The 127981-nt window shown below is 41.6% G+C and overlaps 2 protein-coding genes across 2 annotated transcripts; both read right to left on the minus strand.

The window, feature by feature from the left end:
• Positions 1 to 442: 442 nt before the first annotated feature.
• On the minus strand, positions 443 to 5695 carry LOC128968452 (toll-like receptor 2 type-1). The gene is made up of 2 exons (XM_054382946.1): positions 5682 to 5695; positions 443 to 2828 (listed from the first exon to the last, which is right to left on the minus strand). The coding sequence occupies exons 1-2, from the start codon at positions 5693 to 5695 to the stop codon at positions 443 to 445; spliced, it is 2400 nt and encodes a 799-aa protein (XP_054238921.1).
• Positions 5696 to 25882: 20187 nt separating this feature from the next.
• TMEM131L (transmembrane 131 like) lies at positions 25883 to 106322 on the minus strand. The gene is made up of 36 exons (XM_054383309.1): positions 106199 to 106322; positions 105773 to 105843; positions 98379 to 98422; positions 72572 to 72643; positions 71917 to 72040; positions 70727 to 70843; positions 68635 to 68750; position 68016; positions 62071 to 62148; positions 60076 to 60229; positions 57154 to 57212; positions 56735 to 56846; positions 55705 to 55807; positions 54902 to 55055; positions 54132 to 54302; positions 53792 to 53861; positions 52749 to 52866; positions 51863 to 52004; positions 50691 to 50800; positions 48081 to 48153; positions 45784 to 45926; positions 45035 to 45177; positions 44529 to 44715; positions 43313 to 43498; positions 41610 to 41759; positions 40427 to 41043; positions 38887 to 39041; positions 37500 to 37624; positions 35862 to 36019; positions 34765 to 34950; positions 33924 to 34002; positions 32796 to 32881; positions 31382 to 31502; positions 28596 to 28684; positions 27658 to 27800; positions 25883 to 26254 (listed from the first exon to the last, which is right to left on the minus strand). The coding sequence occupies exons 1-36, from the start codon at positions 106320 to 106322 to the stop codon at positions 25976 to 25978; spliced, it is 4860 nt and encodes a 1619-aa protein (XP_054239284.1). The 3' UTR covers positions 25883 to 25975.
• Positions 106323 to 127981: the final 21659 nt, after the last annotated feature.

Genomic DNA, 127981 nt, shown 5'->3' on the forward strand with positions numbered 1-127981 from the left:
AATTAATTTTAGTTACCTTTGCTTTGCATGATGACACTAAAAATAAACTAAAGGAGAAAAACAGACAATGGGGGAGTATTGAAGCACTTTTATTTTCATTTGTAAATTAAAATGACACTGTTAGGAGTTATCAGAGATGTGGTAACAGGATGAAGAAGTACAGAAATAACCTACATTCAGCTATATGAAAGTAGAAAAGGACATGAAGTCCAAAAGGGATTCCAAATGTCATAGTTATTTGCTATTATTTTGAAAGATCAGTATATCAAATCACTGTAAAGCCCAAACGGTGTCTTTCTCATTTCGTAAAATGATAATTAACACTCCACAAAACAAAGCAGGTCCTCCCTAGGCATAAAAATAAGAAAAAATTCTTAGCAGGAAAAGCCACTGACACATGTCCTTTGTGGAAACATGATGAAATGAGGGCTGAAAACCTGTTCTAAGACTTCAAGGCTTCTTTCAAGTTTTCCCAAAACATCTCCTGCTTCTCTTCTTCAAGAGGCCACTCGAGGTAGGTCTTTGTGTTCATGATCTTCCGCAGCTTGCAGAACCTCTTGGGAATCGCTTTGCTCTGGATGGGCTCCAGCAGGACGAGAATCGCTGCGTCGTTGTTCTCGTCAAAGAGGCGGAAGTGGGAGAAGTCCAGCTCGTATTTGCACCACTCGCTCTGCACAAAGTGCTCGGACAGCACAAAGAGCGTTTTGTGGCTCTTCTCTATGGAGTCGATGATGTTGTCCACGATCCACTTGCCGGGCACAAAGTCTCGCTTATGGAGGCAGAGCCGAAAGGGGGGGCAGGCCTGCTCCAGCTCCCGCACCATTATGTTTTCCACCCAGTCAGAGTCGTTCTCGCTGTAGGAGACAAAAGCATCGTAGCTGATGTCCTTGGGGGGGGCTCGCTTTGGCTTCCGCTTGGCTTGGAGCCAGGCCCAGGTCATTCTCAGGTACCAGACCGCGTGGTACTTGTAGCTGAGGGCCACCAGGACGAGGATGACCAGGAACACCAGGACACAGATCAGCGACACCACAAGGGATCTGTGGCACTCCATCAAGGAGAGGTGCACAGCTCCAACCTCTGCCCCTCTCACAGCCAGGGGAGAGTCACAGATGTACCTGTCCGGCCAGCCCACCAGCACCTGGGCTATCCTGGCCTCATGTTGGATGAAAGCAAGGAATTCACAGGAGCAGATGAAGTTGTTGTCGCTGGCATCTAGCAGCTCCATTTTCTTGAAGGATTCAAACTCCTCCCTGGAGAAGCTGTTGAGCTTGTTTCTTCTGACTGACATAGCCACTAAGTTGGGAACGGGTGCGGCACCAGGTAAGGTCTTCAGCTGGTTTTTAGCAAGGTACAGCTCTTTGAGAAATGGGAGCTGCAGTCCAAACTCCCTTAGGTTGTTAGCACTAACATCCAAAACTTCCAATGTTGGGGGAATGCAGGTGGTTAGTCTAGGAATTTGAGTGCTGGAGAGGTTTAAATATTTCAGGGTTTTGGGCCATTCACACACATCTGGAATCTCACCAAAATTATTTTGGCTAATGTCAAGATTAATCAATTTGGGTAAATGAGTTACAGAATTTGCAGTCTGCTTTAAAGATTTTAGAGAGTTTTGACTTAGATTTAAAGTTTGCAATGAAGGCCAAGCATCCTTACAGATTGTCTCACTTAAGCGATTATTTACAAGCAAGTTATCATGAAAGTCCAGATACAGAAGTGATGAAAAATATCTTGCAAGACTGCATGGTACCATAAAAACTTTAGAGCTTGCAATGGTGAGCCTTTTCAGATTGATTACTTGTGACTGTATGCCGTCCAGGTCAAAAAACAAATGAAAATTTGGAATAATTATATTTATTAGTGATACTGTTTGAACAAAACCTTCCCCACTCCTTGTAATTTCTTCCATATTCCATGATCCTTTCCCCTGAAGCACACAATCAATTGCCTCTAGCTCTTGCAATGATGTGATTTCCTTCAGTAACACCAGCATTCGGCTAATATATTGATCCGTGACTGAAGAATCTTTAAATGTAAGTTTCCTCATCCTAAAAGGGAGTGTAGAGTTCTGCACCAAGCTTGTTTCTGCAGTCTCTAATTTGATGTCTCTCACTTCTAACCACACAACAGAGTGCACAAGATCACTGACAATTGCTGAGAACAGGTTATTAATTCTTAGGTTTATGATCATGTGATTTATCTTCTTAATTGATTTCAAACTTCCTGGCTCATACTGATTGAGATTACCACTATCAATCCACAACTTGTCAAGAAGCTCAATGCCCTCAAAGTTCCCTTGCCTTATTGTGGAGAACCATTGGTTGCCCAGGTAGAGAGAGCTCAGATTCCTCAGACTAGAGAAGGGGGAGCTTTCCCCCAGGTCTCTGTAGGAATTCCCTTGAAGGTGGAGGTGCTGGAGTGAAAAAAGGTGCTCAAACCACACAGGGGACAAGTGAGCCAAACTGTTATTTGATAAGTCCAAGAGCTCCAGTTTCCCAAGGGAGAGAAATGAGTCCTCGTCTATAGAGCTGATTTTGTTGGACTGCAGCAGCAGGGCTCTCAGGTTCACAGCCTGCTGCAGATCCTGGGATCGGATGTGCTTTATCCTGTTGTGGGCCAGGTTTAACACTGTGATTTTGCCTGTTAGCCCCTGTGGCACAAAGTCCAAGCCCATGGAAGAGCAGTTGCAAAGCTGAGTGGCGTCACACGACGGACAAGCCTGCTTCAGCACTTGCTCCTCAGAGAGGTTTGCAGCTAGGACCATGTAGATGGCCCACACTTGCCACGTGCATGCAGTTCTTAATTTGTGTTTTGTTTGACTGAAGTCTTTGCTGTAGGAAACAGAAAGGAGAAAAGGAAGTGTTGACTTTTCATTTTGAAGAGCATCTGAAAACAATTGCAAACCTGTGCAACTGTATTAGGAAGTTCAGATTTTGTAAGAATTGTCCTGTGAGATAAGTCTTTCTCTTCTGCTACAGCTGGTCAGCACTGCAAACTGCATGCTACTTATCTCTAGAATACAGCCATGCCATATCTCAGCTGTCATAAAGGACCATTCTCAACAGCCTGCTTTTTCATACATGTTTGCTATGGCTCTTGCCTCTAACATCTCTCTCATTACACCTCCTCTCAGCAACAAAACTACAGCTGGATGTTTCAACCTTAAACAGGGGAAGATGTTTAGATTGTCAATGATCTGGATGAGGGGATCAAGGGCATCCTTTGTAAGTTTGCACATGACACCAAGTTGCACAGGAGTGTTGATCTGTGCAGTAGTAGAAAGGCTTTACACAGGCACATGAACAGGTTGGATCGCTGGTCCAAAGCCAATGGTATGAAGTTCAACAAGTCCAAGTCCCAGTCCTTGGGTCACAAGAACCTCATGAAATATTACAGGCTTGGAGAAGTGTGGCTGGAATGATGTCCAGAGGAAAAGTGTGGCATATTACAGGCACGGACCCCTGAGATATCGACAACAAGTTGACAACACCTGTAGATAGCTCAGAAACGATCGGTTTGCTGTGAGAACACACAAAGCTGATATACTCTTAGCAGTAGTTGAAAGCAAGCCTGTTTCTAAAGTACTTTTCCAATTTAGCCACACAAAACTTATCTAAATGGTCATTGATCAGGCATTTCAAACATTTGCACCACATAGGTCAACAAGAGATGTCCTTTATCTTGTCTGCTCTCTACCCTTCCACCTCCCAAGGTTTTGTTTTAATGAGTGTGTCTGTTTCTTTATCAGAAAGCTGTGTTTCAGGCTCAAAAGTGATTAATTCCTCTCCTTCAGTCCACACAGGAAAGAGCCTGAGGATATTCATTGACACCTGGCTGAATATGAGCCAGTAGTGTACCTAGGTGGCCAAGAAGGCCGACAGCATCTTGGCTTGCATCTGAAACAGCATGGACAGCAGAAGTAGAGAAGTGTTTGTCCTCATGTTCTCAGCACTGGTGAGGCTGCACCTCAAATATTCTGCTCTGGTTTGGGCCTCTCACTACAAGAAAGACATTGAGGTGCTGGTCCTTGTCCAGTGAAGAGCAACGAAGCTGGTAGAGGGTCTAGAGCACAAGACTTATGACAAGTGGCTGTGGGAACTGGGGTTGTTTAGCCTGAAGAAAAGGAGGCTGAGGGAAAATCTTCTCATTCTCTACAACTACCTGAAAGGAGGTTGTAATAAGGCAAGTGTCAGTCTCTTTTCTCAAGTAACTAGTGACAGACAAGAGAAAATGGCCTCATGTTTCACCAGGGGAGGTTTAGATTGGGCATTAGGAAAAATTTCTTCATAGAAAGCGTTACCACAGAATCAGAAAACATCCAGTTGGAAGAGACCTCAAAGACCATCCAGTCCAACCCTCAACCCAGTTTAGGGTCAATCCTAAGTCCTTAAGTGACAGGTCCACACGTTGCTTAAACACCTCCAAGGGATGGCAACTCCACCACTGCCCTGGGCAGACCGTTCCAATGTTTGATAATCCTCTCTGTGAAGAAATATTTCCTAGCATCCAGCTTCAACCTCCCTTGGCACAGCTTGAAACCATTTCCTCTAGTCCTGTTGCTTGCCACGAAGGAGAAGAGGCTGGCCCCCTCCTCACTCCAACCTCCCTCCAAGTAGATATAGAGTGATGAGGTCTCCACTGAGCCTCGTCTTCTCCAGACCAAACACCCCCAGCTCCTTCAGACACTCCTCACAGGCCAGGGCTCGAGGCCTTTCATGAGCCTCATTGCCCTTCTCTGGACACACTCCAGAGCCTCAACATCCTTCTTATAGTGAGGGACCCAGAACCGAACACAGTACTTGAGGTGTGGCATCACCAGTGCCAAGTACAGGGGGGTGATCACCTCCCTGTTCCTGCTGGGCACCGTGTTTCTAATACAAGCCAGGATACCATTGGCTCTCCTGGCTACCTGGGCACACTGCTGACTCATATTTAATCAACTGTCAACCAGTACCCCAAGTCCCTCTCCAAGTCAAGCACTGGAACTGGCTGCCTAGGGAGGTGGTGGAGGCACTAGTCCTGGAGGTACCTAAAAGACATGTAGATGTAGTTTAGTAGTGGACTCAGCATTGCTGGGTTGATGGTTGGACTTGATGATCTTAAGGGTCTTTCCCAGCCTAAAAGATGCTATGATTCTAAACGCTCACAGCCTTTGCAGCATTAGCCTGTCCATCTAGTATGGCTACCTCTGAGGCAGAAGCCTGAACAGATTGTGTCCAACTTGAGCACTTTGATTGGGATGTAGGTTTCTGACCCTGCAGACTTTCCTGGAAGGGATTTTGGAATCCCACACACAGTTTCAGCAGCCTCAGGGCTTCTGAAAAGCAAAGTTACACAGGCTCCTGGCACACCCTTTTACACACTATGAAAACAACTTACATTCTTTACTGGAAAGGCAGAACAAGCTGATATGCAACCAAATAAGCCTATCACCCTTTTCTGTAAATCAGCACTGGTAATAGATGGGAATTGGATATTGCTGTCACAGTGGGTGCAATTAGAACAATATTGATTTTTAATTTACAGAAAGGCTGTTTCCTGCCACAGGTGCCAAAGACCATATCACCATTGGCTATATTAGAAAATAACTCACTTACTAAAGCTCACAACCTGCTGGAAACAGCTCCATGACTGCAAACAAACAGTATCCCCAAACCCTGAATACGCAGAGAGCAAACACTTACCTTGTGTACTTCATGTTGTGTTTCAGTCTCCTCATGTGCCAGTTGTGCACTCTGGGATCCAAGTGGTCACCTCATACCTGCAAGTACAACAAAAATTTGAAACCCTTTGGCAGGTCCCATGAGATAATAGTTCTGAAAGTGAGAAAACATTTCAGCCTGTGCTCCTCAAGCAAAACTTTATGTAGACAGTTTCCCAACATCCTCAAACTAAGATGGTGATGGCTGGAAAGATGTAACCACTCAGCATATGTTGTTATTTCACAATCACTTCCTTCAGCATTAAGTGCAGAAATAGTTCCTAGGCAGAACTGTGTTCACCCCCCTGTATCTCGGCTTTCAATACTTCTTATTTGGTACACACTGTGAGGGGTGTTAATTGTACTCAGCACAACCAAGTTGTTTTGTTGTGTAGGTTCTGTAAAATGTTATCAATACAGAGAATGGTTTGGATTGGAAGGGACCTTTAAAGGTCACATAGTCCAAACCCCCTGCAGTGAGGAGGGACATCTTTAACTAAATCTGGTTGCTCAGAGGCCAGTCCAACTTGACCATGAATATTTCCAGTGGTGGAGCTTCTATCACCTCTCCAGGCAATCTGTTCCAGTGTTTCACCACCCTTACTATAAAACATTTCTTTGTTATATCTAGTCTAGATCTACCCTCTCCTAGTTTAAAACCATCACCTCTTGTCCTGTTGCAATAGGCCAAAAAAATTGCCCTGTCTTTCTTATAGGCACTCTTTAAGTACTGAAAGACCACAAGAAGGTCTCCCCAGAGCTTTCTCTAGGCTGATCACCCCAACACTCTCAGCCTTTCCTCACAGACATATCCTCTGACCATTTCATGAATTGCACCACTCAGCTTATTGCCATCTGAAAACTTGCTGAGGGTGCACTCAATCCCACTGCATCGTTGCTAAAGATATTAAACAGCACTGGTTCTAGTTCTGATCCCTGAGGGAAAGCACTTGTCACCAATCTCCATCCAGACATTGAGCTGTTGACCAATCCCCTCTGAATGTGGCCATCTAACCAATGTGTTATTCGTTGTAGACTGATATATTATATTATAGATATAAATGTTGGAGTCAAATTGTTTAGTCAAAAAGAGTATTAGAGAAACACTCAACATCATTTAATTTCCCAGGACACCATAGTCATATGCTATGAAAAAATAGAAAATGCAAGAGAATGCATAGACAGTTTAAAAGAAAGTATCTCTCTGTATACATCCAAGGCAATTTTGAGAGGGGAAGTTTGATGATATTTATTTCAGCTTGACTGAAGGGAAACACAGTTGGGCAAATGGTCAAGCATGCTGCACGTATAAAAGAGTAGGGAGTCTTCCTACCAGGTCTGAAAGAGAAACCCATTAAATTAAAAAACCTAACCTTCCTACTGAAGTTTCCACTTTTCCTCTGTACCTGCTTGCACCAAGAGGTACCTGATTGAGAACAGACAGACTGACTGATTCCTGCCACCTGCCACACATCAGAGGGCCCATGGCAGCATCTGTATGCTCAAGGGTGGCAGAGCCCAGGCAGAAGCCTGAGTGCATATCTTAACAGCCTCCATTTCCACTGTGTTGAAATTAGGATTGCACATGGGTCAACAACTTGACACTTTCCCAAAAAAAAAAGGAATTGAAAGACTGAGATTCACTTGTACTTTCGGTCTGCTTCAGAAGACAGCTAAACAGGACAACATTTTAAAATAGAGACAAAGCAGCTGCAGCTGACAGCAGAGAAGGGAAGTGGTCTTTTAGTACTGGGATGTTATCAGCTTCCCCAAAGCTACCTATTCCCTCTAGCACCTCACATATGGAAGGGTTTTTGTTCTTCAACAGGGAAGACCTGAAGTTTTCAAACTGTTTAAAAATGTTAATTCTAAGTTTGGTATGATTCATTATTATATGTTTTCATCATCAAAACTGCAGGTCCTGGTTAAAGTATAGTTACATTTGTGAAGAGCTTTGGAGAAGAAGATTACATGTGAGGCCATGTATGGCAAACAGGAATGCTTTTCTATCTGTTACAGCTTCAATACCTTCGGAGACTTGAGGTAGGCACCAGCTATTTTTTCAAAAGTACAGACTTTCTCTTGACAGCCAGACCCAGCCACTCACATCACACTTCTAAACTGAATTTGGTTTCTGGTTTCTTTCACAACGAAAAGACCAGAGTAACCCTGTCCACCTCCCCATGCCACAGTTCACAGACCTAGCAGTTCATTTCATCAAGCTACTTAAAAATCCAAGAAATCAGAGTGGGCCTCCTTCTTGCTTCTGTCAGTAGGTGGAAAAAAAGCCTACAAGCAGCATAATCTCTCTCTCTCTCTCATTCCATGTCAGTTTGTCAGGATTTATCAAGTTATCCAGAGTTAGGAAGATCCAAGGATGCCCAAGGTGGCCAGAAATGTCCTCCACAAGCTGCCCTACAGAGACAAGGACTCACTAATCAAAACCACGAACTGTGTGGCAACGCCAGTCCTCAGTCAATCTGCCATCAGAGTTACAAAGGTTATTTCAGTGTTATATACCCATTACCTCCTCTTTCTGTCTCTGTATTGTGTTACTCACAGAATATGACCTCAGGATCATGCTCCAGTTTTAGAACCTGGCAGTCCTCTCCCCTCTGTCAGCCAGAGGTACTGGCTCCTCCATCTGCAGCGTCTGGGCAAGCTGTGCTCTTCCATGCACTTTGCCTTCCCACTTTCACATGAGCAGATCCTGCAAGCCCGTCCCCTCCCTTCCTCTCTTTCCTCCTATATGTCAGCATCCACACTCAGAGCTGTCTTTTGCTTTTCTGATGAGAAAAAATAAACGAGCAGTGCAGAAGGGGCCAAGAATTAAAATCAGAAGTAACAGAAGAGGGAGGAAACCCACAAACCCATTTGCCATCCTGTAACATAAGCAGAAAATCTTTCCAAAACTTTGCAAGCAGTGCACAACTACTTCCTGATACTTAACCCTTGGGAGCCAGAAGACATGACAGTGTGTCAGCTCAGCCATAACAGTGCCAACTGGGTTAAGCCTGGGCACTCTTCTCCTAATATCCCCTGAGAAAGGCTGGCAAGGAAAAGCAGTTAAAGCTGTATTTGCAGTCTTTGAAGCAGGAGGTACAATACCTGTGTAATTGAAAGAAGAATGATTTTGCATCTTTTCATGCTCCAGGAGGCAGAGCCTTGGCATGTGCTGCTAGTCCATGTGCTTTAATTTGACTTGCAGGGCTTTAGGTACTCTTCTTCAAACTACAATGAAAAGGAAAGTTATAATGAAAAATAAATCATATTATCTTTGTCATGTTCCATATCAGTCCTGCCCTGCCAGCAGCTCAATCACCTGGTTAGATCTTCAGGCCAAAAGTTTAAATGCAAAGGAGTTTTTCTGTCCGGCTATCCCTGCCCTGCCATTGTGGCAGAGCATGATAATGCTGTGTAAATAGTTACTCATTCAACAGCCAGCCTTCAGAACTGCCTCTGCCAAGGAAGCAGGCTTGTGAGTTTTTTTAGTCTTAATCTTTCCAAAGGCATTCAGTCAGAATAACATGATGCTGGTTTGCTGCCTTAATAGAGGAGGGAATAGTAGGGAAGTTTGCAGGCTAAGACACCAAGGCTTCTTCTAATAATACGGAAAGTTTTGTCTTTCTAGAACAGTTGCATCAGCATGACTCATCAGGACAAAAGCCCTAATTTCTCCTAAAATAGTCCTGTTTGAGTATTTGACTACCAAGGAAATTGCATCAGGAGGAAGCAGCTTGTATGCAAGGCAAAGCTGGACAACACAGTTCTTTTCTTACTTTGAACTTTCTTGGGTGAGATGCAAACAACTTGTTTCTGACAGGAACACTAGGCTGTTCCATTATTATACAACTATAAACCAGTAAACAGCAGCTTTTTGCACCCTGTTCCAAAGACCTCTGTGGCAAATACACAATACCCCATGATCAGCATCACATACACTTGTTACTCTAAAATGAAAACACACTCAGAATGGGTCTCCCCAGCTGTTTGTGCTGGCTTCCCAGATCTGTGTGGGGCTGGATGCCAGTCAGGCACACTGACAGGTAGCTCAGCTGCACAGAAATGCTGGGCACACAGCAGGATCAAACATGCCTGTCACAGAACTTCCTGGCATGCGGTAGGGAGTAAGACAAAATACAAACTGATACCAACTAATAAACCTCTTTCAGCATGCATGGGGGAGGGCCTTTTCTGTAAATACATCTGGTTAAATAAGCATAACTTCCTCCAAGCACTGCCCAGGGCTTCCTATGTCCCTGCCAAAGAGGGCCAGCTCCCAGAAAAGATGCAGGGATGGGAACCACACATGGAAGCAGGTACCCTAGACGCACAGAGGCTGCTCAGAACAGCTTGACCTTAGCTTTTCTTGCAGGCTAGCTTGGCTATACCACCCCTTATATTTCCCATATTCATAACCCTGAATCTCCACAGGCACTCCACAGGAGCCTAAACACACTGTAGGACCCAGCTACCTGAAAAACTAAGATCATGGTACCAGGACCTTAAATACCAGCATCTCATCACCTGGACAAACTGGGTCTCAGCTTGCTGTTGCTGAGGATCCATCCTCTGAAACAGACATAACTGGGAAATTGTCTTTCCTTTTAATAAATTTTCTGTGATTTTCATACTACTAATTGGTTCAACATTATCAACATAAAAAGCTACTTATTTTTTTACACACCCCCTGGAAATACCCCTGTGTAGCTTTCTAAAGTACCAGCACACTTAGTATTTCAAAGGACTTTTTAAAATTTGCCTTATGTGTATTGCACTCCTGTTGTGTCCATCAGCTTGCTTTGCTGTATCCCCACCAATATGACAGAAGTCATCTGTTATGGGATGCCCAGAGTAGTGTTTGGAGACATAAAACATCTTCCCATTTTCTAAGAAAAGCAAGACAAGGATTTTGTAGATTTCCTGGCAGAGCTGCAACTACCTTTGTTTCTGGCCTCCCAGGAGGTACTAAACCTCCCTGTGCAGAGATGGTGCCATCCCTGCATCCTGTCCCTAGCCATCGGGGCCACTGCAGGTACCCAGAGTTGGAGTCCTCAAGTACCCTAAAAGGCACAGGCTACACTATGGAAAGACAGGAAGAGAGAGGAATGGGAACTCTTACACTCACTGTTGGATGGCATCTGCTTCATTTCAGCTCACCATGAGAGAGAATACCCTGTCACAGCCCATCACTGGCAGGCTGTTGTGAGGAAGTTAACTATTAACATCCTGGCACTGGAATTTCCTGCAAGGAGGAAAAATGGCTTTCCTCAGCTCCAAGGAAAAGGTCTTTTGAGAGATGCTGGGGAAAAGGACACACATGTAGGTGCACTTCAGTGCAGGAAAGGTCCAGTAAATCTTATCTTGTATCATTGAGAGGAATTCATGGACGTGTCTTGTGCCTAGTCAGTCTAGTGCTAATATACTGGAAAAGTGCTTTGGGGTTTGGGTATGGGGGGGTTGTGTGGTTTTTGGTTGGTTGGGTGGGGGGTTGGGTTTTGGTTATTTGTTTTGGGGGCTTTTAGTTTTGGTTTGGTGGGGTTTTCTTAGGGGGGGAGGGTGGTTTTGGGCAGGGGGATTGTTTTGTGTTTGGTTTGATTGTTTTGGGTTTTTTTTTTTTGTAATGGAAGGGGAAAATTCCTGGGAAGAGGACCAAGTCATTGTAGAACCAGACAGAGTTTGTTTCCTGTACACAGAACACTGTGCTGGGATGCAGAGATACATATTTGACTGCTTGTTACACAAAAAAAAAAAAAAAAAGTTTAACAGTTGGTCAAGAGCCTGAGCAGGAAATGAATCAGATCATTATCATATGCCATAAAAATATCAGGATTTTTGTATTCGTTCCAAAAAAGACAATGCCAGGATATATTTTGCACAGGTAGTTTAGGAAATATTTTGGATGTGACAGGGTATTTCACAAAGAGAAAACCAATCCACTCAAGTCTTATTTTCAGTTATTCAAGACCTCAGAAGATCTCTGTTCAATGCAGGTACAAGTACTTTACATGAATTATCACCTATCAAAGCTCCATACTGAAAACCAAACCAACCAACTAAAAAAGAAAAAAACAGAAAAAAGTCAAATTATTTATTTCTTAGATAACATGACAGATTAATTTATTGCAGGGATTATTTCTATTGCATCATTTTGCAATTGTATAATTTTAAACCAACCTTTTAGAAGCTTGACTACAACTGAGTTGTGAACACCCATGAAAAAGATTATTCTTACTAAGAGTTAAATTCCTGATCATAAAATGACGCCAGTATTTGAAAAGTGTATGTTGACTCTGATGGAGCCACCAAAACATCTTCAAATAATTAGATATTTCTAATATCTGACTTGAACATGATTGAAAACAGAGATCTTGAGCTGATTTTCAGGTACACATTCAGCAGTTTTAATAATGCCTCCTAAATCATGCTCAGATTGCATTTTTTGCTCTTCTGTAAGCTTTCTTGAGTGTAGCAGTACCACCTTAGTAATGGTAGATTCAGAAGGGACAGTTTAATTCTTGTGCCTTTAATTCTCGCACCACAAAAAAAAATGTCTTTATCACAGTATGTACAGAAAGAACTAGGGGACCAGCCACCCAAACAAGGTGAAACATCCACATTTGCAAAGTTACCCAGGCACAGTATCTAAGGCATGGCTGTGTCTTGGCAATGCAAGCATGCCCAGGATAGTCTGGCGATGCCTGCAGCAAGCCCTCAGGCAGCTGGCCATGCTCTCCCAGAGTCCTGCATTTAGTCAACAGCTTTGATGTGAAATGTTTGGCTTTCTTCAGGTTTTGTTTCAACTGAACATTTCTGCCATATCACAGTGCCTGTTTGAAGGGAATAGTCCTTTCTTAGCAATGTCCCATCACTCAAACAGTGATGGTCCAGAAACCCTCCCAATCCTGCAGACCTTTTTGCAGAACTTAGGAACTCCAGCAAAGACCAAAGCTCTGGTACAGTAGGTGACTGCATGCACAGAGTAACAAAGAATAAAAACAAAGAAAGAAAGAAAAAACAAATCCACTTTTCACTTGAAAGCAAGTAGGGGACTTGCACCGAGATTGCAACAGAGGCGTCATAGTCATGCTACAGAGACTTTTGTAGATCGTTCATCTGGAGCCTGATCTAGGCAAACCTGCTTTAGCATGGAGGTAGGAGTACTTGGAGTAGATGATCCTCAGAGGTCCATTCCAATCCCTACCATTCTGTGATCCAGTGAAATATCATAGGGGGAAGGGGAAAAAAGCAAACAAACAAAAAACCAAACAAAACCCCCACAAACAAACAAACAAACAAAAAAAGAAAAAAAAATCCCCCCGCCCAAACCAGTAAACCCAACAAATTTTAATCTCAACAGCTGGAATTACAGGATAAATTGGTTCAAAGACAACCATAAGGTGGCAAAATTTGTCCACCTGATGGCTGTTCCATTGTGGGAAAAAGCATCAAATTAGATACACTCTCTTACCTTGTTAATTCAGGTGATGCTCCTCCAGTGTTGAACTTGCAGTGAGGTTTACGCAAGCAGGCACAAGATCTTTGTTTCTTTGGATCTCAGCACCCAATATTTAACAACTCTTACCCAACAGATTTGCCACCTGGTTTGTTTTCAGCTTATAACTTACACAAGGGTCAGTATAAAGATTCATTTCTATTTATAAAAAATACATTATATTTGCACTTCTTTCATGTGCTATTTTTATGACATCACTTTAAATTAATTTCCTGTATGTTCCATGATTAATAGGTTCAAGAAATTTCCTTTAAAATCAGTCCTCCAGAGTGCTTTATTCCTCTGGGGCTGGTTCTTTGAACTCTGTTGCCAGCTCACATCTGGGACCAAAAGGCCAAGCAAAACATACTAAGATGCATAACCCACTGTTGAAAGGAGTCCCTCCTGGTTATCTCTCTGGTGTCTTCATATTTCTATTTGATAGGGTCCTCTCTAATGTTTGCAAAGCTTTCCAGCTGAATAGCACTTTTCAAAGTCACTAACAAAAATGCAGAGGGTAATGTGAGGAGGGATGTATAAAGTGAAAGCTGGCTTGGACTCTTCTACTCTTGAGCAGTCTAATTTTTTCCATAAAATAAGTTTTCCTCACAACTGACTATGATGAAACACACTCTGTGAATGAGTTTGACTTGTTCCTTATTTCTGCAGGTGGAGAAATCCTGTCTCCAGGCTGGGTAATCCCCCTTTTTTTTTTCATGGGGAACTTGGCAAGGAGATAGCAAGCTGGTTTGCAGGACAAAAAACACACTGTGAGCTCATAACTTCTCACCAAGTAACAGGACAATATTGATACCACTGACTCAGTCTGGATAAATCAGGTCTGCAACTGGATTAAGGGAGGAGGGAATGTTTCCATCCATTTTGCCTCTGTACTCTTCCTTCTGTCCCAACAGCCTCCTGGTTGTGAAGGAACTGCTTTGTGCTCCACTTTGCCTTTTACTCCTGCTAGAAAAACCCCCAAAGAATCACCCCCATCCTCCAGAAATGCCAACAATCATAAAATAATGCCTCTCCATTTGCTCTCCCTATCTCTGCTGGCACAACAACAACACACACTGCCAAAGTTAACAAGCAGGGACATTAATCCCTCCTCTTACAAGAGAGTCTTTCCAGACCTGCCTAAGCTTTCTGCTGGTGGCTGCATAGGGGGGCAGGTTTCTCACAGGGTGACTCCTTATAAGATTATCTGCAGAAAAGCAAGAGAGCACCTAATCTGAAATGACTAAAGCACTTGAGGGCAAACTCTTCCATGTGGCTGGCTTTTTCGTTTGCAGTTTCTCATTCAGGTAGTTTACTTTGGCTGGTTGTCCTTGGTATACATCATACAACACAGAAACCAAGAAACACCCAAAAATATATAAAGCAATGGTAATTACTAATAGATCTTTCTCTGTCTTCCCAAGGATCCGCCTTACTCAGGCCAGATCCTGCCATTCTAAGAGCAGCAAAACCTCATAGGTGTGAAGGACACCCCCAGCATGGAAGACAGCTGGAATGGGGGGGCCTTGCAGAGAGGTCAGTGGGACACTGCTGGCCTCAGTGCTGCCCACCTTGTGCAATCACTGCCACACCTGCCTGCACAAGTTTTTGGAAATCATGGGCTGAGCCAGGGCCTCACCCCAGGTGCCCTCAAGGCAGGGCGATGAGAGGCTCACCACTCTGCCTCGGATACTCCTCTGTCCTGTTCTATCCTTAAAGTCTTGCACTTTTCACTCCAGAGTTCAGCCAGGGGTTTTCCTGCCCCATGCGTTTCCCTGTGACTTTTGGCATGAAAGAGCACAACTGTGTAGATAGAGCTCTGCCTTTAACAGTGTATTTACACTCCAGTAATGCAGTAGGGGATAGACCCTTACTGCATTTTAAAGAGGAAATTGGATAGCGAAGGCAATGAGGTGCTGTAGTTCCTTCTGTCTGGAGTGGGGCTAGCATCCACCCATCCTTGCTCTACTACATCTCCTCTGGGTCTGAAAGCCAGAAGATGAAGACAGACCAGAGACAAGATCCCCCTGCTCCACATCCCTACCAGCAGAGAAATAGCTAAAAGCCAGGTCAGCACGAGTATGGACATTAAATCTGGCCTGCACGTTTGGCAGGCAGCAGGACAAGACTGCTCCTGCATACAGAAGTACTGATTTTGCTTGGCTCTGGAAGCCACTAGCTTGTGTTCAAGAGGCTGTAGCAGTGGGAAACAACCAAGACAAGCTGTCACAACTGCACCTTTTCCTATAAAAGAGGGTACACACAGAAATTCAGAGCAGATACTCCATGGCTGCCTCAGTCCCGTGGCAGAGGGGAATTCTTTGGAACCCAACAGCTCTGTAAATGCTCTTGTGATTGAGATACAGAAGAAAAGAAACTGCTACTCTCTCTTTTTCTGGACACTTTTTCTGAAGGAGCCAAGATCATTAGGAACTGGATCAAGCCTTGTAGAAAAGATATGAGTGAGAGCTCAGCCATGGGATACCAGCAGGGATGGTTGGCACCGTGGCTGAAACATCCTGAGCATCCTCCAAAGCAGAGGCACAGGCCCAAGAGGATCTTATAAACCCCAGGGCCTCCACATATGAGTGCCATCCGAATAGGGGACACTCAAGAACTAAATGCTAAACACTTCCAGCAGGATCTCACATTTTGCCCAAATTTCTCTCTTGGTTGTCACTAAGGTAAGAGCATGTTGTCTAATCCTTAAAGCACATTACGAATGTGGCTTGTTGATGATCTACCTACAAAAAGAAAGTGAGTCTTCTTTTTTTTTATCTCTTTATTGTAGGAGACACATTGAGATTTATTGGACAAGATGGAGTTTGATCTGTCACAGATTTTTTGCACTATGTTGAAAGGTAACATTGACCTCCAGCTTCTTACACAGGCCTTCTGGAAACCCAGCTACAGGTCATTTTTGATAGGATACACAGAAGAAGGGTACCATTACCAGATCCACAGATTTCTTAACTATGCTCTATGTTTCCATCTCCACTGCGCAAAACACACTTTTCAATCAAGCTAAGTAAAAGGTTAGACTCCTTAAGACCAAAGATACATGCACGTAACAAACAAACTAGGCAAGCAAAACAGAAACCTGTGTTCTGGGAATCCAAGTTTCAGTAAGATAAGAGTCATGGCACATACAGTGGCACTCCCCTCTGATGGCACAGGCTTTGGCTTACAGAGCAGAGGAACAACACACAGGAGAGAGACTTTAAACCAGTGTTCAGTTTTTGTGGAAAACAGAAGCATCTTTTCTGCAGATAAACTAATAAAAGTCAGCATCTCCTCTAAGAGCAAACTCTAAAAATGTCTGGGTGAAAAAAGCTTCTTCTGCCCTCAGAATAAATTGTACAAGTGGAGGCCAGTTTCTTGAATCTACAGCAGCTAGCACACCTGCTGCTGGGCTGCACAGCAGTTCCTGTGGGTTCTGTCACGTTAGACCTCATGTGCACAACCTCTCCAAGAGACCATGGGGAAGCACAGACCTAGCTTGTACCAATCCAAGTCAGGCATCCTGTCTGTCTTCTCATGTTTTCTGGAGCTTAAAACAGATACCCATGAGTCAGCAGATCGATCTAAACAGGGGTGGATGCTGACATACTCAGCCTCCTGAGGAGACCTGGGCAGCTCCAGAGGCTTCCTACTTCTCCTGTCATGAAACACTTCTGCATCAGACACTTTCTCAGAGCCCAGACTTGCAGACTTCCTTTAATATCTGCAATATGTTTGAAGCAACACTGGGTCCACAGTAGTAGTAATTAAGAAACCCTGAAACAACCAAACAAAACCAAACCAGAGCACTCATTAGGCTTTATTCACTGCAGGAATACATGGGGAAATTTGAAATCGGCAAGTCAGTCCCATTACTTTAAGGATACATTTGGTCTGTCATCTATTAAAATGCATGACTGCATGCACCTGGCAAGTGCTTCAAAGTTGTTCTTTTGATGTTTGCAAAGATAAAACTGTAACATTTTTGTAGGTATATGAGAACATTAGTTACTGGACTAGTTAAAAACCACTTAACTTTTGAAACCGGTGCCATCTGTTTCCTGTTTTTATTTATTGAATTCAATACTCAGTCTCTCTCAGGGACTTCTCTAGTCTTTCTTTACAAAGTACCAGTGATACTTTGGCCAAGACAGCTGCTTGCCAGATCTGTAGATGGGTCTGGTCAACTGACAAAAGACTACTCGGATGAAAGGAAGCAAAGAGAAGGACAGAAGAAAGGCCATCTAGGAGCCTTTCACTCATCCCTCAGGCCAGCTCTTCGGGAAGAGTAGTGTGTTGGTTAGGCTTCAGGTTTCTCTATGATGGCAAATAAGGTTCTTGCAACAAAAAACAAACCTGCTGCTTACTGTGATTCAGATATGCAAATAACTTTGGAGAATCCTCATAGACTTATATTTCACTAAGGAAACTGATGAATATGAGTTAATAAACACTTCAAAACATTTCTGTAAGCCAAACCATAGTTTGGTACTCGACAAACTATATACGACAAATTACCAAAAGCCTTTCAAGCGAATAGAAAGGTTCTTCGCTTACAAGAAAACAAACTCTTCACTAATCAGTGAATGTACAGGCCATCTGTGAAAGGCCTTCCTTGATGGCACATTGTGAGTTGAGGGCTTCCAACAGTTGCACACTGCTGTACTGTATCAACATAAAGTTCAGCTATTGCGAGGGAAACTCATAACTGTGCATGTGAAGCTTGCTCAGAAGGCAGAAACTCTTACGGCCAGGAAAAAATTCTGTCATCATGAGCTCAGCCCCCACAGGCATCCACCCCTGGAATCTCCAACAGGTCTTTGTGTCGCATGTTTCTGCTTGTGATTGAGAGCATCCCTCCGCTAAGCCACAGACAGCTCAGGCCAGGCCATGCAGAGCTACAACATTCAAGGCTGCAAGCAAAAGCATACGCAAACCCTGCATACCAGGAGAGAGGGAGATCAGCTGTGCTCACTATGATGTAGCAGTGGTCAAAGCAAAGCACCAGGAGAAAACTGCTCAGCGAGGTGCTCATGAGAGCAACCTTGTGGGAATATTGTGCAGCTGAGACTTGCTTAAGCAGAAGATATCTTGAGTCTGCTTTCTTGCAGCCCTGGCAAAAAGCATTCTATGCCAAGGGCATACAGATGTGAAAAACTGAAACTTGGTACTCAAAGTCATTTGGACATACTTGAGGTCCTTAGCCAATGGGAAGGGGTAGTTGGTGCCTAATTAAAAGCTAACAACTGAGGGAAGAACACAAGCAGAGGCTTTCATCAGCAGAAGTAGAGTTGACATCTCAGGCCAATAACTGCTATTTGTTTGCAGAGAGACTGATCAACCTGCAGACAGCTATGGAAAGATCAGATTGAAATGAAACCGCTGCTGAGCTCCAGAAACTATTTATACCACAAACTGTTGGTCATGCTGCTGAAAAGCACAAAAGTAACCAAGGGGGAGGGAGGGCTTCCCACACTGCCCCAGAAACAGGGCAGCAATGAGGTTATTTTCCATTCTCTCACGAGCACCGCACACCCTGTTCAGAAGATGCACATACTGTCATGAGCTGACCTGGGGGAAGGGTGAACCAGCTTGCATGCAAGTGGCTACACAAACACTGCTGAGATGCTACCTTGCTCATGTGAGCACTGCTGAGAAGAAAGCAGTAAGCTCCCACGAGCATGCTCTTGTCTCGCAGGTCTGAGGAAGAGCAGTGGGAAGGTTCCACTATCAGTCTCAGAATCTGGTTTGCACTCTTCAGCATTTCCTATACCCCACAGCAAAGCATCTTTCATCTAACCAGGCTGTGCTGAGTGAATGAAGAGAAGCATTTCTTTCCCTAAATCAGAACCAGCAATTGCAGGAGGTTCTTGTAGGGCGCTGATGGCCAAGTGCTTCACTGCAGCACCTCAACATTGCTTGAGGAGGTTATTTCTAGCTTCAAGACATGCCCACAGCACCCACTGACACCCAGTCTGGCAAAGACAACCTGCCTTCCACGTCACCATCTCTGGGGGCCAGAGCAGGTCCAGCATGCAGACTTTCTACACATCTGTGCTGATGAAGACATGCAAAAGCATGAGCTTCCCTTCACAAACTGTACATTCAGTCAAATTTAAAACCCAACAGCTTCCAAGCAAACTGAGCATTTTGTCAGTGTGGTTGGAAAAATGAGGTATGGCAGAGTCTGTCACCCCACAGCTATAACAGCTATATCCCAGAGCACAGTGGGAGTGGTCGGCATACAGACCATTACCTTCTCCAAATCACTGCACAGGAGTTGGGTCTACTGAAGAAGATGGGGGCTTTGGAGCTTTTTGGTAACTTGCTGAGCTGACACGCTCCTTCCACGAGATGTATATGCACACACTCAGCTGCAAGCCAAGCCTAGCTGCTGGTAGTTCAGCTGACAATGATTAAATAAACAGTTTATGCTACATGAGAAGCTCACCCACACCAGCTAGAACACCTCATCTGGCACCAGTTTGTATACTGGGGAGGCTCCTCATTCCAGGTCGCCATGGTCTCTGCTTGTGCAGACTGCTGACAGCCTCCAAACAAGAAAAACTCCAGAGAGGTGTATGGAGCTGCATGGAAAAGCCAAATTGCTATTCCCCCCAGAGAGGGCTACAAAAGTCCAGAACAAACCAGGGAGCAGCTCCAATGTACAAGCAGGGGGAGTGGTCAGGAATGGCTGCCCTTCAGAGCAATCTCAAAGTTAGAAAAGGTTTGAGTTTGTGCTGCTACTGTTATTGTGAAAATTGGAAAAATTAAATACAGCAAAGGTCATGGGGCAAAGTGAGCTGCATGGTCTGCAACCCAGAGCAACAAAGGAGACTTTTTTGTCAGGCAGGCACAGACAGAGCTCTTGCAGGGAAGCTCACTCCAGAGATGGAAGGAGGAGCAGTAATATTAAATTTGGAGCAGCAAACTGTGTCCATGCATTAGCTGCAGGGTAGAAGGCGTGCTCCCAGGACCTCAGCCACCACACCACCTTGCAGGGCTGGGACAATAAATCCTTGCCCTGCTCCACTCCTGTTGCTTGCTTGCCATGGGGCAGAGCACAGGTCATCCACTGCCTCCCCCACGTGCTCCAAGAACGGGAGTGTTCCTGAATCTCATCCAGCAGAGCCTCCTTCAATGCAGGACACGGCAACTGCCCCAACCAACACCAGGGACTTCTTCCTCCAGCTGGAACACCTACCTCTGCCAGTCCTCCACCTGTCAGGAAGGCAGGGTCACTGTTGCTTCAACACTGGGACAGAGCAGGACTGTGCCAGCACAGCCCACCGCAGAGTGCTGCAAGAAGAGGGTGCAGCAAGTCCTGCCCTGAGCTATTTCCCTCATATAAGTGGACAGGCTGAACAAGGAGAGGGAACAACCCAATGTTCAACTACAACATGCTGACAGTGACAGCCAGCTGCCATCATGCAGCTTTTCGACAAATTGCTGAAAGCAAAGCAAGTACGTGGAAAGTGCAAAACAAGACGGAAGTGACTGGGTGACTAAGAAAATAAAAAGTGGGTGTTCCCTGAGGCTGGAAAGAAAAGTCAGCAAATGCTGGGAAGCAACGCCCAGCCTGCCACCGTACAGACCGGCCAAGAGCTCACCGGGCGAGGGGGCAGCGCAAGTGCCCTGGGATCCTGCGCTGCTGCTGAGGCCAAGGCTTCTCAGGTGGCACCGGAGCTGCTGCCCGAGGCAGAGAGAAGTTGGGGGTGGAACTGAAGGCACGTCCAGCCCCAGCACAGGTGGCAAGCACCTCTCCTGCTTTAACTCTTCCGCCCTTTTCAGCTCTTTAATGAACTCGTTTGCCCGCGGCAATCAGAACTCTCGGCTTACAGGCTGATCTCTGGAAGTGCAACAGCAGGCTGCTTCCTCCCCATTGCTCCTTCAAGCGGCTGGAACGGTCCTACACACCCAGGTCCAGCTGCAGGAGCTGTAGGACAGGCCGTTGATTGCCATCGTGCTTTGTGACAATCATGAACGCGTGCAACAAGCACGGTCCCCGGCTGAGCCTGCCTTTGGGGATTTGTACGGTCCCCCACCTGCTTTGAACCCCACAGGCAATATTTGCAGCCTGGTCTGGCCAGTCCATTGCTCCCAGGTGGTTCAAATTCAGCTCTCAGTCTGGACTGGTGGCAGCCAGGCTGTTGAACAGTCTAAATCAGTCCATGCAGAAGCAAGCTCAACACAATACCAGCCCCAGCTGGCAACAAGGGTCCCGGTGAAGCACTGCCCACTCTTAACACGGAAGCTGCATTGGGTGCTCTTTTTCCCTTAGCTGCAGGAGAGGCTTGCTGCAGCCTGGCAAGGCTTAGGGCAGCTGAACATCCCCCTGCAGCAGATGCTGGCTTTGACAAATGTATCTATAAACCTTCACAAAATGTGCAAGGAACACTCTCTGGCTTCAGGATGGAAATACTGGACCAAGCAAGCAGGCTTGTCCAAGATGCCCTGTGCAAACCAAGGACAGTGATAATTTGGTATCCCTGGTTGCCTGCGCACATCTAAAAAGCCAGAAACTTGCTGCGAGTGGGGAACAAAGGTGGCTGTTGCTTCCCCCAGGTCTCTTCTTGCTAAAACACTGAATATCCTGAGTTTATGTAGTACAGAGTGGAATAGAAATCAACACTCAACATTTGGACCTGCCTGTGATTTTTATTTCCCTGATCACGAGCCCTACCAGTAAACCCTGCTGTTCCACTTTTAGAGGAATTTTGTGTGTGTGGTTTTGGTGGGGGTTTTGTTTGGTTTTGCTGTTTTGTTTGTTTGTTAAGCATTTACTGGGTTAATCGAGAAGTCTTTTTGCTGAAGTTTCTTAAAAAAAAAAAAAAAAAAATCAGTCTCAGGCTAATCAGTAACATTTCTGATCCTCCTATAAGGAATTCCTGGCACCAGGCAAAAAATTAGGAATTACTTTGCTCATGACAATGAGATGTCTTTAGAACAACCTCTCTAGTTTCACTTCATGATTATAACCATTTTGTTACACAGAAATTTGCAGTGGAATTATTTATCTTCCCCTTTACTACAGGAGGAAAGATTTTTAACTGAGCCCAAATCCATCTGCATTCAGTGGACCGCTAATTAAGCTACAGATGTCTCCTGATGGCAGCAATTATTTCTGGTAACCTTAATGAGCTTGCTACATTCCGTAGTTATTGTTATGAAAAGTTATATGAAATACTTTGCCTAATACTACACAGCTCCCTGGGGAATTACTTCTGATCTGTTCTGGTTTGATTAAAGAGAGTGATTGTTTTCTTTCTTAGCAATATTTCTCAAGTCGTTTGCAGCTCATTTCCCTTGCCACTTGCTGGCATGTCAACAATTCTGTACAACACAATTTTCACAGGTCTTTTCCAAACATGTTTTAGTTTTTCGGAGGTTATTTGGGGGGTTTTTTGTTTGGTTGTTTTTTTGGTGGTGGTGTTCGGTTGGTTGGTTTTGTTCTCATTGAACGCTGCAGTGTCTTTACTTGGTTTATTGCTGGTTTGTTGTTTCTCTTTCAGTGATTTATTCTGCCTAGACCATTACTTACAACAGGGACTCAGTGCCAATCACAACTCTGTGAGGTTGTTAGCTTATTGCCTATATAAGAAAAGTATCTACTTACACTGAGCACGGCTTTGTAAGTCCCCTCTTCTCTCCTGTGCCTTTGCAGGTCTGAACATTCAATGAATATGCTGTATTCCCTAGGTAGTGCTCTTGTTGTAAAGAACTTAATTGCATTTCAAACCAAATGATCACTTGTTTTGGTTTGTTTTTTTTCCTCTGTATTTATTGTGTTTGTACGCCCACTTTATTCCTCCTGAAGTCTCCTGCCATAGGCAAGAGGTGCACAGAAAGTATCTCAGTGGTTATGACTACTCATGGCTTAGTGCTGATTCAAAGAGCATCGAGGTTCATATGAACATGGGAACTTTCCTTCAAATCAGAAGCAATTACAATTAAACTCCAAAGTAAAATGGATTCTCACCCAACATAACACATCATGCAAAGCAGCCAAAGAGTCCAGGCGCTAGTTCCTGGTCGAGCCAGTAAAACACCACATTCAGCATTCAGTGATGATCCCATTTTTGTGACACTGAAACCAAAGGAAGGCTTAGGAACACCTTCCACGTTGAGCAGTTAGAGCAGGTAAATATAGCTGCTTTTAAATATCCCACCTAGTTGTGACCTCCTTAAAGCTACCCCACCTGCACGGGAAAAGTGTGTTTTACAGGTTGGCTTTCCACAGAGCTTTCTTTGCAGAACTCTTGATTTACTGAAACAGCAGCAGAAATTTGCTGTTTCTGGTGAAACATTTCAAGACCTGGGATGGCACTTCTGGCTGAAACCAGTAAGTCAGCAGAGCTGATCAGGTCAGCAATGCAGTGAGACTGGCAGGGCCAGAATTCAGGTCTGGAAGCTCAGACTGCCATGTAGCTTTGCCCACAGGCTGCCAGCTGTTCTGCAATGCCTTTTCTGCTCTGCCTTCAAATACAAATAAACATGAAAGCCTCAACATGTCACTGTCAAACAGTTCTTGTTTTCCAGTCAGCACATGTTCAAATGGCAATTAGTAGCAAAAAGTATGGAACTTGGTCAAGTTCACAGAATCCTTCAAATGGTGACTGGACCCTGGAGGTCTCTATTCTGACCTCCCACAAGAAGTAGGACTGCCACCATCACTAGAACACGTCACACGTGGCTTCATTCAGTTGCATCATGAACACCTCCAAGCACAGAGATCACTCCACTCCTTGGTCAACCTATTCTCCCACAGCACCACCCTCCAAGGCAAATCCCTCATGTTCAACTTGAGCCTCACATGCTGCAACCTGTGACTGCCATCTGTAGTAACACCTGCAGCCACCACATAGGCTTTGGTTCTACCATCTTTATAGCTCTCCTTCAAGCAGCTACCTAAGGCTCCACAGACATCCTCTCCTTCTCCAGACATAACAAGCCCCCTTGTGGAGGACATCTCTGAATTTAAGGGATGCCTTCCCCTCTTTTTTGATGCCTGAAAGTGAAGATGCCCAGACATGCTCTGCCATGCCAGAAGAAAATGCTCCACAGGGTTGGTCAGCAGAGACAGCTTGCACAATGGATTCAACTCTGACATAGCTGGCAGCCTTTCCCACTCCAAAAATTCAGTCTCATAATGCAATCTAACACAAAGCTATTCTGTTTTGGAGATTGGTGTGTACTCTACTCTCAAAAAAAATATTTTTTTCCAGTTCAAGCTCTGGCATTTTAAACAGCAGCACTTAAAAATGCACTGAAACTGTTATTGCAACATGAAGGCTAAAAATATAAACACAAAACGTCAGGAGACACTCACAAGAGAAGCTCCTGAAATAAATGCTCACTCACCCACACTGCACAAGCATAGCATTGTCCAAGTGATAGCTTGCATTTTAAAGCCAGATAAACAAACCACAATTCATTCAGCCTTTTTTCTATTGCCAGAAGTTTACAATCACAAATGACTATGTCAGCAGAAGAAGTGGCACCACTTGGAAAAATCTCTGACTGGCATCAATAGGTAGGTCCCATATTAATGTTTGGCACAGATGTGTGATGGGTACGCTGGACCACTAGCTGTAATTTGGTTCAGTAACTGAAGAGCAACAGGCCTCATGCCCTGTGGTGAACCTGAGAGCTGGAAAGCTCCTGGCTCACATACAAAGAAGTGAAAGTGCCTTGGAAAAATATTTCAGAAAGTGGTTTCAAAGCCCAAAATAAAGAACAAGAAACCAGAGCTGAAATAAAGACATGTCTATACTATATCTTGTCTATACTACTGACCAGCAGCCAACTACTTAACTTCATAAATATTGCCACTAGGATGTACCCAATTTGAGCTCTCCCTAAATTGCACAGCTGGACTGCACAGCAGGTGACTCTCTGCTTGAGCAGGCACACTCCTCAAGGCTTGAGATCCCTTACCTGAGACTAAGAGATGGTCCCTTGCCCAAGGTAGAGAGATCCCTTACTCATAACAGACCCTCGCTAAGTGACTGGTAGCATGCTGAATTAATACTAAGGAGACATTACTAACCCATGTACCTATTTGATATTAATTTTTATAAAGTTAATATAAATAATTCCATTAGACACAAATTTGTCCAAGTCTGACACTAAGACTGGACCCGGCTGCACCTAAGTGCCATCAGTTTACAAAGCAAGGGGATCCACTCTGAACATTGTGACTCAATGGCAGTGTCTTCATTACCCTCTGCATCTCCAGCCTGTGCATGAAATATCCTAATTTGATTCTAACTCAATTTTCCTTTGTATGCTGAACTCCATTGAACTTACTGAACACTGACAGATCATCTACCTCAATAAAACTTATTGCTGCTTCTCTCTTTTGAGGTAGACTCCACTCACCCATGACAAGATGTGCCTGCTTACAGGTGTAAGTGTGTACCTACAAAAATGGTACAACACTCCTAGTTTATATCACAGAATGTAAACTTCATAAGCAACACACAGTACAGGTTCATGGATGCTTTTAAGAACCTAATACTGTCCTTACACTCAAAAAAACCCCAAAAAAAACAGAGGGGGGGTTTTAAATTTTTTAAATTTACAGCCTTCGCCTGACAATAAGTGTCCTAATATACTTTGCTTTTTAAAAGCAGTGAATGCTCAGACTTCAGTAAAAAAAATTTATTTTCAATATAAAAGTGCCAAAATATCCACCAACATTGTCATCTATTCAACAACCAGCTTACTCTAGTAATCAAAATTGCAAGCATCTTTATTCACATTTTTAAATCAAATTCCTTTCACACATTTCCACAGTAACCCGAGTCCCTCGAAAGTGGGAAATTTGCATTTCGATTGGCTGCTGTAGTCCATATGTCCAAGTTCATGTAGGCACGGAAGGGGTTAAACCTCGGATAGTATTCCTGCTTACACATAACTGCCTGGTTCTCCACATGAGTCGAGTGTTGTGTTGTGGCACTGATGGGACAGCAGCTTTCATAAACATCACTCTGAGGTGCCCAGATGGAACCAAAAAGTCCAGACATTGGAGACAAGCTTCGGGTGCTTGAGAGGTAGGGCTGCAGGGCAAGACAAAATCAGCATGAGAAACTGCAAAACGGACCATTTGCCACAGAAAACGTGGAGATATAATACTAAACAGCAGTTATGCAGAGGACAAACACATCAGTAGAAAACTACACACAAGCTAACAAAGGAATATGGTGGCTGAAAATATAACAGCAACCTTAAGAGTCTATGTGCAAAGGCACTTCGATAAATGAAGCCATACAAGCTCCTTCCTGCATGGCATCGATGTTACTGTGGCAGGAACACAATATCCAGATCTAATCAGGCTCTTGAGGTGGAAATGGAAGACACATGCACCAGAGAGAAAATTAAAACAGAAGGACACCTAAGAAATTACAAAAAAGTCACTTTTTTTCACTACTTTCAGTACATGTCAGTACTGAAATTGGGAGCTAGGGAATTTAGTTAGAAAGCTTCGAAAGCTTATAAAGAACCTCCTGGAGGGCAAGATGTGTTAGTCTGTGAGCAAGTCTCTTGGAGAAGGTCATGGAAGTCTTGAGACTTTTAAAAAGTGAATAAAACACTGACATGTGTTGTGGGGTAAAGCTCGCCAGGGAAATTAACTGAATTATCTAATGTAGTTTGCAATCTCTGCCTTCTGTGTTTCCTGGCATTCCTGAATAAAATGTGAAATAAAGCCACACTTATTTTAGCAAACAGTCTTCTACCAGTTTTGCTAATTTTTAACACAGCAGAATTTTCACTTTTGTACTTGGAAATATTTCTTGCTTTATTTGGTTAGGTTTTTTCTAAATAAACCTACTGTCAATAAAGAAAAAGATAAATTCTAAAGTAAAAGATTTTGAACTATGAACAGAAGAGATAGTGGTTACAATTAAAAAGCACCCTGAACTGAAGTCACTACACTGCACTATGGGGAGACATAAACACAGCTAGTCTGGAGTGTAGCAGGTCAAGTTGGCACTGAGAAATCTGCACAAATCCAGCTTAACTCACTTGGATTTCCTAGGAAAAAAGGCCAGTCCAAGACACTGAGAGCAGCTGTCCATTAAGAGCTACAATTTCTCAATCTTTTGGGGTTTTGCTATTAGCACTTTTTGTGTTTCACCCTCATCTGAAAAGGTTGATTTTGATAAGAAAGTCTCAGTAGACTATGTAACTCCAAAATGGTTTTCCATATGTGAGATTATTTTCGTCAATTTTCAGGCAAAAGGATCTGTTTTAAAATTTCCCAGACAAGGTCCAGTAACAACCTTGATCAGCAGCTGGGAAAAAGCCAGGCCACCAATGTCAGCATCAAACATGTACATCAGGTTACTTAAAGGATTTGTGAAGAACTAATCCAGAGCAACAGGTAGGGGAAAGACAGGGATGCACTGGGAAGGCTTTGAAGAGGCACACAAAGGCAGTGGCCCCCAGTGACAATACTCACAGTGGAGTTGACATAACTGGCAGGCTCCCAGGTAGGTGGCATGTTGGGAGGTGCATTCCAGGTGGAGGGACAGTTCTGGTCAATGAAGGCTGTATTCTGTACTGCTGCAGTACCTGGGAAACCACTGGGGTAGTTCATGTTTTCTGCAGTTGATAAAACCAGGAAGACAAAATAAGGCTTTTGCAACATAAACACTACTAACATGAGCATTGAATCTTCTCAGGGTGAGCCAGGCTGGACCTAAGCCTTCAGTGACTTCAGGCAGCAAAGCATAAAAACTTCTGTTCACAAGACTCCCAGTATGTACCAGGGACTCACTAACAAATAGCTATCAGGAGGACAGCATAAAGAGCTGGCAATCTCTCTACTGGAAACCAGTCTTTATTAGCCACAGAACGTGCATGGCAGAGCCTGCCCAGGCTTCACTGCCAACATACCTCAGCTCTAAGCACCCGAGGGATCACTGTGCTGCCTGTGATACTGTAGCCTGACCTTTAATTATTGCTTAGGTAATGCTAAAGAATTCTAGGTTGCTGCCAATGTGCTTTCTGAGCCAAGAAACTCTAGCCTGGAAAGGTAATTGGTCACAAGAGGCATTCTGTTTCACACACTGGAAGGCAGAAGTCTGCCAGAAGGGAAACAAAGAAAATTGTGCAAAAAGATTTGTGTAATACTGCGGTCACGAGCATTTCTACTCCCTCTCAGAGTCCTGTGTACTGGCATTTCAAGTTTAATAACTCCATATGAAGATTAGTCTTCGCATCCACCACATGCAGACATTGTTTATTACTACAGAGTACCCAGTCAGCTGGAAACTGTAAAGTCCACTTAAGCAATGAATGTCCAGATGTTTACAGACAAGCTCAGCCTTTTGTTCTACAAAAGGTAAGAGAAAAAAACATGCTCAGTGAGAATTCATAAATTTTATTTCGTCCTACCTTCTGAGAAAGCACCATATTCATTCATCTCTACTGGACAATACATGTTGGAAAACTGGCTGTCACAAGCTGCATTCCAGTCAATGAAGCTGTCCCATGAAAAAGAAAAGGCTGCTGTCAGAAATAACTCACAGAACTTCTGAAAATAATTGTAAAAAAATATTTCATGTAAAGCTGTTGAATGAAAAAATGTAGCTGATGATGAGGCTTTTCACATTCTGCTTGCCAGTTCTGCCAGTATCTACTCTGTGCCACTACATAATCACACCTACAACTTCACTGAGATTTTTTTGTTCTCCTTTGGCAGGATGAACAACTTGTAACGACAGCTACCAGAGTCCTGAAACACATAACTGGGTAGTGTGTGATTTGAAATAGAAGGATAAATGATGGCAGTGCAGTGGATGTGGTTTATCTTGATCTCAGGAAAGCATCTGACACCATCTCACGCAGCATCCTGGCAGCTAAACCGAGGAAGTGTGGTGTGGATGATCGGGTAGTGAGGTGGATTGTGAACTGGTTGAAGGAAAGAAGTCAGAGTTGTGGTTAATGGGACAGAGTCTAGTTGGAGGCCTGTATCTAATAGGGTCCCCTTCATGGATCAGTACTGGGACTAGTACTATTCAATATATTCATCAACAACCTGGATGAGGGCACAGAACGCACTGTCAGCAAGTTTGCTGATGACAAAAAACTGGGTGAGTGGCTGACACATCTGAAGGCTGTGCTGCTGTTCAGCAGCACCTAGACAGGCTGGAGAGTTGGGTAGGGAGAAATTTGATGAAATACAAAAATGACAAGTGTAGAGTCTTGCACCTGGGAAAGAACAACCCCATGTATCAGTATAGACTGGGGGCTGATCTATTGGAGAGCAGCTCTGGGGAAAGGGACCTGGGAGTCCTGGTGGACAGAAAGATGCCCACGAGCCATCAATATGCCCTTGTGGCCAAGAAGGCCAATGACATCCTGGGATGTACTAGAAAGGGTATGGTTAGTCGGTTGAGAGAGGTTTCTCCACCTGCTCTACTCTGCCCTGGTGAAGTTACATCTCAAATATTGTGTCCAGTTCTGGGCCCCAGAGTTCAAGAAGGACCCCAGGGAACTGCTTCAAAGAGTCCAACAGAAAGCCACAAAAATGATGAAGGGAGTGGAACATCTTCCTTATGACGAAAGGCTGATGGAGCTGGGGCTCTTTAGCTTGGAGGAGACTGAGAGATGACCTCATGCATGTTTACAAATATATGAAGGGTGATTCCTGGGAGGACAGAGCTCTTCTCAGTGATGTACAAGGACAGGACAAGGGGTGCAAGCCGGAGCTCAGGCGGTTCCACTGAAACATCAGGAAAAACTTCTTCTACTGTCAGCATGACAGAGCACTGGAACAGACTGCCCAGAGAGGTTGTGAAGTCTCCCCTCTGGAGACTTTCAAAATCCATCTAGACACATTCCAGTGTGACCTGCTCTAGGTTATCCTGCTCTGGCTGGGGTGGGTGGACTGGATAATCTTTTAAGGTCCCTTCCAACCCTTAACATTCTGTGGTTCTGCATTCCTCAAGCATTTGAATGCTTAAGAACAGCAATTAAAATGTGGTTTGCTACTTTTCAACCGTATGTGTTGAAGTCTTGTTAAACCATTATGTTTGTTAAACTACACATTAATTTGTAGGGATTATACGTGTTTTGATTAAAATTATTTCAGAATTTCAAGAAGACTACTGAAAAGTAATTCTTAAGAGATATGTCCGAAGTCAAACGAGTCCTGCTATGCAGTGAGCCTGAAGAAGTACAAGTAATCTGGGCAAGGTAGGCATATAAGAGGATTTCATGTTGTGCTAGTTCAGTTTTACTATTCAGGCAAGAAGTTATGTAATCACTACCATATCTGAATAAATAATTAAACATAATTTTGCATATAAAGTCCCCATTGAGATAGCTGTATGAAAGCAAAGTAGCATAACACACTCTGCCACAAATCACCATGACAGACACCTTGAGAGTCTGACTGACCATTGGTCATTGCTGCCAATCATTAGGACTGCAGTCTGTTGACAACAGTTAGAACTGAGTTTAGCAGACTGGTTTGGGTCACAAGACCATCACTTGAGGGTTTCTGTGTTACCACTCATTTCAGATGACAGCATATGACCTGAAGAACTGGTGGTATTTCATTGCCATGTGATGGCAGAGTATTTCTTCTCACTAGTTTGTAGTCTGTCTTTTATTAGTAAAATTTGCATTGTGGAGAATCTGAAGAATAAGAATTACTCAAGTTCACACTACAGCAAGATCAACCCAAATCTACACAGAGTTTGAAAAAGTGAAATCCATTTGTACTTTTACACCACCTTCAAACTGGACTACTTGCCTTTATTAAACAATGTCTGTTTATGCCATTGAACATGAGCACACACTGTGTAGCACACCCCAGGATACACAGAACCTAAATATTTATCAAGAGAACAATAAACCTTAGAGTCAGGTGCTCCGCCTGGCCATGCAAAAGGGGAAGAAAACAAGAGCTTTCCCAAAGCACTTAATGAAATTTGAAAGGCACTCTGGAATATATAGATATGATCAGGAACACTAGTGATTTTGTCATAGCAAACTTAATCTTGATGTACTAATGAAAGAGGATAAACAACTACAACTAAGATTCAAGTGACAGTAATAATGTTTAAGTATCGCCTGCCTTACAAGTATTATAAAACGAGCTCAAGTACAGTTCTCTGCACCACAAAAACTTTAAAAAAGTGTTACCCATACTGTTTACATAAAACATAACTTGCCTGTTGTGGACAGAGGGGGTTTCTTGGATCATGCACGGTATATTATTCTCAACATTGTAGTTTAAACTGTTTGTCAGGCAAACTGGCTGGGCAGGCCACAAGTCTCCTGTTGGGTAAAGACCTAAAAAGGGAAAAGGAAATGAAATACAGAACAACAGGGGGAAGACTCCACAAACTCTGAATATCACAGTGACACTTTATTCTCATATCTACAAGACAGACTGCATGATAGACAGAAAAATCCAGAATTACTAACCAATCTATTTTATTGTGATGAATGTCAATCTTTAAACAAACCTCAAAATCTCTACTGGTAAAAAAAAAATATATATATAAGAAGTCTTCACCAAGAATCTGAAATCCAACAAAACAGGGCAAGGAATCCTTACAAAGAATCTTCAAGTCATCAGCCACCAGCATCAAGGCTGCACTGTTCCTCACAGCAAGACAGACAGCAGGAAGGTGGATTCCCACTAGCCTCCAGCTCACCCCCACCCCATCAGTCAGAAACCATTTCTGAAGGTCAAATGCAAAAATGCAGCAGGAACTGGACTGTGGTTTTAACAGACAAGAGCCTCTCATGACCAAGCAATAGATCAACTTGTTAGGGCTGTATTTAGCCCATAGGGCATATATTCATTGTGCTGCTATCTATGGACTGAGTGCCCTGGACTGCCTACAGACACTTGGGTTCCTATTAACTGTGAGAACAGGCAGCTGGAAAATTCCAAATTAGCAGAGACAATGGTTGCAAAGTTAGCTCTATTCCATTATTTTACACGAGAGACATTATGAATATTGCTACCACGGAAGACGTTTAATCAGCGTTTGGCTCCTACCAGACACAGGTTAAGCCTGGAGCAGAAGGGAGAGCCATGGCGGGGGGGCAGCTCAGCCATGGGTCCTAACCAGCTTTCAAACTACACCTCACTATGTAGCCTGTTCCTTTTATGAATCCCACTCAACAAATTAGTGTTACTTCCCTTTGAGATGTAAACAATGAAAATTGAGGATTTTTAATAGTCCAACACAACCTCATTCAGTATTGCTTTCAAAGAGAGAAAGTCCTGACTGGAAATTTAGAAAGAAAAATGGTCATAGCTGATTTGATGCCAAGCTTCATTTTAACACAACAACCTGTGCTCTTGATCTCCCAACCACATTACTTTTGGACATAAATCTGAGCAAAGTAAGAGGAGGAAAAAACAAAGGGTATCTAAAATGTGAGTTAAAAGTTAGATGCTGTCTTCACACAGAAGGTGGTAAGTTTTCATTTTGTTAACTTTAGAAGTGAATCAAGTTCTAGTAACACCGTGCCTATAAATCTGGTGTATAAAAGCATTATTAACCACATTATTGAAACTGCCTGATACAGTCTGTAAAAAAAGATTCAGCTATTAATAATGCAACTGACCTTTACTTTTGTCAGGATCTGCGGCTATGTCAGTGAAATTGGGACATAACGTTTCAGGATATTGGGGGACACTGTTCATGTCTCTGCTGAATGAAAAGAAAATTTCATTTCTTAAGTTTAGACACTTCTATGTTTCATAATCAAAAGTATGCAAAGGACACATACAGAGATGTAAAAACATTCTAGTGAATACCACAATTGCTACTCCTTTCCCACTCTTTTCTTGAATTTTTTTATTTTGAATTAACCACTTCAATTTCTTAAAGTTTTTCTTTTCCAATTAAAAGCCAACTACATGCAAAATTATTCAAATTAATACATCTTTAACTGCCCCATTTCTATTATTAAAGTATCAACCCATTGCAGATTCATTCAACAGCTCTTCTCTAAAACTGGAAAAGAAGCAACGGTCCATGAAGATGAGCAGGGTTTCTTATAATGTTTCAATGTTCCCAACAACTTTCAGGCAGGTTTGCTTTTTATGTGCATAAAGACACATAGGCACACATGAACATTTCATACTCATTGAATTCCATCAAATAAAATAGTCAAAATGAATGTAAAGGGAACATTTTCAAGCACCAGAATCCCACAGGAAAAGGATTAAATTACTTCTGCTAGTGAAAACAGAAAGTCAAGAATGAGAAGTGAAATGAGGACTGGTAGCAATAGAATTTCGAGATACTATCTCTACTATAGTAAAGAGGTAGAAAAGAAATGTGGGGAAGGGGGAATCAATTTTTAGTGCTGTATATACTAGGAGATTAAAAGAACAACATCAACTTGCAAGTCTCACTTCCACACTTTTTTTAAACCATTATTACTTTATTATAACTAGGTCATAATGGAAATGTAAGTTACCACACTGTAACAGATCTGTAAAAAACGAGAAGGGAACAACAATTTCTTTTTTTCTTCCAATTTTATCTTAAATTTGGAATTGTTTGTCGTATTTCCCCAGTACAATCCATTTTGCATATATCTTTTCTTGTACTGAAAAAGAGTCTTCTTCCAATGAGTAAGTACAATTAGATGAGCATAAACAAGACAACGGATAGGCATAATGTATCAAACTGAGGTTGGTGTTGTTCCTTTAATGCCTTACAGGCGTAGATTCAAAAAGTTTACCTGGTATTGCAGATGTTATGAGACAGATTTAAAGTGATAGGAGTTTCAGATGGAAAATCATTTTGTGAAATATTCTCTCCTAAAGAAAAGAATGACTGTGAAAATCAAAAGATCCTAAAAAAAAGTTTGCACAGAATATGCATACACACAAATAGATTCATCAGTGGTGTTTTTTCTCAGACTGGAATATCACTTCAAAGGGTGCCATCTAAGTCTACATGGTCTTAAATGTATTTTATGACTTAAAAGTGCTTACTACACTCTTCATGGAGAGGCTCCTCACTACTTTCAAATTAATTCTGAATTTGAAATGACTTTTTTTGTTAAGAGGTATTACAATTTGAACAAACAGAAAAGTCATGTACATGCAATTCATTATCTATTAGATTGAAGGTTCAGATACATCACACACTAGCTATCCCAAGTCCAGTATCCTCAGATCTGAGCTGCTCTCACACATTCCTCATTTGTGGATTTATTAAATAGCTATTACATTTTAATGAGAATAATGTGATGTTACATAAATTCAAAAGCAGAAATTGCTTTCACTAGTGACTTTCCATTCTTTCATCTTTCCATGAAAACTAATTGTGCAGCTTCCTCAGTGAGGAGCCTGACACTTTCTCTGTAGCCTGACAGCTCATCTCCATTCAAAAAAAACCTGTGAGTTGGTGGTTGTTGTTTTACCCAAGTACCAAGTCATTTAAATATGTCCTTGTGTTTCTGAGAGGTGCCCTACAGCAGCCAAGTTATGTGCCCCATGCCATGGTAGCCCTTTCTATTCAGAAAAAGGCTGAAACTCTGCCCACTACGGTGCAGAGGTGATAGTTGCAGAACTTACTGGATGGAAGAAAATGCCTGGCAGTAATCATGGGCTTTTTATCTCCATCTGAACTGCTGGTACTGCTCCAGCTTCCCCAGCTCCCACGACTGGCACGAACACTTCCTGATGAACTTCCACAATCTGAGCTTGAATCAGAACAAAACTTCTCCAAACACTTCTTTTTGGACCGCTGATAAAAGCTTTCTAATGATGTTGAAAAAACAGTAATAAAGAACAACAAAACACCCAACACAAAACATCTAAGTAAGTTTTTCAGCTGAAGATTCAGTGAAAAGTCAACTGAAACATGAATGTACATGGATTCTCTGAATCTACTGATGACTGGTCAGAAAATAGTATTTACTGATAGCCTCAAGAACACACCAGCCCCCACTATGAGGAGCTTATGACCTACATGATATCCCCAGTACAATGAATGCAAGTGAGTACAATGAATACAGTGCAGTCTGAGGCAGTAGTCTGAAATAGGAAGCCCATTCTGTTCTTCAAAATACACAGTCAATACTTCAAACAGGAAACATATCCTGGCTGTAGGAACAGGCATATTAAAATCAAGTTACAAATGGTGCAAGTAATGAACTGCCAAGTGCTACATTCTCCATTCTTACTATCTTGTCAGAAGGCAAAGGAAAATAAACACTAATACCTTCTTCAACCCTTCTCTTCCCAAAAGCCAGGGAAAGGGAGCTGATTAAAAACCTGATGAAAAAGCAAGAAGCAGGAACCCAAGCTAGTGGTGTTTCTAAAAAAATGACCTGTCTATTCTAATGGAGGCCTTTGCAGTACTCTGCTTCAGCTAGTAGCAGCTTTAGTTGGAACCTACAAGCAAACTGCCAGTCCTTCACTCAGGACTGATGTGTTATGGCCTCAGACTGATTTCATCTGCTGATTTGTATCACCAACCAACCCCATAGAGAAAGCACACAGAAATCCTCAGAAGTGAGCAGGTATTATTTCAGGCACTGCATCATGCCAGTCCTGTCATGGTTTGAGAGGGAGAGAAGCACAAGTCTCTCAAGGAAGGAATACAGTTCTGCTGTCACAAAAGGCAGGTTACACTTCTTCCCCCAATTAAAATAATGAAGATTGCATACCTGTTTCTCCCTGTATGGACAAGCTCCCAGCTTTTTGGTCTGCTTTACAGTTTTCCCCATTAACCTGAGGACACCAGGCTCTTATTCCAATATTCACTCTTAGATCCGGCCTTTCAAATTCACTGCACATATGCTTCAGCTCACTCTGCTCAGGGACCCTAGTACAACCATACCCAGAGAAACAAGTTTGCAGTTTACATTTCAGCTGCCTTTTCCCTTTTCAGGCACTGAACGCTTGAACTCACACAACTATTGAGGCAAGATGCAGGGTCAGAGAATATGTTTAGGGGTCTCATTCCCTAAACAGAAAACTGAAAAACCTGTCCCAAAATGCACCATCCCACCACAGAGCCTACTGCTGCTCAGGTGGAGAAGCAAAACAAAGTGTGTATGTTCAACTCCATTCTCTAACACACTTGCAGAAGGAAATCATATATTACAGTGATAAGCACAGTTTAGCACTGTATGAAGATGTACATACATAGAAAAATGTGCCTTATGTCTATTTCACTGGCATCATTATAAATAGAATGAAACCATCATCTGAAGTGACCTTAGGTTTTTGCTACTAAAACTGAACTATCTGGATCCAATATTTTAGTCACAGAGTATTAACAGGAAATTAACAAAATCCAGGTGTCAAGTTTCTATAGGAAGGAAATGGTTACATCTCAAGTCATAAAGTAGCAATGGCTGAAGCAGTTCAAGAAAGAGACACCAAAATTCAGTACTTTGCTTCCATTTCTCGCTACCTACAAAGATGTGCATACAAAGATTTGCGCACATGCCGACTTCCCACATAACAAAGTTGTAACAGCCCTTTCAGATTTACAATCTCCTTGTTTAAGTCCACTGACCTCAAGAGGACTACTCACAATAAAAATTTAGTCTGAGAAGGCTTTGTAGGATCATGACCTTAAGTCCAAGGGCTAAGGGGAGGGGAAGGAGGAGGATTTTCTCTTCACAAGCCTTTCTAACTGGTATTTTTAAATAACCGTCCAAACAATCTACATTTAAAATACATAAGTAGTTCACAGCTGACTTCAGAACTGCATTTAAGCCAGCCTCAGGGTGGGAAGCCCAAAAAAAAAAAAAAAAAAAAGGGTGTTTCAAGGTGTTTTCAATATTCTTTTGAGCCTAGTGATGCTATCAGCTTTTTAATCATTATAGAAAAAATGCAAACTACTGCCTACATATTTCTTTTTCTCTTCCAAAACTACTACAAGACAACATTCCCTCCGTTACTCAATGTAGTAGATGATTCTCCTGAAGAAGGAACCACTTCAACAATGTTGTTTTCCTTTTTCCATTGAAGAGGATACACCATGGATTTTATCCATAGAATGGAAAGGAAGCTCAATATCCGAACTTCAGAGATGGCAAATTTCAGACTACAACTGAGAGCAACCACTTCAGTGCGGAATGGGATGAGTCTGCGTACATGCAGATTTACAAATGGAAAATTTTACTTTTTTTTTGGTAATGGTGATACTTGGTACTGCATATTCTTAAAAATAAAGGTTCGGGCCAGGATTAAAGTGTTTTAGATAAAGCAATCCTGCCTTACGTACATCCAAAACCTGCAGAAACATTACAACACCTCTGGATTTCTTCACAATTTGGTGAGACAATACCTACCTTGTAGATATATTAACATTCTTCTTCTTGTTTTTTCTAGATGTTCTATTTCTATTCCAATTCATATTTGGTAAATTTCCTTCCTTCTTCTCCTGAGGCCTCTTCTTCCTATATGCATCTTCTTGCTAAAGATAAAAACACAAGTTGAGACAATACATACATTATAAAATTAAGTAAATGAACTCCACTGGATTCTTCTAGCTACATTTCTCTGGACAAAAAAAACCTGACCCAAATGCATAGTTACTAAATTATTTAGTGCTTTTCTACAGCACACCCTCTTTCCAACACCATCAATTTGACCAGGTTTCCAAGCCTCTGTCCTTCAAGACATCAACTGCTGATGAGAAAGCAATTTTTGAATTCCCAGTGTTAGCATTTTCCCCCTCACAGCATCTAACTCTGACTTCGAGGGAAATTAAAAAAATAGGGGGAGAAAAATGAAAGCAGTCATTAAAATTCCCAATGTGCTAAACCCAAAAAAAACATCTGCCAGATTTATGATCAGTTTGTGTGCAAGTTCAGCAACCATAAATCCTCCTTTTCCTCAGCAGCTGGAGGGAGGCATTCATTTGAATTACAACTGAGGAAATGATGGGGTAAGCTAACCAACAAATATTAGCAAACTGAGCACCATCAGCCACACATGAAAAGAAGTTTGTAACAACACTTCCTAAAAAAGACTGGCTGCCTTTTCTGATACATATTCCTCAAGCATGGTAAGCAATTCCTTCTTACACCTTTTTGCCATGGGATTCCCCCATCAGATACACAGGAAACAAACCTAATTCAAATTCTTGGTCTTACTAATGACCAGATGAAGTTCTTCAAGTGTTTTATGCTGTCTGCAACAAAGGTACAGCTCTGTGTTTACTGTGTTCAGAAACCAGGAATGAAGAATAATCCTTCTCAGCAGCTTCCAAACTGTTCTGCCCACTGTACTATCAAATGCAAATTTATGATGCAAAGCCCTCTATTTGGAGGTCAGGTCTGCAAATGAAAACTGATATGGCTCATCTAGGACACCCCCTCCCCATCCCCAAAGTATGTTCTCACATCATTACTGTGGCTGACAGCTGGCATTAGATTCCAGTATGCTTGTGCCAGCTGACAAATAATGAAGAGTATCTCTGATTGTGATACAGCCAATATCACAATACAAGGGCTGTTTTAATTTTTACCCAAACTGTCCAACATTCTATAAAGCAGCAATAATATGCAGTGGATGTGGGACTGCACAAGTGCACACTTCCTCATTTAGCAGATTTACACTGATCGTATCTATGGCTATACATAATAGCCTCTACGAAGATGTACGTATCTATATGCGTACAAACAACAAAAACATAACTTTAGATTTGAAAAGCAGAGAGATTACAATACAAACCTCAGAAGTAGTAATCTCCTCCTTTGTACAGCATGGAGTCTCTTCCTTGGGTCCCTTACTGATTTTTTTCTCTGTGGAAGGCTTGAGGTTGATCTGCTTTTTTAGAGACTCACAGTTTTCCGTTTCATTCCTGAGAGGCACTTGCTGGCTATTCCCTACAATTAAAAGGCAACATCAGTTTGCTTGGGAAGAGAATCAATTCCCAATATTAACCATATTAGTTTCTACCTTTCTTCAATAACAGACTTGTAGTGCTTTACTAAACACAGGGAGACTAATCTCTAGGCCATTAATGCTGAAAATACCAAAACCAAAAGCTAATGCTGTATACAAATTCTCACAGCAGCTGCAAAAAGTAGTTCTTCATTGACTCATGCTTGCAGGCACACCACTCCTAGCTCTGTTGCACTCTGGCATACAAACATGTGAATATCTCAGATCCTGAAGGTATTGCATGCATAAAAATGATTTCCACAGCCTGTACTCAGTTACTTTCCTGTGCCCCATAGACAGAGTTCAGATGTAATTACTGATCCTACCCCCCTGCCCTCCAATTTAATTTCCTAATTCAAAACAAAGAACAACCAACAATGCAGTTTAGGAGCACATGAATAACGTCCAAGTACTCTGTAAGTATGAGTGAAATTATCCTGCTTCCACATCAGACAGCTCACTGATCTCACAGATAACACTACAGGAAGCAACGGGCCCAGGGTAACAACTACACATACCAGTACAGTCTGAAGTCCCTCTGTGATGGTTCACTCAATAGAACTCTGACATAACTACGGGAAAAACAAAGTACTCAGCGTACAACTACTTTGCCAAGTACCTAAGTAGAGCCAACTCTCCAGAGCATATGCCCTCCAGCTATTCTTAAGATTTTGAGTTGTGAAGACAAGAGGCAAGATTTTCCAGAGAGGTTCCACAAACCCAAACAAAACCCATAAAACCCCACACAACAAGAACAACAACAACAAAAACCCGCCACCAAAAACCCCACAAAAACAAAGTAAAAAATAGATCTATACAGTTAAGAGAAATCTTGATCTGCTGATTCCTACAAAATATAGTTTCACAACACTCCTATGCCAGCTTCTGTTATTTTAAGTGGTTTTATCAAAGGAGTTCTGAATACCCAGTACTAAAAACTTTTGTTTGGTGATGAAAAATCAGGCACCAGATACTCACTGTGCTTGAAAAAATTCTAACTGGGATATTTCTAAATATTTGCCAGCAATAATTTGTTTCTTACAAGCAGATCTGTGGCATCAATTATTTCAACCATGAAAATACTACAGCACAAGCTTTAGCTCTGTAAACAAAAGCAAATTTATGATTTATGAAACAACTTTTAATGCAAGCTGTTTCCTTAGCAGTGTGAACAGATAAATAACAGTGAATGCACAAGAAATACCACACCTCCTTGTCTCACACAAAAACCAAAATCCTGATCACACTGAACTGAGCAGAAGATTTCACCCAGTCATTTCAGCTGACAGAAACTAGAGGAAACAAAATAATTAAAGAAAAAAATTACCACTAGGTTTTCTAGAAATTTCTTGCAGTTCCGGCTGTTGCTGAGGTGAATTTCTGGACAAGTGACTTTCGGGTAGCTTCTTGGATATCTTCACAGGACAGAACTCCTGTTCTTTGAGCTCAACTAGATTTTCTGAACTTTTAAGATTAGTTTCCTTAGGAAACATACATGTTTGAAGATCTTCCTTCAGACCACATTCTGAAGAAGTATTTTTAATGAGAACTGTATTTTTCAGTGCACTTTCATCTTTACCCAGAAAGTCTTCTGGAAGAGTTAAATTCTTGTTAACATTTATGCCATTTGCATATTTTAGAGTTACCCAGTTCTCACTGACAACATCAGTGCAAATGTCCTCTTTTGGTGCTGAGATTTGGTTCTCTGCAATTTGATTTTGTTTCTCATCAGTAGCTGCAATGGCACTGCTAGCTGCTGTGTTTGGTTTCTGCTTACTGTAGTAAACTGAACATTTGTGTTTCTTCTGAGAGTGGCTGTAGGTCGCAGGACTTCTCTTAGCTGCATTCTGACTTCGGCTAGAAGTGGTGCCTACAGACAGGAAGCCCTTCCCTTTACCTTTGTCTGAGGAACTGTATGAATCCATAAATGTCTTGCAACTTCCCCTGGAAAGAAAAATAAATTGAGATTTATCTATGAAGCTATCATGCACTGTTTTATGAGATATTTTGTAAGAAAAGAAAGGGAGGCATATTCACAAGCCATGAAACTGCATGATAGCAGCCAAGAATATTCTGATTCTAGTGGGAATTAAGCAAAATTCTTAAGTATGTGCTTCAAACGCACTTATATGCATCAGTGATTAAGAACCTAACCGACAACCTAGAAGGGTCAGATACGAGGACATTCATGTATTTTACCATCCTGTCCATGGTTGCTGCTCATGGTGTTTCCTTTACTTCCATGACAATTTTTACCTTACATACTGCTGACAACACACATGATTAGTAAACCCTCAAGTTTTTCCCTTTCACTTTTGTGGAGATGAATATACACCACAACACGGAAAGCTCTCTGAAAGAGGTTGCTTGGAATGCTCTCATCTCTAAAACAGCCCACAGTAAAATTGAAAAACAAATAGATAGAAATGCAAAGTAGAAAGCATCACTCCACAATAAACAGGGTAAAATAAAAGGCAATTTTTAAGAAAGAAAGAAAGAAATATTTTTACTTGTATGAATCAGAGCTGATTACATCAACGGAGTTGCTGTTCTGCTGCGGTGAAGAACTAGGATTTGACCTCTGTCTTGATTTCACAAACTCTGCTAGAATATACTGGGCTTGCTGGAAGGCTATCAGAATCACTCCAAGCAGGGACAAACTGCCAAAGAAACAGATATTGGTGTCTACAATTTCCAGTAGTATTCAGTGAAGAAGTTAAAAAGCTTTCAACAAAGTGTACTTTGTGTATTTTGTGGGTAAAGTTTAAGAAGACAGATGTGAAAACTCAAACTACAGTTTAAAATATGTACATTTTAATGATATATCCCTTTTTTACCCCCTTTTATAAGCCTTGCTTGTTATTATCTCTATAAAATAACTCTGCTATGAGCTTTACAAAGAACAAAATACGTACAAAGAAAAAAATCCATTCTAAAAAAAGCCAATACTTGAAGATCGGTTAATAGGACAAGGACAGTATATCATAGTATAATACTTATTGGTCTTCTGAGTAGCTTCTGTTCAGTCATGACAGTTATGTCATTATTTTGATATTTATTTAACACTCTATCTTTCTGTTCCTAGACATGCTGCCATAAAAAGGGCTACAAATGCCACCATACTTCTGAACTAAAACTGAAGGTGCCTAGCACCCTCAAATCTTTCTCTCTAGTTTATTAGGGTTACCATGTAATACCAGATACGAATTGACCAGAACAAAAGTCTTTGCAGTTCAACAAACCACCTTCTCAATCATGCAGTATAAATTTTGTCAGCAGGAAAACAGAATGTGAAATTCCAGACTTTTCAGGTCATTATTGTTGCTTCATCTGTGTTACGTTTTCAGTATCAAAACAATGGCAGCAAAACCACCGTGAGCATCAAGATCTGAGGCATGGACCGACCCCTACATGTATCACCATGACATTCACATTCACTGCTTGTTAGTACTGCAGGAATTCAGGGCTGGTGATAAAAGTACTGAGCATCATATGTGACAAACACAATATTCAGTTCACCCTATACTGTGTGAAAGGTTAGCAAAGAAAGAAAAAAGAGTATGTGTTGGAGCAGAACTCAACTGTTGTACAAAGGTATGGTCTTCTTAAAAGCAGTTTACCATGTGCAAGCAATGAGTCAGCTAACACGAGCCAAATCATCTTTCTGAGGTAGCCCATGGAGATGCAGATGCACAAGTGTGTCTAGCAAAAGCTAACAACAATTTTTTTTTAACAAAAAGGAATAAAGAAGCAGAGGGAAAAGCAGATCCTCACTTGATCAACTTAAATTTTATAAATAAAATTTGTATTATATTAATCTTTCAGAAATACCTAAAGGTGACCTACTAGTCCACTTGATTTTATTTATGATGTTCAGATACTAGTATCTTACATGTGCATCTCTATTGTGGAGGCAGCAGTTCTCTAGCAAGTGCATTGTCCACTGGGTGTTCCGTGAAGGTACCTCATGATTTTTCTTTAAAGCCTTAACATGGAAGTTGATCAGAAGCAGCCAAGAAATGCTTGACAGCTTCATCACCAGCTAGTGCACTATTGCATCAAACCTATGATGGGATGTCAGCTGACAAGACTCCTGGGAGGCAAATGCAGTAGAGATTTAGCCCGTCACCACCAAACATCTAACACAAGCCACTTGCTGATCTTTCACTGGTGGGTCTCTTTTGAACTACTGCAGGGACCCAAAAAGCATTACCTTACAAAGAGGACAGTGAGCCTCCAGAACGACTCTTCCCAGCTGGGTCCTGGCACCACATCTGCACATAGTGGTAACAGATGGTGAGGAAGAGTTACATTGAGTGTGAAGTGGAACTCCAAATCAGCAGCAGTCACCAGTGTAAGCTCCCGGATTACCCATGAAGATGTAAAGTCTGGAGTGAAACTGTCAGGAAAAGCAGACAGAGCTGATGTTATTTTTCCATTGTTGGGCTGAATGTAATTTTCTGGTCACATTTTTCCCAAGAAATACAAAGTAACTTTGATTTAATCATACCAAGAAAAAGGCAGTTAAGTGACCATTGCCTGCTTAGACTTTCATGGTATTAGTACCTAAGAATAAAGACTTCAAGGTCATCTTCAAGCAGCAAAATACGTGTTTTTACTGTGACTCATCACAACACTCTCATTACTATGACTCATTTTCCTTTCCTCAGGGGGGTGCACATGATCAACTCATGCTAACCAAAATACTCTTTACCAAAAGCACAGTTGTCAAGCATACAGGCAGTGTTACTTCAGAAAGGGCCAGGTACTAGATTAAGTCTAGAATAAGGCTGTAAAGATAGGGAAAACAGAAGAAAAATATCAGATTTGTCTCTTCTTCCACTTATTTCCCTGACCCATACCATTAATGTATTTGACTGCCATGGGTACCAGTAGGAGGTATGACTCGCCTTTCCAGTCACTAGAGGTAATACTTGGCTATGAAACCAGAGCTACTGGAATACAGTAACAATAACTCTGCTTTCAAGTCATGACTTCCACTCAGCAAGATATTAACAAGAATCAGTCCTAGACTGCGGGCAATGTTAGGAAAACAGGAATAATTTGTGGCCAGGCTTGATTATGGAACAAGCTAGAGAATACCAATCAACTGAAAAAAACAAGGCAGTAACAAAGCATTTCTTAGTCTTTTATTATGACAACTCTTTTTCTTTAATTTACTACTTCCTAATGCACTGATAAAGCACATATGCTGCTTTTTTAAAATAATGGAGTCTTATAAAGAAATATTATTTTATTATCAATTGGTTAGTATTACCCTTATTAAAAAGAGAAAAGGCTTATGAAATTTATAGTCACAGCCCACCAAAACTTTGTGTGCAGGTGTGCTACTGGAGTGTCTGTTATTGGAATTAATTATTTCAAAATTCCCCTTAAGTTAATTTGTTATCAAATTTGTCAGTGCTTACACAATGCTGATCTCCCGTGATGCGTTCTGAGCCAGGAAAAATTCCTGACAGTCTAACACTTCAAATCCATATCCTTGGCAACTGTAACCATTGATTTTCATGGATGAAATTGTTATAGGAAGAGGCCCAATATTCTCTACTTTGAAGTTCTTCGTAATGGACAGAATTTGCTTGCTGTCTTTCAGTTCTTAAAAGAAAAAAAGAAACAAACCCATACAATTATTTTACAGTGCTTAAAAATTATTTTCTTAAGTTTGTAAATAAATTGCTTTTTTTATTTTCAATAAAAATTCAGAAGTTAACAATATTTTAATACAGGCTGTTTTGCAGTACTGCATTTCTAGATTTGTAATTATCCCCAATGTTTAAAGAAAGCAGTCTATACTCTTCATGACCTAGCTCTTCAGCTTTTCATATTTCAAGTCTGCTTACTTAACATTACCATACCATTACCACAAAGTAACATGGCCAGCCACAAAATCAGAGACCTGTTTCTTCTTACTCACGTCGTCTGCAGTCCATTAGTGTAGCTTCTGGCACCTTGAATCGAAGAGATCCTCCAGCACCAGGGAGTCTTCCCCCTACTTTAAGCAATTCTTTGGCTCCAAAGCCTTCTACATTGACCATGTCCAGAACAGTTAAGTTGTTTCTGCCAAAACATAAAAATCAATCACTTGGCCACTAAAATGCAAATGAAATCTGAAAAATTGTGACTTTTCTATCTGGGGCCAATCCAAGACAACAGTGTTTCAGTAATAGAATCACTGGCCGCACCTGGATAGGTTTCCCCTAAATACAGACAGGTTTACTCCAGAACTATTCACCAGTGAATTTCCCACAGTGAAGGAATAAGTCTTGTGACCACTGCCACCAGGTAACAGCAATGCCTAGTGAAAATGATTGCTTCTTCCAGAAACAATCTCTTCCTCCAGAGATAACCAATGTGTGGCTGCACATGAGACTCACTGGATAATTAAATCCTATCATTATGCAGTTAAGTTGAAAATAGCAAAACCACTCAATGTGTTGCTCTCTAAACTGCAAATAGGCTCAGTACATTCATATGCATTTTACCAAGAAGAAAAGACTATTTTTTAATGCCTAAGACATAAGGCACAAACACCCTTTCAGCAATTTTTATTAAACTGGAGGTTTTCTGACTTTCAAATTCTGGCCATTTGTCTTTGCTCCAAGACTTGGAAATCAACTTTTACATTGAGTCACATCACTCTCACACAACTGAAACTTTGCTTACCTGATTAAGATAAGGGAAGACACTCTTTTGTAATCAACTGGTGTAAAAATTACACCAACTTTTCTGGTTTCCAGTGGCTGCAAATTTAGCCAAAGCAGCTCAGAACTGCATTTCTTGTTGATGAGATCCTCCTGACGTGAATTCTGTTAAACAAAAATGCACTTCTTATTCACAGCAAACATGGTTTAAAGACTGGGAGTAAAGCATGCACTACAACTTTACTTACTTAACACCATGTAAGTTATTTTTGGCAAGGTGCAGTAACTATCTTGCTATACAGAAGACTTTCGATCTGACAACATAAAAAACTACGTGGAATGTAGTACTTCTTAAAAACAGCTTTTATTTGTTCAGATGGAAAAGAGATTATACAATCTCTTTCATATTCAAGGAATCCTGAAACACAATGAGAACAGGCAGTATACTGATTGCACAGGGAAATGTGGCAACCATTATATCCCAGTGTAAGACTTGCAAGTTTATTTGAGAAAGGGACTGTTGGCTAATATGTTGGTCATTGGAGTCACTGGAAACAAGCTACAGTGAATGCCTTTCCATATTAATTGAAGACCAGAACTACCAGAAGTTCCCTGAGTCTGGAAATAATACACATTTGCGTTGTTTGGTGGCATGTTTTTTGTTGGGTTTTGTTTGTTTGGGGGAGTTTTGGGGATGGTGGTTGTGGGTTTTTTTTGTTTGTTTTTTTTTCTTTTTTTTTTTTTTTTGTTATTTTGTTTTGCCTTTTTTTTTTTTTTTTTTTTAATATTGCTCCGTATTTTCTCTCCTATCAAAAACCCAAAAATATCCCTACAATTTCCTATTCCAGAACTGGAGACCTCCTCTTAGAAGGAGTGATCAGACACCTACAGCCATCAAAAAAAAAAAATCTTAAACATCACAAAATGGACTCTTGATTGGGTTTTTTATTGTTGGGTGTTTTTTTTTTTCAATTAATGGCTGTTGTCAGGCTTCTCTAATCCTTTTCAAATGTTTCTATTCTTACTCTGCTTTACAAAAATATACAAAAAGTTTCAGAATCTGCATTTAGCAATATTTATTAAAAACCGACCATGTATGGCATTTGCAAACTCCCTACTGACAAAGATACACACACCCTCAAATGTGAGCCTAACAATTCCTTACACACATATATTAAATCACTACAAAAATTATGACAAATCCAAAAAATGTAAATATTAACATCAGCAATTTGGTTAACAAGCCAAGATCTGTCTTGTACATGCTGAATACCTCTCTGATCATACATGTAACCCCTAGCTCTTCAAGTCTCTAATGAAAACCAGATAACACACTGACATAACCATCTACCTCTGTTTTTCCATTTGGTGAGAGTGCACAGCATATGCGACTGTGGAAACTTAGTCCTAGCCATGTACTGGTGGAAATACCTTCTCTTTGTCAGCACATGCCTACAGGATGTGATTTATGAACTGCTGTCTCCTCTTTTTTACAACAATTCTTACAACTGGTGCCAGAAAGGAAAGGTCCACTTTGATTAGCATAGTAAACAGTCTTTCCTTTTACAAGGTACTAAACCTCCATTACCATCTTAAAGTGTATGTGCTCTATGTATCTACATAGGATGTTAAGGATGTGGTTGCAGCACGCCGAAACAGCAAGGAAAATACGTGTTTTCCAGGCTTTTGCACAAACTAGAAGTGCAAGAAGAGATTCTCCAGGTACCCTGGATTCTGGTCATCAGAATATGCCAATATCCCTTGATACAGCATCTTCTCTACTTCTCCCATGAGACAATAGCTCAGGGTATAACCACAGCTCAGCACTGGTGCAGCACAGTCAACTGTTATCACACACATGTTAAAAATGAGGCAACGGGAATCAGAGAGAGCCATGATGTTCCAACCTGAACCTAGGAGCTGCAGTGAGACTGAGGTGAAGCCATCTCCTCCCTTTAACTAGCAGCCTGTATTTCCCTCTACTAACAAGATCATAATCTAGCTTCTGACATTACCAACTCAAAAGCCTGACACTTGAGGGTTAGCTCAGGGATATATCTAAGTCCCAACACAGAATGCAAACAATAGCCTCCTAAATACTTATACACACGTGCAGGCATCGAACAGGCTCCCTCCCTATAGCTGTTTTCTGAACAGACTCAAACTTTGAAAAAAAACCAAAAAATGAACTGCAAAGAAACAATAAAACACTATTAAATTGCTTTAATTAGCACTTGTGAACAACTCAGACCAAGGTAGTTAAATAAAGCTTTTTCTAGGGTGTCAAACCACTTTTCCCATCAAAATGAGCCATCTTACCCTGTGTGAACATTCAATCAGCAGCCTGAATTCAGTGGTTGTGAAGTTAATAGCTTGAACATTTATGCCGAACCTGAATAAAACAAAGCAAAAAATTAAGCTCCTCAAATCTAGTCTGTCAGCAGTACAGTGACTTATTTTTACATGTTGGCATTTATTCTTAAGTAAAGAATACTTTTTAAATTGTATTTTGGCAGATGTGAAATCCAGTGGAAATGTGGTACTGCTCTTTAACAGAATACACTACAAATCAGTTTGATGTGGATTCCACACATTTGGAAAACATACAAATGGCCAGGCATCTTGGATCTTTCAGCACACAACAGTACAAGAGATTATCATTATCAAGAAACACAATTTCTAAGCCACACAAATACAAATGCCCCAAAGCTTTTTCTGCCTACATAACTGTTGAGAAATAATCATTATCAAATCTCATCACTTACTTAAATATTCCTCGTTCTGCTTAGTATTTGTTTGGGACAAATTACTTTTTTGTTTCATCTACTTGACAAATTGAATTCAATTAGATGACAAATTGAATTCAATTAGAGCAGTTGATTATTTGCCTGAGAGCAAATTATAAGCATTTGGCATTAAGATATTAAAAACAGAGATAAGAAAACCAATATTCATAGATTCGCAGAATGGTTTAGGTCGGAAGGGATCTTAAAAATCACCGAGTTCCAACTGCCCTGCCATAGGCAGGGACACATTCCACTAGACCAGGTCGCTCAAGGCTAAGACTTTTTAAAGATGATTACCACACTTAATGCATTTGTAAACACTGCGGTGTTAGCACAAAGCTAGCAAATGGTTGCAACAGAAAATCTGTATCAGAATATGCATAGGTATCGGCAAGAGCGCAGCCAGCAGGACCAGGGAAGTGATTGTCGCCCTCGTCTCAGCACAGGTGAGGTCACATCTTGAATACTAGGTTCAGTTTTGTGGCCCTCATTCCAAAAAGGATACTGAGGTACTGGAGTGGGTCCAGAGAAAGGCCATGAAGCTGGTGAAGAGTCTGGAGAACAGGTCTGCTGAAGAACAGCTGAAGGAACTGGGATTGTTTATTGTGGAAAAAAGGAGACTCAGGGAAGACGTTCTGGCTCTCTAGAAGTCCCTGGAAGGAGGCTGGAGCCAGGTGGGTGTTGGTCTTGTCTGCTTAGTGACAAGTGGTAGGACAAGAGGAAACAACTTCAGGTTGCACCAGGACAGGTTTAAGTTGGACACCAGGAACAAATTCTTCACTGCAAGGGCTGTGAAGCCCTGGAACAGGCTGCCAGGGCAGCAGTTGAGTCACCAACCCTTGGAGGTGTTTAAGAACTTTGTAGATGTGGTGCTGAGGGACATGGTTTAGCACTAGAGTTGGTAGTATCAGGAAAATGGTTGGACTTGGATGGTCTTAAAAGGTCTTTTCCAGCCTAAATGATTCTATGACAGCTGAGGATGAGCCTTTCCAGCAAACTGACAGCAAAGGTTTAGTTATTTTCTGAATTATTAAGTAAATCTGAAGCTTCTACCTACACTGAAGGACACCTGAGGATCTGTAAAATCTGTATTATAAAAGACCAATGGACCTCCAGTCACTGAACTGGAAATTCACTTATAATTTTCTGTGACATTAAACCCAACAGTGGACATGATTCTGAAAAACTAAGATCTGGGTAAACAAAAAGTGTGCAAACTCAGAGCAAATGTAATTTCAAACCACTAGAAAGAGTCTACATGGAAATTGTATTTAGTATGCAAACAGATGTAGTTATTAATGTGCATATATATATACACACACACATATATATACACACACATAGATATGTAAAGCAGTTAGGTTAAGGAAGCAATTACACAGGGATTTAGACCCCAAATAAACAAGTTACACCTAGGCATGTGAGTGGTCCCCACTGTCTCCAACCAAGCTAACAGTGCTACCAAAAATCACAGTTTTTCAAAGTTATGTGTGACAGCCAGGGCTTATTTTATACCGTACCCATTTTATACTATTCATCCAGCTCTCACCTAGATTTCTCAATAGATCTTCTCAGTTCTAAAACAGAAAGTTCAAAACAACGTAGAAACATTTCCTTAGTTGACCCTAAACATTTATGATGGGAATCCTGGCACTGGAACGTTTTTTCCCTGGCTCCTGCTGCTTCTTCTAAGGCAGGGTTTTTACCTATGAAAAAGCTAAAAAACCTTTTTCTGGTGGGAAAAAAAGTTCTTTCTTCCTTACTCATCAGTCTGCAGATTGTGTATACTTGGCAACCAGTGCTGCAAGGAGATGCACATCCCCAGTTCTGCAAGTTGCTCTTCTCACCTGGGCACCTTGCACAAGTTTGCACTAAGCCTCAGATCTTAAAAAACAACCAATTACAGTCTACAGCTGCCAGACAAACTTTCTGAAAATATGCTCAATTTGGTTTTATGACAAGTCATGCATCATATAGGGAGCTGCTCTGAACATGATTGTGTCTTCCGAAACAGGTCAGAACATAGTCTCCACCTCAGTTACACCTCAAAACATTAAAACAAACAATAAGCAATAATCCTAAAGTGTGGCAAATAGATCTTATACAAGTGAAAACAGTATCCCTAGACAGTTATACTCATTACCATTTGTTGAGCAGACTCAGTGAAGCTTGGGGATCAGGGTAGTAAGAAAGAGGCAGAAGCTGCAACGTAACTGGGAAGGATGATGGGTTTCTTAGTACGAAATATTTTACCTAAAGAGTTTGGAGGGGAAAAAAAATAGTTTAAAAACTACACACTTGAGAACTGGAAGGCAAAGCAATTCAGCACTGGTAATATGATCTGCATTTTCAAGGGACTTCAACCTGGCTTCTGTCTTAATGTAATATAACCATATGTGCAGAAAACTGCCCGGAACAACAGAACATGCCACCACAACGTCACCATTTGACAAAAAGAAAAAAAGAAAAAAACCCCACACCCCCAAAAAACAACCACAAAAAACACAACAAAAAAACCCAACAGCTAAGAGTGCATGAAGAACCACATATACAAAAATACAGATCTCCTCTACCCCTAAACAACCCTTTCATTTGGATTTTGATTTACACAGGCAGACATAAAGAAAGCTCTTCCAGAAAAGAAGGTGAAGTTAGTTAAGTGCCTCCCTTTCTTACTGAAGTGTGAGTGCAAGCAGGTTATATGCATTACTATAATGACAATTAAAAGTCATGAACAGAATATTAAGATAATTCACAGTATGTGCATATGAGAACTATCTCCATGCGACTGGTTCTGGCCCAGGCTAGGTTAGTAGTGGTCTAAATCTGACAAACAAGAAAGGAACAACTGTCAGTGTGGTTGGAAGACACATTGCTCTGATCTCTCAAGCGTTGGTATCCCTCACAAACGTTTCACATGCTTGTGTTACGTAAGACAGTGGCGTGAGGAAGGCCATCCCATAGCCAGATGCATCATTACTGACAGTATATCCTATATACTGTCCCTAGCTTCATTTATTTTACTACAATCACATACCTTATACAATGATGCAAGGCAAGTTTTAACAACCATAAGCAATTACTAGTTAAAACCTACACTGCTTTACTCCTCTCCTCGTATCAAAATACTACAACTAGATTGCTAGAGATCTCGTCAAACAATCAAAGGGATACAAATCTGATGTCTTAGATTATACTTCAAAAGACCTATCTACAAGTAGTATGAAAATGCCAAGCATCACCAACTATTAACTGCAAAATTTGTTAAACAAGCTAAACACATCAACTAAGAAAAACTGTAACAGGCATCCTCACCATACTGCTTTTAACTGCTGTGGCACTGAAGTTGAGAGTAAGGCCAGGCTCTGTAGTCAACCGTGGCAGGAAAAAGGCAAAGGACTCTTCTTTAGGCTTCTTCTGGTGAATAAAGCGAGCCAATCCTAAAATATTTCTCCTGCTTTATTGTCAAAACCAGAAAGCTGTGTTAATTTTTTAATTCTTTTTTTTCTTTCAAATAAACAACTCCCCCCCACCCCGTGATTTGCCATGACCTTGTAATTACATCAATCTTTCTTTGAAAATGTTCTTCACAAATTAATGCCCATAAAGCTGTAACCTAGTAGCAGTGAATCAAGTCCAACTTATGTACATGCATTCAACCTTCACTTTTCCACTTGCATCGCAACTGTTGTTTTTCACAGCTTTCTTATTCTGATGTCACTGACACACCACCTCTACAAGAATTGCTCAGTCACAGCAACTGCTTCCTCCCCAACATCCCCAGTATGCAGTATCCATCAGGCCAGGGACTAAAATCCTTAAAAACCTATTCAAAGTCCTTGATCCTGAAAAGACTGCTAAAAGGATCTGTTGATGAGGGACTCATGCAACTTCATAAATGATGAGGTAAAACATGCTTTCACTGCTTCTACACTATATAGCTGTGGTCGTGTTGTTATAGTCAGAACATTATTTATATTCTGAAGTTTGGGCATCTGAACTATTTACTTACAGCTGGCAATGCCTTGAAATGGAAGCTGGGTATCTGGGGTACTCTGGAACTCCAGGTGTTTTGAGACAACTTAAGTGCATGAAGGTCAAAAATGTTTTGTTCTAATTAAGAATACTTCAGAACACCAATACTCTTTGTTACAACAGCGTAGTGGCTTGAATTAAGAACCAAACCAGATTATGTACAGACCTGCAGGCTTCTCCACGTCTTATTTTTTGCCACCTCTCATAAAGTTCACTTGCAAGCTCAGAATCCACATCCCAGGCAGAACGGTTCAGAGAGAGACTCTTCTGCCAAAGTAGATTTGCTAAAACAGTAACAGATTTTTCATATTTTACAGAAATAACATTTGGTTCTCCATGGATCTTCTTCCTAACACAAGTAAACAATGCCTGCAAAGAGTGCTGACACACAAATAAAAAAGGCAACCTCTTTTCTCTTCAAATCAAATATACGCGAGCATGTGTGTGTGTATATATATTATTGTCTATATCTGATATGCTTAAAAAAACTAACACACCATCTACAAGTGCTCTTTTGTTCTCAGAGACAGTAGTTCTATATGCAGACCAGACTATGGGTATTGTACAGGCTTTTTATGCTCCAGCAAGCCCTTTTAACTGTTGCTGTTTCTAATGGCTACCATGGAGAAGTCATTACGTTATCAGTAGTTGTCACACAGAACTCTCCACTGATGCCAATGAAGTATCATGGTAATATACTATTCTCTGCACAGAGGTACCAAAAAGTACTATCAGGGAACAAAACAAGTACCATAGTTTGGCAGAAATGTTGTCTTCATTTTAGATTTTCTTTCCAACCTGCTAATAATTTTCTCAAATTCTGAAGATTAAATTGCAAGGCCTAAAGATTAATGCCTTTCAGCAAGTTACTAATTCAAGCATTTTCACATAGCCAAAAGGACTTAGAAAACAACATTTTTTGAAAGGAAACATGAATGGCTTATTTTGGAAATTAAGTAAAAAAATTAGGCAAATTTCAAGACAATAGAATTAGAGGTTTGAGACACTGCATAGTGTACTCAGTGGAGGTTAGTCAAAGCCGTATATCTATTCCCAGAAAATAGAATGTTTTTAAAAGACAGACCTGAGTACTTGCATCAACAATCTCAATATTCTCATTACAAGTCCTGCTACATTAAAATTATTTTTCTACAGTAAAACTACTGACAGATGCCTACAAAAACAAAAAACAAAACTGGACAAGCCCACCTGCATCAGACTTTCCCAAGTAACACTGAATATCACAGTGGGCAATCACTTCAAAATGAAGATCTCCCTGCTGGAAAACCAAAACAAAAATGGTAACTGACCATGTGACAAAACAACAAGATAAATTCCAGTTTTTCTGTGCATAACTTGGACGAATCAAAGAGCGTAAAGATTGCTTGAAGAACTGCAATTCCTTGTTGCTCAGCTCTGAGGTCTTAACTTCTCAAACTACAGAATGGTTTTGGTTTCACAGAATGGTCTCATACTGAGTTCTTCTCTCAGGACTAAGAGACAGTTTGGTTTGTAGAGCATAATAATTCAACACAACTGAATACAATACCTTGGACACAGTTGAATATATCTGCAGAGGTATTTCAAACATTACTCCTACATTTGTAGCCAAATAAATACTAGAAAGCACATTTGTTACAGTGTCTTTCACACTGAGCTTCAAAGAAAATACATTCCAGCAGCCTGGAGGTAGAGTCAAAGGTTCAGCAAAGTTCAGAATCTAGAAAGAATCAAACAGCAACTGAATTAGAATTGGTACAGTATTTTTGGTGCAAATGATACCTTTAAGAATGTAAACTTTCTTTTCCTTTGTGCTTTTGCTGTTCTTGCACACACATATGCACATAACTGATCCATCCTATCTAAATATACAAAGACCCAATTAGATGCTTCTATCATGTGCTTATTCATAAACCAGATTTGTCTGGTTTAAATCAAGCAATTGTGGAAGTAAATTACTGGCTTTGCCTTCTAAACTTCAAAGCTCATCTATGTACTAAAGACTTCCACTACAGGCTATGAAGAAATGCTGAATCCTATACAGCACAAATGCTGCAGTGGTCTGTAATTTGATGCATCTGTAGCTGCCAACTCAAATGGAAGAACAGTTGTTAATAGAACAATACAAAACCAAGTCAGACAGTAAATAATGTCTATTGCTTTTCAGGACCTAAGACTTACAGGCCTACGTATATCTTTCTTTTTTAATTTATTTCAACCAGCTCTGAGAACACCAAGTACTTCAAAAATTCATTTTTGTATGTCAAAGTGCCATATCCTTAAAGACAAAACATTACATGAAGAAGTAGTAAAGCTTACCTTTAAAATATTCTTTGTTTCTCTGGCTACAAAGACTTCATTCAGTTCAATGCTGAAATCAAAATTGTTTGTAAACCATATGGACCAAAATCCTGAAGTATTACGATGTGGTTCTATATGAAACAATGCTGCAGAAGGGTCTATGTCAAAATACCTGTATATAAATACAGAAAACCAATCAATACATCTGCAATTGTCCTTGAGCACACGGAGTGGTCTGTGCATAAGGTACCTGTAGTATTCTTGCATAACAAGACTCTTTAACAGGACTCTTTTGATGTTTTAAGGAGAAAGACCACCATTACTTCCTTTGGAATATTTACATAAAACATCAGAGGAAAAGTTTACAAGAACAATATCAATGAGGTAGGCAGGTAAATCACTCTACCCTCTTGCTGTGCTACAGTACAACACAGCCTACTGTTCTGTAACATGGTAGTTTGGATGAAATTGGAAAAGCATACTGAAGTAAAGACTTCACATTTTTTCTGTAACTATTCTGCTTCAGTGTCAGATTAATAAGCATGGTGGAAATTTTATCAGAGAGTGAAAGCAGCATTCATATGATACAAGTTGCTAAGGTATATCTTTGCTGAAATTCTTCCTGGACAAAATACACAGAACTATTGCTTGAAATGTCACAGGTCTGCTTTGGCAGGTGACAAAGCAACAGGAAGCTGCCTCTTCATTGTCTTTGGAATCATTCAGTGACAATGCAAACTATCTCTTAAAGTAGGGTGCAATACTCTTCCGATAGTATTGGTGAAAGTTAACAAATGAACAAAAATCTACTGTCAACCTACCCTTCCATCACAGGACAGGAAAGACAGGCTTTTAGTGTTGTAGTGCCTTCCAGCTGATTGTTCTTTTTGTCAGCGTAAGGACTTTCACTGTCACAGGATGCAGCTGGGCAAAGAACAGACATACAGAACAATACATCAGACAGAACAAAAGCAAATCCACTACGATTTTCACAAGAGGACTTGAGAGAATACTAAAATAGGAATCATTTGCTGGTTCAATTCTCACAGAGGTTTTCAGAGGTTCCAAACCTTACTTTAAGAAAAATTTAAAAATGCTTTAAAAACACACATGCACAATAAGGCTGCAAAGAGTAACCAGACCAGCTTTAACCACATGTCCCTGGCACAGCAATCCTACTTATCTGTGCACACTGCCTCCGTTTAATAAATTAAAAATTGTTCTGGGAAAAAAAAAGAATCACTGGTCGTATAGTCTCTCCTTTCTTATTTGCCCTTTTTTACTAGGAAAAATAAGTCCCAGTGTCATTATGCAAGGAGACTGTTTCATAAACATTTAAAGTCTATGTACTGCAGTCTAGTGGTCAGAATAAGAAACAGGCTGCAGTCAGGAATGCTTAAATGTAAATCTTCACTCTTTCACAAATGTGCCTGGTCTCAGGCAAACCTCTTAAATGATCCTGCCAAGAGATGTCATAGAAAGTGACCACCCAAGCACAATAGCCTTTTAGAAAATACATTTGAAACAGAAAAATAACCACAAATTACAAAAGGATGTTGAAAAGGCACATTCAATAATTATGCTTATTGTAAAATAAGCTAACATTTTAGCAAATGTTTTCTTCCTCTTTTTAAAATACGCATGGGTTAGAACCTTCCATCAGCTTAAGAGGAAGCACACATACACAAAAATGGTGGAAACAATTAGCAAAAAGAATTCATCCTTCTTCTCAAAAAAGTCTGGACAAGTTGAGTTGGAGAACTTTCAGGGGCTCTTATCTGCTGAAAAATTTACTGTTTTGTAATCAAATCCTGTTTGACCATATTATATCTAAGTCTATACATCCTGTACCTTGACAAGAAATAGAAGCAACTTTTGTAAAGTTAGTAGATGATGAAGATAGCAGTACTGGCTGAAACTCCAGAGGTGACCATGTGTCTTCTGGTGACAGCTGCTGTATTTCCTGCATGAAGATAAGACACAATGATCCTTGTAATAGTACTACCATTATTATTGTAGCTCCTGTATTACTGTGTCTTCTTGCCAAATTTGCAAATCATTATCTGCCACTTTCTCACATCTCCTAAACCAATCCATGGATTTTTTTTATTCACAGCTATGTCTTAAAAAATTCCCATCACTGCACTACAACTTCTTACCTAAAAGACCTATTAGATGATTTGGCACCTTTTAAAAATACAGAAGCATGATATTTGCCACTAACAAAATGAATCTCCTATTAGAGAGTAAGCCAGTGGGCCCACAATTACCTGTATGTGCACAAGACTGTCCCCAGAATGCATAACGTACACATCTACTGAAGAACCACCTGTCCAAAAGAATGAACACTGCAGTAAGTTCACCAAGAATGGAAGCACTCTTGCTTTGTCAGATATTTAAAAATCTTTGTGCAACAGCTACCCTTGTAAAAAAGGATGAACTATTCAATCTTGAGCTTCCACTCAGCAAGCTGCCTGGCCAGAAGCATGAAGGCAAGGACGAAAAGGGAATCTCCTTTCATTGTCTCCTAAATCCATGATGGAGCACAATTTCCCCCCCCCCCTTTCCCACAGGCTGTGAGACAGGAGGCACAGCTGAAGGAAAGAAGGATGGCTGATGATGCTGCAACTTTTTAAATATACTAGCAATAGCACAAGAGAATCCAGTAAAAACTACTCTATATAAGCACACAGCTATACAAGATCCTGGCTCGCCTAATTTGCACAGCAAGCGTTCTCAGGAGACAATGCAAAGCTGGACTTAGTGCTCAACACCTTTTGGGTTTAAAACATGAACAGTCCTATCACCTGGTAGAACAGTAACCTACTGACTACAGCAACAAAAGATGAGTATAACTTAGCTTTCACCTGCCATTAAGATGGTACAGCTATACTAGGTATCACCCCTCATTGCTGGCAGAGCTATGTTCCTGTACACAGGACCAAAAGAAGAGCAGCAGGACAGAACAAGAGATTACTATTATATTGGGGTGGTTATCACATCTCACACTCATAGAATTCTTTTGGTTGGAAAGGACTTCTAAGATCATCAAGCCCAACCATCAACCTAACACTACCATGGCCATTAAACCACATCTCAAAGTGCCACATCAACATATTTCTTGAACACCTCTACAGACAGTGACTCCACCACCTCCCTGGGAATTTCAATGTCAGGCTATTCTTTCCATAAGGAAACATTTCCTAACATCCAATCTAAACCTCCCCTGGCACAATTTCAGACCATTTTCTCCCATGCTATCACCTGATACTAGAGAGAAGAAACCAACCACCACCTCACTATAGAGCAATGAGGTGTCCCCTCAGCATCCTCTTCACCAGACTAAACAATCCCAGCTCCCTCAGCTGCTCCTGGTAAGACTTACTTTCTTTAGACCCTTCACCAGCTTTGTTACCTTCTCTGGACACATTCCAGCAACTCAACCTCATTTTTGTGCTGAGGGGCCCAAAACTGAATGCAGTATTCAAGGTGTGGCCTCACAAGTGCTGAGTACAGGGGAACTATCACCTCACTACTCCTGCTGGCCACACTATTCCTTATACAAGCCAGGATGCTGTTGGCCTTCTTGGCCACCTGAGCACACTGCTGGCTCATGTTCAGATGTCTGTCAACCAGCACCCCCAAGTCCTTTTCCACCAGGCAACTTTCCAGCCAGTTCACCCAAGCCTGATGCATTGCATATGGTTTGTGTGATCCAAGTGCAAGACCAGGCTCATCTTTCCATGATGTCCTCAGTCCTTGCCCTTGCTTATATTTGAGTTACATCTGTAGATGCACGCTGACATAAAAGCACATTCTTGCAATTCACCAGGCACAATTTCTGAGCGTGGTTTGCTCAGCTGCTTGAAGGCAAGACTACAGGTACCAGCTTCCAAAAGAGGGTTCAAGATGTTGATTGTGAGTAAGCAGATGCTCCACATACCCACAACTGTTAAAAATAGAGACTCCTCTTCAACCTGTGCAACCTTGCCTACCTGCTGCCTGACTCTAGATCCTAACACAGGTACTGTATACTAGCACAGCACTGTACTCCCTTTTGGTAGATCTTTTCCTCAAGACTGTCTCTCATTTAATTATACCAATGGAAGGCAAGCAAGCACTGATGCCACACCAGTACTGATGGAGCAAGATTTCCTACCAACAGCAAGTCCAAAGGGCTTATATGAGCAACCTCTAACACACTGAAGACTCTTAATTGCGTTACATTTAATGAAAAACAGTCTTAAAAGCACACTTCTAGTACTTTTACCATTACAAGTGTTAACAGTGAGCATGCTTGATGAGACAGATGTGAACAATTCTCCATCAGCATCAGAATAAACGTATGTCCACAACTTAACATAACAAATCACTGTCATCTCACCAGCAGGGAAACTAGAATTACCGTGGGTATTTCAGTTTCAGCTCTGTGTAAATACCACATCACAGAACAGGCATGAGGGGAAGAGCATATATTGTTTTGTGACTAGATCTGGGACAGAATTTGTCCAAAAAAAAATTTCCTTTTCAAACAGTGTTAAAAATTATTATTTTAATCTGGATTGTTAAGTAGGTCCTTCTTCAAATCAGAAAGTCAAAACAGCAGAAATGTCTAAAAAAGAAAAAAGCTATTCAAACTGACTGTAAAGCTCTACAAATAATTTTAAATCCCCTGGATTCAAAAGATTTGTTCACTCAATAAATGCTGCATAGAGAAACTGCAAGGAGTTGATTGTTTTGCCTGTGGAATTCCAGATTACAAGGATCAAATGATGTGCACATCTGCACTACCTCATTACCCTACTTTCCACAACAGTCACTACCTTCAGCACTGTACAAACCATTCTGCCTTCACAATTCTGTTACAGTTAATTTAATTAATGCAGTTGTAGAAATTGAAGGGCTATGACATATTTCCATACTATTTAAGCAGATGCATAAGCATGGGGAACTAAAGAATTAAACAGATGTAGTTTACAACTTTACCATCACCACCCTTATAATGACGACTGCATTTACAGTGACACTGTCCTAAACAAAGTGGCTGATAGGCTGTGTTCACTATACTGATTTGTTTTCCCTTACTAGTAAAATTGAGCAGTCACTGAATGTGATTCAATTTAGTACATGAAATTACAACTTATGCATAAAACCGAGTTCTATTACAGTTAACAGTCATATTCACAGCTTACCTGAGGTCTTCGGTTTTTCCATCGCTACATAAACTATAAAAAGATTCTCCAGTAAGTATTGTCTCTGCTCCACAAAATCTCGTTGGGCATTTTCCATTCTTACCGTTAAGGTCATTTCTAGCAGCATTGGGTCATCAGACATAAAACAGCAACTCTGGAGCAAGACAAGGGGACATGGTATGTGTGTGGTGGGCAAGGGAATGGAAAAAATTCATTACAATAAGGTACCTTGAGAAGTTAATCACAGGTATTACCTAACAGACAAGGGTTCCAGCACCTAAGTGCCGGCAAAACAGAAGTAATTCAGACCTCTGCTAAAATCTCAGCAGAAACCAAAGAGACTGCAAGTAGAGACAGCACAGCAAAAACAAAGATAAAAGGACACCGAATCTTGAGAGAATGTAAACTTATAAACTTAGTCTCACCTCAGGGACTGTGAAACAGTTTCCTCTGTTAAATCCTCTGCCCTCAATAAAATATGCCTTAAACAGACTGATGCATGTGTCTTAATGGTAGGAAGACAATTCATGTTCACTGATCTGTTTATAGTTAACTTTTACTAATCCTGTGCTTTTTGTCTCCATGTCTTACTGAAGTAATTAAAAAAACCACATATATGTACAATTCTGAATGGGAAACACTGTTGCCTGGCTAGAATGCTTCAGAAAAATACAAATAGGATCTTATTTCCTTCTCTAAGGAGTGACTGATGTTAGACAGTTGAGTTTTAGCAGCTACAAAAACACAGACATCATCTCACAAAAAATTAAAGTCAACAAAACTCAGTAATCAACAGCAACTAACAAACTCATCCTACATCACACCATGAAGATCACTAAACTCAGGCTTCGATGCCTACCTAAAGGACTAAATTTGTTCAGGAGGACAAGAAAACATAAAATACTCTTTTGAAGCAGCAGCAAAATCCCTTCAGCCAGTCTAAATTGCTGCAAGGAGGTACAGTATGAGTGGGGAAGCATCTCTGGGAAAGGATGCCAGCTCACCATTCACATAGCATAAAAGAATCCTCAGCACTTGAAATGATTGCCAGGAACAGAAGAGGAGGCTGCTGTGGAGACTCAAGCACAGGCATGGTGTGCCCCTGGGAAGCTTGCATCAAAAGAGCAGGCAACAGCACTATGTGCAATCTCAAATGTTCAGGTGCATCTCAGGCCTAGCCTTATCCATCAATGCAATCCATGAATCAAACATGGGAGTAAAACAGCACAGGATGACTGTGATGCGTAAGTACAGAAAAACTGCCAGGTAGTCTGGGCCTCATCACACTTGAAACAAAGGTGCCACAGACCATGGTGTGAGCCTGTACATCTCATGCAACAAAATACCTCACCAAGTACTACCATCATTGTGAACCAACACCCATCTACTGTTAAGGACATTTGAGGAGAGAGCCGAGGAGGATTTAGATGACACTGCCCAGGAGGAAGAGAACTACTGTCCTGAACTCTAACAGCTCTTCAAGGGGACTTTTCTGTTAATGGGTTTCCCCCTCCTCAGCTCTGCCCAACACCAAGGCCACCTTCAAAGCCACCTGAGCATGTGGCCCAAGCAGCCCAGACAGTAGCCTCTCAACTCAAGAATCTCTTGTCAGTGTGAACCAGAAACTTGTGAAACATTTCTGGAGAAAGGAAATTACAGGAATCTAATCACTTTTGTACTCCTTAAAAGAATTACAACTCCTACGCATTAAAATACTTAGTCTGTTGGGTTTGTTTTGATTTTTTTTTGGAGGAGTAGGTGTATTTTTCTCCATCTCCCCCTCTCCCCTGAAAGCTGTAGTGTAATATATGTTACACTTGATTTACACCACTGGGTACTGTTTTATAAGCACAGCTAAAAGCACAACTCCCTTTTAAACTGAAACATTGGAAACTGTATTATTACTAAAACTTCTAACACTCTGGAAAGTGCCCCTCTAAACTCAAGATAAAAATAAGAAGACTTAAATGGATATAAAATGATGACAAAAGATACCTTAGCTTGGCGATATGCATCATTGGGTAAACTGCATTCAAGGTGAACACGTAAGAGACTGGCATTCATAGTTTCTGCCTGTAAGAAAGAAAAGTGAAGAAAATATCAGGCACATTGCTTCAGAAGATGTTATGATATAAAACTGACTCATACACCACAACTTATAAAGATAATAGGACTGGTGCTGTGTATGCAGGAGACAGCAGCATAAGGAATTTTTTTTTTTAAGATAAGTAGAACAATCAATCTTCAATTTTCAGAAACTCCATCATTATCTACTTACTTATCAAACTATTATTATACATTAAATATGCAGCATCAACATAAGTAACCCTCATAAACTCTAATATAAACCATATTCAACAGAGCCTTTTTGGTACAATATAAAAGCTTATTTCCTTCCTTACTGTATATTTTCTTTGCTGATTGGATACTAAAATACAGTTGCCATGCCAAGAACATAATGCTTCTTGGACATGGCTTCTTACCAAAATGGACATACAAAAGATTTGTTTGCCTTTTTATTGATTGGAAAGGGAAACATTGAATGTGCCAGTCTGTAACACACTCATAACTCTAATGGGCCAACAATGCCAACAAAGCCAAGCACAGTTCATAAAAGCTGCCAAATTACTTGCACAAACTGCTCAGACAATATATCTTGGTTCTAAATTAAACAAAATCTGAATGACAGCCCTGTCAATGCCTTAATTGCAGCAAAAGCAGACAGCGATTTTGAGACTGATGCGGACAGACAAACACACACAGAGTTTCTCTTGTCATGTTGAACTAAATATCTGAGTGAGGTATGAGCAGGTTCAAGTTTCTGGAGGTGTCAATACAACTGAACGTTGAGGAATTTCAATAATTTGATGCTGAAAAAGAAAACTGTGAAGAATTTTCTTTAAGTAACCAACATCCTATTTTGTATCTCCCTAGGACAGGCAGAAGGGGGCAGGGTGCACCTAAGCAGAAAGTAGATTTACCACAGAAGTGTTTTTTCACAGAGTCCAGTTTTAAAACCACACTGCTAAAAGGAAAGCAACTTGCACTCCGCATTCCCAATTCAGATGCGTTTCATTCCAAAATGACTGGAGCTTTACACAAGAGGGCGATGTAACATCTGCAAAGGTGGTTCAGCAGCAACCCAAAGCCTGTCCCTGGGTCAGCTCTCTTGACAGGGCGGTGAACACCTGCCACCTCTTTTTTCCAAATGCTTTTGTTCTCATCAGATTTTAGGGAGCAGAAAAAAAGCCCCATTTGATTACAAAATACGCACCACTTACTAACTTCTCATGACCATCACTGCTAGTGGAGTTCTAACAAGGCAGTAAGATTATATTAAGTGCAACTTCAGCATTTGATTTTTTGGTCAGATAAACCTTGATGCTTAGACTTCCCTTCTCAGTGGTTCTTTAGAGAACACTACAACTTTCATGGTCCTAAATAAGGAGTTGTTAGCCTTTATTCAATGCCATTGTTCAAAGAAGTTTAAAACCCCACACTCCTATAAAAAATAATTAAAAAAAAATCTGAATCATACTTTTCCTACAAGGAAAAAGGTCTTCATTTCTGTAAGACAGACAACAGATGTATAACTGTCGTGTTTTACTCTTTTACAGCACTGGTAGGGTGGCTGTGTAACCATGAAGAAAAGGTAAAGCGTCTGAGAAGAAAACACTGTCAGAAGCAGAGATTCCAAGACAAACGCAGGACCACATCCACATCTCCCAGCAATGTAAGAACTCCATTTGCATTGCTAATATCACTCTCTATGAATCAGAGCACAGAACTGAGTTATGCAGCATATGTTTGCACCAGAGGTGAAGTGAAAAGGAGAGGCACAGCACAAGGAGAAAAGTTAGTGCGTTGCAGAGCAGTACAACCACTGCCAGTTCATTACATGGTGCCTCTACTTTGTATAGGTTCACATACACACACACACATACACACTCAGCATTCTCAAATCCTGTGCAAATTGAATAAAGAAGTCTGATAGAAGCCACACAAATTAAATTGTTACCAGTTTTGGCAAGTACTTACATTTGAATTTTAATTAAATGGAGACCACTTAAAAAAAAAATCCTGAAACATGAAAAATCTCATCAGGAAGGAGCTCCACTCTCCTCAAAAAGGTTGTCTTGCTGGTGACAGTGGTTTAGGGAAGAATTCATCCACCAAAAGAGCAATGGAGCATCAATAGGATGGCTGGCATAGGAAAGCTCAAAAGCCACCAATCAACAACAGAACCAAAGTCACTTTTCAGGGAAGAATTTATTATTCTGCCTGAGGTGCTTTGTCAATCAAATACAGCTCTACATAAGACTTTCACAGAGATACTCTTGCACCATAATCAAGACTGTAGAGTTCTAACCACTTCCTGAGTTTGGCTACAGTGTCATTAAAAAAACCCAAGTACTGAACAAGCCTCCCCCTCTATTCAGGCTTCAGCCTTTCTGTCTCCTAGACTTTCTGCCCTGGACAGTTTCTGGCCCTAAAGAGCTCTTTCTGCTCACTCTGTATGGTGTTAATGACCTGCCCCTGTAATAATGATTCAGCACAGTTTCATCAGTTCTTTTGCAGGCAGTTATCAGTATGGCACACCAATAAAACTGTCATACCACCTTCCTTCCTCTACACCCAAGCACCACACTTACACACATTCGTTTCTCTGATCCTCTGTCCATTGGCACAAAACACAGCTTTAGGAGTCTTGGAAGGCAAGAGACCACCATGGCTGAGTCAAACTGAAGGGCAAGTTGGGACTACACAGGGAACGGAAAAAGGGACAGGCATCCTGGAAAGAGTATAGGGATGTTGCCCAGTTGTGTAGGGACAAAGTTAGGAAGACCAAGGCACAGCTGGAACTGAACTTGGCAAGGAATGTAAAGAAAAACAAGAAAGGCTTCTACAGGTACATTAACCAGAAAAGGAGGGTTAAAGAAAATGTATCCCCCTGGTGAGCAACAGTGGGGAACTTGTATCAGTGGAGGAGGAGAAGACTGAGATTCTCAGTAACTTTTCTGCCTCAGTCTTCACTGGCAAACCCTCTCCTCATTGCCCTCATGTTGATGGTCCACAAGATGGAGACCAGGGTGAGATGGTCCCTCCCACTGTAAGTGAAGACAAGGTGCATGATAAGCTGAGGAACCTGAAGATATACAAGTCCATGGGACTTGATTAAATGCATCTCAGAGTCTTGAGAGAATTACCTTATGTAGTTGCAAAGCCACTCTCCATGATATTTGAAAAGTTCTGGCAGCCAGGTAAGGTCCCTGGGGACTGGAAGAAAGGAAACATCACTCCCATTTTTAAAAGGGTAGGGAACTACCGACCTGTCAGCCTCACCTCTGTGCCTGAGAATATCATGGAAAAGATCCTCCTAGACAACATGCTGAGGCACATGGAGGACATGGAGGTGGATTCAAGACAGCCAGCATGGCTTTACTAGAGGCAATGCTCAACGGCTTGAAGTCCAGATGGAAAGCAGTGACGAGTGGAGTCTCTCAGAGGTCTGTACTAGGACCTGTGCTGTTTGATATTTTTATCAAGCGTATAGAGAGTGAGACTGAATACACCATCAGCAAGTTTGCAGATGACACCGAGCTGAGTGGTGCTGTTGGTAAGCCAGAGGGACAGGATGGCATCCAGAGGGACCTGAGCAAGCTGGAGAGGTGTGCTCAGGTGAACTTCATGGATTTCAACAAGAGCACATGCAGGGTTCTGCATCTGGGCCAGAACAATCCTCATTATCAATACAGACTTGGGGATGAGGTGACAGAAAGCAGCCCTGTGGAAAAGGACTTGGAGGTACTGATGCATGAGAAGCTAGAAATGAGCAGACAGTGTGCACTTGCAGCCCAAAAGGCCAATCACATCCTGGGCTGCATCAACAGATGTGTTGCCAGCTGATCCAGAAAGGTGATTCTACAACTTTACTCTCTTCTGGTGAGACCTCTTCTGGAGTACTGCATCCAGCTCTGGAGCCCTCGATACAGGAAGGGCATGGAGCTGATGGAGCGGGTCCAGAGGAGGGCTGCAGAAATGATCAGGAGGTTGGCAACTCTGCTACAAAGACAGGCTGAGAGAGCTGGGGTCGTTCAGCCTGGAAAAAAGGAGGCTCCGGGGAGGCCTAATAGCAGCCTTCCAGTACCTGAAGGGGCCCTACAAGAAGGATGGAGAGAGACTGTTTACAAAGGCCTGTAATGATAAGACAAGGGGCAATGGCTTCAAACTAGAAAAAGGCAGATTTAGATTGGATGTTAGGAACAGGTTCTGTACTGTGAGGGTAATGGAGCACTGGAACAGGTTGCCTAGGGAGGTGGTTGGGGCCCCATCCCTGGAGATATTCAAAGTGAGGCTTGACAGGGCTCTGGGCAACCTATCTAGTTGAGGATGCCCCTGCCTACGGCACAGGGGGTTGGACCCTCAGAAGTCCCTTCCAACCCAGACCATTCTACGATTCTATGATCATATTTTCCACATAAATACTCTGTAGAGACAACAGTTCATCCCATACGCCTATAAATGTAATTCTGGCCATTCGCACTGAAAAGACATTTTTACAAATTGGAGAAACTGCAGAAAGGTGGTGTCAGTTTGGTTAAGAAACAGACATCTCATCACTGAAGAAGATACTACAGAGCATGGACCATTCAGCTTTGCAAAACAAAGGCTGAAACATTCAGGACCACCTAGCAGTGCTCCTAGGTATGTCAGAAGCAGAAGTTAACAGAAAATAAATGCATATCTTAACAAACCACCCACAAAGCAATTCAGATTGGAAGCCAATGATCAGAGGAATAAGAAGAGGTATGTGGGGCTATGGTAATAATATGAGAGCTTATGAGAAGCCATTTTACCAAGCATGAGATGAGACTAAACAATGCTTTCTGGCCTTAACAATCAAGGCTGTCAGTATTACCAAACATCTTAAACACAAACACCTTCACAACAAGAAACAATAGAAGCTTTCTAACCAGTTTCCAAGCAGTATCAGTAGACTTCAGAGGTAGGATATCTTCATCATTTTGAACTAGATATTGTGATCCAAGATTATAGCTCATCCATCCCAGGATGATAAGGGATATGTAAATGAGGCTTATGCTATCCTGAACTTACACTGGTATTTCACTTCAGTTAAAAATAAACAGGGGAAAGCAAACAAGCACTGTTAAGTGAGTATAACTGCTTTAAGTGCTTTTTCACTACAGATTTCCATTGTATGTTTAATAGTTAATATCCTTAAGTTTGCACACGTAGTCACTCACTCAGACCTCACAGACTTCCTTTTCCTTCCATGGCTTCTGAGCCTAAAATATAAACTGGACAAGACAGAATCATGCCAATTCTTATGGCATGTGGACCAGGATATCAGTAGGTTGCATTGAGGGAGGTACTTCAGGAGAAAACAGCTGTCTGCAGAGCAGTATTTTTCCAAAAGGAACTCAAACTTGAGCCATAAGCTCCTCTGCAGTATTTAGATCTTGTCTACCACCTTCACAGATGAGGAGCCTGGCTCACTGCTGCAGCATTTCTGTCCAAAGTGGTAACATTCGGTCAACACAAGAGTAAGTCCTCAGTTAAGAGTCCAGCACCGGAAAACTACACCCACAACTAGGAGAACTGAGTCAACACTCTCTCACAACTCATGTCCTGCAACAAGACTGGTGCCAGGTGGCACCATGCTGCACTGCCAACAATGACCTCACACTTGCACTCTAGAGAAAGCAAGCACAGGAAAATGTTCCTCAGTATACAGTTAAGGAAAATGTCACATGTTCCCCAAAATTTCTCCACTTAGGAGTTCTGCTGCTTAGAAACTGCTAACCAGCAGTTCACATCCAAACTTCAGACCAACACTTGACAACAACCCATCAAGCCAGATGTGAAGATGCAGAGAGACATGTCATGAACGGCATCCAAAAAACCATTCTCAGTTTTACCCTAGCACCTCAAATTACAAACCCAGAAAATTTTTGGTTCCTTCACAAGATTCTGTATACACCCATACATGTATGATTACTGGTACACAGAAAAAGAAGAAAATTGTGCATTATCCTCAGGTATAGGCAAGATTGCTCTAACATACAGGTAGCAGACTGAAAAAGACAATCTAAGCTGCAAATTTTTCTCAGATAGAAGACATCATGAAGGCAAACAATGTATCTTACATTTACACAAAAGATTAAATTCTTATGTACTAAGATTTTCTAAATACATTTCTGAACAAACTCAATCTTTATACAGTACAAAAGGAAATTTGAAAGATCCATTTTTCCAGTTAGTTATTCACTTGAAAAGGTTCTGTATGGCCCAGAAGACTATAAAAATACCTGCAATTGTAACCAAACGACAGAAATAATTAAAACTTCTTTCAACTGAAATAGTTACGCCTTTTAAATCCACGTTGCTGCATTTGCACTAGCCCTGTATCACACAACCTCTCTCCTGCAGTTACTGGTATTTGGAGTTTCTGCTAACGTTCCTTTTATCTCAACAACCTGAGGACAAAAATGTTTTGTCTTAGAAGATTTATGTTTCATCTCCATTTGAAATGCATACTGTACCAGCGTGTATGATGCCTGAATGTTTTGAATGTGTGGAAGCAGTAAGTAGGCATTTGTTAGCTGAATTCTAGATTCCTCTGAAGGAGATGTCAGAGTTCCCGTTCCAAAAACCTGGCGTTAAAAAAAAAGTAGTCATTAAATCAACATCTAGTATTTCAGTTATCACAGTAACATACAAAACTGCTTTGTTAATAATAACAATCTTTCCAAGAAACAGACTGGATTATCACATTAGGTTCTTTCTTAAAAGACAATTTCTATCTCTAAAGTTCCAACATAGAAAGCAACTACACATAAAAATGGCACTTAAGTATCTTCACTCAGGCAATACAACAAAACCAAACCAAAACATTCACCAGGACCATAAATTCTGTTATTATTCTTCAGGCAATTATAATACACATACTTGGCAATGCAGTAATTTCTGGAAAAATTTTATTACTAGTGTAATTGCATATTGAATTCAAAGGCTTTTCCTTTAAAATTACATAAAACAATTTTTTATCATTTTTAAAAGCCTGCAGTTTCCAGAACACGGCAAGATCTGCACACTGAACGTTTTTACTGCATTTATACTCCACTCCACTCCACCAAGATTAGTTTATGACAGTGAGATGCAAGTTAACAGGGGTAAAAAAAAAAAAAAAAAAAAAAAAACAAACCAAAAAAACCCCAACACTAAACCACTAAAATCATTAGAGGTTAAGAAAAACGTCTTGGGGTTTTTTACTTGTACACAAAAATTGTTTTTTCATTAAGGGGATAATGCAACATGTTCTGTGTTCACCAAAGATCTCTGACTATTGATGGGAAATATCAGGTCAAAGGGAATATGCTTTCTTTTTTTTTTTTTTTTTTTTAATGGAGGCATTTACAAAGTACATTTGACTATGATGGTTCCCTCTTCTCCATTTGGGTAAATCTTCTGTACATACTTTTGCATAAATGTATTAGAAACACCAAACATATTTCAAAGCTTTTGTGCTCTCAGGAGCACTGCAACTGTGCATCAACCACTGCTGTTACGCCCCCTTTCGAAACTCAGCTGAAAACATGGGCAGCTACTCCCTCTGTTTGAGGTAGTTGGTGAAACTGTCCATGAAAACCAGTCCATTACTGATTTTAGCTGCAGCCAAACAGGAGACAAACTGATTTTTCAGTGACACAAGTACTTCCCTGCAACTTTTTGATAAAAGGCCCTAGCTGAGCTGACTGGGCAATAAATCAAAGGGTCAAGAGTGCATGCAAGGAAAGTAAAGATGTCCAAAACAAAAGGCCAGTCTATAATACACTCTTCCCTCATCCTTGATGAAATTGTTCCTGCCAAATGTGGCATTACTTCTAATAAATGCAAGATAAATGTAACTTTTGTATTAAATTCCATGTATCTAAATTGAACTTACTTACACTTCACTTTAAGGAGCTTTGTTTTCCAGCACAGTATCAAAGAATGGAATAGCTGGATGGTTGATTAAAGCTGGCATAGTTTTAAACCCCTGAATTCATGGTCAGATTTTTCATTAACAAATTTTAAAAAGCTAAGAATTTGGAGTATATCATGTCTCATAAAAATAAAACACCCTCAAGGCCTGCTTGAATTCACTTGTTAATGAGACAACAGACAGCTTTAATGCCCAACCATTACTTTGACTTACATGTTTTAAGGGCCTAAATCTCTTACTCTGGTTAACATCCCAAATACATTTACATAAAATACTGCAAAGTAGCTGAAAACTACCTAAAATATTTCCTAAAAAGTTTTTCCATGACAAATGCATTCCAGTGCAGTCTAGACTGCAGTACTAAATGAGGCCAACTATTAGTGACAGGACCATGATCTTTTAAGAACATGTGTAAGAATGAACTTAGCTTTACTGCCATGATTAGCCCCACTAGCAATAGTAATTTTAATCATACACATGTATGAGAGATCAAGAGACTAGCAATATCTGGTAAAAACAGATGAGTTGTAAACATTACATGATTTGTATGAAGAATTCAACAAATTTCAGAAGTCTCTACGATCAAAATGCATGAAAATCACTTTTTCAACCACAAAAGCTTAAGTTAAAAATAAGAGTAGTTACCTGATACAAAAGTACTCCATGAGATGAGGTATTTATAAATAATGAGCTTTCAATACTGCCTTCTTCTGTTGGCAGGAAGAGTACTCTAAAAGAAATTTTTCCCATTGCTGGAATCACCTGCAAGAGACCACAAAGAAGATTGCTTGCTCAGTGCCACTGACCACATCAATCACCATTCAGTCTCATGGTCCAAGAAACATTTCCAGTGTGCATTCCTATCTGTATATTCCACTAAGCAGAACCTCAGCTCTGAGAAGCTTCATCTGTCCACAGCTCTTCACTCTTACTATGGAGAAGAGCTGAGACCATGCAACAACTTCCCATATTATGGCTGGAGTTCCTCAGCTAGTTCAGGTCTCATCAGTCAATACTCCTTTTTGTGCAAGTTAATTGTGCAGCACCAAAAGCCTCTGTGTGCACAAAAATGTTTCCCCACATTTAGACAGCTATTACAAAGTGAATCGATCCCCACTGAGAGACACAGTCAAATGAGTCAAAGATGAACCTGGGAAACAATTAGTGACTAAATATGTCTAACTCAAAGAATACTGGCATTTATGTCTGCATGTCCATTCAAACCCATCCATCCATAGTAAAAACACTAATCAGATGAAAACATAATAAAAACCTTTTGCACATCATCAGAGGATAAAATCTGGGCTTCAACAAACTGAGATCATAGTGATTCAGTCTTAGTATGTATTATATTGTTAGAGATCATTCAAAAAAAATCAAGAGTTAAAACAATTTTCTTAGATCATAAGGTAAATATGCTCATAATTGCAATGCAAAACGCAGAAAGCATTTTACTGCTGGGTTATTCATTTCTTGAGGAATATGAATGATCATTCAAAACACTGAAATTTCAAGGCTGTAAAATACCCACATGCCTGCAGATTACTGCATAATGCTGTTCAGAGCAGAGTAAGATTTAAACAGCCTCTGGAATACTAAAGAACTCCTCCTCTGTTACTGTAAAACACATTTCCTACTGTAGGTCTTGCATGCCTTCTTCCTTACCAGTCTAAGTGGAAGTAAGCAAAAAAAAAAATGCAAGTAAGACGAAAAAAGTTGGAGGTCCTATAAAAAAGCACTAAGAGAAAACATAGAACGAAAAGCTTAGGCCAAAAGAAGCATGAAGGCCTGGCACTTGGCCATTACATAGTTTCCAAAAGTACATCAACACTCACCCGGCTATGAGCAGGAGACACATGAAACTGTCTAGTAGCTGTAAACACAGAATTCACTACAACTTCTCTATCTCTGCTAGGGTTGTAGGCATGCAGCATTTTAGCTCTGGGTAGCCCCAGTAATCTAATGGGAAGGAAAAGAGAAACAAATTATTCACTTTGTAAGCACAGGCAATGCACAAAAAACAGCAAACACAAGTCACTAAAACATGTTGATATGCAACAACTTCCTAGTTGTAACTCTTTTTTGGAAACACGCCAAGCAAATTTTGCCCTTTTGTATACAAAGGCCTCTCACATCTCAGGATGTGATTGGTGCACTTAGCCAAAACTCATTTGAGTCAACAAGAGCTCAAAGAAAAAAAAAAAAAAATAAAAAAGGCAAACTTATGAGACTCAAAGCTTTGGTCAAAGAAGTTTAAATAACAGAAGTCTTGTTTTATCAGCTAAAGCAACGATTCTGTTGAAGCTTTTGCTTTAAGCTAACACATCCTACAACCCAGGATCTTACACATTCATCCTGTGCATCTCTGAAACATCCCTATCTTCTATTTCTCTTCTTTTTTCAGAGGATGGCATAATCAAATGTAACCCAGTATAGTTGTGATTCCCTGCTTTGTTATTAGTCAAAATAATCATCATGTAAGATACTCACTGCATTCCAAAATGCAGAACTGACGGGTGAAAATGTAAGGCATTCCCATTTGGAGGCATCTTTGCCGAGAAGCTGACAAAAAAGGGAAAAGCAGCCACAATTAATATTTAGCAGGTATGATGCTATATATTGCATGGCAGGAAGATATGCTGCAGGCTCTGACTTTATATTCTAAACACACTCTGTTTCCAAATCTTTTCCTACATTCCTCTTGCTGCCATAAGCCTGACCTTTTCAGAAGGTTTCCATACAACAGCACATGCTGGAATGTTTATGCCAGTAAAAGCACAGTTAGAAGTATCCCATTTTAGAGGCAGTGCTGGCTTGGACAACCTCACTTCCTTACACATACCCCCTCAGTCACACTGATATACTGTGCTTTATGGAGCTGCAAAGTGAACTGTAGATCAAAAGCAACTTAAAGTCCTTGGCAATGAAAATTACATCGCTATGGAGCAGATTCCCAGTCTCATCAATTCAACATTCACACAAGCACCAGTATAAGCACACCTGAGAGATGCATAGGTAATGGAATAAATAGCTTGTGAAGAAGCCAACATCAAAAGAAGAGCTTGCCTAGCTGTGGCTTTAATGCCAAAACCAACTCATTTATTATATGTAAAAGAGAGTGAAAAATAATGTGAAATACAAACATCATCATCTTTCCTTTGCCAACAACAAAATTCCCATCAGCTGCAGCACATTTTTAGCTTATTTCAACATGAGTCAATACTCCACAACAGAGTAGACAGAAATCCCAGGGTATCTTCACCACTTTCTCAAATATACCTTGTCCTCCATAAGTCCCAGCAACCACAGTGGTGAAAAACAAGCCCAGCAGTTGTTCATTACATCTGCAGACACACTGTGATGCTGTTAAAAACTTCCCCAGAAGCAGTCTGCATGTTGTATAGTCAGAACCAGCTTCATCTTTACTGTATGATGCCAACAAGCATCCTAGCAAGGATGAGATTTTGCAAGGAATGGACTGTGGTCTCATTAGTCATCCACCTGCTTTGCATAATGTGTCGTAGTACAGTTAACTGGTCCCCAACTTTCCAATCTAGTTCTACAATATTATACTTTTAATATATTACAATATTATACTTTTAATATATTAAAGTACCTACGTAATTCTGATGATGTATTCCAAACCAATAGGGACATCACAATTTACTACCAGTCAGGAAAAGCAACAAAAGAACAGATAACGCAGAACTACAAAGCATGAGTGAATGACAGTCTCTGACACTCTTTCCAAACACCTTGTCTCTGCCCCAGCCAACTCTTGCCAAGAAACACAGCAAACAGCACCTTCATACCCTTCCAAAAGTCAGCCTCAGAGATGCATCCATAAGGGAAGTCTAAGCAGTGTTGCTGAGCACACACAAATAAAAAATTACTATAGCAGTGAAAGCCCCAGAAGACATCTGAGAGAAGCACATTGCTTAAGGGTCCCCAGATCCTCTTTGTATATGCATACACATATATGACAAAATAAAAATTAAGCCAATGGTTTATGCACTACAGTATCACCCTGATCCTCATTCACCACTTAAGCTTCTAAAAATCTTAAAAGGTACCAATGAAATATCTTTTCCCACCAGAAAAACCTTTACCAAGAAGGGCAAGAAGCTGTGCTCCTCTGTGCCAATTCATGTCATTGGCAGCAGCTCTCCAAGACTTACTAATCTTCCTTCTGGGGAGCTCTAGCAGCATCAGCTCTTTTCCTCTCAACCCTCACTCTCTGCAACAACACCAAAAACACTGACTGGGTGGAAATCCAGCTGTGGATGTAGCAAGATGCATTTCACTTCATTTCGGTGAACCAGGTCATGCTGTAGCATTGGTTCTTAACAGTACAACAGTAACAGCCAACCCTCTACTAATCAGAAAGCAGGAAAATCTCTGCAACGGCAGGCAACAGCTAGCAGTATCCTAGGGCTGCCAACCCATTGCTTCTGAAGAAGGTAGCCTGGACCTGGGATAGCTGAAGCTAAGCCTCAGTGAATGAACTTTGCAGGCTCTAAGCTGACTCCTGAGTATGGAGGTGATTTTAGAGCATCCCTGCACGCTGCTCCCCAGCAGCCCCAGGAACAGGACAGTGGTTACAAGACACCCACAGCTTCTGCTCTGCACCCCATAAAAGCTGCCAAACCACTCCAAGCCCAAAACCTGGTCCCAAAAGCAGAACAGCCACATTCCTACTGGTGCTGTGCTCATAACCCTGACTGCTGGCCAGCTCCAGGCATGCATGGCTTATCAGTAGCACCAAAAAAATAACTTTGAGCTGAGTTTATTCAATGGCAGGACTACTGGAAAAAGAAATCCATCGCTGTTGGGTTGGGAGTTTTCTTCTCAAGGGGTAGATGAAAAGTCAGAATAGGAGGAACAGGCAGGGGATCATTCTGCCTGTTTCACCTGAACACCCAGGATACATTTTACAGCCCACCACTATGAAGAGAAAGGGACAGGCCCATCTACATTAGGAGTGAACATCTCCAATGTGTAACGTCCAGTCTCTTTAAGTCAGTTGGAAGCTAGCAGAACACTCTTCTATATACCCACTCTCCAAACACAATTCAACACACTCAGATCTCTGCAGGGGATCTGACATGGAAATAAATATCAAAGGACATTTATTAAGATATGTAAAAGGTGAAGGCACTTTTTAAAACAAAAGATTTACTTTTTTGGATGAGATTCATCTCAAATTATGCTGAAAATTTCTTCTTTGGCTGCAGACAGCATGTCCAAAAGAGTCATTTAATGAGAATGTAACAGGCCTGAGAAAGACACACAAATATCAGCCTAAGAATGGAAATCTTGGAACAACAAATATGGAGAAAGATCCCTCATCAAAACAGAAAAAGCCTTTTTTCCATGTACTCTTCAAATCAGCTAATGTCACATTAGGCATGCCAGCAAAGCCACACTCAATGACATCTCTCTTTTTTCAAGCAGATCACCTAAACAATGAGTTCTGAGTAATAAATTTTGATACAGCAGGTTAATTCTGACATTTCAGAGTACATTCTGAACAAGTGAACAGAACCAGAGAGAAACAGAAGCAGCAACTAGTTTGAACAGTAGTAACTGCATTTGTACCAAAAAATAGCTTAACTGGCTCCATTATCACTTTGCAGCCCAACAATTCAATGCCCTTCCTCCTCTGCATCCTCACACTATTTAAAAACACTGACACTCTAGATCATCCTTCTTCAGGAAAAAAAAAAAAAAAGGGAAAAAACAGCTGATACTCTGGGGAGGCAAGGGAGGGATCCACATGGTCACCCAAGACAGGAGGGAAAGATGGGGGACAGGCTCATGGGGGGTGAAGAAAGGCTGGGTCCAAGACACTTGCAGCTCCAGCCCGCTCCCACTCATCTTCTCAATTCATTGAAAACATGCAGCAGAAAGGGACAGGTTCTGAGCATGCAGACAACTCTCAGAACAGGGAAAAAGGGGCTGGAGGGGAAGGTAGTGTAAGGAAGACTGGGGACACTATGGAAGAGCAGGATGAAGGAAATGTCTGCAAGCAGAAAAATGTGTAACTCTAAGCCAGCAGTTTGTTTGGGGTAGGGATTTTGGTTGGTTTTGGTTGTTCAGTTGGTTTGGGTTCTTTTGTGGGTTTGGTTGGTTGATTGTTTTTTCAAGGGAGGGTGAGCTGTAAAAGCTGCATTGCCTCCACTGAGAATTCAAAGAGGTGCTTATCATAGGGAAATGGACATGAGAGAACACGGAGAAGTTCCAGCCTTTTTACAACACTTCTTTCTGCAGGAAAGGATACTTGGCTGTCCTATTGATGTGGCACTAACAAAAGGGGATGCTAATACTTGGAATTGTTTTGCCTTCACTTCTTTTACTGTTCTGTTACTCTTTAATATAATTAGTAAAAATAGGTAAACAATCAGGTCAGCATAATTTTATGTATTTATTCACAGCCCCAGAATCCAGTATTTATATGCAATGTATATTATACACAAACATTTGTTCCAAAGGAGCAAAGACCCTTTTATTTCTCCCACAGTGCAACAGAAAAAGATCTTTCTTCATAACAGATTTATTCATACTTCGCCACCAAAAAATACAAGAGAACTACTTCCCCTAAAAATCCAAACAAAAGACCAAATCTTCTGGAAAAAAAAAAATGCTGGGGTTTGTATTGGGTTTTTTTGGCATTGTTGCAATTTTAAAATTTATTTTAATAAAACTGCAAAACTCAGTTAATTCATCTAAAAATGTATTTAAAAAAAAATCTCAATCTACAGAATGAGCTGCATCTGAGCAGAAGCAAAGGGACACTGTCTGGAAAGAAGTTTATCCCACACATCCTTTTTCTTGTATAGCTCCTTCAAGTCTTCCTTGCGTCTTTATTTCATTGCTTTGATTACTTTATATTATCCTAGGGTGCATGCTATCTAATGATTCACACATCAATGTCTACAGATGAGACTAATGGCAATTGCTGCTTGGCGTCCTTTCTTCTTTTTTTGTGCCCTTTGTTCACAGTAGATGAAGAAAAAGCAAATCAGGGGAAGGCATTTTATTGTCTGGTCTTTTTCTTTATGGTTACAGGGTTTTCTTGGAAGCAGCAGGAAAAAAAGGACTGGATTCTTTAATGCACAAGAGGTCCTTCATGATTTAATCTCCTTAGGTGGTACTGTTTTATTTTTCAGTATATCGGTGAAAGTAAAATTTGACTTTTTGGCACTTAGTACATTCAGGGCAGGAATATTAACAAATGCACAAAATGAGGTTTTGAGATACAAACATGTGCACACATTGTAGAGGAAATCACAGTTTTTATGTGTAAACTGAACCTGAGAAATTAATTTTAAAACTCTCATTTACTGACTATTGTTAGATAATTCTTCTAGACCACACCTAAGAAGCAAAAGCAGATGAAGAGGATGAAATCCACATGTACAAGAACAAACACACTCAAGTACTTTTAATAGTTCCAATTATAGTTGATGCAAAGAAATAATTTTAACAACTGAAAACAGTGAGGTAAGAGGAAATTGACATAGAAATAGAAACAGCAGTTGAACCAAAGTCTTCTGCACAGCTGATACAAAGCTTTGTCACATTCCCCAGTCCTTCTCTCAACCTCCCATTTACCAAAGTGGTAAAAGTGCTAAACAGTAGTTAAAAAGATTAAACTGCAGCTCCTAAAAGATATACAATAGTTTTGAAAACAGCACCTCGAGAAATGTGGCTCCTGCATGGCTTCCCATGGCCTCAGCCCTGCCACACTCACCACTTCAGCTCCAGAGACTTACAGGATTTCTCATGCCCTACACTGACCAAAGACTGATGTGGTAACACTTATTTTTTTTAAAGAGGGAAAAGAAAAAAAAAAAAGTCTGGCATTTAAAAGAAGGGGGGAAAATGTGAATTTTAACCACTGGAAACCTAGAAGGCAAAAGACTGATATTTTTAGCACTGCATTGTTTAGAGAAGAGCGGGAGGACTGACTCACTATGGGAGTCTGAATGCTTGGGATTGGCAACCCATAGTTAGGAATTTGCTTACATGCTTTACCAGGGAGTTGTGCTGCTTATGGAAGAGGGCTGGTTGTCTTTGTTTCCTCTAAACTGTGCTATATACCATAAGGGACTGACTGTGGAAAGCAGGAAAGGCCAAAATGGTGTTACCCATCAGATAACATACATGCATGCACACCGGTTTTATATGCTGTAGCTATATGGATGAGACAATTTCTCTAAAAACAAATCCCATGATTTATGACCAAATTCATGATTTAAGGAGGCTAACAGGTGTAGCAATCTTTTTTGTTTGTTTGTTTCTAAAATTGGCAAAGTAGCACATAGCCAAGAGCTGCCACTACCAAAGTCTTAATAGGCTGATATTTGATTTCAAACGCAGTGCAAAAGAGAGATAGGTAGGTAAGCTGAGCTCACTGTGTAAAGCGTAAGCTGTGTAACATTGTTGCAAGGTGAATGTCATTTCTGATGGCTCTTTCTGGCTACAGAAGTTACATTTGGTTACAAAAAAAATAATTTGAAATACTCCTGTTTGTTTTCAGCAGTTACCTTGATCACAGAACATTATGGGTTGAAAGGGACCTTGAAAGATCAGCTAGTCCAGCTCCCCTGCCAGAGCAGAGTTTTGATTTCGTATTTCTAAACAGTTTTATCACCTCTTTCAAAGCTGTTGGATGTCTTTCAGGAGCCGCAGTTTAATCTTCATAACTACTGCTTGGCACTTTTCATTACTTTCATTCACCCCTCTTGCACTGCTCTCATCCAGCAAATTTAGCAGCTTCCTTTCCTCTGCTCCTTTCCTCTAGCCCTGGTGTTTCCCATGCCATTAGTTGTCTTTCTGAGTAACCTTCCCCTCTCTCGCTGCCTGTGCTCCCTCTTCCCATAAAATTCTGCAAAGATGTTTACACAAACCCTTTGCAGAACAGCCACCTAAGCCAGCAGTGCTTCAGTTTTATTACAAAACTACAACCAAATTGCAATGACCAAGCACACAGCACCTCACAGCATAGTGCTATTAAATTTGCATTTCTCAATGGGATGTAAACAGAAAGATGCAGATAAAAAAAAATGGCTATTCTCCCTATCCTCACACCCAAACAGTATCCTTGAACAACGTCCAATAAAGATAAATGCAGACCACAACAAAAGTAAAATAAGACTCAAGATGAAATCTATCAGAGAAGATGAGCACTGAGGCACAAAGCCCTGTAGCAAGCACCCTGGTGAAAAGGCTTTCTTCTCCAGATGAGTCTGTGGTTTGCACGTTAGCACCAGCAGTAACACAACAAAACAAGTTTAACAGCAGAATGGAATTATTCCCTCCTATAAAACGAGTCCTCAATTTCTGAATAACTGAAATCTGCACTAAATTAAGAAATTAATTCACAATGAGTTGAGTTAATTTGCAATTGTTTTCTGAAGCCTTTTCTTTGAAAATCCTTTAGCCACACAGATCTCAGGCAATAGCCAACGTTCTCTAGAGATAACTCAGGGAAATTAGTTTGTTGTGGTTTTTTTTTTCATATCTTAGACAGACAATCTGCCTGAACAAAGTCAAAAATTAAAAACAAACAACAACAACAAAAAAAAAAAAAATCAAGATTTATAAACTCCTAGAAACTATGAAGCACAGTCCTAGGAAAACAACATGTGAGTTAGACAGTTGGGCATGCAAATCAGGTACCCATGTGGCATAAGTTGAATCTGCAACTGCCTGTGGACCCAGAAAAGTCTTGTTTAAATTAGGCTGAGAAATATCCAAGTTATTTATTTTGGATCAGTGTATGAGGCCCACTGGTTCAACATACACATCAAATACTTTCTTCTGAAGTATCTCCACCTCTACCAGCAAATCCGAAATATCCTGGCAAGCAGAATATTCACCCCAGTTTTCCTTTCTGCTTCACATAATTTTAACAACTGCTTATTAATTGTGAAATATTTCATAAGACAACAATGAAGATTTAAGACAACAATAATTGCTCTGAAATACAACCTTTAGTTTGACTTTAAGCTTCTTTATTGTTTAATGTTTTTTAAGAAGTCATCAATCTTCTGTTTAAACTGTTAAAATCACAGAAATAATAAAGTTCATTCTTTTAAGTTATTCCCAAAACAAATTTTAAAAGTCACTTGCTTAATAGAAACACACTTTTGGCTCCTTCAGGAGCCTTGGCATTCTTAATGTTTTATCTTGAATTACCAGATCCTGGACTTCTGGGCTTATGAGAAAATACTGCATTACAAGTCCTTTTAAAGAATGGTTCTACTTCGTAAGTATTCAAAATAAAAACAAATCCCAAAGACACACAGAGCAATTCATGTTATTTTTTTCCTTTTTTAAACCTCAAAACTTTTTAGTCAAATTCATTTTTGAGTAATTTGCTTACCCTATAGCTGCCAAATCCTTTTTAAAAAGCCTAACAAACCAACAACAACAAAAAAAAGCACCCTACAACACACCAAACAACTGAACACCCAACCCCTTTAAAATACCTGCATAACAAACCTAGGTTTGTTCTTCAACTGATGTTAAGATCACAAATAATTTCTGAAATGTTAAGGTTGCCTATCTTACTTAATTAATAAGCATTAAGAAAGGTAGTCAAACCTGAAAGCACCCTGGGCTACTTGATACATGTAAATAAACGCCTGCTTTTTGAAGAAGGTTGCTCAACTCTCAGTTCAATCACTTCAAGAGGACTCCTTTGAAAGATCACACAATTTATCCAACCTCCTGCCCAGAGTCTCTAAACTGAAGATGAAACATTTTCACTTGAAGATACGCCGCTCACAGCCTTTTTCAGACACTTTGAAAACGTGAACCCTAGAGAAAGAGTGCAAGGAGAAGTACCTAGAAAAAGGCTTCCAATGTCAGCACATTGCCTCTCCAGCTAAAAGCAAAGCACTAACTACAAGCCTTGTGCTGAAATACCACGAAAATTAAGTGACTGAGTTCTACCCACTGTTTTCAAAGAGTTTTACTGAAAGCAGTAAAATTTCACAGCATGGCCCTCTGAAGAGGTAGGGTAAAAGAACCTTAGGAAAAGCAGATGACAGACCACAACCCCACCTGCCTGGTACCCTCAGAGCATACTTATTTTTACTTTCTAGGTAGTAGAGCATTTAATTCTGTTTTTACAGTATCAAAATCATAGCAGAAATTTTAGTGGAAAGAGCTCGTTTTAAGCATAGTCCTGTGCTAGCATAGTTACAAAAATAAAAAAGGAAGAGACAGGCATTCCAGAAGAAACAAATACCAATTCTAGCATACCCTCCTGAAACTAAATTAATTCTCTTAAGAATTACAATGAACTTTTTTTTCCTGTTCCTGTAGAGTGTCTACAGGACAATTACAACAGACCCAAGTAAAAAAAAGACCTTGCTTTTCTAATGTGTCAATTGCAATTACGTTTTTAGCTGTCAAAAGTTCTTTTCATCAAGGACACCGTTTTACTCAAAAAAATCTCCCCAAGATGAGTAACAAATGGACAATTTATGTGAATTCAGTAGCAACCCTTCTTCAAGTGTTTCACTTTCACATGTCAGGGCAATGCACTATTTCTCTGGCTCAGGGTATCTGCCTCCTGCCCTGAGAGAATGGGGAGGCACTGGCAGGAAGCACAGTGGGGCTGCTAAGCTCAGGGCAATAGGAAGTTACATTCTTGTCAAGTATCATTGCACCCAACCATTTCCTTTTTCTGCTTACAGCCACAGCCAAAAACTTCCAACTTGACAAAAAAAGTTAGAACAGTTCAGCAAAATGCATGAAAGTGCCCTGTGACTGCTGGTAAGTTTGACCTGCAAAATAATTACAAGTACTATGGGAGATGCCTTTTGCTGCTTCTGCATTAACCAAAGCCTGCTAAGGTTTGGTTTTGTTTTTTTGTTTTTTTATAATGTAAGAAGTACAGGCCTGTAGGACAGCTAAGACACAGGTTTGCTTGGTAGATCTTAACAGCCCACAGGAACCTTTACACAGAACCCATTAAGTACATAAAATTACCCCACCCTACAAAACAAAAAACAAATCAAAAAAAAAAAAAAAAAAAAAAAAAACAACCAGGAAAAGGAACATTACCTATAATCAAAGCTAAGAAAATACCCAAAAAAAGAGACCTAGGACCTAAAAAAGTAGTAATTGTCTGCCTTCAATTCACTCTCTTTGGTCTGGAGAGCACACCTGATACCACCTGCCCTGAAAAGATGCCAGGGAGAAGTTCGTTAGTTCCTGACTCAAAAGCTGCAAAACTCAAGTTTGACACAATAGTGGAAAACATCAGCCTGGACTTCACATTTCTTCTCCTTTGTGAATTTCAGCCCAAATATTTAAAATCAAAGTATAATCTTTGAGTATCAACTTCCAAGCACAGCAGTTTACATATGAGCTTCCAACACCATTCTTTAAGCCAGCATACGAAGACAGAGAGGGTTCAATATGCAAAACCGTACAGTCTATCTACAGAGTAGTTTACCAGACTGCTTCAAATACTAATAATGTGGAAAAGCAAACACTGCAATACACAGTTTAGATGCATCAGGTGGAAAGCTACTTTAAAACTGATAAGGCACTGGGGAAGTCCCTCTCGAAAACTTAACTACATGCACCTCTTTCAAAATCCTTTTACCAAGCATTCGCTTGAGTAACACACCAAGACTGGCTTTCAGTTTTATATAAGGAGAAAAAGTATTGTTGCTATTGATTCCCAGACTTACTAAAAACTTCATTCTCTAAGAGATGAAACTTCACCTAAAACTTGGAAGCATAGGCAAACTATCCAGAATTTAATCTAGATATACTAGCTTTCTAAGAATACCTAATTTATAATGTTACTGAACAGCATTTCCACAAGCCACAATGCATGACTGTGAAAATATGATGCAAAGAAATAAAAAGAGCAAGGCAACACACTACTTAAAGGTACTTAAGCATGTTGTTGCAGGGTGAAGTTGCAGTTATACACAGTCATCATGTGTAGAGCAGGGGAACAAGGTTTCTCTCCCATACCACAGGGTCCATTATCAAATCTTAAGAAGGAGAGATTAAAACAGAAATCACTAACATAACAGGAACAGCCAAACAGCAGCTTCAGGACAGAACCAACACTTCCATATCAAAGGAGCATCACTCTCTTGTTCATGTTTTTCACTCCTCCCAGTTGGGATATATTCTACCCTCTTTAGTCCCCCTCAAAATGTTTTGGTGTCACTTAATGAAGCACCTTTTTTATCCTGGAGCAGTAACCTCCTGTATTTAGGCCATTTTACAGATATGATATGTAATATTAGTTATTAGACAGGACATGTGTTTGCTCCAGACAAATATGGAACTTATTCCTTATGAAAAAGCTTTTAACATACAATGGCAATTTTTACAAAATTGCAGGCTACTTTTATTGTTAATTTACTTTTTATTAACTGATTGCACCGTGCATTTTCATCTTCATGTATGTGCTTCAATAGCACAGTCATGCATACCTGCTCTCAGACTAAAAAGCCTTTCTTTTCCAACTCCCCATGCAAAACTCCAGTTATACTTAAGTACATGCCCTCTTACAGGCAGAAAGGGGGAGTTCTCCACAGCATCAGACCATTTCCAGTTCCTCACCTAAAGCAAGTAAACCCCCACAGTGTCATGACACCATGCAGATGGCCTGCCAAATTCCCTCAGCTGCCCCTTTTGTAAAGAGCAGCTTGCTGCACTTGCCTGCCTTGTGTCACTCAGTGTTCTGGGCCATGGTATGCATAATAGAAGGACAGCTCCTTGATTTAGTGCTATGAATAAAAGGAACCACTCTCGCTGTGTGCTTATGATGTACTCCAAAATACCACCATATGTTTATGCTTCGTTAGATGACGTCGTTAAAATGTAGGTATGAAAAAGTTTATATCAGAAGATTCAAACTGGCAAAAATTTCAAAACTCTTGGAATTACCAGGATTAGTACTTACAATGCTCACTGCAGAAATTACTAGGTCCTTACAAAATATCTGGCATCTGTTGAAGTCAATGCATAGCATATCTGAGCCACTTTCTTCTGACAAACAAAATGCTGCAACCTTCTGCTACTAAACAAAATAGAAATGTATGAAACACACCCTGTTTCACAGGTTTATTAACAAAATGTCTACCACCACAAAACCCTCAGGTATATTATGGCTGACATGTTAAGCTCTAGAGTTCTGATTTCTAGCAAGGGGCACCTTGAGCCAAGGAGGTAACATTCATTTCCTTCAGCAGAATAGCTGGGGGTGTTGGGGAGGAAAATGAGAAAAATGAGCAGAAAGAGACAGCAGGAAGTCAGCTGTTGATTATTTTCTATCAGTTAAGGTATTTGCAATCAACTACTACATTAGAACTCCACCTCCTCCAGAATCCTGCATTTTCTCCTTTATTTCAAAGCTAAGAAGCTAATTCAAGTTTACCAACTTGAAATTTTCACCTGTGAAACTAAAGGTAAAGAATCAGCAATACTATTTTTAGTTTCTCAAGAGCCTCAAACCAGAGATGTGCTTCCGCTACAAAGGATGTGCTTCACTTCTGCATGCTCCACACATTAATTAATCCATTTGACAGAGAGTTTGTAAAGTTGCCCATGAGAGGAACAGCTCCTTCATACAGGCCAAAGATCTCTGTGCAGCACAAAGGGGTATTTAGCCAAGCTGGGATATATGTCTCTCACCACTCTCTCCTCTGCAAAGTAACAAGCAAATAAATGTCATGGCCCCACATGGGAACCACCAGACTTGCCCAAAGTCCCACTGAAGCCAGTGGGCTTTCTAATGGGCAGAGGGGCAGCTGGAATGGACCCAGAATGGAGCACTTCATCCCTTCTTACAGGTGCATTTGAATGAGCAGATAGATGTGCGAGCTAAGTGCACGAGAGGAAGCTCAGCCTGTGAACGGGCTTCGTGTCGCTCCACGGCAATGTTTCACACTAAAAATGGGCAACAAGGCTTTGTAAAGGACCTCTCCCTTCCAGAATGGAAGATGTGGCTTTTGGCAAAAACACAGAGGGAACAGGGAAGCGATAGGTGCTGCTCCAAACCATGGTGAGCAGCAGGTAATATTTGGATTTTTGCAGTTTCCACAGTCATTTTTTTTGACACCTCATCTTACCTTTCCACAGCCTGTAAAATTTTAGTGGATAGAGGGGAAAATAAAAAAAAAAGTGAGCATTCAAACACGGTGTCATTGCACTAGCATCCAGCATAACCTAACCTCCTTGTCAGACCTCCTTGCAATAAAGCCATACCAGACACAGGACAACTTGCAGCTCTCCAAGTCCTAAACAAAATTGCTCAGTTTGAGAAGAAAAGTGAAGGTCCCCATCTTAAAAAAAATGGAAGCATGCATTCTTTATGGCTGAGCACTGCCCTCCCCTCTCTGCACAGCGAGCATTTCAGTAATTTTTGCAAGAACATACAGACCACTGCTTCAATGGCCATAAGGCATTAATAATTGGGTTTATTTACAAGGAAAGGGGGGGAAAAAAAAAAAAATCGAAGCAAGACTGAAAGCAGGGCATTCAGGGCTGGGGTGGGGGGTGGTGGCAGTAGTGTTTGTTTTAAAGCAACTACCCGCATCTGTGGGACCAGCCACATTATCCCAGCAACACAGGCAATGCTCACAAAGACCAGAAATGTTCCCTCTTCAAAAGGGCAGTTTAAATGCTGCAGAAACTGGGTCAGTAACAGGCCACAGAAATACCTAAGCAGTCAGCAGGCACCTCGTGGGTTATAGGCAGCAGGCTTGCAGCAAAGGACTCAAATAAAAGACAGAACACACCAAGACAGAAATTAGACAATAGCTATTGAAGAAAGACAGTTAATAGCAACAAAGCATATAAAGCACGGGTCAAGGAGTTGGTCAAGTACAGGCCCTTCAACTCCCTACCCTCCTCCAGTTGCCAGGAATCAAGATTTAGACACAAACCAGCACATGGCACACAGCACTAGCACACAGGCACAAAAATTAAGCAGGCATCTTACATCCACAAAACAATAAGGAACTGCAAAACTTACTCTACAATACTACACAGCTGCTCACTTCCCAGGGGCAGTGCAGTGCTCCTCATTATTACAGCCTCATCTAAAAAAACCCCATGAATTACACAATTTATGCTTATATATGGTTAACATGTTCATAACATGTTCATCACCCCTCTGTGCAGGTCTTCACTGTTTGTATGTTTACTGATGTGTTTATTGCAGAGACCTTAATTTTAAAATGTCAACCAAAAACTTCAGTCTTTAGGACAATCTAATTCAGCACACACAACACTCTAAGTAGGCAAAGTGTTAAGAGGTGACCTACAATGTCACTAGTGAGGTCTGACTTGCTGGCTGCCTTGTACCCCGTGGGACAGCTGACATTAAACGAGCATGCAGCAGGACTGTTGCTTGCTTCTGCCAGAAGTGGGGTAGGGAGGCTTGATTCCATTTTGCACAGACCCTTAAAATGATTTTACCTAAGCAGAGGTGGCAGTCACACAAGGTGCAAGCAGGTATGAATCAGTCATTCCCTCCTTTCATTTCACTTCCCTCCTGCTGTTGTGCAACTTTCATCATTAGACCGCAATCTGCTGTTGTCCCTTCTCAGCTTTACATATCACCCCAGATAAGCAAGCTTTCATTTTTTCATTCCTATCAGTATCTTTGTTCACATTCGATTTTCATCATCAGGGGCATCCTTTTTTCCTTTTTGTTCTTCTTCACAATCTTCAGTCATTTTTTCCTTTTACCGTATTTCCCCCGCCGCCCGCCCCCATCCTCTGTAGCAATTACCCCCCATCCTTCCCTCACTGCCAAATTCTAGCCCAGAGAGTTTCAGCATCACATCCAAGTGGTTTTTGGCAGTGCCTTAGGTAAGATGTCTTACCAGCACCATTTGCAATTCAGTGGCTGCCCTGCCTCTCTCCTCAGGCCAGGCCGGCGACCATGCATGAATGGAGGAGTCCTGTTCCAGTAAGGTTTTGCCTTAGCCAACATGCTGCTCTGAGCCTCAGGAAGCAGGAGCAGGCTGAAGAGAAGCAGCCTGTGTGCTGAAGCAGATGGGAGCTGCCAGCCACAGCCACTCCCCAAGAAAGGTCTGTCGGCTGCAGGGGTGCCCTTCGACTCTGCAGCAGAAATTCTTGCAGTGCCCGAGGTGCAGACTGCCAGCCACAGCTGCTGCCCCAGAATAAGACTGAGGCTGGGCATCTCAAGTCTCTGAACTTGTACAAAAAACAGAGTGGGGAGGGCAGGCCAGGCTCACTGTGCAAGTCAGCAGTGCTGGGTCTGAAAACGTTACTGAACTTCACCTGCTGCCTTAGCCTCTGAGGCATAAGGAAACTGCAGGTCACAGAGGAAGCAGCAGAGACAGGAGAGCTTGAGGGGACGCAAGCACTCTGAGTTCTGAAATTAGGAAGCCTGCCATTCCTTCTCCCTCCAAAAAGACTAGGGGAAATAGGCTGCTCCGGAGGGCAATTCAAAGCCACTAAATTAAACTCCTTCACCATTCTCTCTCACTGCAGGAGCTGGAAGTGACCAGCCTTTCTACATCTAAAGCTCTGTCTTGAAATTACTCTTCCACCATTGCCGAGCAAGGGAGCCTCTCTACAGACAATATCACATACCAACAGGGGGGGTGGCTCAGCAAGGGAGCTTCTCCACAGGCAATATCACATACCAACAGGTGGAGATGGACCCTGCCTGTCTCCAAGGGCCAGCTCCAGGACACAAGGCAGGTCAGCTCTGCCTGGCTGCTGTCCTTACAACTCTTCTGCTAACACTACAATATGAAGATGGGTTTCAAATGGAGTGAAATGTATCCATGGGCTTCACCTGTCCATAAAATGGCCAGCCTGTAACAGATGAGTAATTAACAGCTTTTCACATTTTCCCCACCAAAAAAAGCCTCAAGAACATGGTGCACTTTGCCCTAGCACTCTGATACAGAGCAGTGAGGGGGTCTAAGAGCCTTAAAAAACACCACATGTGTGTTTTCAATTACTTATGGCAACTGTCCCTCTCATCCAAGCACATTACAGCAAGGGAGTTAAAAGGCAGCACAATATACAGGAACCGCAAGACCCTGGAAACCATACAAAGAATCCTCCTTGTAAATAATACAAAAACAATCATGCATCTGTTTTTTCTCTCTCCAGTGATAAACACATCACACAGACTACTGGCTCAGAGTCAAATAAGTCTCCAAAGTCCTTCTTTGTTCCAAGTGTATTCCCAACAGCAGCACAACACACTGCTCCAACAAACATGGATCAGTCTCCTAAACGCCAGACAGCATTCAAGCACATACACATGCATTCATATGGCCCAGTTTTGGTTTGATACAAGACAGCTGAACCCATTTCTGTTCTCACTGATAAGAAACAAATACCTACAGCTGAAGGACTGCAAAGAGCTCCCTGAGCCCACAGGCTACCCATAGAGGAACTCTCCTCAAGTGCTCACAGGTTAAAGAGCACCAGCAGGAAGCAGGATCCCAGGTGGCTTTTTTGCTTAATTTTGATTAACCAGAAATCACAGAAATAACTGAAGTGGCTCTCCAGGAAAGGTCAAGACCTCAGTAAGCCAACAAACCTACAAAAAACATTTAGCATTAGCATTTGAATCCATTGCTTGCCAAACACTGTCAGCTCTGAAAGAAGTGTGCAGGAGCTGATGGCAGCACTTGCAGTGACAGAAAGCTGTCTTCTAGAGCTTCCAGAAATCTGGGTGTCTATATAACAATCCCGTTTTGGAGCCTCTTAGGACCTGCAAAAGCTTCTCATGCATAAACTCATACCACAGGTGACTAGGAGAAGCCTTCCAGTAAATCAGGAGGGGAAACAGGGCTGTAAGAAGGTGGCAGCACTCAAGGGGCACAGAGAAGAACCAAGAATAGTAAAACAAGAGAGATTATTAGCCTTCCATTACATCAGGTATCAACACTCATACTTGATTACAAATAGCTGGGAAATTCCCACTCAGAATTTAAATACGTGTGCCACCAGAAAGGCAGATAGTAGCAGAAATTAAGCTGATTACAAACTGGTCATTTATCTCTCTATCTTCTTTGCAAAGCAGAGACCACTTAATTAGAATTCATTGTTTTGAGACAGAAGTGCAGAGAGATGACAATAGAATCATCAGGTTCCTGAAAGACTTACCAAACATTTTCAAGCGTATCAAATTATCATCCTACTGTATATAAATTGCCATCTGGGATTAAACCTTGACCATCTCCGAAGGCCAGACCAGTTTCAAATCTCAGGACTGCAAAGGAACTGAGGTATTATATAATGCAAGCTCAGCTATGTTACTGCACCATCAAAAGAACAGTTTCTAGGCTTAAAAAGTGAGTTATTTTCTCTATTTCTCATGTTTCTTTAGGGAGCACACTGTTGCAAATAAACATTTAAACAAAACTTTCTTGCTCAGAAAGCCCAGTTTCTAACTGAAACAAACCCATGAACCAGGGTCAACATGGTCCATGTTTTCAACAGCACTGAAGATGAGACATCATCCTAACCTTCTCATTTTTACTTCCAGGTCCTTACAGCTTCACATGTCTTCACAAGAGCCGACTTTTACTTCTAAATTTTAATAGGAAGTTATAAAAACCATTATTTTGCACTTCAGATTTTGTAATTTTGGCATCTGTGGAGTTCTGCTATCCAGGTGGGCAAGATGGGAAACCACTGACTGCAGCTCACAACATACTGACGCGAAAGGCTACCATAAAATGAGAGCTTCATGAAAAACCAATACCAGATAGATACTTCTCACTTTCTCTTAAAATTATAAGGAAAAGGGAGAGAGAAGGTGTGTCGGTGTGAGCCAGCCCAGCAACTGCCCCCACTGCCGAACGCAGAATGTGCCGAATGCCTACTTTGTTTTGGGTAATAGTTCTTAAACATTTCTATCTATCCAATGGAAGTGTTTAGAACAATCAGTATTTTGCTTTCTTACACCCAATAGTGACTTATTTACACTCTTTCACTTTCTCTGTTCTGAACTTTGCAAGGAAAAATTAAAAAGACAGTTTCAAACCATCACAGAAGGGAAAATGTTTTCCAAGAAAAACAAAAACACACTTATTTGTGATGATTGTTTCTGATTGAGAAATTCCTGTATTTAAAAAGTATATAAAATCCATTTGTTCTACAGAGCACAAGGTCTGATTTGTACACACAAAAAATAACCTGAGTTGCCCTTGTCTAATCAGCTTTCCATTGCACTTTCTAAAAGTTACTAAGACACACACAAAAAACCAAGGGTAGTTTATCTGTATACCACTTTAGGGGGCAAAGAGAGGTGGAGAGGAAGATAAGATGACTATTAGCATAGCCAGCTTTGCCTTCCTGTCTTCCTTATCTCAGGTGGCAGACTGGAAGTAACACAGAATGGTGGACCCCTGAGAAGACAAGTAGACAAATTATTCACACTGACCAAATTTCTCCTAGATGATTAAAGCTAAAGTCTTCTACAAATATAAAGCAAATGTATGCAATGGGCACTCCAAACACTTCAAAGTAGTTAATATACACTGCTGTCACTTGCAAGTATACTTGCTAATACTTTTCCTCTCCCTGAAGTGGGCAGGACTATTCTGTAAAGAGGGGAGTTGATCATTCTACAATAATCAGTACAAAGAAAAGTGCCTTCCCAAAGCAGCTGCTGAAGAAAGTGGATTAAAAAAAACGTTTAAGACAATGTAAATAAGATGTTTCTCTAAACTTAGGCCACAACTGAACTGAAAGGGGTACAAATGAGCTATTGGCTTTTTCTGTCCACGTTTTACTTAAGTTACTATGGCTTTGGCTAAGTTTAAAATGACTGGAAAGGCTCCTTCAGCCACTTGCCTCTAAGTCCTGCACTCAGAGCCACTGCCAGGGCAGGAGCACAGCTGTTCCAGAGCACATTTCTTAGTCAAATAAAAATACATGAGGCATTATAAGCTAGGTCTGTGCTATCTTTAAGTCTCTAGGAAGATGAGAGGCAAGTAACAGCATTGCTTATAAGACTTTATTGCATTGCATCAGATATAAAGTTACCTGAAATCTATTTGGCTTACCAAAAAAAAAAAAAAAAAATTAAGCCCTCTTAAGAGCAATGAAGATGCAGCTATCAAGGGAGCAAAACCAATTTATTAAAAATAGATGTCTAAAGCTAAATCTTTCATGACCCACTGCCCACAAATCATGGGATTAACATACATCTGAAATTTATTATTAGTGTACTGAAATGTTTAAGTAGAAGTATGAGAATTCCTATTCTGAGCTACATATATTGTAAAAGTAGCCAGTACTGAAACACAGAACAAGAAACAAGGCAATGTATGCCTAATGTCCTAACTCTAAAGACCATGTATTCTGAGAGGACTCTGCCCAAAACATAAGCTACAGGGGTTTACCAAAAATCTGAAAAAAAAAAATTCAAACCACACACAGCAGATGATGTGTGTGTACACTTGCCTTTGACTTTCCAAACAGGGGCACAGGCTGTACAACTGGCCACATCATGAGCTACCTGCAGTGCTATCCATCACACTGATCCACTTACTCCATCCTCCTCCTACCCAAAATCCATTCATTAGACAAGGCATTACTCCCAACGTAAAAGATATTCTTCTCAGCGTCACACTTTCACAGATAAACCTGCTCATCTATCTCACCGACAGTGCACAGAGCAACAGATTTGGCTGGATGCCCCCCCAGTTCCTCTTGCACTGCAGTTGATACAGGAGCAGAGAGCCTTGGCAAGAGTACCACTATGCAACCACCCACCCCAGTAGGTCTGAGGAAAGAGCAGGAAGACACCACAAGGTCTGGACCAGAACCACACTGAGACACCAGCAGGCCTCCCTGGGAGCAGAACAGGAGAGATGCTGTCCTGCAAGTGTCAGGTCTGGCAATCATCCAGAAGAGCAGGAGGAAGAGACAAAGGAAGCACATTCATGCCCATTTTCTTGCTGCCCCAGAAAGCAACAGCAAAACCAAAGAACGATCACAGCTAAATGCTAACCTGACAAAAATAAAACAAAGAAATGCTTTTAATCCAGAGAAATTTTCTGATATAGGACCGCACAAGGCAGGGGACAGCACTGAAGCAACAGAATGAACAAGACAGGCTCTTCCTCCTGCAGTACAGAAACTACAACCATTTCAGTCATGGCCTGGACAGAAACTAAAGAGAAAGTAGGTAAGCCATAAAAGGTATGCAAGAGATCTGCAGAAAAGATAGAAAGCAAAAAAAGAAAGTAAAGAAATTATTAATAGAAGAAAAGAAAGGACACTAAAATGTAAAGCAGTTTACTTGCCCATTTAAAACAAGTCAATACATGTGAGAAAGCTTAGCAAGTAATCACAAATAGAGCTTTTTCACATACATTAATCCCTGTGCAAACAGCAACCTTACAGCCCCAGCTGGGCGGAGATTCTCACTGCTTGCTATTTTTACCAGTATAGAAACTGGGGTAAAGACAGCCTATGTGGCTTTCCAAGGCAGTGGAAGCCATGTGAAAGCACAGGTGTGGTAATTCTCAATTACCACACCAAGACTGGCTTCATTTCTCAAAGTCAGATTATTATCCATAAATGAGAAAGTCCATTTTAGGTCAATGTACAAGCTGAAATACAGATCAAATATTCAGTGATCTGACCATGGGCTTCTTCCAGCCCAAGTGGGCTCACAACAACAAGGGTGAGGTTCCACAGGGCTCTGGGCAACCTGACCTAGTTGAGGATGTCCCTGCTTAGTACAGAGCGGGTTGGACTACATGACCTCTGGAGGTCCCTTCCAACCCAGACCAATTCTACTATTCTATGAAATAGATTCTATGAAATTTTTCAGTGCGAGCAGACAAGGCTTTGACAATTAATAGAATTACAATCAAAGAGTAATTAAATCTGGCCACACATTATCTTTAAAATACTTCAGTTAAGGTCAGTTAGGACCTACAGTGAGCACAGAAGCTTGCCACTTCTTTGCAGAATGAGCAGGATTGTCTTGTTGGCCATTCACTCCAGATCCTAAAAAGTCACAGGATCAGTCTGGTGTGAAACTCAACACAATTGGCACAGGTCTCTGCTCTCACTTCAGAAACTCAGAAGCAAATAAATGCATCATTGAGTCATTTGATAGCACACAGCACCAGCATGCAATGTCCCATGAGAAATAACCAAAACCAAACAGTTTTTTACACTCTTTATCAGCAGACAAGCAACACGATTTTGCAAAAGGACCAATATTTTGGAAGAAGTAATGCACAGAGGGCCCAGCTGTGCCTAACAGCATTTAATACAAAGTTCAGCAAGGCAAAGTTCATAAGTGAATCAATTACAACACATAAAACGGAGATAAAGGATTAAAGCAGCAAGAGTCCAGCCTGCCATCCTACCTGCACCTGGCAGAAGTATAAGTAGAGGAAGAGTAATAGCGATAATTCTTTCTAAAACAATCTGTTTCATCCACAAGACATTCTACAACTTTGCTCTCTTCTAGACATTTTTTTGAGTAAGCTTGTTTTATTCTAGCTTCATATTATCCTGTTTTCTACAGGTGTTTCATTAGGGATTCTCATGCAAGTGTAATAGGTAGGTGTGTGCATCTCATTTACACTCTGTTACTTCTACGGATTACATAAAGCACATTTAGTTTCTTTAGGCAGCCAGTAAAACTTAAAATTAGGAGTCCCTTGGTAATTTGATGAAACTGTGATTAGGATATAACAGCAGTAACTTAGCAATTAAAACCAAAAGTTAACCAATAATGAAGCAAGTGTTGGTACAACCCAGAAAAACCACCTATTCTGTGCATACTGTAGAAGTATGTTACAGAATCACAGAATGGTAGGGGTTGGAGGGAACCTCAAAAGATCACCCAGTCCAGCTACCCTGTCAGAGCAGGACACACAGGAATGCATCCAGGCAGGTTTTGAAATGCATTAATAGTGATTAAAAAGGCTTTAGCAAGAAATGAAGCTTTTTTTAATACGCACATGAATCTCTGCTTATTTTGGGGGGGGGGGGGAAGCACAACCACCTTTAAAAACTATTTAAAGCTAAAAACCATAAAACTGCATATCCTAGGAAACGTCTTGATGTAATTTTTCAACTACTTTTAGGGGGTGAGTTTAACAACAATTTAAATAATTAGCGGTACTCAATACAAGCTCAGGCTGAAAATAATGTTTTAGGATGGTTCTTTTCAATTTAAACTCTCACTGATACTATCAAAACTACCTTTCAGCTTTTCACTTTGAAATACTTCTTCAATGGATAGTAAGTCTGACTTTATTAAAGATATTTTAAAAGTACATATAAACATTGTAGGGTTTTTTTTTTAATATTTGGACACTTCTGGCACAAAAATCAATGTTTACTCTTTTCAGTAAAAATATGAAGGAAAAAAATTCCATTGATCCTAATCTATTTTTCAATCTTTCTTTTCCTGATTTAGCCACCACCCAAGCTACTTAACTGTTACACAGGCATACCATCAGTTCTATGCCATTGCTTTCCAAGAACTGGACTGTCAGAAATGATGGAATTAAACCACAGGTTTTTTTGAAGGATGAGTCACCCCTGAAGTGTCTTAATTGTCCATCCATAGCATCAAATTCATCTGTGCCTGTTGACTGGAGATGAGAGAAAACTGTGGCCAGTGAGAAACTGCTACATACGACCTTGCAAGATGAAGCAGGCTTTCTCCCCAGCCACTCTGGATTTTTCCTGAAGCAAATAACTGCATCTATTAATTATCTGCTGAAGTCCCAAGTAATTTTGCAGTCTCTGCACATTAACTGCTTTGCTATCTCTCAGGTGATTAGTAAGCTACTCCCTTGATACCTTTACCTTCCTCTTTCCCTACCATATTTGGATTGCTATTTCACCAACAGCAAAAATCACAGGATTAGAAGTAATCCCACTTCTCCCAGTTCAGAGAGGTTAAAGTGCTGGGTACCACCTGTCACTCTTGGGGCTGAATTATCACCCCAGCAAGAACCCACTGGGAGCTGATACCATCTACTGCCCCAAGGACCTCCATTCCATGGGGTCAAACGTGCTCCCAGTGATCAAAGGCAAAGTTCAACAGAAATGCTTGACTGAGCTAAATGCAACACACTGATAGCTTTCCTAGCAGTTGATACCTATCAACTCAAAGCAAAATACAATCTGTCACAGGTTAATGCTAGAAAACGCCCTTCTACTTGCTAATCACAGCATTGTATGGCTTTCCTTTCCTGCAGACTACTAATGCACATCACTTATTACGACTACAGGCTCCACATCTCAAATACAGCATTCAGTCTTTTAACGTATCACCTGGGAAACAGGATCCTCAAAGACCTTTCACTAGAAGTCCTCAAAATCAAGGATTAAGAGCATCACACATGTGAAAGTTTATTTTTCTTTGGTAGTCCAATGTCTGCTTCTTTGAAGGTTAAAAGCTAAAAACCTTGATAGCATCATTTGTGCACATTACCTAATAGTTTTGCCCCTTAACTTATGCCATCATCTGCATTTGATTCATTCTGCTGCTTTAGCAAAAGCATAATAAAAAAAACAAGCACCTGAAACCTCAAAGTTTGCTACTGCCAGCTGAGGCAAATGAACAGTCACCAGCTTGAAGGAAAAACAAAACAAAACCACCCCAAACAACAAAACTTTCAGTTAAGATCTGTCACTGACTTTCCTCTAACAAAACTTCCTGAATCAAAGTTGTTTGGGAAAGCATCTTTTTACTGCTGACTTTTAAATTTAAGAAGCAGGCTTTTAAAGAAACCTGAGGCTTTTTGTATAGGCTATTCCAAATATGCATGGCCTGAATAGTGTCAAAGTCTGGGGCCTGAAGCAGTACATCCAACCCAAGTATCTACCGTTCAGCATTTCTTATTTCAGAGTCTGATACAGAGAGACACAGAACAGCAGAAACCAACCTGTGGTAGCATCCAAGCAATCACAAAGGCAGGAATCCTAGACTTGAAATTAAATAGTTGCTAATTATTTTTTTCTCTTTCAGGGCAGCTGAAAACCCATAGACCTCCAAATTACCCATTTCTCCTTCACCTCTGAAAGAGCTTCTTACAAAAATTAGAATTGACACAACCAACAGAAAACCAAGAAGCCCAGCCCAAATGCAAGATCCTGTGACACACATGCAGACAAAGTCAGTTTATAGACCATTTATTTATTTTTTTTTTTCAAGCAGGCTAGCAAGCTCCCAAGAGAACCCATCAACTCAGAATTAAAAACTGATTAAAAATGTTCTGGGAAGAGACTTTCTGCTTTATGGCTCAAGATGCGGAACTCTCTCTACTTCTTCAGCTCTGGGGAAAATATTGAACTCTCTATCTCCATTAATTCCTGTTCACAGGGCTGCTTTAAGGTGCTTTGCTTCTAGGAGCTTCATATCAAATTTCAGTAGCTTTAGCTGATTTCCCCCAGGGCACACTGGCAGACAATGAGATGGAGATGCTGCAAGCTTTCAGGTTTTGCTGCTACAGGAAAAGGAAATCCCCATGATTTCACCATACAGTAACATAAGACAAGGGAATGAAAGATAATCTGGAAAGAAACTAATAAAATCTAGTCTTCCTAACATACTTGTGCTATGTCTTCTTCATAAAGTCCGCAATGTAGCATTCCTTCAGCATACAGAGAACACAGACCAACGTTTACATGTGGCAGCAAACCAAAACAGTTTAAAAGATGCACACAAACCAGTGTCTATTTAGGCAAGCTTCCTGAAGCATTTCAGTATGACAATGGAAGGATATTTCCATCCATGCAAGTGAACCTTACAAATGTTATTTTCAGAAAATGGTTCACCTTTGCAAAGGAGTAATTACTAGAAAAAAAAAAGTCTTTAAGCACCTAAATGACACCAAAAAAAAAAAAAAAAAATCAAGCCACTTTTGCCTGAGTCTTAAGTATTTATCTTTCAACAATATTTTTATTATTGCCATAGTAGCCAGTTATTCTGTCCACCTCCAGAAAAAATGGGCAGCTGAAGGTGTTTGGGTTTCGTTTTGTTTGTTTTTGTTTTTTTTCTTCAAAAACTAGAACTCTGCTAGCAAAAAATCTCAGAAATCATCTTAAACACAGCATTTGAGACTCCTGTCTTCTGACTACCACTCAATTAAAAGGGCATTCTTACACGGTGAAAATCTTTCATCAAAACCACAGTAGTCGCCATCTGAAAAATCATAAAGTTCTGTATTTGTGCAGGGAAAACATCAACATTCAGTATTTTGCCCCTCTCATCCTATTTCTACACTAACTTTGCCCTTTCCATGGATACGAGGCACAGGAACCCTAAGGCAGAGCTGTGTTCGGACAGCTCCCGACAGGACAGAAAGGGGCAAAAGCTGCACAAAGCAGCACTGCAGTGCAGGACAGACACATCATAATCATCCCTTTCCTGTCCTTATGCTTACCCCTTCTACCAGCTCCTAGCAAGGCTTCTGTTTCATTAAACCCAAGCAAAGGGCAAAGACGAGAGATAAATGAGAAAAGCATTTCTGGCTAACTGCAGTCATCAGAGCACATTGGTGCTACATGTGTTTATTTTAAGTCTTGTGATCTTTCTGGCTGGCATGGCATTGTGAGCTGTACCCACATTAACACATACCAAAGGAAGGAAGTGTTTCACTGGTAGATGTCCAAGCATTTTAATCTGGATGCTCAGAGGAAACAATGTGTATTTGAAAAATAATCTGTGATGCTATTTGCCCAACCCTTGAAAACAGAGGAGGCCTGATACTAACAGAAACAGCAGAGTTGAGGGTACAACTCTTCAAAGTTTTATGATTTGTCTGATTTTATAAAATAAGGCAGGACATTTATTGTTCCACAAGAAGACATTAATATACCTTTGGCTTTACATCTTTACTTCTCTCTCCAGCTTGGTGCACGCTAAGACTCTTAGACTACTTACATTTGCCACTTTTGGAACAGAAAATTGCCCTCTTGTTTAAAGAAATTAATTACAAAATATATAGTAAAGTAGAATTAAACAAACACTTTTTTGTGTAAAAGCAATGAAAAGCTAATGCAGCTTAGAGACAAACAATGGAGGAAGATGCAAGACGGTTTTTCAGTATACACTAAGTAATATTTTCTTGTTTTGCTAACAAAATAATATTAACAGTAGCTGAAAAAAAATCACAACTCACAAGTAATCCAAATCTAATATGCAGCAGAAAAAAAAATCATTTTTTAGTAGTCTGTCCAATTACACTTCAGTATTTCCTAAAGCAAAAACCAACACAAGCTCCAATAACCTTGTCTTCACTCAAGTTTTGCTTACCTTTGCTCTTGTGGATGCTCTTCCACATCCTCCTCTGAATCAGCCTGACAAACAGAAAAAACACTTTGTGAGAATCTCAGAACTGCAACAGGAGTATGTGCCAACTGGGCATATGTACTATTTTTAACTCCCCAAAGATGGACTTTCATGTGACTTGCTTGAAATACAAACTTAGGAATCTAAAATTCCTACTGTGATTCTTTGTGATCCATGTAAGGTAGATGCTGGCCATGAATCCCATTTCAGGTTTCAGCTCATTCTGCCAAGATAAATGGCAACTTAATGCAGCTACTCCACTATTTTTTTTTCCAAATGTTGACTAAACAGACTCATTTTCCATTTATACAAATGCATTTATACAGAATTCTGCACACCTACAATTTCAGTATGAAACCATCAATCATCCTCAAACTACAGGAAGACTGTTTCCCCCACCTTGAAATTATCTGCCCCCTTGACAGCAAATTTCACTAGCCAGTGCCTGAGAAAATAAGATGCAAAACGCCCTGAAATTCAGATCACATGGTAAAGGTAAAATACCACATTCCAATGAAAGGGCAAGATTCCAAACTCCAATCTTATCAGTGATCAGCAGCAATTACAGAAAGTGGAAAAAGAAGGCACATTAAACAACACCTTAGCTCAGTTGTTGGACCAAGATAATTTTTGAGACATACAGTTCAGCTGTGCCAGCTTACGATTCACAACCACTCTGAGCTGTCTACAGAAATGAACACAAGCATTGGTTCAATGAACTCCCTGTAGGAAATCCACTTAAAACAAGCAGGTCACTGCTCTGAATCAGCCAAGACCTCCAGAAAAGCTTTAGGTACAACTCAAAACGGAGCATGCTACAACCACCCAACAGGCACTGATGAAACCAGGATAACTTTAGAGAGATTAACATTTTTCAGGAAGAGGTCAGAATTTTCTGCCAGGAACAGCCAGTAAGTTTTCCCAGCTATTGCTTCTGCACATTATGATTCCACAAGACATCAGCCGCAGACCCTAGCAATGAAAAGGCAGAAAAAAAACCCCAATAATCACCATTTGAAATTAAAAGGGTGCTCCTTCTACCACCCCTCCTACACATTTCCAACGCAAGTGCATCATGGAACAGGCCCCAAGTCAACAGCTTTGACTCTAACTCCTATTTTCATACGTACTTGGGTGAGAGGGAGTTGTGTGTGGTGGAATCAAATCACCTGCACAAACACTGAACAGGCTTCAAATGCTTAAGCAGAACAGGTAGCCCTATTCATTTACTGAACAAACCAGAGAGCAGGATTTCTGAAGACCTGAGCTTCATAAAGGGAGAAAAAATTACAACCACACTAAGGCAGCAAATATGGTTAATTATTACAGCTAATATTATTACAGATCTTGCCAAAAGCTACAAGATGCATCTAAACTTCAATCTTCTGCCACAAGCAGCTGATCAAACAGAAGCAGCACAGCCTTTGTCATAGCATAACCAAATCAGTAACAAGACTGACAGGGAAGTACAAGTTAATTTGAGGACTTGACAATCTTCCTGTATGCCTGCCCTTAAAGGGAGGTTAGAGATATCATGATAATTGTCCAGGATCTGCAGCATATCACACAGCTCTTCAGCACAACCCAACCTACCTATCCAGAGATCCTAGCACCTGGCCTTCAAAAGAGCTAAAGCCTTGCTGTTAGACTCCACCAGCACAATACAAACCCATGATCCCTTTTCCAGCTTCTCCAGACTACTTTTGTACTTCCAGGACCTCAGTACAACAGATACCAAGCAGAATTAGAGGACTCCTTATCCACCTTCTCCAGAAAAGGCTTCTCTGCCACAAGAAGCTGACAAGCTATCCTCACTTTAAATGGCTTAACTCCTTTAAATGGCTTAACATATGCCAGGCATCAGAAACCTGGGATTGTGTCATTCCTAGCATTAGCTATCTTACCACTTCTCCTCTTCAGTTTTTCCCAAACAACAATGAAGAAACCTTCTCAATCTACAATGCAGCCTCAACACAAAATCTCAATTGTGAAAGGAAAAAAAAAAAATGTAATCACCCTTGACTGCAAGTATGCACACAGAGGCCTATGTCCAGGTTTCTCCTATCTTCTCTCCTCTGTATGCTGTATATTTACACTGAGGATTTAATAAATAAACAAACTAAAAAAAACTTCTCAAACCACCATATCACTACAGAAGCACTACAGTGAAACAGGTGGAAGGGAACAACTCCTGAAACCAAAACAGAGGTCCCAGCATGAAAAAAAATCCCTTTTGTGAAACCTCATCCTGAGAATGGCTGGGTGCTTATCTTGTGCTAGAAAGCCCCTGAAAGTGCCCCTCTCATGTCACACAAGTCATGGGAGCCTGGGCTGACAGCTTCTGCATAATCTGCACGGACAACGAGCCAGAAGTCCTATCAGCACCATCCAGAAGCTCAGCCGGGAGGCTAAAGGAACATTTTAATAGCCCAAAGAGGATGAAAATTCCCACCCTAAGTCTGTCTCAGGCTTTCACACAAATTGTGTGCTTTCAGAAAAACTCTGCTTTGAAGTAGGTGACTTGGTACATTCAATTTGTGCATATCTCCTGGGATGCACCTCTCTTAATGACATGATGCAGTGCCGCATCTCTCTGATACAGATATAAGATCAAGGTCTTCATAAGCTTTCAAAACTCGCAGAACAATTAACCTTATTAGCCCCTGTGCTGCACTGAAGAACAGGAACTGAAGACGAGTCACTACTACATGGGAAGAGGAAAAAAAAAATCTTTCAGAACCAAGCAGAACTTTTAAAACCCAGGCAGCAGCTCTGTATTTGCTGTCTGTAACAGGCTATAATACAGGAAGTGTTGTATTATCTCTCTCTTTTCTCCAAAATTCAAGCATCCTGAAACATTATCACGATAAAGTGAAATAGGTAGACATTTACCTCCCAACTATCTGCAAGTAAACTGAAATATAGACAAGGCATTTCTCTAATGAAACATCTCTCTCATCTCCTACAAGCGGCATTCCAGAACAGTATAAAACACATCACACCAGGCAGACATCGCAGTGACAAACACAAAAAAAGTTTGGTATATATTGCCTTGGATGACTTATTGTTGTTTTCAATTGTGATAACAAGATCTACAACTTAATCTTATAGGTTGGACTTGATGATCTTGAAGGTCTTTTCCAACCTGGTTAATTCCGTAATTCTGTGATCTTCATTATTTCAGTTTCAATTAGTTTCTCCCTCAGAACTGAAGGGGCTGAAAGTGCTGAATGCCCCACTTTGCAGAAGCCTAATCCACCTGCCCCTGCCTTCAGATGCTCAATAGTAATCACCAAAGCAGTTTCTGACAGTCAGAAACACTCAGCCATGACTCTGATACATATTTTAAATGGTGTCCACCATGAACAACAAACGGCATTGGTGCTCCTTTCATACACTTGTGGCTGTGGAGACAGCAGACCTGATACTCTTACTGTGCTTTTCCTTGGGCTCTCTCCAGTGAAACAACTTTTAACTATCTGCCCTTCAGCTTTACACTGAAGTGCTCCAACATGACTGTTTATATTTGGAGCTTTTATCAGCCTTTCATAGTGAAGGACTTGGGTGTCAACTCGTACACAAAGGAGCTTTTCTCCTGAGCATTTTCGTTAAGTATTAACAAGTCACAAACAAACAAGCAAAACCACAAAATTGTAAGGAGTCTGAATAAAAATCACAACTGCTCTAATCGAGCCTCTGACATCAGAGATTTTCCTTGTCAAAATCCCACTGGTTTTCCATGTATCTCCCAACCATCAGGGTAGGCAAGACTTTACATTTTTCCACACTGAAGACAAATGATGGGATAAAAAACAAAACCGGATGTCCTGCCACTCACCCCAGGGATGCTTCCTACAAAAATGAGGTCAAGGGAAAAAGGGAGAAGGAAAGCAAAGCAGGAGCTATGTGGCTGTCCCACACTCCATACCACTTTCAACAATAAAGAACTGGGCACAGGGGAATACATCACATCCGACTGCGAAACCCAACTTGTCTCAAAGCAAAAAGGCAGCCCAGGAAGAAGCTGGAGGAAGCTGCAGACCAGTGGAAGTCTGTCAGCGTGTTAGATACAGACAACTTCTCTTCAGCTCTGGCACACAAGCCCACGCACACCCTCACTGACTGCAGTGCTCTGGGCACCCTTCAGGCTTGGCTATGGAACAAGAGCAGTAGGTGGGCAATCCCCAGGTGGCTCTGCAGGCTTTAGAGGAAGCCAAAATCAAAAGATCGTGAGGGGGGGGGGGAAGAGAAAGCACAAATACATGTAAGAAGGAAGCTGGGAGAGGGCATACAAGAAGAACAAACAATGAAAGGGAAGCAAGAGGAAACAGAAGGTAGAACGACCAACTGGGGTGGAGGCGTGGGGGCCCTGGCCGGCTGCAATCCAGCATGCAAATTCATGCAGTTCACGTAGACAAAGCAATGCTGTGAGAGGCCTGGAAACCAACTACAAATATTAAAATGCTTTGTTTCCCCTCCCTCGCCTCTTAATATGATGTCTTTATTCAGTACGTTCTTTCTCCTGGAACAAAAGCGCGTACAGACAACCTGACAGCTGAATGGGCTACCGACCCGTCCAACTTTCATCCTCAAATTCTGGAGGCATCAAGGAATTATCAAAATTCCTCTGTCACAGGCAGCTGAGGATGCATGGAAAATAAGATAATAGTGCAAAGCCACAACAGAAAGGGAAAAGCATCCAGCAGGCAGCATTGGTAACCTGCCAGAAAGAGGCAAAAGGGATGGGCAGATAGGGCAAGCTAATCTGTATCCCTGCGCCACACAGACAGGAGGGAGGTGCTTTTCAGGAGAGGAGCATGCCTGGTTCCTTCCCTGATTTTTTGCTTCTGCATGTGAAGCCTTCTCTCTCCTGAGATGCACTCCCACCCACCCTCCTTCAAGAGGGAGCAGGAAGAACCAGATCAAGGACACGTCCCACTCTCAAACTCTTCCCAGAGACCTATCTTTAAACACATGAATGAAGCAACCCTTCCTTAAATATTTCCTATCAAGCAGCATGTATTATCCACTGAACAGCAAAGAAGAAGTTCTTACTATAACTTCACCATCACATCACCACTGTTGTGGCACACTTATATTGAGCAACAACCCTCTGTGAAGGTTTAAGTGATAAAGTCTGTCCTACAAGAAGACAACATGGACAACCTCCTCATAGCTGTAAGTCGGACCACTTCTTTTAGTGAAGCATGGAAACAGACAAGCAATAAACCTGTTGCAAGCTGAAGCATCCCTCTAACAACCAATGGGCAGTCAGGTGCTAACAGATGAAGTGGCTTTTCAAATCTCTGAAACTGATGTCAGCATCTCTGCTGATGCCCCTTACCAAAATGTAATGGCCACCATGGAAGGCAGCTATGCCAAATTGCCTCTGTATCGCCTTGAGGACCTTGTGGATCTCATGGCAAGATGGATCACCCTTGACTCCTCAGGTGCTCAGAGGAGAGCCATGACCAGCAAAGCAGTACTGCCGTTCCATGAGAGCATTGTTGGAAGGGTCCCTCGTCACATCCACACAAGCAAAGAGGAGGTTGTCTTTTCTCCTCCTCCTGAAAACTGGAAAAGGTGGCTTCAAATCTGGCTACAGGTCCCAAGACTAAGAGGTGCTGAGCGATGCCCAAACCCACATGGGAAGAGACATACGGACATCTGGGATGATCCTAGAACCAAACTTCATGATTAAAACCTGTTTGAGAAACCCAGGCCCTTCTGCTTCAACTTAAGTAGATACCAATGCATCAGATGCTGCTGTGGTCCCCAAGCTCAGAGGGGAAAGCCACACAAAACAGCCAATGCACCACTAGTGCTCAGAGACTGGTTCATCTGGCTTTTAATGTTCACCTTTTACTTCAGTGAGCCTGTTGCGACTTTGATGCCTCACTGTCACAACTGAAACCAGAAGACCTGTTTTCTTTCCTGCATACATACAGCAGAGAAGCAGCAGCCTCAGCTTCACCTTTCACTACTGCAAGGACTGAGCAGAGCCATACACTCATCCACGCCCCAAGTTCATGGCTCATTCATGCCCAGTTTTCCTTCAGCCACACGACAGATTATTTTTACAAGGATGCTCAACAACAAAGTGTTTTCCAAAAAGACCTAATCTCTTCAGGAAGTAAACATCATGTCACCATCACTCAACTGCACCGTCCCTATGAGAAACAACTATAAACAACTGCATTACACAGTTCTACATCTAATGTATATCAATGTCTTCAAGGTAAAAAATGCATAAGCAAAAGGCCAAGTTCCTTAAGCATCCCTGGGCACAGAGAGTCTGTACCTTTCCTTAGCTACTACTACATCTGCACTACACAAATTCTGAACAATGTAATATTCATTTTTTTTTAATTAATTATTTGTATATAAAATAGATAATAATTTTTGTAACACCATGATACAAAATGCTGGGCCTGAAAGCTGTATCAATTGTTAGCTAGCTAAGGAAGGAAAGAAAGAACACTTCTGCTATTTTTCCCTATGTTAATGGGGCTAAACACTAAACAGAGAATGATATAATGGCTTAAAAGAAATAAATTACCCTCGTTTCCCTCTCACATAAGATGTTGTCCCTAAGGACTCCTTCTTCCCATTTACGAGCCTGGTGCCTTGAAGTCTGGGAAGGCCCAGCTCAACATATGGCAGAGTCAGTCAGTGCAAGTTAAATGACTGCCTCAAATGCCATAAACTCCAGACCACCACTTCCAATGCCCTGCCTTGCTTACCAGCCTGGCCATGCATTTCACCATACTGACTCCGCTTGCCAACACAGAATTTAACAAACCTTGTTAGTGCTCAACAAAAGCAGCTAAGCACAACAAAAATATGCTAGGACGAGAGGAACAACATCATAAATGATGTGTCATTTGAGAGGGAACAATGGCTTCACCCGAGCAGGTCTGAGACATAAACATATTCACTATATACATACACAGTATTTACCGTGCACAAATGCATTCATTTTACAATACAGAAAGAATGGGGAAACAAATAAAACTCCCAAAACCCAAGAAGAAAAGGCAGGCCGAAAATACAGGCTGTTGATTGCAGCCCAGAAGAACCGAGGCACACAGAGAGAGGAGTCGCAGGGACCCCGGCCGTGGCTGCGGCGTGACCCCCTGTCGCTCCCACACCCGCCCCTCGGGCATAAACACCTTCCCCCCTCGGCCCCTCAGGGTCTCATAATTGTCCCCGACTCCTCTCCCCCCATCCCCCGGCCTCTCAGAACCTCATAATGGTCCGTGACTTCTCGCCCCCTGGCCCCTCAAGAGCTCATAATGGTCTCCCCGACTCCTCGCCCCCCTTCCCCCCCCCCGCCTCCAGCCCCAGCGCTCCCTCACCTGGACGGGCAGCAGTAGTTCCCCCTCCTCGGCTTGCCACAGCTCCACCACGCCGGGGATGGGCTCGATAGCTGCGAGGACAGAGAAAGAGAAACCGCAGATGAGCCGGCTGGGCTCACAAGGGCGGAAGACAGGAGCCCGGAGCCTGCAGGCGGCAGCGGCCCGGGGCTCCCCGCGCCGGGACAGGCCCGCAGAGACGCGCGGCCCGGTTAACACCGGAACGTGGAGGGCACCGCGAGGCGCCAGACCGGGAGCAAGGAAAAGGGATAGGACCCACGTCGCAACTCCCTTTTGTGTCCCCAGGGCTGCCACCGCGGCAGCCGCCCGAGGGAGCGGGGGCGACGGCCCCACTCGCACGCCGGGAGTGGGCAGCGGCGATACCCACGCTCCCTCCCCAGATCCGACTGGCCCCGTCGGCGCCCTCACCTTGTCCCTGAGCTTCCCCGGGGCGGAAGCAGGGCAGGAGGACATGGAAGACGCCGAGCAGGAGGTTCATGGCCGCGGCCGCGCGGCAGTAGCCGCCGTGCTGCGGGTAGCGCAGCCCCGCCATGCCGTGCCGCGCCGTGCTGCGGCTGGGCGGGGATAGGGGGCGGTGCCCACGGCGGTCGAGGATACGCCCAGGCCACGCCGCGCGGCTGCGCGCCACCGCACCACACCCACGGGCACGCCCCGGGGGCACGCCCCCCGCACCACCTTCCCGGTGCCGTCCCACGCTACCGCCTGGCCCACACCCCGTCTCCAAACCAAGAGGGAAATGCAGGGAATGGAGGAGGTGTTCGGGCAGAATGATGCAAAATCAGTTTGGTTACCACGCGTGTGCAGATGGCGCGTGGTTGGGGCCGGCCGCGGCTGGTGGCGGTCGTGGCTGGTGCCTTCCCTCCCTGCTGCCCGTGCGGGATGTCACTGTGCCGGGGCTCGCTGCTCCCTCGTTATTTTTAGGATAAACGCATTAAAACGGTGAAGGAAGCGAACCTACGATGCAGCGCGAAGGGGGAGGGGGAAGAGGGACAACGGCCTTAAATGAGCCGCGATTGTGACCCTGGTGCAGGGGTCTGCAGGGAGGCCGCTGCCGAAGTGAGCAGTGAGTGGACTTTCGGGGGCAGCGGGGCTTGTGTGCCTTCCTATTCCTCGGCAGTGCTGCGCTTTGGGGGGCCCGGTTTGGTGTCGAGACCACCCTGGGGCTTGGCGGGTCCATGCGATACGATATTGGCGAAGAGCAGAGCCCAGCAAGCGCATGTGCTGGCCACGCGGCGCCGGCGTGCGCCTCACACGCCCTCCCAGTAGTATCGTACAGCGGTTGTACCGTTTGCTCAAAAAATAAACCCTCAAATGCTTAAGTAGCTGGGAAAAAAATGCAGTTGTTCTGCAGACTGGGGCGGGGGGGGGGAGGTGGGGTAAAAAGGAAAACAAATGCTCTGCTCTGTTTGTTTGGTGGTTTGCACACCACCAAAATTTCATCTGGTTTTCTCCTTATGCATCACATGAAGTAACTCACATAAACAATGGAAATATGGTGCTTACCCACCAAAGGCTCATAAATAAAGCCGCACAAATGACAAAACCCACTTTCAGCCCTGAGCTGAGACAGTACACCAGGCCATTTGAGACCTTGATGATCCCCATTGGCCACTCAGCAGTTGTAAAAGCTTCTCTCACCCTGAGACCGTCCAGGTTTGACTAGAGGCAAGGGTGGGCGTGCTTACTGCAAAAGCAGTACTGACCCCTCCCTAAAGGAGAAAGCTCTGGCATTTGCCAGTATTCCACAACAGCCAATGTATGGCAGCGCAGTCTTGTCTGCTGCCAACATCCTCCTCTCGCTTTGTTCTCTTCCCCTCATTTTTCTGCTCTCTGCCTGTTAGATGGGTCTTTTGTTTTACACCCTGTCCTTCTGCGTCTTTAATCACATCACACATGCTTACACACACACCAGCAGAGGAATGACTGCCCCGGTGGTACGGACGATCTCCATGACAACCCTGTGCCTGTGCCACAGAGTACCCCAGAGTGCCCTAGGGCTTGCACGGAAACAGCACCTTTTAAAATGGGGGTAGTTGGATGGTTTTCTGCTTGCAAACGTGCAGCCGTGCCTGAATAGCTGCTTTAGAGAGAAGAAGGTTGTAATGGCATAAACAACCCCACCCAAGTGCCACATGCCACCCTGAGCATACCATGCATTCAGTAAGGAACTGTTCTTACCACTTTTGGAAACGTTGCCAGGGGGAATACCAGTTAAAGACAGAGAGTTAACATTGCTTTAAATTACTAGCTTTTACTTGATGAGTTTTTTAAAACCCATGTCAGTGTGAGCTGCTGATTTTTCCTGTCTGACACTAGAAGTTGACTGTGTTTTCGCTGTCTGCAGAAAGGGGTCTGTCTGGCAGTATGTAGCAGTTTAGAGGAAAGCTCTCCTAGACAGTCTTGAGTTCACTTAGGTTCACAGGATCACAGGATGTTAGGGGTTGGAAGGGATCTCCGAAGGCTATCCAGTCCAACCGCCCTGCCAGAGCAGGACCATAGAATCTAGCTCATATCACACAGGAATACATCCAGATGGGTCTTGAAAGTCTCCAGAGAAGGACACTCCACAACCTCCCTGGGCAGCCTGTTCCAGTGCTCTGTGACCCTCACAGAGAAAAAGTTCCCCCTCGTGTTGAGTGGAACCTCCTGTGCTGCAATTTATATCCATTACTCCTAGTCCTATCACAGGGTGCAACTGAGAAGAGCCTGGTTGGGCAAGAGAGGTGGCCTGAGCTGAAGTCTGGGAGATGTTTCTCCTTTGAAAAGCAAGGGGCATGTTTGCAGCTTTGGAAAACAGAGTGGGGCCATGAGGCTTTCTGTAGTCCTGGTAGAGCCACTTCAACTTGATGGCACAGCTGAACACCTTCCATTCTTAAAGATTGTTCAGATGCAACGGGCAGCACTGGGAGAAAATCAGGACCATGATGCAGATGTTGATATTGAAGAGGAGGTTGCATATGTGTTGCATAACAAACATCAGACGGGAGCCGGTGACCTAGTTATGTTCCCACTCTTGAGCCTCTCTGCATCACTTAACTAGCAAAATATGTCTAGGACTGTTCTTCATGAATGAAATGAGATTAAATGAAACGTACCTGCTACTAAATAAATGGGGATGCTCCTAATCCAGCCCCAGGAAGGTCAGGAGAGTTGCCACCTACAATTGAAGGCACAGGGGAAAACAATGGAGGGAGAATACTGGGTGGGTAGAGCAGAATGGAATTGGAGGGGGAACCTTTTCCTCGCAGGTGAGGCTCAAAATTACTTCTGCAGTCATAAGAGAATGGATATTTGGGTTTTTTCAGGCTGAAACATCTGACTTTATGGGCCTTGGTTGTGCAGGAGGGGACCCAAACCTGCTGTGTCTCGCAGTACCCATTGCCCCAATGGTTTCTGCTGCCCCATCTTCTCCTGGCCATGCTTAGTGGGTGCCAGCCCTGTGCTCTCCCAGTGAGGGTTATTCTTCCCCCACAGCCCATGGCACTGCCTGCCATGAGCCAGAATGTGACAAAGAATCATACAATGACATAATTGTTTAGGTTGGAAAAGACCTTTGACATCAAGTCCACCACTAAACCATGTCACTAAGTGCCAAATCTGCACATCTTTTAAATACCTTCAGGGACGGTGTCCCAACCACTTCCCTTTGCAGCCTGTTCCAAAGCTTGACAATCCTTACGGTGAGGAAATTTTTCCTAATGTCTAATCTAACATGCAATGCCACTCTCTACTCACATCACCTTTAGGCAGCCTGGGCACCCCTACCACCACATCCCTCACCATCTAGTTATGTGCACATTGACACCTCATGCCTGTAGCCTTACTGAAGACCTGTCGATGAGAAGGAGCTCAGTGCACAAGACACGGAAGGAGGGAAACAGAGGCTGTGGGTGTGTCCCTGCTCACCCTCTTTGGTGGTACTCTTCCATTCCTCAGAAAGTAGTGACTAATCCAGAGCCAATAGACTGACCCCTCTCAACTGGAAAAGCAAGCAACTGCTAAAACATCTGGATGAGGAACTTGTCAGTAGGGAACCTGGCCCATGCTGCTCCCGCAGCTACCTGCAAATGTGTCAGTGGTCCTCCAAAGCTTGCTGAGCTACTGACAATGCTGTTTCCCAAGCTAGGGAAGATTTTTGTTGAGGCTATACATATACTTAGTATTCATGTGAAACAAATCACTGCGCTGGCATACTTTAAGATCTTTGACTTGGTTTTCAGTAGTAGGACATGCTGCTGATGAAATATTTATTTTTACTTTATCCTTTTCCCTTGAACTACAGAGAAAAGGAGCTGAGTTTTACCTACAGCAATCTGGAGATACTGCTGTAAAGTTCTACAATTCATAAAGCGTATTGCAGTTAATCCAGCCTTAAATGCACATTAAAAATCCCCATTACTTTCAGCATGGGAAAGGCTACTTGGCTTTCAAAAAAGGCATGATGCTTTATGGGAACACTAGGGAAAATTAACTTCTGGGGAAACTGAGCCCAGCAGAAGCCTTTCTGGTCAAAGTATGCCATCGTTTCATTTGCAGCCACGTAATGCGCCACGTGCGATTCATGCTTGTCATAAGTATATTGATCTTCTGCTTAGGGGTTTGCATTAGGTACAGTTGGAGAGATGGTTTGCAGCAAAGGTGATATGTTTTTAAAAAGAAAGCCCCAGGTAAGTGGTCAGTCTGCTCAGGAGTGTTATCTTTACATTGCCATCCCCAGTCAGATACTCAACAGTGTTAAGCCCCATTGGTATGGGCTGAAATATTCCCATTATGGGGTCTGCAGCCATCTCTGGTAGAGTTCAGGGCCTCTTCTCATCCTCCCCAGCAGCTTCCCCACCTCACTTGGGCTCTGCATTATCAGTCCTGTGGTTGTACATCCCTACACCCACCCTGCACACCCAGGGCTGGTCCTATCAGTAAGTACAGCTATGGGCAGTCTCCTCTGATAAGGCTGCAAATCCCAAAGGGAGATTCGGGGAGGACAGCACCTTCACTTGGGTCATCCCCTCTCCTATTTAGCTCCTTTTTCATCAGAATGGCAGCATTTTCCCAAACACCTGCCACTGGGTGACTAGGCAAATCATCATGAGTTCAGTCCTATCCAGGGAAAGTTGAGTCCCACTGGCCTTTGCCATGGAGCTACACGCTCCCTAAAGATCAGCTCAGGGGTGAGCACACAGGGAGGGGAAGAAAAGATAGAGAAAGAGGACCTGGCAGGGCACAGCCATAAATTTCTGTGCTTGGTTCCCTGTGTGAAAACTGAAAATAAAGCAGCCCTCCATTTTCTCCCCCGTGTTGGCCCAGCTTGCTTGCTTAGCCAGACAGCTTTCTGGAGCAGAGGTACTTCTACCATCCCAGTGTTTGTGAAACTCCCAGTGGAGCAGGGCCGTGATCTCCATCAGGCTGCCTCTGCATCATTAGAATAATTAAACAATATGGGAACAAGAGATTCTCTCTTCCTCCTGGTGACAATTACCATCACGCACCTCCCCCATCTCTCACTTCCCCCAGCAACGATTTTTAGCAAAGCTCCTGAGCGCAGCTCTGGCTGCGCTGAGCCTAATTCTTTTTTTAAAGACTAATTCAGCCTGATGAGAGCATCCAGGACAAAGCTTGCCTTGGCAACATAATTAAAGAAGTACAAATTGTTTCTAAAACCTCATGCTGGCGGGACTCTTGCAATTAATGACCACTTGTCAATGTTGAGGCTTGTGGGGAAGGAATCACTCTCATCTTAGACACCCGATCTGGGTCAGCAGCCCATCGCCTGTTTGGGGACAGGAAAGCAAAGAGGCAGCACGGCACTGCCCCAGTAAGCTGCTAATGACACCGTACTCATCACTATGGATGACAAACATTCTGCTCTTGTTTCTAAGCAGAATTTTTGCCAGCTCACTTTGACTTTCTAGGCTGTAATTAAACAGAGCCAGAAAAATAGGGTGCTTACCTACCTGGCCTACTTTTTTCATTTCTTCCCCTTTCATGCTTTTTACATTGGAAAAATCTGCCACAGTAAAGCAAGCATCCCTATGATGACAAGGAAGACTTGATGACTGCGGAACAGTCTTAAGTTATTTTAGCAGTGGAGCCTATGAAAAGTCGAGGAAAAAAAAATCCCAGCTTTTTATGGGATTCTGCCTCTGGTATCTCAAGTAAGAGAACAGTTTTTTATGTATGTCTATATATCTGTCCCAAGCTTCACTGTGTACTAAATTAAAATAAGGAAGGATAGTACAACGTTTTTATTTTAGAAAGTGAAGTTACTGTTGTGGTATCAATCAAATGCTAGGTAATTAAAAAAAAATAATGCTGACACACTCTGTCCTTTCCTTGCCCTGCACTGGCTACATTTTTAGTACATAGAGTGCATCCACTTGAAAGCATGGTAGATCCTTGCACACAGCAGGATTTTGCAGTCTCCTGCGGGACCTACCATATTACAATAGCGTTCAAAGCTTTATAAGCTTCATTTAGTTTCAGCAAGCTTGTTGGAGCATTGTCTGTGCTTAAAGAGGCATTTAAAACTGAAGCGAAGCTTTGAAAGCTTCAGAGACAATGACGCTGGACTCCCTAAACCCATGAGTTCAGTGCATGGTTTGAAGGGATGGCATTATGTACAAAGCATGACATGCTGCTCTGAGAGCCCTGCAGTAGCTAGGCACCGAAGAGTGGGGGAGCAGAAAATCTGGGGTGCCTGTTTGCTTTCATGCCTGAATATCACATCTGTACTGGGGGGAAGAAAAGCATCCTTATTTTTTTCTGCCCTTGAGATTTGTACCCATGCACATCTACTCTGTCACTCTGGAATGATTTCTAAGACATTGCTAAGTGCATTTCTACACTGTTACGAATAAAAGAAAACAGTGCCTGGAGCACACACAATAAAAACAAGCGGCGACACAGCAGCTGTGCCGCAAGGAGATGTCTGGCTTCTGTGACTCCCCTGTCCTGCAGTGTAAGGTGCTTGCACATCCCTGGACTGAGCAAAAAGCAGCATTTAATGCAGAATTATGCTGTCTATGAATTGAGGGAAATAGCAGCAAAAGAGGCATCAGTAAAGCCGTGCTTTCCCTGAAAGACACTTGTTTTTCAAGGTATAACCCCACCCGTCACCATTTCTAGGCAAGGGCATGTCATTTGCATAACCACAGTGATAAACTGTGCCAATGACATCTCAAGACAAGAGGAAAACATCTCTTTGACTCCCAAAAATAAGCATCTACCCTACCCCACACCACCTCACTTGGGCTTTGAAGGTCATCCCCGACCTCAGGCTGTAGTGGCACAAAGTACCTGCTCCTGCCTTGTAGGACTTCCCTGGTGAAACCCCTGGTGCTTGGCTGTGGGCAGAAGCTTCTTGGCCACCTCAGCTGCCAGCAAGAATGATGAAGAGGGTGAGACCCATGCAAAAATAGGAATGATCCATGTAAAATCACACCTTATGGATCAAGTCAGCTACGTGAAGCCCATAAGCAGATCGAAAGGACTGTCTGCAGCAAACAGGTACTCTACATGCCAGTTTTGTGCAAAGTCATCAGGCATGAGTGGATTTAGAAATGAAACGGTAAGATAGGGTTTAAGAGCATGACAAATACTGTCAATAAAAGCTGGGCACACCTCGGTGCTGCGGCAGCACTTGGAGAGCCACATCGTGTCTCATGGGCTGCACCTTGTTTGTAAGACCACAGTATTTCATCCGGGTGCAGCTGCAGGCAAAGCTCGATGGAGTGGAAAAGGGAGAGGGTATGAGCTACAGCAGAGTTACCATGTAGTTTAATTTTCAACTTCAATAGCTGTAGAAGATTGTAACAGGGGTAAAATGTAGTTTCACTTAACCTCAGTCCAGCAGAGCTGTTTTTCACTGCAACTGAAAACAAGGAAAATAAACCAGTTGGAAGCAGATAACGGGCAGGGGAAATTTTAAGCCAAAGGCGTACAGCTTCATAAAGGTGTAAAGCACTCAATCAGTTTAGAACTGCAGCATGTCAGAAGAAAGCTTAGCTGTTAAGGATGCAGCTGTTCCATGTGTGTGCAGATGCATTTGAGGGGGGGAAGATGCAGTGATACTGAAAAAAAGCAGCACAAAGATAAGAAAGAGTTCAAAATACAACTAAAACCAGTCCTGTTAAAAGCTTACTTAAACACAGTAAAATATTGCTGTAGCTCCTTTCTGAAGTCCTGAAGTGCTACTACAACAAAAATAAACATGCTGATAAAATGTTAGAGAGAACAGCAACAGCAGACTCCCAGAGAAGTGAATTTGCCCAAGTCATGCTTCAGGCCTGGCTCCTAAGTTGGCTTCCCAGCCCAGGATCTAATGTTAATTGGTTACAGATGTTCTGTAAGAAAAAAGAAGTTGAATGTGTTTATTTCTTTTGTTGCACAGGCCAGAGGGCATTTAGGGGAACAATTGGAAACCTGTGAGTTGCAGTTACATGATCAAATAACCCCTTTTGGAAAAAGATGTCGCCTTGCAAAATCATCCCCTGCCCTCCAGCCACCCCATTTGGACAGCAAGTAAGGTTTCACTTCCATCTGAAACTGAGGGGGGAATTTAGGTAACTTAGAAAAAACAGTGTAATGTGTACAGTTTGTGAATTACCAGGGATTTTTCAAGCCACAGCCTTAAGGCCATCTCTTTTTCTACACCCTCAGAGAAGCCAGGATCTGGCTGCTGCCCTGCTCAGTGCCAGGGCACCACAGAGCACACATGGGTCAGGCTCTCCAGCTCACTGCTTGCTCTATGAGAGCGGTTATGAGGAGGCATCACCTCTGGGCACCCATTTTCTCACCTATTTTCAGACAGCTAGCACAGCTGCAGCCACCACTTTCTCATTGAGCACCCTTCCCCAGCACCTTGCTCTTTCAGTAAATTAAGCAAGGGTCTAACGCTTTAGGGAAAAAAGAGCCAGAGTAACAACTCGTCTGCCATGGAAAAAGGAAGGAGACAGGACCCAAGCTCAACCCACAACATCAACAGCAGTCCTTTCTGGATGTCTATATTGTGTAGAGCAGTAAAATCCTAGGCAAAAGTTCAGTATCTCATGACAGCCCTGCAGATACAGGGTACTGAAGTTCTCTCCAGGGCCCCAATTCCACCACCACAGAAATCAAATGTTCCATGTGAATATGGGATGCTCCTTCCAGAGGTGGCAAGCATGGGTGCCAAGCTACAAACAAGCATTTCTCAAAGGACACAAAATATACATGAACCCCACAGAAAGCTCAGATAAGGAAATGTGGGGAGGTAATACCTTGCCCTAGGTCAGAAGCCACATCACCCCCTCACTTGAACTGGCTGGATTTCTGTGGAGTCTCTGCAGAAATCTTTGATATGTGGTGGACACCACAGCACAGCAGAGAGCAGGGGAGCCTGGGCTGCCCTGAGAAAGCCAAAAGAGCAACACTTCTATTCCTATAGCTAGGGATCAGGCTATATACTTTTAACTTTATAATCTGCTATCAGATGCTACCTAGAAAAACATTGCAGAACAATCAGATTATTTGGACATTTTAAAGATTTTTATAATTATTATTTCCCAGAAATAATTTCCCTGAAACTGTAATTGCTGTCATTGCCTTCTGAACATAGCTTCCTTCCAAATAATTGCAGGTACTTTCAGTTCCTTAGGGGGCACATATTTACGTGCAGGGCTTTACCTCAGAGCACCTCTGCCATTTCCCCAGGGATGTGCTTGCATTCTTCTGCTGTACTGACATCCCAGGGCCATGGTCTCTCCAGGTCTTTCACTCACCAGCTATTCCCAGAGGCACAGCTTTCCCAGCTGGATGGGAAGCAGTATAGCTCCAGTATAGTCTGGATGAGGAGCTGTGTGGATCCCATCAGCCACAGGAGCTGGGTGCCTATTTCTCCATATACCATGCTGAAAGTGTACTCTGGCAGGTGCTTGAAGGCCACACGGCATTGCTTTTCCAAGCCTGTCCTATATGCTGGGTAATGCTTAAATGAAATCCACTGCAGTGTTGCTCTAAAGGGCTTGATAAAACATTAAACAAATAGACCTCTGAAAACCACACATCCATCCTAAGAAATACATTGGGGTTATTCCAATCAGTTACATGTTTACATCCAAGATCTGTTCAGTTTCTAGCAAGAAATAAGAAGATGGCTATCATGCAATATTTCCATAGATTCTGCCAAAACACCCATCTGGTGGGTACACAAGGATTGGGATTTTCTTTAGGATGTCAAAGACTATCATACAAATGGTTAAATAATAAGGGGTTGTGTTTCTATGTAGAACTGCTAGCTCTTTAACATTCAGTGCTCCAGCTTTGCTCTGGGCTTTTGAGGCATTATTCCTTATGCTGCTGACTGCACACTTGCACTTACATGTTTTCTTATTTTTTGGCTCACTGGAGCAAGCAGTCAGCTTTTCCCTCATTCCTGAGGGATATCAGGTTACAACAAATGTTGTTCTGCTGTTATATACTTACCCAGTGGCATATTAAAAAAATGCATATTTTCCATTTGATTTTTCTTCTTTCCAGGGTTGGGTTTAATGCCACTTTTCTTCTCCCACATGCTAGTTACTGTTAACAAGAAACTAACTTATTCCCAGATGTAAAAAGGCAGTCAATAACCCATGCTGTGTTTAAACCCAGTTGGGGATATAGTCCCTGCCAGTGACAAAAGTGCCAGTTCATTTCTAACTAAGGAAATTTCTAGTGCATCCCTACAGCTAAACTATTTTTGAGTGAATAAATCTTTTGAGGAGGTGGGCAAAAGCTGTGCGTAGTGAGGCTGCCTGGTGCCATAACAGCCTCCTGCAGCTGCGCACATTCCTGCCCCACTGATGCCTGTCCCCATCACAGGCCCAGAGGGGCTCCAGTTCTGGCCCGTGGGCACTGCGCCTGCCCCTCAGCCCTGCCATCAGACCTGATGAGAGCCAGCTGGCACATGCATCACCATGGATGAGCAACTGCCACTGCAGCTCTGGGGGATGGTCAGGGCCCCATTGCTCTCGGGTTTGTTCCAACTAAACCTGAGCAGTAAGTTTAATGGAAAACCAGCCAGGAATATGGTTATTAGAGCTGTATGCCAAGGCCTGCCTGGTGGTGAATATCCACCTGTCTTCTCCTTGCCCACCACTGCCATAGCTCAGTTTAGTGGTTTCATCTATGTCCTGCAAGAAAAATGTGAGGATAAAATCCACTGGGGTAGGTCTGACTCCCCTCTGGCATTACCCAATACTGTTGCAGCAGCCTGCAGCACCATTCAGCTGCCCCAAGCCCATTACCTGACCTGAGGAGAAACCTAGATACCATAAGGCCAACATCTGCCCATGTTTTCCCTTTCTGCTCCCTGTGATATAGAGGAGGGGTTCATCAACCCCACGCTCTCAGGTCAAGGCACAGGAAGCCCACGGGGTAACCCCAGGATCTTGTTCTCAGTCTCCAAACTCCTCAAGTCCAGGAGCAGGCTTACTGCCTTGCAGATGTGTGCCTTCATCATTACAATAAAAAACACCCAAACAAAACAACTCCTTACCAGCAGACTTTTTTTTTTCCTTGTTTACAGTTAGGTTAAACACTTTGAATCATTAAATAGAACTGATGCTAATATTCTTTTACAGATGTAGTAGAAACTGTTAGTATAAGAATCCAAGAGGCAATTTAATCACATCATGATTCCCCAAAACACCAAGAGAAGGGATGCAACTGTGCTTCCTGCAGCAAAAAAAGGGTGAAAGTTTCAACCTGAAAATACTTTTGTGATTTGGTAATTGCCATGCATGACAAGCATGAAGCTAGAAGACTAAATAGACAGAGAGGGACAATAAATAATACCATATAAAAGCTAGAAACCTGATTTAAGGAATTATATTGCCTGTTGGCATATTTAATTTTGTCTTAATTAAGCATATAAAGACATAAATCACTACTCAGTGCAAAACTCTGAAATGGCTGCTTCACTACTTGAACTTATCTGTGGCCATATGATAATGATGATCAAAACCAGTTAATTGCAGTAAGTAATCATCTTGCCAACAGAAAATATGTGAAACTGAAAAGTCAAAAAAGTCATAGGATAAACTATTCTAAAATTTTTTGTATATTTATATCCTAGTATGACACAGAATAGCAAGGATGATAAGTAAGGAGCAATGAAAATACCAGAATCATAGATTCTTCATGATTCATAGTCCTAGCAACCTGAGGCAAGAGTTTGCATGGACATACTTTTAACTCCTAACCTACAAAGAGATGCATCAAAGTTTTACGCCAACTCATGAATCTTCATCAAGAGACCCAGACCATCTTTATTTGCGTTACACAAATTTAAGCATTTCAATTCCATCCACTTGGGAAAGGTTAAATATAATTTTAAAATTTGTTTAGCATGACCAGCATGTGAAAATAAACCAGCAGATGCTTGATGCCACTTTCTCAAGGAAAAAGAGTGCAAGCTCACCTCTAACTCTCCTGGGAAACCCTCCAACTCCAAACACAAAAACAAGGGGGAAAAGCACAATGGACTAAACTTGAAACTTGGTTTATTTCAGTTTCTAAGTAGTCGAAGATAAAGCATCCACCCTTCAAAAGCTTTGAAAGCTGATGAGACTGATTCTCAAGCTGAAAAAGGACCCGAGACTTTTGTCAATTCCAAACCCAGTTATTCTGGAAAAAAAATATCTGCTTTACTGCCTGTTGAGACTCCAGATCCAATCCAAGGGATTCTGGGCTCTGAAAACAGTAGTGAGTAAAATTACTTCCATTTAGTTTGCATATTCGTGCTGTATTCAGAACCAGGCACAATGTCTCCTGCAATAAAGGACAATTTAAAATCCTGCTGTCTCTGACAAACAGAAAGCTTAAGTGAAAAAAACTCACAGAACCTCCCTTATTTACTTGGATTCATCTAACTACCCTAGGAAAGAAACTTGAGACTTAATAAAAAATTTAGGCTTCCACTAATTTCAGTAGAACTTGTCTCCTGAAAAACTCTGAAAAGAGACATTCAGAAGTGCCTTGCATGGCGTTTAGCAGAGCTGTACTTGGAAACCCTGGGGATGTCAGAGCAGATGCTAAAAACCACTTAATAACCTGCTGAGAGGCTGGGAGCAAAAAAGACTGTGTTCTGCTTAGAGCATACTAGGAAAGCTTCAGTAGAAACTGCACCATGGAGTAAGATCTTTTCCTTAGTTTGCAGATTAAAAGGAGGTATATATAAAAAATAATGAAAGAAAAAAAAGGATAGCAGTACTGTTTATGATGCTCATGGAAAGATCAGTTCAGGCTGGTGCCTTCCAGAGGCTAGGCTGCAATATGACTGCACTTCAAGTTGCATTTGACAGGAGCACATTTTTCATCAAAAATTCTTTGGTCTCACAGCCTTCTGATGCTGCAGAGAGCTACTTTTCTCCACAGCAGGCTGAAGCTGCATCTCACTCTCTTTTCAACACACAACAGCTGTTTCTGCAGCAAGACATTACAAAACATGTAGCACTCAAGGCTTGTTTGCAGAGACTCTTTGCATGACTAATCTTTGAGCAATCACAAGCTTTCCTCCAGAGAAGCTCCACAGTGTACAGCAGATTACCAGGCTCTGCCTTGACATCAAGTGGTCTGGCTCAAATGCATGCTGGGGCTGAGATGTAAGGAGACATCAGCAATGAGGGAAAGGTGGGAGGCATGATAGTGTTATGCTACCCCCCCAGGCCCACTGCAGAGAGTGCTCCAGCAAAATCGCTGTTCTGATAAAAACAAGGTGCAATTCAAGAAGCTTTAGTGAAAAGGTAAGATGGAAGCCATGTACCAAGGAATTCTGCAGCGCAAAGCTTTTTACCCTTGAAGGAAAATGTACCGATTTCAACTCAGAAGGCAGAAAGGAGTGGGAGATGGACATTGTGGGGGTGAAATCCAGAGCACAGTTAGTGGAGGTGGAGACAAGAATCCTGGTTCCCTAGACATGAATAGGGTTCAAGTAAAGAGAGAATTTTACTAGGCTGAGCAGAGAATTCCTAAAAAGGAAATGATTTTCCTCCTTTTCATCGACAAAAAGATTGTTCCAGTGACAGAGTTACCATGGAAACCAATTTGGAAAATAACAAGAAAGCATTTATGGTGCAGAGTTTATTTTAAAGGTTAGTGAACCAGCAGCATCCCATTCCCCTAACTGGATTGATAACCTGATCGGATGGCCCAAAGAACTAAGATAACACATTTTAAAGTGGAGTGGAATGGCAATGCTAAATGGAGCTGCCACAGCTTCATATCAGTCTGCCTTTATGACCTTCAAAGCTGTGGACAGGGAACTCAAAAGAAAGTTTCTCCTAGGACACAGCTTTAGCCAGCCTGACCGGCACCGCATCTCTCAGCAAATGAAAGTCAGAGACTGGTGGGCACCTCTCCTCGATTTAATTCAATTAGGCTATCCTTTTCTTTTGTATCATTCTGTTTTACTATGAAGGAAGAGTTTTCTCCTCCACAGACAGAAAATTCGCATTTGCAAAATGCAAGGGCATGTGGGGCAGCCCAAAGAGAGGAGGGCTCACCAGTGCCTTTACGCTCACATACTTTGCTTCTTCCTGTGACTGCTGCACAGACAAGGGAAACTGAAAAATGCCTCATACCCCAATGGCTACTGTGATGCTGACTACACACCTTGGTGACAAATGTTTTCCTCACTATCTGTGGGGAAGCCACTGAAAAAAAGCAACTAATGCTGCCTGTAAAATCTAGCATGCATTGAAACAAGCACATATCCCCAGACTGCCCATCTGTGATTTACTTCAGCCAAAGCAGCAACAGGTCACTCTTTTATATTGAGCAGAGAGGAGTTTTCCCATTATCCCAGCCCTTTGATCTCAAAAAGCCAGGAAGAGCTGTGACCTTTCAGAGGGGTCCATCACCTCATGAGTCTGCTTTTTACAGTGAAGGGGTTAATTTCTGTGAGGGTATCTCAAGTTCTAAGGAAGTACAGCTTGTACAGATGGAGGTATTCTTAATGAGAGATCAGCCCTCTGCAGAAGGGAATAAAAAGCCACTAGAATGATGATTATTGTGAGCATGAAGTCACTGACACCTAAAATTTTCATTCCCATTAAAAATAAATGCAAACAAATAAAAACTGCTTGTCCCAAGATATACAAGGTGTCCCACCTTGAGAACAGCTATTGAGTCTGCAAGTGACAATACTCATCCTCTGTGAAGAAAAAAAAAAAATCTGAGGTTTAAGTGTGAGGCAGAGATAAGGGAAGACATTTCTAGGGTCTCTTGACATATAAGGTTAAAATGTTGACTTCAGAGTAGAAGTCATGAGGCTTTTTTCTTCCCCTCATCTTTAGTCTTCACTCTGTTTTGAATTTACCTTCCATTTTTATTGCTTCTCCTAGAACTTCAAAGGTTGAGGGACAGGAGGCTGGACACATTGTCTGTATTTCAAACTGAAAAGAGAAAGAATATGTGGACATGAGCTTTAAAGTAAAGGGAATAACATTCTACGAGCACCGCCACATTTTTTCTCACACAAGGCTATTAAGAGCTTTTCAGCTTTCCAGACAGGTATGAGGCTGTTCTCTGCAAGGAACCAAGGAGCAGTATCTCCACTCACAGCCACCTGCAGCGCTGGAAGAAGAACCTCGCAGCTCAGACTTCTGGGGCCAGCCTCTAACAGCTACAACCCAAGATGAGACAACACCTGTCAGGTGGAGAAAAGAGAAGAGGCAAACCCTTGGCTTTTGCAGGACATGAGCACAGAACTGGATCAGAAAATAAAGTAACTTAATCAGATCTGGATACTTTTTAGAGTACTCAGAAATCAAGAAGGCAGTAAAGACTTTACTGCAGAAACGTTTCCTTTTCAAGTAGATTGATTCTGCTCAGAAGGTTCTTCCTCTGCTGACCTCTTAGCAAAATATCTTTAATTTTAGTAAAAGCTGAAGCTACGTGTCCCACCGTAATTGTAGTAATTCATAGAAGAGGTGACAGAGCCACTCTATGAGCATTGGTGTGGTGAATGAAAATAGCCTCTGAAAAAGATTACCTTGAAAAAAATTACACTGTCAGATAGACAGCTTGACATCAAATGGTTTCTTTTAGTAACTCCATATACACCTGCAAGCTTAGGCCTCTGAATTTTTTTATTTATTTGCAAGTGATTGATTAAACTATTTGGAACTAGTTTATGATGCAGAAGTACTTGCACTAAAGTACATTTATTCACCACTCACTTGCCAAGATAAGCATTTATTAGAGTTGTAATGTCAAAAATAAAGTTGTCTAGAAGAATTGAGAGGGGAACTGCTATCAAATGTAGATCTAACCATAGATCTTGCTAGTGCTTTTTAAGCACTGAACCCTCCTCCCTCTAGGCATGATTCAGAAGAGAGATCTACTAAACAATAATAGCAACCATAAATAGGGAAAAAGCTTTACAAGAAGTTGTCACTATTGTTCTATATCTGCTGCCTACCAAAAGCTGGATGATGCAGTGGGGGATTTGTATAGGGAATATTTGGATAGCAAATCAGGAATCAATGCTTTTTGTTTATGATTTTCTAATTCGTGAAGCTGGTCCAAAGAGAGAGGTCAGACAATGCCCAGTCCATTGGCTCAAGAGTGACAAGGCAAAAGCCTAAAAAGAATGAACAATATTCAAAATTAAATTCTTCTTTGTAATTTCCCAAGTTCTGATCAAGCTCACAGCCTAATTTGCATCTCAAAGGGCACTGAATAGAAATCTCCCTCTGATTCAGTAAGTAGCATAAGCATTGAAGAAAGAGTAAGAATGAAAAATAAGCAGCCTCAAAATGCCTACTCAAAACAGGGAAGATATATGTCCTACTCAGGCATACGTGGTTTGCCTAGGTTTGTAACATCTTCTAAGGAGACAGACACAAAAAGGCTCCTAGACTTTTTTGGTAAAGAGAAAAGACAACTTCAAAGATATGGTAACAAATTTTGAACAAAATGTTTTAAACTAAAACTTTGACTTTGAATTTTTTATGCTATGTTCCTTTTTACCAACTCCCATCTAAGGACAGAACACTAAACCAGTACTTCTGTAACACCTTAATTTTGAAAGGGCCAGAACAAGACAATGGTTTCCCAAAGATAGATTGGGAGCTGGTTTGTTCAAAATAACTTGTCCAAAAAATAATTACTCACTCATTGAATCATTGACAGTAGTTACAGCAAAACCAGAATGTATCATCCAGGCTCCTTTTCCTCTTTTTTTTTTTTTTTCCCTTTAACAGCTGAACATGTTAATGATAAATACCTAGTTGAAATCAGTATACAGTGAACAACAATTAAAAATAAAATCTTCTCATCTTTCATGTTTCCTTCTCAAACAGGTATGATATTGATGACCAAGAAGTGGAAACCCAGATCTGCTACAGAGCCTTGACCTTTTTTTGGGGGTTTGTTTATCTGTTGTTTTGTTGTTGTTTGTTTGTTTTGTGGTTTTTTGTTTGTTTGTTTGTTTTTTTTGTTAACAACAATTAAAATTACTGATCTCACAAAGACTGACTTTAAGAAACATAGTGAAAGGCACATTCCCTAGAATATATTTTAGGATGAAAGAAAGGCCACAAAAGAATACAGTTTATTGTGATGATTAATTGATATCCATTTAAAAAATTAATCTAAATGCATTTCTGCTTTTGGGAGTGTGTCATTGACCAAGTAAAGCACAATGGGTGGAGGGGGGAAGAGAAAGGAATTATTCTGACTCAACAGCCATATGAAAATCTGACTTTTATCTTGCTTCCAAAAACCCCCCAGAATGCTAGGATCACCAGAGGCATTAATTTGCAGCAGCACAGTTCAAGTTTATCACCCTAGCCAAAAACAAGGTGCCCCTTGGACTGGTTATAGGATTTACGTTAGAGCTGGTTGCCAATAGACCAGAAAGATTTTTTAAAATATTTTTTTCATGAAGACTTTCATGTGGAAAGGCTCTTAATTTCTCAGAATATCCTGGGTTTTCATCAAACAACTAGAAACAGAAAATTGTCCAGCAGGTTTTGCTTGAAAGCTGTTATCAATAACTTCAGTGGGAATGTTTTTCCTAAACAATTTTTTTTCTGACTAGGTTAGGTGAAATAATGACCAGGTGACTAAATTATCTGTAGTATAAAAACTGTTCAGCTGTTTATGGGGCATTAAAAAGCTGCTAAAATGACCTTGAGAAGTTCAGTGCTGGTTGTGGTGATTTTTCAGACTTTTTTGCCTTCTAAGTCTTCCTGACATGCAATGCTCTGCACACAGTTTAGAGAGGCAAGTCTAATGCTTGCCTCCCTGTATGCCTGTGCACTGGAAGGTGTGTGCTGACCAGGTGTGTCAGCAAGAAGAGGAGTAAGACAGACAACCATCTGTACAGCCTGCTGTGTATTACTTGTTCAGCCTAACACAGTTCCTCTAAGCAGATAGAAAAGGGAAGAGACAGTGGAACAATGAAAGAGAAAATGCAAAAGGGACAAGGAGCAAAGTAAGCTGAAGAGAAAGGCTATCACTACTGTGAAGGCTGATCCCTTAAGCACAGGAATATTCACATGAGTACCGTATCTAGAGAGCACTTAACTGCAAATGTAAGAATCCAGTCATCTGTGTGACACCAAGGATTAGCCAAAGACTTTGCCTGCTGAAGTCGCCAGATGTGCACTTCCAGGGTGTGCCAATTCAGGCAAGACATCTAATTGCTGCCTCAGCAAAGCTTTGTGTAAATTTACAGTGCCACAAACCTGCAGACTAATAACCATAGCTCCATGAGCAGCAGAACTAACAGTGTCTGGCTGCCAACAGACAAATTTTCTAGATCCCGGTTCCTTCACACTGAAACGATGCACACGCTGTCCCGTCTTACTCCAGCAGTGCTGCCAGACCCTCACAAACTCTGTCACCAGCAGACACCAAACACTTTCAGGTTTTTCACAGCCCTCTGACATTTTTCCTTCCACTTCCCACCTCCAGCATGCTCTAGCCATTCTCAGGTCCCTAAACTGGCAGTTGGGAAAGGGAAAGCCAGTATTTATCAGCCAGCCAGTCAAGCAGAACAGATAAATTGTGAGCTTGCACTGTAGCCCAACAGACTAAACTTGGCTGAAATCCACTGTGAAATTTAAGAATAATGGGAGAGAAAAGGAGGAGGGAAATGACAAAAAACATAATCGTGCAAGCCTCACCACTACAAGAAACGAGGTGCAGATAAGCAGCAGCCAGGTCATCTGACTGGTGGAAATGTGCCTGTGTGACAGGAGCACTCTGTAAGGAACTCTTGCATCAAAGTTCTTCGTCACTGTTACAGGTTGAGGTTTTTTCCCCATCACTTTCCCAGCAAGTTTCAGTTCCAGCTTTGCCACTCAGTCACAGCATCACTGTGCTCTTCAGAGCCTGGATTTCCCCTCTTAAAACACATATGTTACTACACCCTTAAAAAGTAGTGACATTTCAGAGGCTGCATTAAGAAAAGGTTTAGCAGCTGGATTATGTCAAAACCTAAACCTTTGTGACCATTAGCATTTTAATGCTCTGCAAGTACTATGAAAGGAACCCTGGAGTCCATGCTTGCCTAGTTAAAAGAAAAGCTTAAGAACAAGAGGTTGTTTCAGGGCAGATACAGACAGTAAACTTCCATTAGACTGCTATGGTTTTTAAGTAGATCAGGTACAAGCAATTTCTCCTGTGTCTAGGTTTGTTTCACAGTGGCTTACCCGACACTTCAGTCTGCTACTGTAGTGATAAACTCATGAGATTATTTTGAAAAGCTGGACCTGATACTGCTCCTGTCACAGCTGCAGACTGCTGAAAACAACAGCCTCTGATTTTCACACTTTAGACCAGCAGCTGCTTTAATTATAAACCTGAATTGCAGTAAGGGCCTAACCTCTTGACTATAACAGTAGAAAATATTTACCTTACATGGGCAAAAACCCTACAGGGCAGAAGGTAAAAAAAAAAAAGGGGGGGGGAGGAAGACAGATAGATAATACAGCTGTGACGTAACCACAAGAATGACAGGAGAAGTGAGCATTTAAACCACGTTGTTTTCATGTCAGGTTGTTCAGAAACATCCCTTCTTCAGAAAGCTCTGAAGAAGCTAAGCGCGATACAAGATGAGACAAATTGTTTTCATGTTTCTTACAGGCCAATAAAGACATTTCAGGAGAAGGAAAGTAATTTAAACTGTTGGTGAATTTTAACTTCGCAGAAAACAAAAGTCTCAGCTTCTCTTAAAAATTAGAGTGACCACACATGTCAAACCACATGAAAAGATACTAAACCATGTATGCTTTGCTTCCAAAAGTGAGCAGATTGCAAGTGTCTTGGAATACTGAATTGTCTGGTTTTGTCTCAGAAACGATTTGAATCTGCTTTTCTTGTTGAAAGTCACCTACACTAAAAATACAGAATCACGAGAAAGGTAGCACAAAAATCAATCAGTTCCACTTGAGGAATAAGCATGGATTTCTGAAAAATGCAGCCACCTCTTCCATGCCTGTCTTGAGCTGAGAAATTTTCTGGCTGTTCCAAAATTGTTTCCTTACAGAAGAAGACACATTCTCCTGCCAGGCTTGCTAACCAACATCAGAAGACAGGAGCAGAAAACAGGGTATGACTGCATAACTATATCCTGTTCTGTACCTATAAAATAAACACAAAACTCTACATGAAATTTACATTGTTAGAAATTCCTTGCATTTGAACTACACGTGTCCAAAGTATGAGGGCTGTGTTTCACATTTTACAGGTATTGCTCCTGTTGGCTGATTGTAGCATCTCAAAGCAAGTCTACCTCAAGTAGTTATTTAGCTGCTATTTATTATACTTAATGGTTTTATTACAGTCCACAATTCTTTCACACTATAGACAAGAAGCCACAATATTGCAGTTGAACTGATATAGTTGGTCATCTTCATTTTTTTTTCTTGAATTTAGAAAGCACTAACTGCTACAGGCCATAAATTACCTGAGACTTCTAGACAAGTATAAGTTCAATCGTGCAAAAGTGATTCTAAGAGGTAAGAAACACCAAGAAATTCATGTGCTCAATGTTCCTTCACGCAAACAAGCCTTATGAGTCATCATAATCATCACTTGTGTGTGGCAGATACATGCTCTCAAACACTGATGTGCAAAGGAGCTTCTGACACCCATCAGGTGGTACAGAATAGATTCACAGGAAAAACATTTTGCTAAAAAAGAATTATTTATTTAAGACAGATAGTCTACAAAGAGAGGAATAAACTCTTCATTTTGTGTTTCACAGCACAAAATCCAAGAGTAAAAACAATAACCCAAGTTGCATCTGCATCAGTACTTTGGGTTTGGCACTGTCTCCGAGCTTTGGTGGATGGTATCACATTCACGAGGGCAAAAGCCAGGCCTGGTAAGAAACACTGCATTCAGCTCGGCACTACCTACCAGAATTAAGCTTTTAGCAGTTTGTAGCTGATCAGCAGCAGTTACTCAGTTCATAGGAACAGTTAAGTATTTTGGATATATTTGGATATATTGGATATATTAGAAATAAATCTTTCCAAACACACAAACAGAAATGCTTTCATTGCCGTTGTAAGCACAGTGACATTTTACTGTATGCCAGGCATCACATGCGTTTTCCTTAGGCAACAGATAGCTTGCTATGCTTCCTCTGTGAGAGGAAGATCTTCTACTTCCTATCTTCCCACTAACTTTGCTGTCTTTGTAGACATGACAATAGCCAGGGGCACACCTGAAATCCTTCGATTTTAACACTCGCTATACTCTGCTTGGAAACATTTTATTTTGAAAGTTCACAAGAGGCAGACTTCTGAGTGTTATCTCCAGTGAAACATGTTTTCAGCTGCCATCAGAGATAACATAAAAGGCAGACAGACGCTTTCCAGTGATACACACACCTAACCCCACAGCAGGCCCACCTGCCTCTTAAAGGGAAAGCCTATATCCTTCAGAGCTACCAGCCCAAATGCTGTCTTGCAGGTCATAGCTGTGGGAGCTAGAAGACCAGCCTGTATTCTCCATTGCTCTTTCTGCAGCTAGGCACTGATCAGAGCTAGAAAACAGAAGCTGATGCAAAGTGAAATTTCAACAAAAACATTCTAAAATTGTTTATTTTGGTTGGCTGCTTATTAAGCCCAAAATTGAAAATTGTGCATAAAGCCAAAGATGCTCAATTTTGAACAGTAAATTGAATTCTCACATCACAGATTTGCACTCTAAATC

Source organism: Indicator indicator, chromosome 8, assembly GCF_027791375.1.
Source record: "Indicator indicator isolate 239-I01 chromosome 8, UM_Iind_1.1, whole genome shotgun sequence".
Taxonomy (NCBI): Eukaryota; Metazoa; Chordata; class Aves; order Piciformes; family Indicatoridae; genus Indicator; species Indicator indicator.

Bases quoted from the DNA above. Each gene is read 5' to 3' on its own strand.
- TMEM131L (XM_054383309.1), bottom strand. From the start codon at position 106,322: ATGGCGGGGCTGCGCTACCCGCAGCACGGCGGCTACTGCCGCGCGGCC. The intron at 68,751-70,726 runs GTAACTACTCTT...TTTTAACGCCAG, and splicing joins ATGGAGTACTTTTGTATCAG to GTTTTTGGAACGGGAACTCT. The intron at 60,230-62,070 runs GTATCTTTTGTC...GTCTTGCTCCAG, and splicing joins ATGCATATCGCCAAGCTAAG to AGTTGCTGTTTTATGTCTGA.